Genomic DNA, 141989 nt, shown 5'->3' on the forward strand with positions numbered 1-141989 from the left:
GGAGGAGCTCCACTTGTTTTCTATGGCTTGTTGGGTAGTTTGGAATGGAAGATATGAGTTGTTGTTCTGAAAATAACAAGGTCCTTTTCATTGTGGAAAACCTCTCTCACGTATTGAAGGGTTTGGAAATTGTACATTAATGTGTGTGGTCATGGTTGTTTGCAAAGAAATACTATCTTTTATGCTCACACACACACACACCAAAAAAATTATACATAGATGCATACCTTTGGTTGCTCCTATATATATATATATGATATGTGCAGACCTGCTATTGTAAGTTAAAAAAAAATGGATAACGGCTTCCTCCTTGTCCTCTTATTCTCTTTCATTATATCTACACCATACATTCATGCAAGCAACCAAACTGAATGCACCTGTCTCATGGCCTTCGCCCGCACTCTATCTTCTCCTCCCATAAATTGGAGTGGTTCTGTTGATTGTTGTCGTTGGAATGGCATCACTTGTAATCAAGAGGGTTGGGTCACCCATTTGATCTTACCCTCCAAAGGGCTCAAAGGAGGTATGTTTGTCTCATCACTTGGAAATCTCACACATCTCACCCACTTGAATCTTTCCCAAAATTCACTTTATGGCACCCTTGAAACTAAATTCTTCTCGTCTTTGAATCACCTTGAAATCCTTGATTTGAGCTATAACCTTCTTTCTGGTGAGCTACCGTTTTCTTTACCACCAAAAAATATCCAGACAATAGATTTGTCAAGCAATCACTTCCATGGTGCAATTCCATCTTCTTTCTTCCAACAAGCTTGGAACTTGACTAGTTTCAATGTCAGCAACAACACCTTCTCTGGATATATCCCTTCATTTATTTGTCTCCGATCATCTCCTTCCATAAGAGTATTGGATTTTTCCTCCAATGAATTTAGTGGCAACATTTCTCAAGGGCTTGGGGGGTGTTCCGAACTGCAAATTCTTCGTGCCGGTGATAATAATTTGTCAGGATCACTTCCAGAAGATATCTATAACGCTACCAAACTTGTGGAACTTGCATTACCTCTCAATTCACTAAATGAAGCCATTAGTGAAAGAATTGCCAACCTTGCCAACCTCACAATCCTTGACTTCTACTTTAATAATTTGAGTGGTGTGCTCCCTGTCAATTTTGGAAAACTCTCCAAGTTGAAATTCATGAATTTTGATTTCAACAACTTAGAGGGTAATTTGCCTCCATCTTTAATGAACTGCACAAACCTCCTATAAATACATTTGGGATTCAACTACTTGGAAGGAGACCTCACCACGCCTAATTTCTCCAAACTCAGCCACCTTAGTAAACTTGACCTAGTTGGGAATAATTTTACCGGTATCTTGCCAATAAGCCTTTACTCATGCAGGTCCCTAAAAGCAATTCGGTTGAGTGAAAATCCTTATCTAGAAGGACAAATACAACCTGAGATTCTTTCATTGAAATCCTTGTCCTTCCTCTCGCTTGCTGATTTACGGTTGACCAATGCCACAGGGGCAATGAAGATATTAATGCGTTGCAAAAGTCTTCGGTCACTCTTTCTTGGCGGTTCGTTTGGTCGTGAGGCACTGTTAGCTGATGATGACATGGTTGATTTTCATGGATTCCAAAATCTTCGAGTGTTGAGTTTGCAAAGGTGTGGGCTCACTGGTCAGATACCTGGTTGGTTCTCAAACCTAAAGAATCTAGGGGTGTTGGATCTGAGTGGTAATCAAATCACAGGGTCAATTCCAAGTTGGTTGGGGACTCTTCCAAAACTCTTTTATTTGGAAATGCCATACAACCAAATTTCAGGTGAATTTCCAAAACAACTTTGTAGATTACCAATGTTGATGGTGAATGCATCTCCAATAGACAATTATGAATTTGAACTTCCCACCTTCAGCCGCGGCATAGAAAATCCAAAATTTTTGCCGCATAAATTGTCTTACATTCCAGGAGCAATAGTCCTATCAGCCAATAACATTAGTGGTAGTATACCTACTGAGATCGAGCAATTGCAACTTATTCGTGAGTTGTATCTTGACGACAACAACTTCTCTGGCGACATTCCAAACCAAATATCTAACCTAGGCTATTTAGAGTATTTGAATCTCTCCACGAATCATTTGTCCGGGAAAATTCCCTCGTCAATGACAAGCCTTAATTTTTTGAAAGAATTAGATGTCTCATACAATAATCTCGAGGGAAAAATACCAACGGGCACGCAGCTTCAGAGCTTCGACGCTTCTGCATTTGAAGGGAACCTTCAACTTTGTGGCGCACCACTTCCAAATGAGTGCAGAGACATTGATGCGGATAATAAGAATAGCATCGACAAAGATATAGACAATGAACGTGATGAGCTTCTTTGGTTTTACATTTTTGCAGCCCTAGGTTTCATTGTTGGATTTTGGGGAGTTTGTAGTTCTTTAGTTCTTAACAAGACATGGAGGTATGCGTATTTTCGGTTTTGGGATAATGTACAAGATTCACTCTATGTGAAGATGGTAGTGTGCATGGCCATGATGAAAAGAAGGATTAAGGAATAGATTGTACATTTCATTATGTATTTTCAGATTAAATAGAACAATTTGGGTCCTATCATTGTATGTGGAATGCACCTATATTAGAGAATTTTAATTTTGTATATTTAAATAGTATGACATTTTCTGTTTGTGGTTGTTTATTTTATCATGATGTAAGGTTTGATTTTTAATATATATGATAGTACAATAAAACTATTCGGACACACAATATTAACATTCTTGTTGACACAATATATACTTCTAGTACATGTGAGTTCTACCATTGTATATAGGTTTCTCTTATATTAAAGTGTGCATCAACATAAGTGTCAATTTGTGTGTCTAAGTAGCCGGAGTAAGATTCTTTTCCCTTCTAATCTCCCTTCCTTTCCCTCCCCTCCATATAATGACGACAATTAACATTGTGAAGCAGTGTTTATATGAACTTTGGAAATATACAAAATTTTAGTTTTGAAATTTTTAGTAATTCTTCATTTTGAAACCAACAACTGAAACATACTGTTAAAATTTTATTGAAATTCATTCAAATATTCTAAAATCATTAAGACAATTATTGCTTAACATATCTACTAATATTTTTTTCAGTGTTGATAGACTCACCCTATTGTCCTATTTCTCCACCCACATTATAATTTCACCCATCTTAAAAAGTTAAAAAATTAAAATGCTATTCCCCAATCCCCTATTATTCCTAAAATGACCTTTAATATATATTCAAATTTTTATACATTTTTTACTTATCTCATCCTTAATCGCAACACCACATTCACGACGACAGTCGAAGCCCCAGCCCGACCGTCCACTCACCACCAGCTCGCAACCCATTCACCACCACCTCTCAATACTCAATACCTTTCTCCCCTGCCCACCAGCACACTCCTGACCTCTGCCTCTCTACCACCCAAACCACTAACGCACCCACACCTATCCCCCTTTTCACTCCATAGCCAAATCCTTCTCCAATTACACAGACAACCCATAATCCTCACCTGGATTTCAATGAATCTCATCCAACCTAGACCCTAGAAACCAACAATTTTTTGGGTGCAAATCTGTGATTGTCCAGAAGCTTCTCCATTGAAGTGGTTATGGTAGTTGATGTGCTGCGGCATTTACATGTCAGCTGCCCATTTATAAACAATGGTCAAAAAAGAGATATATGTGTCAATAACATTTTGATTAAAAGGTGGGTGAGAAAATAAGATAATAAGGTAAGTTTAATAGTATTTTATTTTTTTCAGCTTAATAGTATTTTATTTTTTTCTTTAAAGAAATTATATATTATTTCTATACTAAAACTCAAACCAACGTGCACTGTTTATGGACAGTGTGCGGACAAAAATGCCCTCCAAATATTTGTCTCAGAATGGCTTCTATCGGCTTTTGTACAGTGAAAGGGTGGTTTTGCCCTTTCGATTCCACGCGTCCCGTCATCGCTCCATCTTCTGTTCGATATTTTTCCTCCTCTTCTTCACTCTTCTACTACATTCCGCTTTCTGTGATTCAAAAAATCAGATCGCTCTAAAGCTCTGCTTCCATGACAATTTCTACAGTTTTCCTTTCGTTTTCACTCTCTCTCAAATCTCTGCTTCCGTCGCTCTCGAACGCCTTCTGGCTATCACAATTGCTTCACCAGATCCTCTCAGCGTAAAATAAGTTTTCATTATTGTCCTTGAACCCTAATCTCTCTCCTCTGTCTCTAAAATCCATTTGAAAAAGGTATAATGGGTATTGTTTCTGTCTGCAGGTTGTACTCGGAGAAATCTATGAAGGGCCAATAAGAAAAGGTGGATTGCGTTTCAAAGTGCCAAAAAATACAGGGCCTGCCTCTTTGGACGTTTCCAATCTTCCAAAAATCGTGTTCATGGAGGTGATCTGACACCGATTTCTCTGCAACAAAATCCTCATTTGAATTTTCCTTATCATAATTATTTATGATCTCATTTTTTGTTTCTTTTTCATGCAATTATCATCATTTGGTCACAGCTGCTCGAGTTTGGTTTGTGTCCAACTTTCCGATTGTATTTTCTGTCGACAATGATCTCATTGTTTCTAATGTGGGACAAGGTTTGAAGTTCAAGAGGCCAAGAACTGGGCACCCTCTACAGGCTGCAGTACTACTACTCTTGCTGAGGTCTATTTCAGTTCCTCTCTACTCTCTCAATCTTCATAACATGCTTTTATCTATCTATCTATCTTTCTTCACATTTATATATTTACTAATTGGTTATAGGGCTATTTCCTTTAGCATTTATTTGTGGGAATGATTCATGTGCTTTCACCAATGAACTTGCATCCTCGGATGACAAGAGGACTCAATGGAGAGCAGTATACAACTCAAAATCCAGTAAGCTCTTGGATGTATTCTACTTGAAATCAGTTAAAATTTTAGGATTAAAACACTGATGGAATTACCGTCTATGATATCATAGTATTGAAATCTAGCGAAGATTGTTGATGCTCATTGCTCCTCTCCGCCGTATACACGCTCCTCTTTCATTATTCTTAGCATTTTTTTCTCTTTAATTTGTAATATTTTTTATTTGTCTTTTATAAATGCTTTCAACTTGGAATTTTGATTTGTGTGATTGAATAACAAGGAGAATGTGACCCGAATTGGCTCCAATCCACTCTTCCAAGTGACAAGAAGAATTTGATTATTGGGATTTCTTAGCAGGTAATAATGTTTCAATCTTAATTTATGATTGCGTTGAAGTAAAAGATTGGATTTTATTAATGGGTTTTGGATTTTGATTTTGATCCAATTTACTTATTGATTCGTAAAATGGAGCTGGATGAGGTTATATGCTTTGATTGCACTTTTTGATGGATATAGTTGTTTTGGTTTTACAATTGCACCTTTATGTTTGTAGATCACAATTGTTTTCGTTTTATAGTAGTCCTATATCTTCAAAACTCTTGAGCAAGGATATCAGATTCTATATATATGTATATCTATCCAATTATTCAGATTTAGATTTTAATTTCACATTTATTGGTTTTATTTCAGTAGTTCTACAGGTGATACGATTACAGAGGTACTATAGGAAGTTACAAGATTTCATGCAAACGATTAAGGTTGGACTCTTTCTCTCTCTCTCTCTCTCTCACGCTTTTTTCTTAAATGTTGATTGGGTTTTATGTATTGTTACATAATTATTTTATTTTAGTCTTTTTCTCAATCAAACATTTTCATTGAAAATTCAGTTTATATTCATCAATAAACAAAAATAAGTTAATGCTAGTGAGGTGTCTTTCTGTCTGCACGTTATCTTATCTCACTTCGTATGGTCTTAACAAATAATTAAGACTCATAAGAAATTTACCCTTTTAGCCTTGCCTTTAAATGATACAGACCATCTGTTTTCCTTGCTTCAGTATGACTATAGAAATTGTTTGGCAGGTTAGGAATATGTACCCCTTTCCTTGGGGTTTTCAGTGATGTGTTTTTAATAGAATTACATATTTGAGTAATGAGTTTTTTTAATGGTGTTAAATTTTTTAACAATTTATGATGCTATTTGTAAAATTTAGTCAAAATTTTTTTAACAATTATTATATCGTTTGATTCCAATTCGTAATTACTTCTTTTGTTAAATTTAAGCTTGATTATTTTAGTAAATCTTTATGCCTTATGTCTAAACACATATACAATACTGTATACATGTAGTTTTTATAATGTTGCTAAGCATTTTGAGTGTGCATTTTGTTTATAGAGTGTGACAAAGGCAAAACAGGAAACAACTACTACATATAGAAAGAAGAGGAGTTTAATTGTTTTTTGTTTTTTTTTTTTTTTTTTTAATTTGGTTAAATTCAAAGTTGGTTGGCTTGTGTCTAATTCGATCATTTGCTTGCACAGGTTGAAGTCCCTGGTTTTATTGATGCTGGTGTCTGAAATCAACCCAAGTTAATGTTAAAACGTTATCTACCTTTTCGTTATGATGAGAATTGAGAACTTAGAACCCTTTTTTTATATGGTTCCCATTTTTGAAATACGAAATTGAATTACTTTTCTATACCATTTTGGTTAATCATTCATTGAGAATTTGTTAATTGTTTTAATATATATGAGGTAGGATTTTTACTTTCTACATTTATTTCTCATCTTTAAAGATTGAAGGATTTCATATTGTCGAGTAGTTTATGAATTTTCATATTAATTCCGTCAATATGTTGTTGCAATAATTCAATTAGATATGATGTAAGTTGATGTGTTTATACTTTTGAAACATAATTTTTCACACAATTTTTACTCTCGTAACAACGCGCAGGCATAACTTTCTATACTAAAACTTCTACTTTCAAGTTAATTCTTTTTGTGTCCTAGCAGACTCAGAACACTGTTATTTCTACAACGTTCTTCCGTTTTTGCCCTCTTTTATTTTCTGTTAATTCATGTATGCCCCTGTTGTCCACGTGTTGATTGTGGATGTCTCTCGAAATCTCTCGCAGCTCCTCTGTTTTTCTCTGTTCAATTTTCAGACGATTCTAGTAAACTAAAACTGCCGCCGCTCTCGAGTTCGTTCTCTCGGAGCTAAAGCACCGCTGGCACTCTTGCTCAAAAACAACGGACCATAATTCCATAATCCTTTCCGCCAACATTCGAGCTTTGCATGCACGAATCAGTTTCGGATTGGAAGAAAATTTAAACCCAGAAAAAGTTGGGTTTCCTGATGATTCGACACAGGGCCGGCCCAAGCCCAGGTCCGGGGCCCAAAATTTCAAGGGGCACCAAAATAATTTACTTTTTACATATATATATATATATTATTTTAAAAAAATTAAAAAAAAAAAATGGTACAGCGAATCGTGCGCTAAACTCGGTTCTTCAATGACGCTTCGAAAACTCTCCGGTCTTTACAAATTTCAAGTTCCAATCCTGAAGTTTTTTATTTATCAAGGAATCTTAACTCAGAGTCACTGAACACAGAACTTGGATAATTGGATTGAATCGTTGAAGCAATTTTTTAATTACGACTCATCTTCAGGCCTTCAACTTCCACTCTAGTTACACAATTTTGAAGCAATTTCCTTGCTTCTGTGTGCCTCCGAGTCTGAGTCTCCCAAGTTCCCTGCTGTTCCCGTCGTTCCCTCCTGTCACCACGCCAGGCGCGGCACGGCCACACCCACAGACTGACGGCCCAAAACGGCAAAACCATTTCAGAATTTCAGGAGGTGCCGAGGTGGACTCAGGATTGGTGACCGTGAGCACTGAGCCCAAAGGACAGAGGCCAGAGTCAGACGCGGCCCATAGGGCAGAGGGCCTGACCCATTTTTCTGATTTCATTGTCGTTAATCTTTGAATGCCTCATCGGATGTGTTGTCATTTGTTGTCATTTGGCATTCATTTTTGTGTATATAGAGTCACAATGCACTTTTAATATTGACTGAGTGATGAATTCGTTTTGCAGTTTCATATGATTTAGTGTTTTGCGAAGTCTAAAGGCCATGTTGTTATTCAGAGCATCAATTTAAAAGCATAAGCGAATTAAAATTCAACTGAATGGACAAAACTAAGACATTGATTAACCAAACAATTGAGTCACACGACAATTCGACGATACAATTGCGACTGTTGTATCCTAAAGGAAACAAGTGGAGTGATCTACTCCTACACAGGTTTGAGGATTTCCCCAAATGCAGTGTACAGGCCTGTAATTTTCTTTTCTTTTTTTTTTTTTTTTTATGATTTTTAATATTTATTTCTTACCTAATTAATTTGAACATTGGATTATATTTTTTCGTAATCCAACAGCCCCTGTTTTGGATTACATTTCTTATACGTGGACCCAAAAAGGTAATAAGTGATTTTTTTTTTTCAGATTTTTCCTTTATTTTTTTTATTTTGTTTGTTTAAAAAATATGGACCGTAGGATAGAAAACCCATTCAAATCGCACGGTTGACGGGGTGAGTGTGCCTGCAGTGCGGGCCCAGAGATGCAGATTTGGTCGGTTGACTCCGTCTCACACGCGCTTGAAGCATAATTGAGAGTTTTAACAAAACACTTCCGATACTGTTCATTTTTAACGAAAAACCATATTTATACATTTTCCTGGTACTATTCACTATACCTTTAAAAATGGCTTTTCATTAAAAGAAAAGTTTTTTGGATTTTTCGTTAATTTTCCTTAAAATCATAACATGGGTGATGTCATCTAACGTCACCTTGACGTCACACGACTCAAAAGTTGGGTTGGGGGATTGTGGCACGATTGAGCAACCCTGCCTCTTTTCACTGTAGCCCGATTGAGTGGGGCTTGGGTCGAAAGGATTGTGTGGGTTTTGGGGGATTCAATCACCCAATTACCCAATTGAAAGGGGTTTGGATCCCACTTGAGGGAGTGGGTTGGGCAAACCCCCTTCTACTTGGAAAGCAAGTTATAGGCCAACATGTTTTAAGCTCAAATTTGACTTTTAGGCCACTAAGGATTGGTTTGCTTATATTGAGGCTTGGTTTGGTACTGAGGTAATTTTGAAAAAAGCTGGTATCAAAATAAGCTGGGAGCTGTTTTTGTGTTTGGTAAACATTCAGCTTCAGCTTTTTTTCACAGTTTTGGGTGAAAAAAGCCAAAAACAAGAAGCTGCAAAACCTAACTTTGAAAAACTGGCTTTTTTTCACATCTGTTTTACATAAAAGTTTACCAAACACTATAATACTGTTTTTTTTTTTTTCAAAAGCACTTTTACAAAAAAGTTTACCAAACACTTTGTTGCTTTATTTCACAGCTGCTTATTCTCACAGCACAGCAGAAGCAGCTTTTTTTTAAAGCACAGCAATACCAAACCAGCCCTGAGTCAGAGGCCTAACTGTAAGAGGTAAGATAAGGGGGTTCATTAGCTGCCCTTAGATCAACCTCAACTGCCTAATTGAACGGTTCTTAAAAGCCTCGATATTAGTAGTGTAATCATTCATTTATAAGTATAATATATCTTGTCAAGTTTTTGATATGAAATTGTCTTCTTCAACACTTCAACTTATGTGGCCGGACCACGTTCTTAGTAGGTCACACGTAGTGGGTCACACATGAAATCAATTCCACATCATTAACGTTTATCTTCTTTTCTTTTCTTTTTTTATTTTTTATTTTTTATCAAGCAGTTGAAAATTCAAAATTTGTCCTTAGGCCAAGTCAGTCAAAATCTTGTTCACAATTAGAGCGGTCAGATTGAAGTCTTGTTCACAATTAGAACCATCACGCTTGGTCGAGGAACAACTTATGTTAATGTATTAGCAATATCTACCAAATATTAAAGACATATCAACAATATTTATTTTTGCCGACGCTGACGGCGATGAACAAGTAGAAGATGGAAGAGCAGACAAATCGCAGCGGCATCCATCGTCGCGGTGGTGGGTTTTATTGTGGAAAGCAAGCTCATATTGCTGTTTAATTCTCTCACCATCTCTCCACCATCTTCGATGCCACCACCATCGAAACACATCACAACTACCATTGAAAAGTCCAAAGTTCTATATTACTTGGCTCAAGCCGTTTGTTTTCCATAAAGTTATTAGCTGTATGTTTATTATTAACATGATTTTGATATTTCAGAGAATTTTTATTATTTTCTGTCGTATGGGGAGAATTTTATCAGTTTCATCAAATAAATATGAGGTTTCCTCGTGTTAATGCTCTAGGGTTTATTATTATTATTTTTTTTTTTTGTCAAACGATATATTTTGTTAGATTAGTTACCGACGGAATTTAAACCTACCCCTTCATACAATGGCTCAACACTTTTCCACCACTGTGGTACAAAATCACTTGCCTCTAGGGTTTATTGTTGAATAACCTCTATCATTTGGTTGTTTTTGTCGCAATAATCGTGCAAGATAGTTGCAGAAGGTAAGTAGTCAATGAATGCACAATGCAATCGGTGGACCGGCTACCTACATCTCGCAACTATTCTGTGAGCTTTTATCCGCGGTTGGAAATTATCTGTTCAAACACACTCCTAATCCTACACACCATTTGTTGTTTTTTCTTTGAACACCATTATCACGGTGCATGATTATGATATCAGAATTTTTATGTGACATACAATTTTGTGGGATGAGCTGAAAAGCGATCGGAATAAAATCAGTCTTTATTTTTTTTTTTCAAAGTCTGTCATGATACTTTACGATTGTTGGGGCGCATGCAGAATCATTTTCTTCTCCCCCAATGATTCAGAGATTGTTATATGATGGTTTCTGAATTTCTTGTGTTTCTCTACTTCTAATATAAATAAATAAAAATTAATTATTAATAATAATTATCCAATTTGACCCTTAAGACAACACGCAAAAAAGTAAAATTGATGGGTAGACAGTTATATATAATATCTGCCCTGAAAAATTCAATGGAACTATTCATGTATCTGTGACACAGGAGAGGAATTCAGGATATCAAATGTGAGTGTGGAGTATGGTCCCTAATCTCAGGGGCCTGATCCGACAAGATAAAATTACAGTAAGTTTACGGTTTAAGATTCTCTTCCTATTAAATTTTTATTTTTCATGTCCCCTCTTATTTGAATGTTTACGATTAAATCATATTAATATATTGTATTAACTTCTTTACAGAGAAATAAAATAAAATAAAAAAGTGAGAGAGAAAATGACCGAAGAAAAGAGAATTTGAAGGGAAAATAATCATACTCCAAGTTTTACCATAACAACCTTTCTTCCTGGTTGGAATGACTGCTTACCATCCCTATACAACTTTATTTGCTCAACATCTCCACATTATTGAGCAAAAAATTCATCCCACAAATACCATTTTATGCAATGTTTAATCGAATGGTTGAAATGAATGAAGGTACTTATTATGCCTTTCCCTTGAGAAAGTCTCAATTTTTACTAATTAAGTTATGAGTCTCACTTAAAGGAGAGAGGAGAGGGGAGAAAATTCTTTCAAAGGACAATCATATCTTTTCAGATAGTCTGACATGTTATGTTATCAGATTGTCTATATATTTTTTCAAAATTGTATATATAAACGTTCTTTTATTAACTCAACAATTTTGATTGACAGTACCTAATTAACAACATAATATGGTGTATGTGTGACAAGAAATTTGTATGCTCATACTAATTTTATATAGCAAAGAAATACATCTTAAGGTTTTTTATTAGGTAAAAACTTCTGTTGCCAAAAAGAAATGCTTAGTGGAAGGCATACAAGACAAATACAACTTGGTGTGGTCAGCAAAATACAATTTGAGAAAAGGACTGTATTTATCACACTAAACTTTTATATGATCCATGGTGTTTATACCTTTCATTGGACAAAGTGGCTTATTGCATTTGAGTCTTAGTAAAAGGATAGACAGGAGAGAAAATCTTCCATAGACGAATATTCATACCTTCTCAGAAGTGTGGATCATTATTATCACTAGCTCTTGTAGTCATTACATTTCGAAAATTTATAAGGATTTTTAATAAAAGTAATAATTTAGAAAATGAGTCAATTTACTTTAGTGAGATTCAATACGTGAACAAAATATGACATGTTCTCAAATATTATCACTTAATATCGCACATACATTCATGATATTATTTACTTAACAAATATAATTGACAATGTAACAGCATGATATGTTGGACTGTGTAATAAGAAATTAAGTTACAAATATTCTTATTTAGGTATAACAAAGGGATAAATCATAAGGTTTGATCATTAGGTGAAATCAAACTTTTGTTTGCCAGAATAAATTCTTAATAGTAGGCGCATATACGAGACAAGTACAACGTGCTATGGTCAGCAAAATACAATTTGTGAAAAGCACTGCATTTTTATCTCAAAAGATTTTGGTCACAAATTTGACTTGGTTCATATGAGAGTGACTTTTGTTTCATCAGCATAAAGAACTAAGAGGATCTATTAAGTTCCAAGTTGGACCGATAATTTCTTACCAAACAGTAGGTTGGTCAAATTACTAGCATGGTGTTTAAGGACTCTTCCATCACCATTGTGGAGCTAAAAATAATCAAGAAAAATATGGAGGCAACACGTGAATTCCAGGGTGAAAATGACAAAATTACTCCCAAGTAATACCGGAACTCCTACGCGCGAGCAGTGGACAATTATGTTAACTATTTATTTATAACCTATTTCATCCATACTCATCATATCTTCTCTACAAGGTAACCCCCAAAACATTCCTTTTAAATTATGTTAATTAGCTAATTAATAGATTTATTACCAATTAATCTATTAAATGACTAATTAAACTACCAATTACACCCAAAAAATACACAAATGGCCGGTCACCTTCTCTCCCAAGGGGGCCGACCATGCCCTATATATACTACCCCATTTTCTCTAAAAACCTAAGTCTTGACTCTTGCTAAACTATCTAAATTCTCCAAACATTTTTCCTTCAAAATTCTAACTTTGACATTGGAGGTTCTTCGGCCAAAGTCTTCATCGTGGGCGCATAAGGCTCTTGGCCTTGACCTAAGGTGTTATTTGTTTTGTAGGTGCTATTTTGTACAAGAATAAGGAGAGAGAAATTTGCATTCACAATCATGAACCACCATTAACAAATATTTTGAATTGCAATTGATATCTTCAATGTTTTAGGCTAGCACTAATGGACCGGAAAATTTGGAGTTAAAGAATTATATTTGACTTTAAAAATGATTTAATTCCTCTGCATCGGATAAGTTGAGGTCATATATATATGACTATGGAGTTATATGTGAAGTTATATTTAACTTTTAGAGATAAAAAAGTTATATCTAACTCTAAATTTTGACTCAGTATTTCTGTAATGTACAAAAGTTAAACTTGGCTTTGCATGCATTAGACATAATATAACTTGCACCACCACATTTTAGAGCCAAGTATAATTTCACAACTTTTAATTTTTAATTTTAAAATTGCAGATAACTTCTTTTCAAATTAGAGATAAACATCCTGGAAACTCATGTGTGTCATTGAAGGTGTCTTAGAACTTGAAGAAGAGAGATATAATTATAATAGGAAAACATTGAATATTACAAAAGAATTTGAAATTGGAATTTCCACTATATTGATAAATTTATTCACTCTGTGTCTGGAACTAAAATGAGAAGGAATTCAATTCTCATTATTCTATTTACTAAATTCTTTAGTATAAACTACAGGGGTCTTTTGATATGGGTCTAATTTTATAAGCTTGTTCTGATATGTGTCCAATGTATTACACAGTCATAGGTGAGGTCTAATAAGTAGAGCAATCATCCACATCGGCAATTAAAGTGGTCACACTTTGAAATCAAATTACATCAATTGCCATTGAATGTTTTATTAGGACTCTTCCAGAAATTAACTTGAACTTTAAATTACAAATCATAATTTCAACAACCCTAACCCACTCCTGTTTTGAATATTCCTTGCAATTCCTGCGGATTAGCATCCAAATTTGAATTTCGAATTCGTATGAAGCTATTAGAACTATAAGGAACATCTCTGCAGATGATGAAGGCAAACATGACAAATATCTAGTTTGGGTTTTTCTAGTATTTGCTACCTGGATAACAGGTATGGCACATCCCCAAGAGATTCGCGAGCTTTATATGTGATTGCGTTATATATAAGTATTGCTCCACTGGCTTTTGACATTGTTTGTGTGTTCAAGAGCTTTTGACATTACCAAGATGGAGGAATACTTATATTGTTGGAAACGAGAATCATGTAAAATTATATGTTTCTGATCAAAAAAATAAAAAATGTAAAATTACATGTTCCACCAGGATAGGTAGTTACAATACGATAGGTAGTTTAGCTTGTACAAGTACTTATATGATAGGTAGTTTAGATTGTAAAACACTTCTATGAGAGGTAGCTTAGATTGTAAAAAATTAACAAAAATTTGGGTAATGTCAATAAATAAGGAACCAGACATAAGTAATTAAAAACCTCCTTAAAATGGATTGATAAGTATTTCAAATTCAAAAAAATATTATCAAGAAATCGGAAAGTAGAAGATGAAAGAAACTGAAGAACTACTCTTTTTTATGATGGATAACTAATGATGATACAAATCTAAAACGTGGGAAATCTATGGACAACGTTTAAAAGCTATAAAAGGGTAAAATAGTGATCACAATGTAAAAAAGTCAACTAATAACAAAAAGTGCTGACAGGGTATTCTAGTCATCGGACCTAAATAAAATAAAAAAACTAAAAATTGGACTAATCCTAATGTTGGCCATAAAATTGAACCTATTTCAAGTTACCCCTAAAATATATTTGTTTACCAACTTATACAATCATATTGAGAATGGTTCCTCTATGCGAAAATACCTTTCTCCACAAAAAATAAAATAAAAAAATCATTTCATTTTAATATTATTATAAATATAGAGACTCGTGATCGTTTTGTATTAAGCTACAATAAGGGCCAAAACATTTTGAGTTGAAGAAAAATACATTTTTTATTAGAGCAATCCATTGCTTCAAATTTTACAATAAAATTAAAAAAATTGATACATGTTACTATCGGCATTTAAAAAAAAATCACTGTACACTCTAAATTTCTATACCTAAAAGAAAAAATACTTATGCATAAGGGCTGGGATGAGCTATTATATTTTTAGGGGTATGCTATCGACACATCATTTTTTACTTCTAACACATTCTTTATTAATTTCTGTCATTTGATCTTCTTCAATTCATCCGAACAGACGGCCAAAAATTAAAAAAATAAATGAGAAGTAAAAATGAGTATGTAGATATCACAACCCTATTTTTATCGTTGCAATCCCTACGTGAGGTTGCAGAGATGTAGGACATCTGCAATTTTGACTCAGAAAACAAAGGCTTGCATTACGGAGATATATCTCTCCCTATAAATATAAAAATTAAAGAACAAAAGATTCCAGGTTAAGGTCCTCCTCACTTAATTAAACAATCAAAATGTTCAAGTGCTACCAAAACACTCAACCACCTGGATACTTTCTGCGTGCTTTCTTCATCGTTTCTATCCCCTCCATATTCTCCCTCTACATTGATGCATGCATGCCTTGTTTGTATCCATCTCCTATGAAATCAAATTGATTATGATATGGATTTCTCTTACATGCACACATCACATATACATTGTTTAATACAATGGAAGATAATCGTACAGTTGACTTAATCTAATTGTAGCTCATTTCGTCATCTGCATTCGCATTTCTTTGGCGACCAAAGAAAAAAGATTAGCAAGTTGTATGTCGTGTTATGCTATACCGAATTACATGATGAAAGTCGAGGTTCCATCATAAAACTAATTGGTAATAAGGAGAGTAGCTCAACTTTTTATAAGTCCTTCCATGATTTGGTCCATTATCGATATGAGATTTTGTCCTCACATTTTCACATTGCAATCCTTGATTACTTTCTTTTTATTAACATGGAAGAAACGATCCGGACTAAGGATTTCTTCTAATATGAAAAAGAAAAATAATAATAAACTAAGAGCTAGTTAATTATCGTGAAACCATTGATCAGACTACATAATAGTGTACCAAATACCTTTTTGAAGAGCAATAATACTTTCTCTTAATTGTAATAATATTACTCATCCAATTAGCATCCAAAGGACGTACACTTCATGTAGCTGTATGAATAAAAGTTTACTTTTTCCCAGGTCATGTGGGTAATTACCTCGAATCAGTAGACAACCAGCCCAAAAGAGGTCAGTTTGGGTCTTGCGTACTTTGGACAATGTGCTCTATTGTATTCGTCATGTTGACTTGTCTCACCCTATCTATGCGACATATCAAATTAAGAAACTTTTGCCCTTGATTCTAAGAAAAAGGAACGATATATATCCATACAAACTCATATTATTAGTTGATAAAAAATAATTAACATGAAATAGAAATTCATTTTACATCTTTTTTATTTTTTATACTTTTTATCAAAACACATATTTGAGCGTAACAGGAGGTGGCCTTGCCTTCTCGCAAAACCCTTTTGGCCAATCCAAAGTTAAATCCTTTGATAAATTGATACCTATTATTAGGGAACAAATATGTAACAACACCACTTGGTTGTAAGTTTGCGACTTGCAATTACTAATATATTGCGAGTTAAAATATTAAAAAGATGTTTGTAACAAGAAATCATGATTCTTTGGTTCCTTCATACCAACTCCAATGATGGGCTAAAAGCCAAATAACTTTCCAAAATTTCCTCTCAAACCCACTCCAACCCAAGGGGAAAATTTGGGCTAAATGCTAAATGCTAAATGCTAAACCAAGGCCAAATTCCCCCCAAAATTCAGCCCAGAAATCGGAGTGGACTTCACCCAATATTTATCGGAATTTAAAATTTTTTAGATTAAAATGTTAATAAAATTAATTTACGATAGTCTACATATTTATTTTTTAAAAAAAAAATTAATTTAACAAAAAAAATAGCCTAAGTTCATTCTTTAATAATCCCGGGCTAAAATTTTAAACTAGAACGGTTGGAGCAGAAAAGTTGTTTCTTGGCTAAAAACTAAATTTTCCGGGCTAAAATATTTGGCTTTTGGCCCAACCATTGGAGATGGTCTCATAAATAAAGTGAGATATATGGATTAGTTATTTTGTTTTTATTTTTTCTGAAAAAAAAAATGAAGGTTTAAAACTGAAACCTTCTCACTGTTGCCAGAAATGAATTTTTATTTAATTGTACCAGAAATAATTGTATTCCAAGATTCTCTAGTTAGTGCAAGAAATATTTTGGAGGAAGACAACCTAGATAATGTTAGGAGAAACTTCGTTTAAATTGCACCGAAGTTTTGAGTTAATGTAAACATTTTGACTCGTCTAAAGATAATCAAGTTGAAAACAATATCGACGTAAATGAGATTCATCCAACCAGATATGTGTAATGAATCAATGAGAATAAGAGACTCAAACAAATGATTTCATTTGAGATGAAATACATATAGGGGCATTCTGATATAGACCCCTCATTTTTAGGCTTCTTAGATTAAACATCTGTTCATTTTAACAATTTGACTAAACATTCTCCTACAATTTTAGTGTCATGTATCTTTTAGGGTTAATTACAAAAAACTACCTCAAGTATGGGTCAAATGACACTTTCATACCTCATCTTTTAAAATTGACAATGTCATACCTCATCTTACGAATTTGTGTCAATGTTATACCTTCCGTTAGTTTGGCCGTTTATTCTCAGTTAAATGCTGACGTGGCTTGATCTGGGACCCATTTTTATTAAAAAATTAATAAAAAAAATCATTTAATATTATTTAAATATTAAAATAATAAAAAAAAATTATTTAAAAAAAAAAAAAAAAAAAAAAACCAACGTCAGTTCTCCCTTCCCCCCTCTCTCCCTTCTCCCCATCTTCATCTTCTTCCCCTTTCTGCAACTACAACCCAGAAAAACAGAAGAGAAAAAAAAAAAAAAAAAAAAACTAATTTGTTTTCCTTGCTCCTCACCCCTCTTCTCCCCACATCCACGCACCCAACCTCCCCACCTTCGCACCCCAACCTCGCACCCACCATCTACAACCCCTAAAAAAAAAAAAAAAAAAAAAAAAAACCCAGAAAAAAAAAACCCATTCTCCTGGGCGAGGAGAAAATGGGCAACGGGGGTCCGCGCGGGGGGGGGGGGAGGGGGGGAGAGTGGGGGTGGGGAATGGGTGTGGAGAGGAGAGGGTGGGTGTGAGGGGGGTGAACTGGGTTGCTGCTGTTTGTTTTTTTTTTTTTTTTTTTTTTTTTTTCTTCTTCTTCTTCCCCTTCTGCAGAGGACGAACTGGGGTTTTTTTTTTTTTTTTTTTTTTTTTTTTTTCTCTTCTTCTTCTTCTTTCTCCTTCTTCTTTTCTGGGTTGCTGGGTTGCAGGAAGATGATGGGAAAGAGAGAGGGGAAGATGCACGAAATAACCATGGACCTAGAGAAAAAAACCCAGAAAAAAAAAAAAAAAAAAAAAAGCCCAGTTCGGCCCCCTGCAGAAGAAGAAGAAGAAGAAGAAGAAGAAGAAGAGGGAAGAAGAGGGAAGAAGAACAAGAGAGAAGAACAAAAAAAAAAAAAAAAAAAAAAAAGAAGCCCAGTTCGGCCCCCAGAAGAAGAAGAAGAAGAAGAAGAAGAAGAAGAGGGAAGAAGAGGGAAGAAGAAGAAGAGAGAAGAAAACAAAAAAAAAAAAAAAAAAAAAAAAAAAAAAAGAAGCCCAGTTCGGCCCCCTGCAGAAGAAGAAGAAGAAGAAGGAAGAAGAAGAAGAAAGAAGAAAAAAAAGAGGGTATTTATTATTTTAATATTTAAATAATATTAAATGATTTTTTTGTTTTTAATAATTTTTTTATTAATTTTTAATAAAAATGGGTCCCGCATCAAGCCACGTCAGCATTTAACTGAGAAATAAACGGCCAAGCTAACGGAAGGTATAACATTGACACAAATTCGTAAGATGAGGTATGACATTGTCAATTTTAAAAGATGAGGTATGAAAGTGTCATTTGACCCAAACTTGAGGTAGTTTTTTGTAATTAACCCTATCTTTTAATTAACCCATTGTAATGTACCTAAATTACATATTTTGTCAAGGCCTTTAACATATATGTATCTAGTTTCTTAACACCAAAATGCACGCAAGGTTCCTAGATTCTTGCTAACTAATGTCTCAGAGTTTTAATCCGAAAAGAATACTGATTATTGAATATCAGAAGGATTTGAATTTAAGGATATTAGTAATGTTATTTTTCTATTGAATTTTATTTTTCTAGTGAGTTTTAATCCGAGAAGAATACTGATTGTTGAATATAAGAAGGATTTGAATTTAAGGATACTAATAATTTTATTTTCCCACACCAAAATGCAATTTTGGCTCTCTGTTTAGAATATAAGTTGACTTTGTGCTATATGATTTATGTTTGTGCATTGGCCCAAATGTACCAGTTAACATTTTTAGTTTGGTACATTATTGGATTGCAACTTTGTAATGTACCAAGAGTTTGGTATGTCATTTAATGTTATGCTGACATATATTGATCGTTTGGTACGTAAAATTTTTATTTTTGAAACGTATCTATTTGGAAAAACGTTATACAATGTGTCTTTGTGATGTACCAGGAGTTTGGTACATTAGTTAATGTTACACTGACTCATATTGATTGTTTGATTCATGAATTAATATTAGATTAGATCATTCCAAGCGTTTGGAACGTAAAGTTTTTTATTTTTGAAACGTATATGTCTGGAAAAACATTATACAATGTGTGTTTGTAATGTACCAGGAGTTTAGTGCGTTACTTAATGTTACACTGACTCATATTGATTGTTTGGTTCATGAAATAATATTAAATTAGATCATTCCAGGCGTTTGATACATAAAGTTTTTTATTTTTGAAACGTATCTGTCTAGAAAAATGTTATGCATTGTGTGTTTGTAATGTACCAGGAGTTTGGTACGTTACTTAATGTTACATAGACTCATATTGATCGTTTGGATCATGATATAATATTAAATTAGATCATTCCAGGCGTTTGGTACATAAAGTTTTTTATTTTTGAAACATAAGGGTGCTAAGCAAATAAAAAAAATGAAAGATATGATTGATAATCAAAAGCGTGCTGAGCAAGTGTTCGTATTGTGGTGTCCAAGCTTCTTGCACCTCCCACACTTCATTGGTCTTGATTCTTCCCCATTAGACTTAATCCTCTTAACCCTTGGTCTGCCGGGTTGTTTCTTGTCACTGGAGGCTTGATGACCAAATCCTTCACAATATTAAGTGGGGGTTGATGGATGTTAGGAATCAACATCCTACAAAAAAGGCCACATACAGAAATATATCAGCCTAAAAGGATATATGTGGAATTTAATAATTAACATTTTAAATTAAAAAACACAATAATGACAGGTTATCTAAATAAATATAAAAATGCTAACATGCTATCGTTTAGGCGTCCTAATCAAATTTCAAAATAGAACCAATGTTTAATCTAAAGAGTATTAGAAAAGTGCAAGGAATTCTAATTTTCCCATACATATATGTACAAGAGACCTTTAAGACCATCTCCAACATTTGGGTTAAAACCTAAAACTTTTAACCCAAAAATCCTTTTTCTCTTCCAACCCTTCTGGGTTAAATTTTTAGCACGAGATTATTAAAGAATGAATTTAGGATAATTTTTTGCTTAAAGTAATTTTTTTTTTTAAATGTAGACTATCATAATTTAATTTTACGAACATTTTAACCAAAAAATATTTAGATTCCAATAAATATTGAAAAATCACTAAACCAATACCATGAAGCTCATGGAACACTATGAAAGAATATGAAACACATAAAATAATTTTTTTTAAGGAAAAATTAGTATCCAGTCCCTAGTTACTAATGTTCATTGACTGAAACCTTATTAGTTTTCAGATTTTGATCCAAGTCCCTAGCATTAATGTAATAATAATGAATTCACATGTCAGTTACTTAATTTTTTAAAATAAAAAATAATAACTGATTTAGAATTTTAATACTCACACCTTTATTAAACTCCTAGCTAACTAATTTTCAATTCAAAACATTTCCAAAATAAATGTAACATCCCACATCGACCAACGGAGAGGGGGTGATGTGCTTTATATGTACATGCCCACCTCCTATAGAACGAGGTCTTTTGGGAACTCACTGGCTTCGGGTTCCATCAGAACTCCAAAGTTAAGCGAGATCGGGTGAGAGCAATCCCATGATGGGTGACCCACTGGGAAGTTCTCGCGTGAGTTCCCAGAAACAAAAATCATGAGGGCGTGGTCGGGGCCCAAAGCGGACAATATCGTGCTATGGTAGAATCGGGACTAGGATGTGACAGAATGGTATTAGAGCCACTCTGACATGTGGTGCGAATGTGCCGACGAGGACGTCGGGGCCCTAAGGGGGGTGGATTATAACATCCCACATTAACCAATGGAGAAAGGGTGATGTGCCTTATATATACATGCCCACCTTCATATGACACGATGCCTTTTGGGAACTCACTAGGTTCGAATTCCATCGGAACTCTGAAGTTAAGCGAGTTCAGGCGAGAGCAATCCTAGGATGAGTGACCCACTAGAAAGTTCTCGCGTGAGTTCTCAAAAACAAAAACCATGAGGGCGTGGTCGGGGCCCAAATCGGACAATATCGTGCTACGGCAAAGCTGGGCCTGGGATGTGTCAGAATCCCAGAAACAAAACCGTGAAGGCGTGGTCGTGGCCCAAAGTAGACAATATCGTGATACAGCGGAGTCGAGACTGGGATGTGACAGAATGGTATTAGAGCCACTCTGTCGTTCGGTACGGATGTGTCGGAAAGGACGCCGGGTTCCCCTTAAGTGGGGTGGATTGTGAGATCCCACATCGACCAACAAAAAGGGGGTAATGTGCCTTATATGTGCATACTCCCCTCCCTATAGCACAAGGCCTTTTGGGAACTCACTAGCTTCGGATTCCATTGGAACTCTGAAGTTAAGCAAGTTTGGGCAAGAGCAATCCCAAGATGGGTAACCCACTGGGAAGTTGCTCGTGAGTTCCCAGAAACAAAACCGTGAAGGCGTGGCCCAAAGCAGACAATATCGTGCTATGGCAGAGCCGGTCTGAGATGTGACAATAAATTAAAAAATTAGAATAAGTTTGTACCCATTAGCTTTTTTTAAAATGTTTTCAATTTTTTAATCTTATATGTACCCATTCATGTAATTTTTTTCAAAATTTTAATCTTAAATGTACTCATTCTTAAATATACCAATTTGTTATATGTAAAATGTACCAATTTTTTTTTATATAAAATCTATTCTTTTTTTTTTTCTAATCCATTTTTAAACTTATATGGGTACATTCTTTTTTCTTTGATTTGAGAATGCATCCATATCAAGTTTAATCGAAGAAATTCACTAATGCTATTAAGCCTAATATCTTTTTCTTTTCTTTTTTCTGATTTTGAAGATTGTACCCATGTTTTGGCACAATAATTTTTTGGTTAATTTTGATGAATGTACTCAGGTTTATATATATACACACACAATAGTATATTTATATTTTAATATTTTTAATCCCACAAATTATGATTTTTTTTTATTTAAAATCTCATTAATATAAACAACTATAAATTTCAAATTTTAATTTAAAAAATATAGTAACATACATAGAAACAAATTATCACATTAATTTCAGGAACTTCGATCAAAATTTGAAAAACAACAAGTTTCAGTCAAAGAATATTCATAGCTAATGACCGCATCCAAAGTCTCCCTTTTTTTTAATTACTTTAGCCGTTGATTTAAATTTAGACCGTTAGATCTTTTTTTTTACCGTTGGATTTGATCATATTAGATCTTAGCTGTTGGATTCAATGAATTTATAAATATAAAAAACTAAAAAAAAAAATACACATATATGGTGGGCAGCCTCTAACCCGGGAGGAATCTTGGGCAAAATTTACCCCAGAAATAAGTTTTGGATTAAAACTCATATTTGCCCCAAGATTTGGAGCAAGTTGGGGTAAGTTTATAACATAAAATTTGAGTTTTACTCCAAGAGTCTAAGGGAAGGGATCCCTATTTTATTCAAAAAATGGGGATTAGTTGTGGAGCGCACACCATATCGAACTTTAACAATCTGAACCGTCTATTTTTCAAGTTGCACTTTATATATCATCCATTATTAGCCAAATGAGAAATATTTGAGGGATCTAATTGAGTTCAAAAAATTGACGAACACTTTGTTCTAAGAAAAACATTGAAATTTTATTGTGATAATTAAATAAGCAAATAGTTTCGGATTGAATTGAATTTTTACAGAGATGATCTATGAATTGAGACTTTCAAAATAAACGGTTCGGATCATTAAAACTTAATGCAGAGTGAGTTCCACAACTGATTCCCATGTTTTAATAAAATGGGAATCCCTTTTCTTAAAGGGCTTATATATACACACACACGCTTTTAAGACTAGATATTTTTATTAAGGTCTTCCACAATTATTAAAGTGAGTTCATATATGTATGAAAATCAGGTATCTTGAGTATTAATCACTACAATTGGTGTGATTCGGTAGAGGTGCAATCTACATATATATTACTTGTGAAACCCATCTTCTTCTTTTTCAAAAAGTAATTTTCAGCGAAACACAAAGTTAAGGCCAAAATCTGGCAAGCATGCGACAATTCAAACAAGAACAGGCTAATATTATATTCCCCTTGATTGTCTCCAACTTGAACCAATTCAACGTGGACAAATTCTTAGTCCAACTCAATCTCATAAGACTCATCTCAGATCATACCCACAGCCTCATGCAAATTCTTTTATTTTTGTTTTCATTTTTATTTTATTCGAGTGTATAAAAATTGTGTTTAGGATAATTAAAAATAAAAATAATGGCCGGTTCGTATTAAGAAAATTAAAAACAAAAACATGTGCCTAACATTAAGATGCACCGGCTTCGACGGTGAGGTAACAAGAAGATTACCAAAATCGTCGGACCTTACAAAGTCAGCAATGTCAAGCTATATGATTCTTCAACAAAATTGTCACCTTTCGAAGCATAAGAAATACCAAAAAATGCCACCTAATATTCACATTGTTTATGCACTTTGGTCAAGCCGGCCGACCTAATTAAGCATATTATCAATATTGTATAACAAGTTTTGAACCTAGCCATGTACTTTGCAGTTTCGATTAGTGATCTTAATTAGGGTTTCCACCAGTGAAAGTTAATCACACACTAATACTACCACATCATGGAAAAAATCATGTTGTAAAAATGTGGGAGGACCACAAGAAAAAACCAACTACTTTTCTGGGTTTTTTTAATCAGCACTCGCAAAGTGTAAGATAAGTTATATATATTGAAACGATTACACACTTTAATCTTTATAGATCTACATTTTGAACTTTTATAGTGAATTTGAATAAGTAGGTATGGTCAAAATAATTAAGCAAAGTTTAGTGTTAGTTACAGACCTAAGCAGTCACATTAGCTAAAGCATATGTGCATCTCCATGCACTCAAAGTTCAGATAATTTTTAGATTAGATTAAAGCACAATATCATCATTTCAAAAGAAAAAAAAAAATTTGTTAGCATCAGTCCTACTAAAATGTGTTATCAGTTCTTTAATCTAGTGGGTTTTATATATAGTAGACTTACCACACATTATTCAAAAGTTAAGAATTGCATACGCACGCAAGAATTGATTGATAACTAATTAAACTTTAGATATGAAATGATTTTTAAACACCTTAGTTTATCTATGTTTATTGGTCATCCTTGATTTCTTAAAATACGAAAACGGGAAATAAACTAGGATTATAATATGAAAAAATAGTGTAGTAAAACTCCTTGAAGTAAAAATTGGTCTGTAATATTTTATTTTTCTTTAAAATATTTTAAAGAAAAAGTTTCAATAATATTCTCATAATCTCTCTCTTGATTTAGGATAAACCCTTTCCTCGTCTCAATGAACAAGATTCATGTCCTACCATCCATAATGAAGAGATTTTTCAATGTGTTTGAAACACAGATACATACGCTATATATGTTATTATATAAGTGACAAAATAATTAACAAAGATTATTTTCACATGTATAATAACATATAACATACCATTAACTCCATGTTCTTGGCACGTTAAGAAATCTCTCCCCATAATATGAGGGGTCCATATCTCCTTTCCATTTACCATGAGCTTCTTTATCTTGTCTTTGCTCCTCAGATTCCTTTTTGTATTTGATGAACCTGTTGACATATGGATATATAAAAGGAGCATGATTATCTTCTCTCTTTTTTTTCCCTCCCTTTCCTTTCCTTTTTATTTAAATGGTCACGATTAAATCACATTAATATCTTATATTAATTTTTTATAACAAAAGAAAGACAAAATAAGAGAATGTGAGAGGATGAGATGAAATGAGATGAAAAGATGATGGGAGAGAATACTAGTCCTATATAAAAAGTCTCTTTGGATCCAGAAAATATAAAGAAAAATGGAAAACACGGTAATACAATAATAACATTGGTACAGTGAAAGATAACTACTTATTCCACACTGCTGGTATTCGCTTATTGGTAACCGTCCCTTCGTGACCTACTTGATAATTAACTCGATCGATATGCCACTAGCTAACGCTTTTCCTTTCTTTATCAAAGAAAAAGAAATAAATTTGTGACCAAAATTTTAATCTGGGTCGAGTTTATTTTTTTCATGCAAGCGATAGAGGGAGGAAAACTTGAAGGTAGAATTATATGTTCTTAACTACAAGAGAGTTGTAAAATTCTTGCGACTTGATCGAGTTAAAATGAATAAAAATGTTGATGGCCTTTTCCACAAAACTCTATAATTCTAAAATAAAATTGACACTTAATTAGAATTCGATCTAGTGGTATTTCTCTTCAATCGTAATTGAGAGGTTTTAGGTTTGAATCTCATGAATGGTAAGTTTCATACCAATTTATTCGCACCCCATAATGTAAATATATCATTGTATAAAAAACTCTAAAACAAAGTTAAATAACTTGATCTAATTATAGCAGTTAAAAATCAGAGTATACACGCAAAAACATTACAAAATTGTCAAATGACTACATAACTCGAAGAGACTATATTTTAAAAGAATTACATTAACTGAATATAAAACATCATATTTGTGGAGAACCAACCATAATCTTAATAGTCAAGAAATCCAAATTCTTAACATACAAGAAAATCCTCGACACAAAATATTTGAAATACCCTTAGCTAATAATAAACCAAAAAACTAACAAATTAACTTTTCCAACAAGTTTGAACCTATTCATCCTTCAACCTTTCTCATATCCTTCTCTAACATCGCAATGGGATATTTATGTACCTTATGTTAGCGTCTTATTTATATACTAAACAAATCGTACAAGTTAATTAAGCTTAGAGTTTCAATGTTTACAAGATTAATTAATGGAGATAAGTAAAGACTAATCCACATTACATTTTCTTAGTTGTAGTTGTGTATAATGGACTTTTGGTCCCTCCCTCCACTTTTCTTGCTCTCTCCCCACCCCAACTCCGTTAAGTAAAGCTTGATTCTTTTTCTTTTTAGTACTTTGCAATATTTTAAAGTGCAAACAAAATAAGAACCACAAGCTAATGTGGGCAGTGAACAGCACACTAAGAATTGGATTGGGGAAAATGAAAGTTAGAATCTAACCATTACTCTCATTGTGGAACCCGAACTGATTCATGTTCCAAGATTTACATAAAATACTAATAATCTTTGGGTTAATGGAAATAATACCATTAATTAAACATGATATAATATGGAGATTTTTTATACGTTGAAATGAGTTCAACCCAAAATTTTATGTGGCCTCTTTGTGTCCTATCTCATTTGTTGACACGCAGTCATTCATTTAAACTCCACTTAACAATATTACTCTTCGACTTATCTCTTCAATAAAAAAAATAAAAAACTAAAGATAAATTAAGTCAAAAGAACATGTGTCACTCAAATGAAATAAATCACAGAAGCCATAGAGAGTTTTAATTGCAAAAGATTTGAACTCCGTTGGAATTTTACTTTTGACATCACAAATGAGATGATGAGGTAACTAATTAAATAACTTTCGTGCATGCTGATGTAGCCTAAAAGTTGGCCATTACATCAAACTTAAAACCCAAGTTTTGTTTGTGACAAAAATAATCATAGAAAAGAACGTTTGATTGTAGTTTACAAAATTTCAATTCTCACTCCCTTCCCTCAATTTTATTCCATCTAAATGGCTCTACATTTAAGATTCACTGTGCATTGGTGGAGTTATGTGTGAATTAGTGTCAAACACATTGTGCTAGTCTCGCACAAATACAAATCCAATTTATAGTGGGGAAATCTTATAAGTTTTATGAACAAATTTTTGAATGATGGCAAAGAGTACATAAATAATTTACTATTTCTTAAGAGATTTATGAGTTTGCAATTCAAGATTTAAGGTTTTTATTTTGGATATATTGGTACAATTTCGGCGTAATAGTATATCTTTTTTAATATTAGAGATGCTAGATATAAACTTGAGACATTTTTTAATATTAGAAAGAGGAGTGACGCTAAAAGCTAATTGGCTTAGGGTAATTGTACATTACGAGTATGCTGTTGTGGTACATCTTTTAGTTATTATACTGATATCTTATTTGGATCGAGCCTATTTAGATTTATGTATTTTAATAGTGAAATCGGCTCATTTGGATCCGTTTGATACGGGCCGGTTGTTACAGATCAAACAAATCTATTTTCAATTATATGTCGTATAACAATATAAAATAATCTCTATGTGTTTTCGTTTAGTTTACTATGGGAAGGAAATGAAGGGACTCTCATGAATATTTGTTTGAATAAGTTTGATCATTGTTTTACTTCTTAGGGTTAGATAAATATGAGATTATGGATCATGGCTTCATTGTAGACCAATAATAAAATGACAAATGCTAAGACAATCCTTAAACTGTGGTAGAGCATTTTTGCTCACCACGCTAAACCTTGGTGTATGTACACCGTACATCTAATCATTTGCAATGTGTTATTTTACTTAACTTTGGTTAATTTTTTTCAAAATTGAAAAAGTAATATTTAATGTGAAAGTTAACTAGAGTTAGTTGAAATGGCACAACAAATAATTAGGTGTAATGTAAGTATACATCATAATTATGTTGGTGAGCAAAAATGCTCTCTTAAACGGTGTGGGCCGGGTTACCCTCACATGAGAAATATAAACTCAATTTTCAACTCGATTTTACACAAATCGGATCTAACACGGACCGTTTTAAAAAATTAAAAAATAAAACCGGCGGTTCGAATCCATCGATCCAAATACCCGTATACCCACTCTTGTAAAATACTATTTGATAATAGGAGCGGAGGAGTGTGGCAAACAAACTCCCCATGGACGCGTGACGAGTACTGAATGTATGGGATTGGTGTATGCGATCTGATCAAGTGTTTCGATCATCTTCTCCAATCCCATCACATTGAGCAAAAGCACAGAACACAAAATGACACAACGCCAAGAGTCTCTCTGCAGTCTGCAGTCAGGGCTCTGAAGTCAATGCCCTCTCTCTCACTCTCTATCTCTCTCTAAGATCATCACCCATTAATATTGACACACTTACTCCTGCACATGTCTTTGACATGATGATAAGTTTCCCATTGGTGGCATACACATGCTCGTGCCCCTCAAATTCCCAATCCAACCAATCACCTCCCACCATTTTCAAAACATCCCTAAATGTTGTTTGAATGCATTTTCTCACTAGCCATTCACCTCCCTCCTCCATCCCAACCCCACTCCAAACGCCAAAAAAGAAAAATCAACAAGCTAGAGAAGAAAAAACAAGGACATCTTTAGTTCAACTACTAAGAAAAAGAAAGAGTAGACCTAAGTTAAGTTAATCAACGAAGTTGCGTATCTAGTTTCTGTATCAAAGTTTAAATTTATTATTTACTTTAATAAGTTCAAGTTTATGTGCTAAAAATATGAGTAATTAGATCAAAAGCTTCAAATAAATTAACGATCATACTTAACATAAATATTATATATATGTAGCAATTAACTCGTTTAAACTTGAAAACTTCGCATTTATAAATAAAAAAGAATGCTGGTGCTACATACTATATACTATAAAAGAAGAAAGGGAAAGGAAAAGAGAGAGATTAAGGCACAACACAACCATAAGCAAACAAAACACAGCAAATAAGCAGCAACCATTTTTTTTTTTCTCCTTTTTCTCTCTTTTCCCATTTCAAAGGGCCAAAACCAAAAATCAAAAGCCTTGTTTTTCACTCTTCCAGTTCCAAATCCCAAGTCTTCTTCCAAGTTGCTACCCAAACCCCATCTTAAAGCAAGCTCTCTCTGTTTTTCTTGAGACGCAGAACGGTTTTTGGTGGCTGTGGCGGTGACAGAACACCCACCAAATCCAAATGGAATACACCACAAGCTCAAGGCCTCAAGAATTCAGAGAGAAGCCCTATTCGTATTCCCCCATAAACTCGCCGAGAACCAACAACAATGGCACGGCCACCAACGCCAGCGTCTGCAGCAGCAGCAGCAGCTCGGCGGTGGCGGCTCAAATCCCGACAACTCTGAAAGTCTCAACTCCCAGATCTGACTCCAATCCCTACCCGACAACCTTCGTCCAAGCTGATTCCTCGAACTTCAAACATGTTGTCCAAATGCTCACCGGCTCCTCGGAAACCGTCACTCACCAGTCCTCCCCTAAACCCACCACCGCCACCCACCACCACCATCATCAAGATCCAACAATTTTGCCACCTTCCAACAAAAACTTCAACATCCCACCAATCAAAACCGCCCCACCAAAAAAGCAGGGCTTCAAGCTCTACGAGCGGAGGAGCACCAATCTCAAAAACACCCTCATGATCAACACCCTCATCCCCAACTTCCAATCGGCTTCTGGGTATTCGCCACGCCACCAGGAGATCCTGTCCCCGAGCTTGCTTGACTTTCCGTCCCTCACCCTCAGCCCAGTGACGCCGTTGAACGACGACCCCTTCGACAAGTCGGCGGCGTCGCCGTCACTGGGGAACTCTTCGTCGGAGGAGGACAGGGCGATTGCGGAGAAAGGGTTTTACTTGCACCCGTCGCCGAGAGCTACGACGACACCGAGAGACCAAGAGCCGCGGCTTCTGCCTCTGTTTCCGGTCACTTCACCGAGAGTTTCTGGGTCTTCTTCTTGATCAAATGACGAGGAGAGAAAAAGAGAAGAGAGAGAGGCATGTGTAGTAAGTATTATTTACTGTGGGTAGGTTTTGATTAAAATGATCATCAGGAGAAGTGAAGATTAATGGGTTTTGGATGAGTTTCAATGACAGGTATAGATCTTTGTTTTAATTGTACAATTTTCATATCTCTTCCATAAAAATGCTAAAAAACTTAGCTTTGTTCTTCAACTTCCTCCTCTACTTCTTTTCTTCTTCTTTATTTTGCAATTTTGCAATTTTTATTGCAGTTTTTTTATAATTTCTACCGTAACCAAATTAAGGAAGATTGAAGGTAAGTTTTATGTTGGAATCTGGGTGAGCATATATGAACGGGATAATGATTTTTAATTTTACCAACTTGCATTAGTTTAGCATTTCATTCAATTGCAGAAATGATTTTTCTTTCCTTGTGTGTGTGGGGTGGGAGAGGACTTTTAAGAAGATGAGGGTGTGGGCTTGCTGGAATGGACAATTAGGAATGAGATTAAGAAGTTTTAGGGTTAAGTTTTGCTGGTTTTCTTTTTTTTTTTTTTTAACTTCTGGGTCGGCAGGTTAATTAAGTTTTACTGACAAGTTAACTAAATTTTAATTAAGGATATATAGTTTGGAACTTGTAATTGAGTACATTTGAGAGAGGGATTGAACTTGTTGAAGGGTTGTTCTTCTTCTAGGGTCCCCCCAATTGAGGAGTGAGGAGGACCACATTTCCCATTCACTCAAAGGCCATCCATCCATGCATGAACTTCCACCTAATCATGTGGACTTGTGACTCTGAGCTGTTGAAATTGTTCAGCTAATGCGTTAGAAGCAGGTCTTCTCATTCTGTACTTCTCTTTATTTCTCCTTTGATTTATTTATTTAGAATTTGGGAAAAAATGAGGAAAGAATGCACGAGATGGAAATGGGAGTACGGAAATCATTATTTTACAAGGAGGCAGATTGTCTGCCCTCCTTTTACCATGTCCTTCTCATCCCCTCCTAATTGTGTCAGGTGCGTGGATTGAGCGCATACGAGTCCTTTTTTATTTAATGCATGCTCAATAGTTAGTACGCTTCGTGAATTACTGCACTAATCCTCGAATTACATGATTTTAATTATTTGTTTTGCCTTGAATACTCATACAAAATTACAAATAACTCGAAAAAAAATGCTAAGGAGACTCTCTCAAAAGTGAGACTCTATATGGAAGGTTCCAACATTATAAAACATTGTGCTAAAAACATGAGGCCGCTTATAGTCTATGAAGATTCCCACTTTAGAGAGTCTGCTTAGCATTTCTCTAACGCGAAACATGGCAACACCATTTATCAAATACTGTAATTCAAGGATTATTGCTCGAATCCACAGTTCATCTTATTAAGACCTTATATGAAATAGCCGATGGAGGGGTTTCTTTGTGGGAGTACTCACAAATGAAGAAGAATGTAGCTTTCATTATCGAAAACTTACATGCAACAAGGATATATTGGTCTCTCACTCCCACTCAATCTCATCATGTAATCCACGCCAAGAATGAGAGTGAGACTAAAGGGCTACATGAGCATATATCTCGTTAGAGGGCTGATTTTAACACCATATTTAGATTTCCGCACTCTTCTTTATTTGTGTCCATTAGATTGAATAAATCAAACCTAAATAACAAATATGATCAAATATAAATGTGTAGGGGAAGAAAAGGGACGTGTGTTTGTCATTTTAGGTCCCGATAACCTCGTTATAGGGAAGTTTCCCTCCAACTTTAATTTCAGTTTTACGTGAAAGGAAAAGCATTTGGATTTTTATCGTTGGAGGCGTTTCCATTTGTGTACAACTTTACCATATGCCGAGATAAAAGACAACGAATAATACATATATATATATATATGCAGTGCATATACAAGGAAAGAAGTTGCGGGTTGAACATTTCAGACATTCTTCCTATGTATTTTTATTTTTCCATGAATATAAATATAAAGAATTGTTATTGGCACTTCAAAAATCTTATTTTACAATCCAAATTTTTTATAATTAGAAAGAAAAATGTACTTGTGAGAAGTGTAGAATGAGATTTTTGAAGTACTAGTAATAATTATATATATATATATAGGTTGTATTGTTTTGTTTGTGATGTGGACTCATTTGACTTGGAACACAACTTTCTCAATGTGTGGACGCAAGAAAGAAAAACAAGAAACCAAAAAGTGGGGCTTTCTTTCTGTTACCCCTTATCACACTCGAGGACGAAAGGAGAAAGAAAAAATACCAAGTACAATTTGAATTTGCAAATTAAAGCTGCAGATAAAATGTCAAGACTTGTTCATTTTTTTCCTTTTTCGACACTCAATTTCTGTCATTGTGTTGTTTGCGCGTGTGTGCCCAACAAGTTGGTGCGTTGAACTGAAAGACCGCCAAAGTTGTTTCTTATTTATTTATTTATTTGTTTTTGCAATTTGATGATGGATGAAGAAATATATTTTGTCTACTTGTTTTAGATTGACAAAGTATTCTTGCTTTTTTGGATTGTTGAACAAGTTTTGGATTTTAATGGAAATTGGATATTATTGAAAGATATTTATCAAAGAAAAACTTGTGTGGCGGGTAGAAATTTGGAAACATGACAGCCTAAAGAAAAATGAAATGAACAAAACAATCCTTAAGTTACATACTGATATATCATTGACCCCTTCGACCGCTGACTATCAAGTTAAGCAATACTTTTTGGGGTGAATTTTTTTTAGAGGCTTTTGGCTTGTGATGCAGCACATGAATGAAGGGGTTTATGATCATTTTGATGATAAAATGTCATTCATGCATCTCATTAATCATCCCTATTGTAACCGCTAGTGCATTTATCTTAGGTTCATGCATTACAATTGTGTAGTCTTTATTTTGCATTTATGCAGCCCCTAGCCATATAAGGGAGGCTTGTTCCCTTAACTTTTCAATATTCCAATAATCAGTTTACAGACTATCTTAAGTCTCTCATTGAAGAGTGCTAATTTCCTTGTGGATTCAAGGCTTCCTAGTAGAATACGAAGATATTCTTCTAGTTTCCGCTTCCGTTCTACATTAGTTGGTATCAGAGCCAAGTTTTTCCTTGGGTTGATGGCCAATTCCCCTAATGGCAATGAACGTCGAGAAGAGGCTCTTACAAGAGCCGAATTTATGGCGCACCAGAATCAAACCCAGCAAACATTGCGTGAAATCCAGACAACTCTTACCAGGTTGGTGGTGCAACCAGATGTTAACAATCAGGGTCCAAGACGAGAACATGCTCCAACGTACCAAGATCGACGTTAGGTAGCCAATGAAGATTCTAGCGATGATGAAGAATATGTTGATGAGATATTCAGAGGGCTAAAAGGAGATAATGGTCCTCCAAGACAACATGATCATGGTGTAAACAGAGATTATCGTATGAAGATTGATTTACCAAGCTTCAATGGTCACCTTCATATCGAGGATTTCTTAGACTAGCTGAATGAAGTAGAAAGGTTCTTTGAATACATGGAGATTCCTGAAGAAGAAAAAAAAAAGTCCTACTTATTGCCTATAAGCTGAAAGGTGAAGCTTCTGCTTGGTGGGAGCAACTTCAGATATCACGAACTCGTCAAAGAAATACCTATGTGCGTTCATGGATGAAAATGAAGCAGTTACTGAAGGCAAGGTTTTTACCTCCTAATTATGAACAAGTTCTTTTCCGACAATACCAAAAGTGCAATCAGGGGAGTAAAACTGTCCAAGCCTATATAGAGGAGTTTTACATATTAGCTTCACGCAATGATCTCATGGAAACTGAAGTGCAACAAACAGCCAGTTACATTGGTGGATTGCGACTAGGCATTCAAGATAGGGTTTGTATGCAATTAGTATTCACCGTGGTAGAAGCTGTTAATTTAGCTACAAAGGTGGAAGCTCAAATGGACAGGTCGAAGAATCAAGCAAATCAAAGTTTTACTTTTGATTCATCACGATCTTTAGCAAGCAAAGGGAAACAAACTTTCTCATCATAGCCAACAACTGGAAATATTAGTAATGAAATTCGTGGCAACAGTAATTCTTCACAGAAACCATAAACAACCAGAGGCCGTAAAGATGTTCCCCAAGACCCCTATGCAAAGTCTAAGGAAGATAAGTGCTACAGGTCTGGGCAACATAGGCACTTGTCCAACAATTGTCCTAAAAGGAGAACGGTGAATTTGTTAGGAATAAAATAGACAAGTGAAGAGCAACCAATAGAAGATTTGGAAGGTGTTGCACTGACTTATGAAGAAGATGAAATTATTGGAGAAGATGATGGAGAATTACTTGAGAGGTCTTTGGTTATCCAACGACTGTTATTAGCACTAAAACGTGAAGAACCTCCTCAACTCATAACATTTTCAAAACTCGATGCACAGTAAATCAGAGGGTTTTGCGATTTGATCATTGATCATGGCAGTAGTGAGAACGTTGTTTCCAAGAAAATGGTAGAAAAGCTGGGATTGAAGACAGAAAAGCATCATGCACCCTACAAACTTGGGTGGATTAGGAAAGGTGTGGAATCAAAGGTGACTAAAACTTGCCCCATTACTTTTTCAATTGGAAAAAAGTATGTTGATAAAGTAATATGTGATGTAGTTGACATGGATGCATGCCACATGTTCTTGGGGATGCCATGGCAACGAAAGAAACCGAGAAATCAAATCCATCTAGAAAGATAGTATTTCTGGTGGACAATAATGAGGAATTTTGGCATGCTGAAATGCAAATAGGTCGACAAGTTTATGCGATTGTGGTACAGGAGAACAAATCTCACACTCCACTTATTCCAAAAAACAATTCAACCTTTGCTTGTGGAGTTTGATGACATAATCCCCGACAAGCTACCTTCAAATCTACCTCCTATGTGGGATGTCCAGCATGAAATAGACTTTATTCTTAGAACTAGTCTTCCTAACCTTCCTCATTACAGGATGAGTCCTAAAGAGAGCAAAATCCTACAAGACAAGGTCGAGGACTTGATGCAAAAAGGGTTCATAAGGGAAAGCATGAGCCCTTATGCTGTTCCTTTACTTTTGGCACCTAAAGGTGAAGGAGATTGGCGCATGTGCACTGATAGTTGAGCCATTAACAAAATCACAGTCAAGTATCGCTTCCCAATTCCAAGGTTAGACGATATACTTGACAACTTGGCTGGATCAAAGGTCTTTTCTAAAATGTGTTTGCATAGTGGATACCACCAAATCCTCATTCGACCTGGTGATGAGTGAAAGACGGCTTTTAAGATGAAAGAAAGGCTATATGAATGGCTAGTAATGCCGTTTGGGCTTTCAAATGCGCCAAGCACTTTTATGCAGCTAATGAATCAGGTATTCAAACCTTTTACTGGAAAGTTTGTTGTTATATATTTTGATGATATCCTAATATATAGCCGAGATAAAGATAAACACCTAGCACACTTAAAAATGGTGCTAACTGTTTTGCAAAAGAATAAATTGTATATCAACTTGAAAAAGTGCAGTTTTATGACCACTCAACTAGTGTTTTTGGGATTTGTTATTAATGGAGATGGAATACATGTTGATGAAGAAAAGGTTAGAGTAATTCATGAGTGGCCAACTACTAAAACTGTGCATGAAGTTCGAAGCTTTCATGGTTTGGCTACCTTCTGTCGGCGATTTATCAGAAACTTTAGTAGCATCATGGCTCTAATAACTGAATGTTTAAAGGAAGGAAAGTCCCATTGGGGTGAATAAGCTGATCAAAGCTTTGCCTTAATAAAAGAAAAACTTTCAACAGCTCCAGTTTTGGCTTTACAGATTTTGACAAGTTGTTTGAAGTGGAATGTGATGCTTCATTTGTCGGGATAGGAGCTATTATATCACAAGAGGGAAGACCAGTTGCATTTTTTAGTGAAAAGCTTAGTGAAGCACGCAAGAAATGGTCTACTTATGAGCTAGAATTTTATGTTGTTGTTCGAGCTCTTAAAGTTTGGGAACATTACCTAATTCAGAAGGAATCCATTCTATATATTGATAACCAGGCCTTGAAGTTTATAAATAGGCAGAGTAAAATAAATTGCATGCATGGTAGCTAGATCACCTATATACAACGATTCACCTTTTCTTTAAAGCACAAGGCAAGAACACAGAACCGTGTTGCTGATGCTTTGAGTAGGAGATCATCACTACTTGTGACCATGCGAGCCGAGGTGATCAGATTTGAATACCTCAAGGAATTATACCCTGAAGATGAAGACTTTTCTATTGTTCGGGACAAGCTATGAATGAGAAAAATTGTGGATAATATGCATATCCAAGATGGTTATTTGTTTCGAGGGAGTCAGTTGTGCATTCCTAAAGGGTCGCTAAGAAAGCATTTAATTCAAGAGCTTCATGGTGGTGGGCTTGGTGGACATTTGGAAAGATACAAGACAGTGGCAATTGTAGAAGAAAGATACTATTGGCCACAGTTAAAGCGAGATGTTGGAAATTTTGTGGAAAGATGTCAAGTAGCAAATGGGCAATCTCAAAATACAGGTCTCTATATTCCATTGCCCATTCCAGAGGCTCCATGAGAAGATTTGTCTATGGATTTCATTTTAGGATTACCTAGAACTCAAAGAGGTGCAGACTCGGTGTTTGTTGTAGTTGATCGATATTCAAAGATGGCTCATTTTGTTGCTTGTAAGAAAAATGCTGATGCTACCAATGTTGCCAATCTTTTCTTCAAGCAGATTGTTCGTCTGCATGGTGTTCCTAAATCCATCACTTCTGATCGGGACACTAATTTTTTGTCCCATTTTTGGAGGACTTTATGGCGATAGTTTGATACTTTTCTCAATTTCAGCAGCACCAGTCATCCACAATCTAATGGACAAACAGAAGTTGTCAACCGAACTCTGGGAAATCTCATTTGTTGTACCTCTAGAGATAAGCCAAAACAATGGGACGTGGCATTAGCACAAGCTGAGTTTGCATATAATAGCAAGGTTAATCGTTCCACCGGAAGGTCTCCATTTGCTATTGTCTATTGTCACCCACCAAAACATACCTTGGATTTGGTTCCTTTGCCAAAGCTACCAAGAAAAAGCATAGATGCTGAGAATCTGGCAAAAAGAATTTCCACCATTCAAAGGGAGGTCCGTCAGAATCTTGAGGAAGCAACTCTTAAGTACAAAGAAGCTGCTGATAAGAAAAGACGTCATAAGGTGTTCGAGGAAGGGGACCTAGTCATGGTTTATTTACGGAAGGGACGGTTTCCTATGAGAACCTATAACAAATTGAAGGACAAGAAGTATGGCCCTTACCAAATAAATCAGAAAATCAATAATAATGCTGACGTTATTGATCTTCCTGCTGACATGAACATGTCTCCTACGTTCAATGTGGCTAATTTGTTTGAGTATCATCCTTCTGTTGATGTGGTTTGCTATGAAGACAACTTAGGGACGAGTTTGTCTGAAGGAGGGGAGAATGATGTAGCACATTAATGAAAAGGTTTATGATCATTTTGATGATTAAATGTCATTCATGCATCTCATTAATCATCCCTATTTTAACCGCTAGTGCATTTATCTTAGGTTCTTGCATTACAATTATGTAGTCTTTATTTTGCATTTATGCAGCCCCTAGCCATATAAGGGAGGCTTGTTCCCTTAACTTTTCAATATTCCAATAATCAATTTACAGACTATCTTAAGTCTCTCATTGAAGAGTGCTAATTTCCTTGTGGATTCAAGGCTTCCTAGTAGAATACGAAGATATTCTTCTAGTTTCCGCTTCCATTCTACATCAGCTTGACACTTGGTTGTGTCATGATTTTTCAACCTCGCGTTTGTGTCATGAGAAAAATTGGTCCAAAAACGACATATGGACTCGAGACTTGAGACTTGAGAGTCAGATTAATAGAGAGACGACAATGTAAAAATCCGTAACTTTAGGGTTGTTTTCATCTATTTTGAAAAAAATAGGGACTCAACCATCACATACTCACACTACACGAGTACAAAATGTAATTGGCTCAAAGAGAAAAGAAAAAAGTATCGTAATGCCAGCTCACTTATCTAATTTTACACTCACTTTATGACTAAAATATAGATGACAAATCAATATACAGTGAGGTGAAAAAATTATAAGACAAATCGCACTTAGAATTAAAAAAGAAGGTAGAAACCCATATTATTATCCCAAGCGTGACTGAAAGTGAGAATCTAACCTGGATAGTTGGGCCAGTGTGATTGGTACCTTGACTGAAATTTCTTCACTTGTATGCCTAATTCTTATCTGCAATTTTTGCCTGCCATAGTACCAACCTACTTCTCATTTAGTAGGAAGGAAGGATTCATGTACACAAAGTAATCTGGTCAACCAAGCTAGGTACAAAAGTAAACTCTGGTACCAATTAAAACAACTAAGACAGCTATAAACCGCACCATGATAAAAAAAAATAAAGTTACCTTTTTATACAAGCAATAGTTGGAAATGGAGAAATTGAACTTGGTATCTCGAGCGTGAAGATAAATATTTTTAACTAATTGAGCTACAAATCTTTTGCAATGACACTATAATTATGTTTACAGGACTTAACAAGCAATGATATACAACAACTGAATGAAAAAGATGAAATCCAAGAACCAGATTGAATCATTGATGCATCTGCATATTGAGAGAGGGGGACAATGATCCAACAAGACTTTTTTGTTTTGAAAATCTGGAAAACGCTGCTTATTTTATTCATGTATTTATTCATATGGTTTATATATTCCATGTTACATGTTTACAGAGAAGAACACATATTCAGACTTCCAAGAAAGAAGTGATAGTCTTGAAACCATGATTCTCTGGAAGAGCTCCATTCCCTGGTCGGATCGATACAATAACTTCCAATCCTGGAACATAAACAAAAATAAAAATGTATCTTAAACATCAACGCCGGAAAAAAAAAATCTGAATATTAGGTGACCGTATTCATTCATCTTTTCTTTATTTCGTTCTTTACTTTTTACTTTTGTTATGTTGGAGCAACAGTGAACTAGAACGGGTAGAAAAGTGTGTAGCGACATGTAACCGGGTGTATACACCATCCTCTCAATAAGTGGTCACGTGCTAGTCAAGTGACCGGATTGTCGTGAGAAGAGGGTGTATGAACCTGGTTACATTTAACATTTCTCCAGAGGGGTGGGGGTAAATCATGGGCAACCCGTTACCTGCTGCCTTTGCAGCTGCAGCTTCTTGAAAGACATCTGTCACAAATAAAACCTCTGATGGTTTATCAACTCCAACTGATTGTACAATTTCAGCATAACTGCTACTTTCTCTTTTGTTTCTGCGAGAGAGCAAGAGGGAGCGAGATTTAGCTAGCTTGAAGTGAATCGGGAAAGCTGGAAGCAGATCACGTTAATGTTAAGTGGAAGCGTTTTTAAAAAGTAGAAAAGGATTCTGAGTTAATTTACCCCACTGTGGTGTCAAAAAATCCAGACAAATATTCTCTTAGGTCCCCATAATTTGAGTTACCAAATATAAGTCTCTGTGCCAACCTGCTACCACTAGAGTATATGTAGACCTGCCATACAAAATGTCAACAATGAAGGTATGACATCGAGGAATCAACATCAACTTCACCAATGAATTAAATCCAATTTGTCTGGTTGGCATATGAGTCAAAAACATCGGAAACATTAACGCTCGATAAGCTATATCTTGACCATGCACGCACCTTTATGCCTGAATCATGCCATTTCTTAAGAGCTTCTGGTACATCATCGAAAACTACTCCTGTCAATTCATTCTTTTCAAATCCAGTTCTCCAGATATGACCCTGCATAGCTAGAACTCAGCTATATCCCAAAACATACGCAAACATAGCAAGCAAATTCCTTCTAAAAATCCAAATTTGCTTACTTGCAACTGTTTCAAGGCAGTGATCTTCCGATCAGCTTTTATCATCAAGTCAACATTAGTAACCAAGGCTTGAACAACCTCCTCTTTCCCTGCATCATCAGAGGGGATGGGAACAGCACCAGCAACACCTTTTTCCAGGTCTTCTTGAACCTACAGTAAGAATGTAGAACTTTAAGTATCAATTCAAAGCGTCCAGCTTACTTCTATGATCTTCCAGTTACCTTCTAAATTTAACTCTTTAAATAAAATGTAATTAAACTGCTAGCCTGAGCCCACATTTATCCAAGTCAGCTCTATACAATTTCCAGTTTTATTTATAACAGGGATTAAAAGATTAAACTGTGGTTTGCTCACTTCAAACTAATAATATTCACATTCGTATCAAAAAGATTAATTACTTAAAAAAACCATTTTTTTCATAGCACACTGAAAAGTAAGGGGACTACTATAATTCTAAAGCAATACTATTAGCATGAAATTTTAATAAGTGGCATGGCAAAGCATCATGGTGCATTCACACATCATGTGGTGCACTACTGATCCATGATTAACAGCTGCATACTAATGTGGTTATACAGGTGTAAGGTCAACGAAACAGTACTCTTGAACAAAAAACTTGCCTGGAAGCGCAACAACTTTACGTCATCTTGAGTTTCTTCAGTGTCATATGTTGCAGACAAGTGCCTTCCAACATTATCGCGGGCATATGGAAAGAGAACATCAGTCACAAACGATATGGGAGTAGTAGTCCCCTCAATGTCAAGAACAATGCAACGCTACAAAAAAAAAAAAAAAAAATAAAGGAAAATCCATAAAGAATAGGAGGAAGAATACAGTTTATACAAGAAACCGGAAAATGCTAATTATCAAATTTCTCAACCAGAAGGCAATTTTTGCACTAAACCAAAACATATGTATAAAGAAACACAAAACTAAGGCTGAGTTCAAGGCCCAAGGTTTCCAAGTAAACTAAAGGACAAAGGAATTAGACAAGAGTCTAGAACCCTGAGAAATACACTTTAAACTTACTCGTGATGGCTCAGATTTATTATCTGAAGCTGCATTCCCAGCGTTCACAGATACGTTTCTGCAAATACCACTTCCTGAAACTCCTTTGACATTTTGTTTTATAGGACCATGGTTTGGTGTAGTTGGGTCCAAACCCAACTGATGAAGTTTGATAGCAGCTTCAAAGAGATAGTGATAACATTCAGCCTGAAAAAGAAAAAGTAAAAAATCTGAATTTGTAGAAAGCATGTAAAATGAACTTTTAGACCACTAAGAAGATAAAAGGCTCCATGCTTCAAGATCCATACATTAAACATCAATATATATTTCGCTAGAAAGTTCAGCACTCTAAACGATTTCAAGTCTTCCTCTTCTACATTCCTATTTCCCCTTTTTGTTTCTTTTGGCAAAATCTATCCATGCTTGAAGGGGACATTGGTATATCAACAGTAACATAAGCTTTGCCTCTTTCAGCAACCGGCATGAATAATCAAGTATGATACGGCACAAAAAAGGTCCAATCCCTAATGCGAGAAAGATGTAAGTGATTTACTATCTTTGACAATAACATTGAATGCATAACCATCAGGATCGTAAGCATCACATACTGCAAAATCAACAATTATCCCTAAGATACACACCTGAGTCTTAGCATTGATCCACGAGTCTCCCCATATATAGATCCCATGGTTACGAACAAGAACAGCTGTTGTTTTTGGGTAGGCTTCAATCTGTTGAACATGAAGGCAAGCAAAATACTCATCCACATAGAAATTCAAAGTTCAATTATTGATTTTTTTCAATAACAATCAAGCAATTACTTGGGAAACAAAAAACCTTATCCATCAGCAAAGCTAACAAAATGAAATGACAAAGGATTAAGTACATATTTGTGTCAGCATGAACTGAACAACAATATGTTACTGGGATGAAGTCCATCAGAATATTAGCTTTATGTCATCAAAAGTGGATAGAATTGTCAAACCAAAACCAAATTAAGTTTAAAACATGAACGTACAGCTTTGGCAAGAGACTCTGTGAGCTCATATTCATAGGCAGTGTTCTCTATTATAGGGACCACAAGCTCATCATAATAACCATGCCCTTTGATTCCTTTGATCATCTCCATATGGGTGATCTGCATATTTGTTTACAGAAACAGGAAAACCAACTATTAAAGGAGACAACCAGTTAGAGTAGGCAGGAATAATCACATAGATAAAAAGCAACACCCACCAGGGCTCCCCAAAGTTTGAAGCTACATATATCTATTAGAAGCTACAAGGTTCATTAATTTCCAAAAGATCTTCAAATAGTGAGTCAATATAATGAAGAAATATCCAACTTTTCAAGCAGGGGGAGGCAAACATTAAAAATGGGAAAAAAAATAAAGGATATTACAGCAATGAATAAAAACAAAAGGTCCCTGTGTTTATATTAATTAGCACTTGGTATATTCCTCGCTAATGGGTGCCAGGAGTAAAAACTTACTCGAAATTCTTTTGCATTAGGATTGATCATTGTTACAAGACAAGATTCCATCCCATGACTATGAATAACAGCTCCAGCATTACGCATCTCATATGCCTGGAAAACAAGGGAAATAAATATCAACTATTACTTTTCATAAGAGAGGCCTTGGTTTTTCCAAAAATTAAGCAAATGGTGAGTATTCATGAACCCCCAACATCCACATTTTGGACTCGTCATCAAATGGAATGAGTAAACACAGAGATACAGGACAACGGATCGTATTACAAGGTTAAAACAAATGTTTTAGTCAAATTTGCACGTGCACAGCTGCTGAAGTGCCTTCAAGAAGCAAACCGACCTTAAAAATATAGTAAATAGTACTTACTCAATATTAGTTAGAACATGTATCCCGAACTAACAAACAAAAAAGAAAACTAATTAAAGAAGGAGCACTAGCATCAAATATGGAACACAGAAACCACAACAATGCATTGACCACATTTTTAGTTAATGATAGAAGAATAAATAGTGTGAACAAAGAGAAACAGCTTATCAGATGGTAGCTCACATGTCCGCTACAGAATCTCAACAAAATACAACTTCTCTTCCCTTTTAGATATGAAGATTTCAAATTTGGCCAATAACTAAATTCCAGACTTCTATCCCAATTGACACAAATGCAGATGAGTCTTTGTGACCGTTTACATCCAAAATCATGTAAGGTTCAAATCGATCTGCATTGTACCTTGTAACTGAGATTCCTTGACATTTCTCTTCGCAAAATCAATCGCCTCTTGGCTACATTCTGATAGGGATCCAATAGCCATAAGCAATCAAAGTCTTCAAAAGTGATTATTTTGATTGCTAATGAAATGTAGGAAAAGATAATTGATCAAATTTCTTTTACCATCTTCAATATTTGGAGGAGTTAGGAACTACAGTCTCCACCTGGTTTAGCAGCTTTAGCATGCCAAAACCAATAGCTCCGGAAAAGGTACTTTGGTTGTAAAACTAAGATTTCATATTGTATTCTGTGAGTTAAAACTTAGAAATACCACCCCGTTGAGCCAACAAAGTTATTGCCCAGCTTACATAGCGTATAATATCAAAAGAACCTCAAAAGTGTTCATTAATGTCATCATCACATATTCAGACATCAACAGTAATTGTACAAAACTGGATCCGAGTCATTTCAAAGTTTTAAATGTTCAGACTGACTTATCCAAATCAAACATTAGTCGGAACTACTTTATACTATCTTTCGAACAAGAACTTTATGGTATTTATAAAAAGCACAAGAATTGATACCTTCATAAAAAGTGGACCACAATCAGAACACTTGGGAGGCTTATGTGGGTAGGGTTTAGGAGATGGAGTACACAAGACAGACCCATTCGGAGATAACACATACATGTCCTCTGGTACCATTCTCTCCTTCTGAACGCCTACACATTGAAAACACATGAAGACGTGAGCCAGAAACAACATAGAAGAACACGTATTGAAAATGAACCTAAAGTTACAATGAATAAACTATCCTGTTTAGCATTTTAAAAAAAAAACCTACATAGCAAACATATTTTGCCTTTAAGCTTGAAAGATGCATATCTACAAACAACCAAATATTAACAAGCACAAAACGAACCATGATAAATATGAAAAGAAATTGGATGAAATGGTGAATTTACTAATCCCAATTGCTGAAATGATCACTTTCAGTAAATGATTGATACGTCATTAATGTTTGATATGTCATTATTTCCGCCAATTTCCCAAAATGAAATCTCACTAATCAAACAGCCAACCTGTCGAGCTCATACTAGAAAAACACAGTAAGTAACTAATCAACACAAAACAAACCCCACAATTAATTTATATACCAAGCAACACAGAAGAGCCAAAAGATTCAACATTTAGCAGAAATTACATTAACCCAGAAAGCAAACAACCAAAAGAACAACACAAAACACAAACTTTAGGAAAATGAGCAAAATCCATGAATACCCAAAAACCCCAAAAACTCAAAAATGAAACTAAACGATTACAGAGAGAGGAAAGAGAGAGAAAGAGAGAGAGATACCAGATGGAGACATGACTACGAGCTGCTCGGGCTTAGGAATAGAGTCGTCGTGCACTTTGATTGTGATGCTGCCGCCGGTCCCTGAGACCCATCCGAGATTGTAGAACTGGCGGCAGAGGTCGGATATCAGAACCTTGGTGTCGCTCACTGCTTTGCCTTCCAAGTAGGCCTGCGACGTCGTACCGAGTTTCAGTCCGTTCACTCCCACTGCTGCCATTGCTGGTCCAGAGAAAGAAACTGTGAACCTGTGATTGGTGTGCTTCAATACTAGGCTAAAATAAACTGTGAACCTCTTCTTTTGTATCCGTGTGAACGTATAACTCATCGAAGGTGAAACCTTTGCTTTCGTTTTAGTAGGAGTAAAACAAAGACAATTTCTTTTCGAAAGAATGTTTTTTTTGTTACGTATTACTATTTTATGAAAGAGAAATACTAAAGGGATTTTCTCAAACGTGAGATTTTTTGTGTATTTTTATACATTTAATTTTAATTTCTTAATTTTTGTGTTAACATTATAAAATAATGTGTCAAAAAGATGAGGTGATGAAGAGTTCATAAAGAGTCCTGTTTTGAGATAATCTCCTTAGTATGTAGTTAAAAATGAGCACAGATGGCAAATTGTAACATTGTTTGAAGTTTTTGAATAAACGATAGTATCTATACTAAAGAAATAGGGAACATTGTAAGTTTGAATTGTAAATTATTAAAAAAAAAACTAATGAAAATAGCTTGAAAACTTTGAATTTTAATAATAAAGACAAAATAAAGAGTAAACTGAATAGTACCAGTATTGACTTTTTAGTGTAAAAATGTGGTTTTTCGTTTAAGTGAACAGTACCAGGAGCTTTTCGTTAAAATTCTCATTATTAAATGGTGCACAAAACTAGAAAAATTGAAGTGCCATTTGTGCAAATTTTTCTTCCTTTTTGTATAAAATTACTTTATTATACCTTATTAGAAATAGTGAACTGTTAATTTAATCCCTGAATTATTACCTAAGTAAAAATTAGGTCCTTAAACTATTTTTCAGAAAAAAGTAGTCATTGAATTATAAAAATTTGCCAAATACATGCTTAATATTATATTCGAATATACTATATTCAATTTTCCGTTGATTTAAGTCACGTTACTTCCATGTAATACACATTGGAGAGTAGTTGGTAATTTTTCATAAAGACATAGTGCATGAAGTTAACTTTGGACAGTAAATTAAACATTAGATTCAAAACATATATGAAATGTTAAGGGCTTATAGAAGAGAAAATGATGATATTACACTTTAAAGTGTGTTAATTGACTTAAGTTGATAAAAAAATTGACTTAAGTTGACAAAATATTGAATAAAATAGCTTTGAATAAAATAGTACGGATGAAATTAGCAATTTTTAATGAATTTAGGGACTTATTTTATCGAAAAAATAATTTAAAGACTTAATTTTCATTGAGGTAATAATCTAATGACGAAATCGGGACTTTGCCTTGTTAAAAATTCTACTTCAATTTATAAAGGAGAATTAAAATAGGCATGACTCATGCCATCTTTCCACATCACCACATATGTACAGTGGCTGCTATGACTTACAAGATAACTCAAGATGAGTTCAATACTAAATTATTATCACAAGTTCATTATGTGATTTAGTTCAATTTCACTTGGAAGTAAGAGGTCTTAGGTTCGATTCTCGCAAAATGCGAGTTTAAACTACATTATTGTTAACCCATTATGAGACTGAGCACCCACCCTCCTCCTTAGTGTAGATAATATCGTTTGTTAAAAAAAAAAGTTCAATTTCACATCCCTTTAACGTAATAATTACAAATCAAAAGAGATATCACTAGATTGTCATACTAAGGCCATCTCCAACCGAAGGGTCCAGAGGGCCAGAGGGCCGAAAATAACCCGAAAATTGTCTCCAACCGAGGGCTAGGCCAAAGGGCTCGTGGAATTTGAGAGGGCCCCACGAAATCTGAAAGGGTTGGAGGGCTGGAGAGCTGGCTACATGTAGCCAGCCAGCCAGCCTGGGGCTGGCCAAAAAAATAATTATTCCTGTCGGTTATAACCGACAGGAATCCGTAAGCTAAAATTCAAATGCAACGGCTTGCTGACGTCAGCTAGCCGTTGCATTTGATTTTTTTTTTTTTAACAGTTTTATTATTATTATTTATTTACAAATTTTTTCCTATAACTTCTATTTCACAAAATTTGTTTCATTTTATTTTAAATTCTATTTTTTTTCCTATAATTTCTATTTCACAAAATTTGTTTCATATATTTTTTTAAATTATATTTATTTCCTGTAAATTCCTAAGCCATTATACCACATTAAATTAAATTAAGTAACATGAAATAACATTAAACAATATGAAACGACATTAAATAACGAGCCCTATGGCTCTCGGTTAGAGACTGTTTTTTGTGACAGGGCTAAAACAAGCCCTATGGCCCTTTGGCCCTCGATTGGAGACAAAGGCAAATATGATCATGTACTGTTTATTAAAATATTAATTTCTTGGAGAGCCAAAGGTCTAAAATGAGCCATCTGGCCAGCTCTCGGTTGGAGATGGCCTAAGTGGATTGTATAGTCATATTATTAGGAGCCAATCAATTTATAATTGTAAGGAGGTTATTACTTAATAAAGGCGTCACTATGAAACTTATTTTTTGACTCAGTAGTGAAGTTTGTCAATTTTCAAGATGTACACATTGGCAAAAGAGAGAACCTAGTCTCTAAAGTAGCTAAATACATGTATGCAGTGTTCTCTTTAATGCGTCAAGTTTCATGCCAATAAACTATAGACATGCTTACTGGTAAAAAAAAAAAAAAAGCCCCCTAGAGATGCTTGAAAAAATTTGGCATTTAAGAACAAGATCTTCATTTTGACGAGTTGTTACCTACTTACAAGCTCAAGGAAGTAGTATCAACTCCAAGGAATAAACCGTTGTCTCATACCACTTTAGATAAATATTTCACTTCATCTCAAATTTTAGGGTGTGATATCCACACGCCGTTACTACTTCTCACACATCATTTTAATTTTCGGCCATCGTAACGGATAAATTAGAGAATATCAAATGACAAAAATTAACAAAGAGTGTATGAAGAGTAAAAAGGGATGTGTGGACACACCCCTAAATTTTAATTTGTGACAACATATTTTTGGACTTGTTGACAATTATTACTATGTGAATGAAGTTTCTTAAGACGAGACCTAAAAAAATTATAAATAACCAGTCAAAGTTGGGTCCAAAACTTATTATGACTAGATGAAGGTTATTCCTATATAGGGTATCATTTTTATATAATATTTACAATATTATTGTATTCAAAATTAAGAGATCTTCAATGATATTCTTGTAAATGACTAATTTAAAATCAATTACTATGGTTAACACATTATTCGACTTAACCTAATTTCATACTTCCTCAGTGTAAATAATATGTCTTTGGTTCAACCTTTATGCATTAACAAGTTTAAAACTAAATTATTATTCCCTAATTGTGTGACTTAACCCCCCCTTTTTTTTTATTTATTATTATTATCAAAAAGTAATGGTGGGGCGTTTGGCTGTGGACATTGGCTGCAGTGCTTACTCCTATCCCGGATAACATCCCATTCTGTGTTTCTAGTATACAGTACATTATCCAATTCCAACCCAAAAATCACCTCTCCAAATTACAAAGCCAAAAGTCCCTCCGTCCCTCCGTCCCTCCGTCCCTCCCCTCATCCAACCATGTCAGGCAAAGACCGTATGCTGAAGAGCCTCAAGAAGTTCGCTGACTTTCATTACAAAATCTTCACGGATAAATATGGCCAGCAGCTCACTGACATTTTCGAGTTCCCTATCAAGCTTGTCCTTTCTCCTTTCACTCTTGCTTTCGACATTGCCGGCTCTGCTCAACGTGGGTTTGGCGTTCCTGAGTTGGTGTCCAAGCTATCTTACATGTCAATCTTTGTGAGTTCTTGCAATTCACGAAATTTTATCACTTGGGAATTTTTCTGTCTCTGCAGAGTTTGAGAATTTAGCTGCTTTTTTTTACTTTTCAGTGGGAGTTTTCGCTGTTATTAGGTATCTGCAAATGGGTCAATGGTGTTTTCTGAGTTTAGGGGATATAAAGACTGGATTTTGGTAGAAATTAACAGTTGTTTTGGGAGGTTTGTGTCATTTGGGAAATTGGGTCGATGGGTTTTTGTTCAATTGTTATTGGGGTTTGTGTGGATTTTTTTGGCGATGAATGTAGAATCAATTGGTGAATGTATAATTTGATGGAAAAGTTGAATTACATTTGTAGTTTAGTCAAATAGGTTGTGAGGTGGTGCTGCTACTCTTGGGAACTTGCATAATACTGAATGGTTTTGTTCTGTTTTGGTTTCCTTTACGTTTCAGGCAGTTGCTACTTTAGGAACTTATGACATAGCATTAGAGATGGGAAAGAAGGTGATATGTCAAAGGTAATTTTCATTATCTGTTCACTTTTCCTGGCAGTCCTTATCGTTACTTGTCTTTATTTTCTATGCTTGATATTGTAGTGCCTAGCACCTTTATAGTTTATAGTTTCACTATATATATACATGTACATATGCATATATATGCGTGTGTGTGTCTGTGTTTGTAGATTGATCATCTGACAAAAAACGTGCTAAACTATAAAGAAAATGAAAATTATTATGCATTGATGTACAAAGGTGCTTCCTTTCTATCATTTTATAGTGTACTACTGTTATTGTACTAGTCACCATTCTCTATCATTGAGAAGCAATTCGCACACAACAATTTAGAACATTTTATGGGAAAATTTCAAAACCATGGTAGTATTCATGGTTGCTCTCTAAGCTGCCATATTTGGTGTAAAAGGATCTGGCTGTGAATCTCCTTGGTGAACTTGATGATGTTACTACATTCATAGTTTATTGAACTTGGATGATTTCTTAACTGCTGTCTTGAAGTGCAGGAACTGTGGAACCTGCAATGGTTGGCAGGCATTGCGGTGTACCATGTGCAGAGGATCAGGGAGGGTGCAATACCAAGTGAAGAATTACACCTTGAGAAGGTAGACTTCCATCCATTTAGATTTTGGTCCCTATGTCTGGAAAACATGGTAACTCTATGAGTTATAATGTGCTCTCATTTGCCACAAAGTGGAAAGACTTTTAGCAAAAATGGAGGGAGATTTATCAAATACGTAGGATACATGATTCGACAACCATTTTCTTGAAGTTTTAACTAGCCAAATATGATGGAAAAAATTCTAAGTTGTGCTATAATGTTTGAATAGCATATGCCTAGTGAGTCCAACAAATGGGCTAGAAAATCTCCAGTCTTGCCAAAATCTGTACTGGGAATATGAACTTGATTAGAAAATTTGACTCTGTTAAGAGCTTCTTATGGGTCTCCTGGTGTAGTCCTTCAAAACCAAACTATGGCTATCATTCTAAAAAATGGGAGTCCATTGGATTGCTGGAATTTATTATATTTCTAGTCAAATATTTGAGATGTTACTAGCATGTCAGAAACAAACGTCTTGCAATGTGATTTCTGAAACTAAATATAGCTCTGCTGTACTGTTTCTCCTTGTTACTGTAGTTTCAACTTTCAGACAATCAAGATTGGTAGTTAATGCTGGATTAGTTGGAAATATTCTTTTTATCTTTGGTTTGCAGTATGTTTCGTCTACTTTATGGTTATTGTTTATAAATATTATCGTGCAGTGAGTTCTTTATCCAACCATACCAATATGATATTATCTTCGTGAATTTTATTTCTCATATGAATCTTTATGCAGTGGAGAGAAGGCAACAGCTCAATGTGTTGCAGATGCCATTGCTGATAATCGGGCTGAGTTGGTTCATCTTCCATCCGCCATAAATCTTGATGCACCATTGCCATCTAAAGAGTGCCCAACCTGTGATGGCACGGTAAACCTTTTGGTCCCACGTAATTTGACTTAGTTACATATATTTCCCACTGTATCAAACTCATAATCAGTATTTATATCCAAAGCATGCGGGTTACCTTCTCACAAAACTGAAGATCCGAAGTCATAAACTTGACACGAAATATTTACTTTATTTCAGGGTGTGATGGGCTGTCCTGAGTGCAAGGACAAATTACAAGTCAGAATCTCTGCAGATGATGTAAGCTATTTTTTCTTACATTGATCTGAGACTCATAATGTTCCAACTTGATCTTCACTTTGTGCGATGCATAATTCAACACTAATTTGTGAACTTGCCTCTTGTTTCCTAAGACTAGAACTTAGCAATTGATAGTTCCAATTACTTGTAGAGTTCTCAGTACATTAGTTGATTTACTGTTAGAATATTTGGAATTGGTTTAATATGTTTCAGAAGGGCAGTGTGTTATTTCAAGCAAACTGTGTCAATCATTCAAAAGGAATTGTTTGACTACAATGATACAAATCATACAGTCCATACCCATTCAACTGGTTAAGAATAAAAAAGCTCTAGTCAATAGTCATGTTACTTTTATTTTGTTTTATCTTCTCAAAGTTGAGTTTAAAGAAATTGTGGTATTATTTAATCACGCTCTCGTATCTCATTGATTCATTCTTAATGATGCTTCCATCCTCATAGGTTCATGTTTTTTTTTTTCCTCACAGATCATGGAGCCTCCATGGAAGGCCTACAATGTTCTGAGGAAGATGGACTACCCCTATGAGGCTAGTATCAATTTTTGTCCTATGCGACATGCTTTTACTTTTAGTGGGTTTTATTTTGACAAGTATAATTACTTAGCAAGAGTAATTTATAACAAGCTCCCATCTAAGTTTATGACACCATGAAGCAATTTTTCTCCCACCACTCCTTAACTCTCTCTGAAATACCGACATTTAGACCACGTGCAACATGAGGGGGCCTTTCCCTTCTGCAGTCCTCCCTAATTCAACAGAAGAGGCCCCTGATGAACACAGAATGAACTTATTTATTTTCAACATTGAAGACAAAGTTTGATTATTAAAGTACAGCATCTCTGAATTCGTTTTGGTTGCCAAACGATTTTAGGAATATCTTCTTGAATCTGAATACAGTAAATATAGTAAACTTATTTCAAGTACAGGCTCTCTGGCTGCAGCGATAAAAGTTTCGCTTATAGTTTATTCTGCGAAAGAGTCAAATTTGGTGACTGTTGTGGGCTTAGCCTTGCTAGAGAAGATACTTTGTGTCTGAAGATAGTCAATCTCGTATTGGATCTTTTAACTTTTGAATATAATGATTTCATTGTCAAGTAACTATCAAGGAATTAGAGCTCCATATTATCAAGCATGTTTAGTCTTCAGATATGGTATTCATTTTTGTTGTTAGGTCAGCTGCTAGAGGCTTCGTTCTGCTCATTGTATAAACATAGATCCACAAACTAAGGAAAGTTTAGATACTAGTTTTTATCTAATTTTTTATTAACGATTTTGTTAATTGTTTCAGCATATAGTTCACAGCATGAAAGATCCCAGCATCGCTGCATTTTGGCTGTTTACCTTGCCTCAGGTTGTGGGGGGTTTCGACTTCGATGATGATATCAAGAAAAAAATTTGGTGGCAATACAAGGTTTACAATTTATAAATACTGTATCAAAAGTTATACACATCCTTACTTTTATGTTGTTTCTTATCATATTGTGATGGCAACATTCCCATGTATTGTACTTTAAAGATATTAGACCAGTACAAGAAAAATGTGAGCTTTACCTTTGTTTTTGTGAAAGATGCGACTTTTTTCTTAAAAAAAAATTCCTACACATCCTTGTTACCTTATTGCTCAATATCCCACTTTACATTAACATTTATTATTTACAATACTTTATTAAGCAAGACTGCAGCAGTACCTTACTATAATTATCTATTCATCTATTTCCTTGTTTCCTGGTTCTTTTTGGTTTAGGAATCTATGCGGTATGATCAACTTCGTGATGTGGTGGCCAAGCGAAAACCTGGCTGGGAGCAGTTGCAGGAAGTAAGAAAATTTGTGCATATAACCAGTTCAGTTAACGGGCTTGGTTTTTTTGTATTTATATTGTTTGTTGACAAAACATCTCTTGAAAAGTTTATAGGAAACAAGTTTAGGATTCTTCTATTGGCCTTTTGGTCTCCCTTTAACAACTCTTCTTTTCTTATTTTTAGAAGAAAAAAAAAATCGTAATGAAGCTTCAGCTCTTAATGTCGTATAACAGTGATTAGTCTATTGTAAATTTTGTTCTTACTGAGGGAACATCTTAGTTCCATCTGCTTCATACTATTTCCATTTGTTCAAAGATGGATTCATATGTTGATAATTGAACTCTCGTACATTTTAAGAGTGCATTGTTTCTGCAATTTTCTGTAATTTGTTTCTTGAGAAAGATATTTGATATGAATTTGCTCATCATTGATAGGCCTTGATCTCCATAGATCCTGCTCGAGCCAAGGAAGATCCTGTTATTGTGAAAAATATCCCTTACTATAAAGCAAAAAAGGCCCTTGAAACAGAAGTCATGAAACTTGATCCTCCACCAAGGCCGCAAAATTGGGGTGTAAGCAATCTATCTCAATCAATATAGTAGTTTAAGTATTGAATGGTACCAGGCAGAAAAAGGAAGATGCTCATCATACTTCGGATAATTATGATCTAACAGTGGAGCATTGGCAGGAACTGGACCTTCCACTGAATGCATCTTCTTGGAGCAAGGAGGACCTCAAAAATCCTGAAAAGTTCTATGAAATGACTGTTCTTCTAAATGCTCAAAGAGAATTGGCTGACAAAATTTTGGATGCGCAGTGGGAGACTAGATGGCGACAAGAAAGGGTTAGTAACTTATAATGTTATGTAGCTAAAAATGAAGTCTGCTTTGCCCTTTCTATTTCTTAATGAGTTTAGTAAATCTATAGGAAATGAAGCACATAGAATATATCAATATAACGATCTCATAGACTAAAATTTTATACGAGGCACACAACTATGGAGGCCATCTTTTCCTGCGATCGCTTTTAGTTTTTGCCACGAACCATTGTTTTCAGTGCAATGACGTAATATATCCATTTTGATGGTCAGTTGAACGAGATGTTGGAGGAGAAGGTACGGCCGTACATGCAGAGTATTGACAGTGGGACCCTCTCCCAGCCTATTATATTACAATTACAAGATCAGAATCAGAAGGTTTTACTACTCTTCCCTTTTCACTCTTTTATTAGCTCTTGGCGAGCATTGAATCTGAGTGTAAATTACAGAAGTGCTTATTTGATGAATCCTAGTATCCTATTACCCAATCAAGAAAGGACACGCCTTATATTTCCCTTTCCATTCCACTTAAGCTACAATCCGACTCTCAAATTAACATCAAATTAGACTAGATTGTAATAGAAGTGTTGAAATTGACTGTGACATGTAGTACTGGAATTGCATACTAAGCTTAACGGTCTTGCGTGTCCAAATTTTGTGTTATTTGGATGATCTCCATTATTGAACGTCCATTAGGCTTCTTTTCATTATTGAACGTCCATTAGAGAGCTCCATTTAGTACTTTATGGTTCGGCTGTTTAAATACGGGTGAAAAGCTATTTTGCCTCAACTAATCACTGTACCGGTACCCCATACTATCAAGTCCGTTGGTATCCCAACTGTGAAATGAAAGTTCTAAGATTTTTTTTTGAGTCCTACTTGGGTTTCCATACAAATTCAAGAAAGTGCCTTCTAGCTTTTGTCAATCTTAGTTCACGGGTGGTGAACCTTAGGACCACATGTTTCACTTTCAACACATTGTTTTCATGCTGCATTGGTTCTGATCTATGAAAATCCTGCTTTATTAGTTTTGAAAATTGAGGTTTCACCTTGTGCTGATGTGTACATTTATGTAATCCAACAATGCTATAACTCTGTCTCATGCCTTGCAGAGGACCCGACAACGGAGATGGTGGTTCTTTTGACGATACTTTCAGCCATTTTTGTACCCAGAAAGCACCACAGATCACGGCTTGTTCTTTTCGTTATGTATGATTTTGTGGCTACACTGCTTTCTTCTATATTAGTTTACTTCCCCTTATAACTCAGCTGCTTAATCTCATGTATTTTTGAGCCTATTGGGACATCACTTGATGTAAATGAGGAGAAAATGGCTATCTACGAGGAGCAAAAGTTCAGTTTTTTTTTTTCTTTTCCTATTGTCCATGAGATTGAACTCGAGACCTCCTCGGAGATTGAGTGTCACTTGGGCCAAAAGGTGATTGACAATGTTTAATTCTTAATCTTCCATCATATTGTGAATAAACCGAAACAACGGACCAATTATGAGAGTGAGCTTGTTGTAGCGGACGTCTCTCAAACAAAAAGTGAGCCTTCTGCATGAACGTCCCACCATGCAAGCCCACATTTTGTTTGAGAGCTATTGCATATGGTTTTCCGTACTCTGTATGCAAGAATTATCTCGTTCTTGTTGGAAATCAACTTTCATATACGAGTATACTGTGACGTTTCGTCTCAATAAGACAATACTCTTAAGTCTTCAGGCACATAATTTTTGTGTCATCGATACGAAATTGCAGTGGCGGTCTATTATGCAAGACTGGACGGACAGGACACGCACGATTCAGCGGTTTCTCGTTTTTTGTCGGTCTTCCCCCCTCCCGTAATTGTCAAGAGCAGGACAAGTCACCGTGTTGACGTGTTGTGTGCGTTAGACGTCGACTTGTATTGCTTAAGATATAAGCAACTGAAACACATCAAGTTCTGTCCTAACATTTTGTCAAGGCGTTCAGAAAGAATATGTCGACGGACTCACTCAAAACCAAATTTGATTTGACAATGCTATTTGCTACCATGCAGCTAACAAATGAAAAAAATAATTAAAAAATTGACCATTTTTACATTGTTATTGAGAAGATTTATCCCAGAAATTTAAGTTGTTAGGGAATTGACCAATAATGTATATCAAGCTTACGTCCTTGATGCTCATTTTCTGATCCACTTTGCATTGAAAAGGCACACCGACGAGTGAGAGTTAAACATATATAAAGAAATGAGAGATGAAGATCAAACTCAGGATATCACGTAAAAAATGTCATGATACTATATTAGACAACTGCTCGGATCAAAAGCTCAAACGTCAGGAAAGGGTTGCTACATCAAGGGTCTGATCAAAACTATATTGGTCATACATCGTATGTAGTGAAAGAAATTATCTGAATCAAGGTTTCCAAAGCTCAAACGTCAGGAAAGGGTTGCTATATCAAGGGTCTGGTCAAACTATATTGGTCATACATCGTATGTAGTGAAAGAAATTATCAAAATCAAGGTTTCCCCTTCATTTGTATGGGCTATGTTAACACGGAGGATAAATTTTCTTGCTAGTTTAGTCAGAAACCTAACTCGGAAAGGTAAAGTAATGGACATGACTGTCCAATCAGTTTCATCTCTTAATGACAAGAAATTTCCACACAGATTGGCTAGGAATTGGATCCTCTTCTCAGCACAAGTTCAGGATCCTTCTGATCAACCCACGTGAGATGTTAAATTTTGATCCAACGATTACAATTATTATAATTTTTAAAAGAATCTTCTGTTTATAACTGTTAAATCAAAATCAAACGAATTACGTGGATTGATCAAAAAGATCCTGAGCACAAGCTCAGAAGAGGATCCAATTCCGATTGACTACTAATATGTGGGTTTGAATAGAAATTTAAGGAGTCAGTCAACTCTTGATTAGTCCAAGTCTCTTGTAACATCCTCTCTTCCGGCAAAAGTTCACATTAACATTAAGCTCCTAATACTAATCTAATTTCAACAAAAGGACAACTAAACTCTCTTCTTCCATAATGAATTATTACGCCCGAAATAGACCACTCCACTAATCTCATCCACGTGAAATTTCGTGTGCGGTTTCTTTCATACTTTAACATACTTTAAATCTGTGCTCTACCTTCAGTTTGAACAAAGTGCAAAAAGTCGACATATATTTCTTTTTTCAATATACATTAACCTAGTGAAATATTCAATTTAATTCAATACTAAGCATCAAACAAGACCTAATAAGGTCTTTTACCAGAATCCGGTTCCTCTTTGGATCCTGTTTGTATGGACTCTGAGGATCCATCAATCATGTCCGTTTATCGGTATATCATGCGGTTATAAATTATTTTAAATAAAAAATTAAACACAAAGAGTACTTGATAAAAATTGATAGCACGATGTATGATAAACAGACACAATTTACGAATCTCTAGAATCCTCACCAAAAGGATTTGGAGAGGATCCGGATTCCTTTTACTAATCTAATTTCACGAAAGGACAAATGGATTCTCTCAAAGGATTTGGATCCTCTCCGAGGCAATTGATTGGGATTCTCTTGATCAATGTTAGCAACGGTTACAAATAGGAAACCTTCTAAAAATTATAATAATTATAATTGTTGGATAAAAATCTAACAATCTACGAACACTGATCAGGAGTATCCGACCAGTTGCCTCTCGGAGATGATTCAAATCCTCTCTCAAATACACAATTTTGAAGCTTTATCAATATTGGTTGGAAGAAACATTTAACATCACTTAATTGATAAAGTTAGTCCCATCGTCCCAGGTGTCATATGCATTGAGGAACATGTCATCGGTTGTCATCTCTACAGATGGACTAGTCTGTGGACATATGTAGAGCTCGACTCCCCGTCACATCTTTCTTGTATTTTTCTTGCCGACAAAAGCAAATCGATCGCACTTGTCCGCAGATTCATCACCTATCTATTCCATGAAAATGAAGGCCTAAGTTAGGATAATCTATGTTTTAAGGCCTCAAGCAGAAGGATAATCTAGAAGGCTTATTTTTCTAAATTATTGATTTAAATTACATAATAAATAAGATTTTTTTTTTCTTTCTGTTTAGCGATTTAGTTTAAAAGTAATGCTACACTTTTGTAATTTTTTATATTATATTTGTATAATCATCCTAATGGAAGCAGGACTCATTGACACATGGATTACATTTCTTCTAGAAAGAGTAATTCAAATATAGTATGAAAAATATAGATATACTAGCTTTTTTATTAGCTTAATGAGTACGTGTATATAACATGATAAAGTATTTATCGAAAAATATTGCAAACGACAGATATGACTGGTCATGTAATGAATATAAATCACACAAGCTACAAGTTTCTTACAATAGCATCATGTTTTATATAAAAGTGTATTCAATCGGATTGTAAAGAATTTTTATGGAGTTATAAATTCATATAGACTTTGAGTTGTATATCCCATGAAATCAAATTGCGACCACATATTCCTAAACTTTTAAAGAAAACTAATGAAAAAAATTTGAAATTTTTGAGTTTTAATAATAAAGATAAAATAAATGGTAGAGTGAATAGAACCAGGATTGACTTTTTAATGTAAAAATATGATTTTTCATTAAAATAAATAGTACCGTAAACTTTCCGTTAGAACTCTCAAATTTTTATAGACTCATTTGAATTCATGATTAAATATATCCGAGTTTTTGGTGGACTTTTATTAACTCCTTCGGATTGAATTCACTATCATCTTGTCAGACTTCAGTTATATCGAAGAAAGAAGGCGTCAAACTTCAATCCATTTGTGCGGTTCCATTTATTGATTTTCCACGAACGAAGGGACGGTCGCTCACTGCTTTAAATCAATTTATAATATAATACTCGACCATTTTTAGTTTTTAAAAATTAAAATTTAAAATCTTGTTTGGTAAATAATTTTTATTTTTATTTTTTTTCAAATTAAAAATTAAAAAAGTGAAAACTCTCAATTCAAATTGTTATTATTCGACAAAATTTCAATTTTTAATTTTTATAGATAGAAAAATAAAACTTAAAAACAAAATAATTATCGAATTGCGACTTAATAACAAATTAGCTTCCAGTCAATGGTGAGGTTCGGTAGTCCCAACATCCAGAGCCACACATACAAATTTGAATGCCCTCACAAACACGGAGGCAGATTGTTTGCCCTCTTGTTTGGGTACCCTTTCTATCTCTTCCTATTTGTGCAGTCACGGTTAAACAACGTCAACATTTTATATTTCTATTGTTTTTTGTTTTATTATCTCAATAAAAAAATCAATATAAAATATTAACGTGGCTTAACGTAATCGCATAAAATAGAAAGGGATGGAAATGACTTCCAAACAGGAGGGCAGACAATCTCCCTCCCACAAACAATTGTAGGGACGAAAATCAAATATGAAATGAGTAGTGCTCATTATATTTGATAGGTCCCCCTCCCTCCCCTTCCCTGAGGCTATTCGTCTGAGGTTTAATTAATTGCAGATAGACACATAACAAAGATTTTATTCTGTTTCAGTATAGAAATTCTGAATTTTTTTAACTGTTAAATATTTGATTTTTTATTATGATTTTAATAAAAAATTTCACGGTTAAAAAGTTTAAGTTCAAAGTATCAAATACTCCGAAGCATTATAAGAAATTAAACATAATACCCAGCAAAAAGAAGCGAAGAGAAAACTAAGAGATATAAACCCTAAACCCTAGTTCAAGCAATTGTGACTCTTAAATATTTAGAAAACTAGTATATAATTAAGAAACAAAGTTGAAAAATCAACCAAACCAACTTTTGATTTTTGTTTTTGGTCAATTCTTGACCGACTCATGCATTCTTGTGAAGATTAGTATCTCAAGTGCTGTACACGTGTACTTGGTCAATGTGTATGGTCAAAATTGCGATCCATTTTTTGTTCAAAATAAAAAAATAAAAAAATAAAAAAAGAAAAATTTCGTGATCCATTTTATTTATATTCTTCAATTAGCACTACTATTTATGCATGTGGCGCGGAGGGTTGAATAACTTTAGTAGATAATTACAAATTTACCACTTAAAATGCATGTAGCGAGTATTCATGCAGCTCTACCCACCGACTTAAATCTAATAGAAAACCAAAATTACAACGTGATTGGCTAGCATTAGTATGTATTTAGCAAATCATCGTGTGCTTGTGGTTACAAAGTAAGGTAAAATTCTTCATAGTTTTTCCAAATTCAGAAAGGATGGATAACCATGTCGGTTGTTCCTTTTTTTTTGAACTTAAATTTTTTTTTTTTTTAAAAAACACAAATCATCATCTAACAGTGGAGATGATCATAATTATATTGAATAAAATAATATAAGTATAGTAGCCAAATTTCAGTTACAGCAGCACTACGAATAAAATAAAGAATAATACTTGCATTCTTTTGGAGAAATGAACTTGTTTCTCTATTCACAAACAACGAATCTTCACCGGATAATTTCATAATCGGAACTCTTCAATTTTATAATCTTCATTTGAAGATTATCCTTATAAAAATTATTCACATCAGAGATGATAATTATCTAAATGTATCAAATAAATTTATAATGTAAATACCAAATAACATATTTATGACGGTTAATCTATTTGATAGATATGAATAATTAAATGATATATAACTCAAATAATTTTTGTAAAGATGATTCTCAAATAAAGATTAAAAAATTAAATGGTTCTTATAATGAAATTTTTATCGTGAAGATACGTAAATTGCAATTAAACGATTCTAATAATGAAATTTTTACCACGAAGATACGTAGATGGTCCTTTTCAAAGTTAAATCACGAAGTCATTGCATCACAGGAGTCGAAGAAAATATTGAATATGGAAAACAACAAAAGGGTTATGCGGAAAATGAATTGATCAAGTTTTACTTTGAAGGGTTAAAAAAAAAAAAAAACCAAAATCATATCGATAATTCTATAATAAATCATATTATTAAACTAGGATAAACAAATACGAATTAACCCGACCGAAACAAATTCTCTGTTGAGTTCTAAGGTATAAAATGAAAAATGATAGAAAATTAACTAATTAACAAAACATCCCCCAATAAATCATCAAATTAAATAAACCCCTCACACTATCTTTATTTATTTATTCCCCCGTAATTTCAACCCTGCACAAATCCATTTCATGAGAGCGCCACACTGACCAGAACAACAGCCAAAGACACCAACACAATCGAAGGATCCGCTACTCCACGTAACGCTCCATTATTTGACGGGGGAGTCGCTTCCTGGGACCCTGGTGGCGGAGAAGTAACACTTCCCGGCGGGCCCGCAGGCTGGCCGGATGGAGTAGGTGTAGCCCCCCCAGGCACGCCAGATGGGGTAGGTGCGGCCCCCTCCGGAGGCGGTGCGGGTGGAGAAGTAACACTTCCCTGAGGTGTGGGCCCCCCAGGCACGCCAGATGGAGTAGGTGCGGGCCCCTCCGTAGGCGGTGCGGGTGGAGAAGTAGTTGGAGTATAGCCTGACGCCGGAGCTGGCACCGGAGATGATGTTGGAGTGTTGGTTGACGGAGCTGGAACCGGAGAGGTTGACGGCGACGGCGACGGTTGTGATGACCCTGGCCCTGGTGAAGCAGATGGAGGAGTTGTAATCACTGGTGATGGAGATAGAGAGACCGGGCCTCCAGCAGCTGGGGGTAGCCCGGGCCCTTGTGGTGGGGACGCAGCAGGAGGGTGGTAGGGCTGCGGAGGAGCGGTAGGGCTAGTAGGAGTGGTAGGGCCAGGGCCAGGAGCGGTAGGGCTAGTAGTAGGAGGAGGGAGGACTGGTGGCTTGGGGTGCCTCGGGGCCAAGACAATAACAAGAAGCTTCTGACCCTTTTGACAATTACCATTTTGGCCACTGATAAAGTAGAAAGGTCCAGACCTATCGAGGGTGAAGTCTGAGTCGCCACCGTCGAGTTTCTGAATAGGGTTTTGGGTGTTGCAGCTGAAGTAGTCGTCTTTGTTCACGACGAGCACCGAGTCTGACCCCTTCTTGTACTTGAAATCTGTATGTGTACACGTGGCATGAGGAAACAAAACTTAGCAACAATACCGACCTGAAATATAGCTAGGTGGATCTCTTGGATAATATATTTTTCTCTTTTATTTAAATCTTTTTGTTTGTTTGTGAATAATCCATTTATTTAATTTAATCAGCTAACTAGAAAAAATTGATGTATGACCCAAGATTTTTCATGTATTATGTGTTGATGTTGTGAAACCAAAGTAATTAGATTTTTCATGTTTAATGTGTTCCTATTACGATGTTCTTTAAGGTTAGAGGATTAGAAACGCGATATAACTTTTGTACAATTCTATTCCGTTTTTGAATTCTCAATCTGGATGACGAAAATAAACAGCGTTATGTATAAGAAAAATACGTGCGGAAATTATTTTTCTTACGACAAGAAGTAATGTTATTCATATCATATTTTTATATCTCTTTGTATGGTATCTGACTTGAACAGTTCAGATCAAATGTCATCTAAGATGGTATGAAAATGTGGTATAAAAACATGATATGAATACCATTACTCAAAACAAAAACATCAGCAATGATCCAAACTAAAAGATACACAAATCATAAGTGAAAATATTTATAGAGAGAGAGAGAGAGAGAGAGAGAGAGATCTTACGTAGTGTGTCATTGATGTTGAACCTGTTTCTCTCAGCCCAGAGGCTGTAGCTCTGAGAAGGGTTCACAACCCACCCATCTTTCCCACCAACATAGAATTTGTATCCTTCTATGGATGACAAACACAAGCAAAAGAACACCAACAAGATTTGAAGCCAAACAAATCTCCCAAACTCCATGAGAGAAATTAAGAATTGATCAACAAGATCAAAACAAAACAAAACACACAGGTCAAACAGTAACAATATAAACTGTGACCCAATATATGTATTTTGTTTCCAAATATATAGGGACCGAAGGCGATGGAAATCGAGAAGCACAAACAGCAAAGATGATCTGCAATTTAGGAAGAAAAAGGCAGAGACGTTCTAGAGAGAGAGAGAGAGAGAGAAGCTGGGAATGGGATGAGTTAGAGAAAGAGTGGCATGCTTATAAGGGCAAATGAGGGATTATATTACCGTTGCAGGAGCAAGGCTCTTTATGCGTGGCAATATGATACGGCTACGTACGTTTAACGTGTTGGCTGCCGTTGATTTTTCTCCCTTAATTGGTTTACGCGTGGCATAATCCTACCGACTTAACGGTTTTATTCGGGGGAATTTAATGTAATGGGTTGCCAAGGCCCAAGGTGATGACTGATGAGGATTACTGTAATTTGATTTGTAATTTGCTACGCAACTTTCCTTTAAAAACCCTAAAAATACAAAAGGTTCCAATGTCAAATTGGCAATCTAATTAAGTATATTCTTAATTGCGAATTGACAATCTAACAATGTAACATGACAGACTGTCGACAACAAAAAAATTATTGCTCAGTTTTTTTTTATTTTTTTTATGAACCATTTTACCCGTTTTATATAAGTGTCGATGTATACAAAATTCGAATATAGACATAAATAAATATATTTTGACAACCATATGTTTCCTTAAATTGTATCCCGGAGGTTGAAACTTTCCCTAATTTCCTCCAATTTTTCAATTTGGAATCTATCAAATATAAAAAGCTACAAGTGTCAAGGGTGAGGTGGTAGTTCAATATTTGTGTATAAATAGAAATAAAGATAAATGTGTTGTGTGTTTAACATTTTTGTTTAAATTAGCATCCCTAACCTCCAGACGGTGCACACACACAAAGCAAATGACAAAGAAAAAGATAATTAGTGTAGGGTTGGATGTGAGTTAGATGCAATTTTGTTAATTACCTAAATTACCTCAAAGAGTATGATTTATGAGGGCTCGTTTGGAAAGTGATTCTAAGACAGTCAGAATCACTTTTGGGATGAGGTGCTTCTCCATAAAATCACATAAATCACTTCGATTTTATCTATATGGGAGGTGCTTCCCCTCAAAAGTGATTCTAGCCCTTCCAATATCACTCCCAAACGAGCCCTGAGTACCTTCGGAGCTCAGGTAGCAAAGAACCAATGTTTCCCTCAGCTCCATCCAATAAAATAAAATCATACAAAGTGATTCATCCTTCTTCCTCCACTGCTCAAATGCAAAATCTACAGACACCTGATACATAATACGAGCAACGGTCGACACCATAGGAGAAAACAATTGTAGAAACCCACATTAAGAACAAAGAAACGGAAAACTACGATAAAAGAAAATTCCAGAGTCGTCGATAGATGGTGGAATATTACATTTGTGTTTAGCTGGCCAAATGTCTGGGAGAGCTTTTGAACATACTGTGCCACATGAAAGCTCTTGACAGCACCATCTCGAGCTCTTGGTGAGTCCAGTTATGCGTCGGAAGGTGTTGAAGAAACATTACCAACTCTTGGAAATCAAGCTTCTGAAGCTCTTCTGACCACTGTATATCAGATCATAGAGGATTTCAGTTACTGACTTCAACTCCGTTACAGAAGAACAATTTAAGCTGAAAATATAACCAACGAACACAGAAAATAGTCTTTCTGATTATCTGCTGTCAAATTTACTCAAGCACAAGAACATAGTAAACAGTGTAACACATAGCGCATTTAATTTGAATCCCAATTTATTAAGGTTTTTAATGAAATGGCATTTTTATCGCCAATCAAATCTTTTTACCTTTTTCAAACTCCAAAAAACAATTTAAAAAGTTAAAAAGAAGAACCACCACGGCCAGTTGGCGATGACACTAAAAAAAACACAATGGAAGGCAGTTTCCATGCAAAGTAATCGACATTTAAACTTAAACGGCAAGCAAGGCTGAAAGAATGCATTTATGTTTATTATATGTGTTAAATGAAGAGCAATCGACAGTCTATTTCTTCAGTGTTGAACATGCTGCATGAAAAAGATCTTTACCCTTATATAAAGAGTCAAGGTTATCACAAACGGTGATTTGTTTCCATAAGTAGAGCTATCAAACATGGTAGCCTTCCGACCCCCCAACATTTACCAAACGGACAGAGATAAAGACAAATAAATCAACACCAACATTTCCTCATCACAGGCTCACAGCTACTACATCCAAACACGTAACCAAGGAAATAGATTCTATCTTACCGTTAGAAGAAAACTGGCAAATATATACACAAGGAAATCTGGCAATGCATCTCCTTCGGCTAGGTATGTATCCCACAGACGTGAAATAAGATTGAAAGGAATCTAAAAGGAGAAAGGAAAAAAAATTCCATTAGCCATGCAATAAATTACAGTAGGTTCGCATTGTCCCGTGCACAAAAACAGAGGAAACACACATCAAGTACATAGAAGAGATCTGTAGAAGCAAACCTCGCGTATTAGAAGACAGTTGAACCACCGAAAAGCAAATTGAAGAAATTCGAGCCCTTGCTCCTCCACATGTCTAGATACAGGTTCTAATGCAGAAAAAAAAAAGAAAACTAATGAATATACACATGAAGTTTGAAAAAAATAAACAAAAAGAATATACACATGAAGGATAGCAGAATTTTGACATGTTTCTTGCATCCCAGAGCATAGGCATATGCCATCTTCTGAAGATATTACATGAAAGTTTGTAAAGTATACAAGCAAAAAGTATGCAAGCAAAAGTTGGTCTTTCCTTCAACAATACCAACCACATAAAATATATTCTTTCAATGACTCACATTTAACAACCTTTCGCTACAATATGATGTGCAAATGTGCAACACCATTTTATTGCATCAGATGGGGATTTAAAAGAACTGAAATGCAATACACACCACTTCTTCATGGAATTATAATATATAGGAAGTCCAAATATACATAAAGACTCCATATGTCAGCCAGCAAGCATCTCTAGGTTGCTATATGCAAGTCCAAATATGCATAAAGAAAAGCAAAGAGAATTCCATATTGAAAATTATGCCAGAGAAGAATTTATTAAAATGGGTCTAGCAAAATTAAAATCAGTTTAAGCACACTGCACATATTTGTAAGAATCAGAAAACAGAAGCAAAAAAGTGGGGGTTACCATCAATCCGCCTGACCACTTCCTTTAGTTTAAACACAAGCCTCTGAATTCCCGGCTGAGCAAAAGTGTAATGATCTTGCATACCTTCAAGTAAATTTGATAGGCACCAATAGCAGTCAGCCTCTATATTAGATATTTTATCAGGAGACAGATCAGAGATCGACCAATTATCCACACTCCCCTCCAAGTATTCTGACAAGAAAACAACTAGAAAAGGAGTAACAAGATCATTTATTCCCTGAACATATCCACTTGCAGGATGTCGAATGGCCCTGAAAGACACAAGGAGAAGTACCTTAAGAAGATATAACTAATAACCATACGAATTACATAATTAAAAATTAAAATAAAATGATGGCATCTTGATATCATACTCCATATCTACATGATTTGTCCCTATTTTTAAATCTAAACTGTTGGAATCCAACAACAGCTAAGAAAATTAAATAGAAACAATTCTCTCAGTTGGAGGAAACAACAGGAAACATGTTTCACATAAATGAGGCCTAATCTCAGTAGGGACTTACCATGGAGGACACAAGTTTCACATAGTCTAAACTTCTCAGTTAGAGGAAACAACTGGAAAACAAGTTTCACATAAACAACGGTATAGAAGAGCTTTATCACTATTCTCTATTTCTCCCTGCATGGTCCAAATCTCAGTAGAGACCTACCATCAAAATACCATGAAATGAACGTGGACACTTGAATCATTCTGATCAACATTACTAAATAACAGTGAAGGTGTAGCTATGTATGTATAGCTAAGTGACAATAACAATTTGAGATTCATGCCCATGCCAGCCCTCTTAATGCACAAATGTTAAGAACACCAAACCTACCAGGTTATTGCAGAGAACATGTACATATGAACTTAAACAAGTCGCTATCAACTTGACACCACTATCCCAAACAGTTTAGAGCTATAACTACTTTGGTAAAACCAATAGAGCAATTACAAATGTTTTCAAGTCTGACTGGTACTAAAAGCCTCTAAACTTAGAGCTGTTAAAGCATTATTGGTATGGACATGGGCTGGTTTTTGAGACTGATGCACGGCACTAAACAGCACGATAATTTAGAGACATATCATATCTCACTGTTCCATATTGTGAGCTACTACATAATCAGCGAGGGTCTAATGAGCCAAAGCCTTTTTTATGAACCCTACAACTAAGACAATTGCTCTGGAATTCCTAGATCAATAAACCTATTAAATTTTACACTTTTGTTTTTAGGAACCAGCAGGTCCAGTAGATGCAACTTAGAACAGCCAGTAAGAGTTTGCATGAGAGCATTTGATGTAAAAAACAAGCCAACAATGACTAGTAATTTAAGATATAGTATTTAACCAGGTATAAAGGATGCGCTCCAAGGATTTCTGGACTTGCTCCTGCTGAAAAAAAGATACATCTGGCACAGTTCTTGGGCAATCAACAGCAATCTAATATGGTCAAAAAAGATAATAGTCAAATCCAAGAACAAGGTATTAGCACTAAGTTGGCAATTGTTTAACATATAAAACACCTGACGAAGCATGTTTATCTCATCATCTGAACGCTCAGTATCCGGAATATCATAGTACTGAGAAACACAGTCAAGATACTCAAGGCGCTTCCTTCTTAGAACTCCCTCCCTTCTATCTGAATTAGATGGTGCATATCCCTGTTGTCAGTTCATATTTTAATTTCAAACAAGCCACAACATTTACAAGATAAATGCAATCCAGTTTATCAAAATAGCAAATAAAACAAGACCTTTTTCTAAGGTGATGGTATCTTCAAATGCATGCTTTAGGACTTCCACTCCAATTACAGAAAACAAACACCATAACTCACAAGGAAAAAAGTGGATTGATAAGCTTAATGACACAGTAACACAAGCATAAGACCTTAGGTACCAAGCCTGGGATGCACATTGGACACCATGGACACCACTGAAAGAACTAGGCACCCTTGACCAGCTAAAGGCAGCAATGGTTTTTAACTTGCGGTGAACAAAACGTGTAGAATACAAAAAGAAAAGACAGTAAATAATCTACAGGGACATATGGAGAGAACCTAGCTGCTTCCCTCTCACAAGGTGAGCACAAAACCAATGGCTTCTGTCTGATTCCACTTTAGGCAGCTTTGGAAGCAATTTCAATCAGGCCTTTTACAAGCCTATTATATAAAATTGAAGCCAAAGTACTGTACATAGTAATGAACTAACCCCACCCAAAACTTCTCCTTCCTCTAATAGGCAAACAGGCAATAATTCTATATTTGCAGCAACTACCATAGTTAAATATCTTATTCTAAAGAAAAAAAAACATGGTTAAATATCTGTGGTTGATTATTAGTGCATTGGATAACAAATCCAAAAAATGTCATAGTGCTTTTAGAAGAAGAATCGAAACATAGAGCTTACCAAAAGAAGCCTCCATATGTCGGGCCGCATATATGGCGGTATGCCACTCCAAGCCAACTCACGCAACTTCTCTACATAACAATTCAAGATTCAATTTGAAAGGAAATGAAAAGAAAGGAAAGATCCAAAATTCAATTAGTGCAAAAGAGAAACTTGGGGTGGTAACAGATTTATCAGAGTGACCTAGGCTACAAGAATGAAATGCCTGATCATAGCAGTAACAATAACACGTGTGAAAGTTTAGATTTCAAATCACTGAGGATGCCCACTAAATGATGAAAGGACTACACAAAATTTTGGCGTGAAAAGCAACAAACAATACCCCAGGGTAATGTTTATTTCTCTCCTTATGATAGTTGTGAAGAACAGGGATCAGATTAGGTTTTCGGAGCACTGGTCGATAGAGGGGAATCTCCTTTGTGTGCACATTTTCCACATCTGTATGGACTGCCCAACTCTCATAGTACCAATTGCCAATAAGTCTTATATCTCCCTTCCGGACTCTCTTTGGCATGCAGCTGTTTCTTAAGTCTCTGCTTCATTTAAATGTTTTGCAATATCAATTTGAGATGCTATATGACGTTGCATGAGTTCCTAGGAGCTATAGTTTAGAGTCTGTATAGATCACTTCAATTTTCAGGTTGATAGCTTGTCACTACGTTTCTTTCTGTGCTTAAATCGTATCAGAAAACACTTTTGTTTTTCATAATAAAAAGATTAAATTTAATTAGAATAACAGATTCTAACTAGTAATCTGAGCACCACCCAGAACATACTCAGAAAAGAAACATTTTAGCTTTACATAATCAGACTTTGATGAATATAGTGGAAGGGGAGAAGAAAAGCAGGGGAGGGGAATTTAAAGAGAAACAAAGTCCTTAAGTACCTAATATCACTGTTGTCCCTGAAAGAACCTTTGTGAACTTCATAACTCTTGCAGAATCAGTAGCTCTAGCTCCCATGGTGGATTTCTGAGCTCCTTTGGAAATATTCTCAACGTTTGAGGTTGATGATGTTAACTTATTTGAATTTGCATTATTGCTGGGCTTGCCTAGACCCTCACCGTCTTCCTATTGTAGAAGTAAAAGTACTAGTTACATTTCAGTTAACCAATTATTGCAAATGGATTTATATGTTTACTTTTCAAGCTCATTAGACTAAAGGGAGATAAAAAGAAACCTCCAAGGCTCTGCGATCACTTGTTTCAGCATCATTGAATGATAAGCTCCTTTCGTAATTTGGTAAGGGCACTTGTAATTTTGAAGGATCCAGCAGGTTTGACCTCCTAGTCAGTAAGACTTTACCGGGAATACTACGACCTTTGAGCAACCTAGATATCAGGACAATATGATCAAAGCAAAAAATAATCAGATGTTGAACTTATATTATAAACAACAGATCTTATTTAGATCAACATTTAGTAACTGAAGTACACAACAGAATCTAAAGAATTGTGGACAAGCTACCAGAAGAGACATAGGTTACTTCAGTTTGTGACCTTAAACTACACATAACCCAGTATTTATCATAACTGTTGACACGAACATTGAACTGAAAGGAGTCGTTTTGTCATAACTGTTGACACGGACATTGAACTCCAAACAATGGAGATATCTGATAGAACATTATATAATGCAACGACGGAAAGGAGTCATTTTGTCAGATAGCTCGGACAATCTAACGCAAAGTGGATCTTATCAAGATTGGGACAGTGCCAGACTGGGACAGGGTTAATGAATAATACGCAAGAACTTTCATCACACTTACCGTTATAAGTTTATTGACATATAACGAATCAGACTATCTTCCACACTGAACGATGGCAGTATTGGTTCAATCTAAGTAGCCTAGAGAACATGCTTGCTAGTCTTTCGAAAACATCCAGTAAAAACCAAATCTAGCGTCACCAATTTTCAGCTAAATGACATTAACTTGAGGTTAACACATAACAAAATCGACAGCCAAATGAACTAAAAAGAAAGGTAAGAAACAGATATAAAATGTGAATCACATATTCCCTCAAAATTCAACAAGTCACTTCTGTTTTCCTACATTTTCCAATCTAAGCACAGAGATCTCCAAATCACACTAATTTTCTCACTGATTTCGCATCGAACACATCGAAATGAACAAAACCCACATTGATTTTTTCAACCAACTCTCAGAATTTGAGAAATCAAAATTCAAAAGCTATGCTTTTTACATGTTGGGACCAATTCCAATCCCCAATGCAATGCATCAGAGTCATTAACGAGTGAAAAATTGCCTCCTAATTATTACAATTCAATATTTAATATTCAAAGACGATGCTTTCTGCAAATGGGTATTCAAATCTGAGGAAAATCACAACCAAAAATCATCAAGAAGTTAATAAAAATACGAAAAAAAAATTACCCTTGAACATTTCTGAGGGTTTGGTTGAATCTGGAATCTGGGGTTGAGATGGCGCTTTCTTTCCTGGAGTGGTTTTCTTCTCTGTCGGAGCTCTGATTGCTCTTCTTGTTCATGGCTGTTGCTCTACAACGACCATGCTGTTTTCTTCCTCTTGTTTTTTTCGGTGCTTGTTTTTGTTGCTTCTCTGTCTCTCTCTAAAGAAGAACAGGTGGGAAAACAACAAAAAAATTGCAAAAATACAAGAAATAGAAGTCTCTAACCTTTTTTTTCCCTTTATTTTTCTGTGTGCTGTGCTATAATAATGGTTTTAAGATTATTATAACACCTTACTTGAATTTCTGATAATTGTTCTCCGAGTTTGTCTATTGTAAATAACATTTAGTTCTTCGTGAAAAATGTGACATCCCACATCGCTCAGGGGAGTGATTCTTATATGTATATTTTCATCCCTACCTAGCACGAGGCTTTTTGGGAGCTCACTGGCTTCGGATTCCATGGGAACTCCGAAGTTAAGCGAGTAGCGCGCGAGAGCACTTCCAGAATGGGTGACCCATCAGGAAGTTCTCGTGTGAGTTCCCAGAAACAAAACCGTGACGGTGTGCTGGGGGCACAAAACGGACAATATTGTGCTACAGTAGAGTCGGGCCAGGAAAGTGGTCCCGCCTGGGGCGGGATGTGACAATTTGGTATCAGAGCCTAACCTTGGTTGTGGTGTGCCGACGAGGAAGTCGGGCCCCTAAGGGGGGTGGATTGTGACACCCTACATTGCCCAGGGGAGTGATCCTTATATGTATATTCTCATCCCTACCTAGCACGAGGCATTTTGGGAGAGCACTGGCTTTGGGTTCTATGGGAACTCCGAAGTTAAGCGATGGGTGACCCATCGAGAAATTCTCGTGTGAGTGCTACAGTATCTGTCATATCCTCGTTAAATTTCATATGAACGACCACGTAACTATCTAAGGAATCACTTATATCAATATTCATTGTCAGAAACCAATGTGAAAAGTTATACTAATCTCAAAAAACATTTTAGGTAAAAAGACTATTTTTTGGAATCAAACATTTTATCTTTCAAAATATTATGCATATTCAACGGCTTTGGGTTACAATAAAATTTTACAGAAATGATCTTCAAGTGATAATTTAATAAATTATTAGTTAAATTATTAAAGAATATTGTGAAGTGACCTAGGCAAGTGAAGTGATAATTTAATAACCTATATAATTTCCTTAAGATAATATAACAAATGACTTTTCTACTTTCGAAAATAAAAAATAATATTAAATCAAAGGTTTAGTTGATTTTTAACAGACGAAACTCGTACCATCTAATTTAATTTCTTTCAGAATTAAAGGTGTTCTCATGGGGTTGGATCTGTTTTTCTATTAAAGCCTCATTTTGGTGTTTAATATCAATTCGAAATAACTCTCTAGATTTAATCTGTTTAGAGAAGAACTGAACATCAATTTCCAAATATCGTCAAAGTTTAATGCAAAAGATAATTCATTATGAAAGAAATTTATCCCTCACACTCATACTATTTTTTCGGAGATTAATGAGAGAATTTTCCAATACGGCCAATCTACCACCTTCAACTAAATAATATTTGCAATTTGTTATTTATTTCTTTTCTCCGACACAATTTGAATCCAGTCTTCAACACCAAACGAGACCTCATTTTCTCGTATCGTTTTCTCATCCACGTACGCAATAATGGATCAATGACTGAATTTATTAGGGTTGTATTCATAAACTTGCAAAATTGACCAAAGAGGGTTGGTGAAGATACAAATGCTAAGCAAAATGATACAAATGCTAAGCAAAATGATACAAATGCTAAGCAAAATGATACAAATGTCAAACGTCTGACAGAAAAGGTATTGATTGGTTAACAATGGTGGAAAAACAAGATGCCATTATTATCAATTTATCACCACCAAAGCAGAGACCCACACAAAATTTTCACCAACTACAAAATATACTTGAAAACAACACCTGACTCAATAACAAAAGACCTTCATAGACCTTCATCATCACGGAAGGATCTTGCGCCGGCGGCAGGGTGTTTCTCGCTTCACGTACATTTTCTCCGTTTCATTCAGTGGTCGGCTTGAACCATCTGCCTGGCTGACAAACTTCCAGCCGCCGCCACCTCCACGCTTTCCTCTTGGTCCTAGTTTTTCCACGGTGAAGTTCCACCCATTTGAAGTCCGGCGACGACTATGCTTGTGGCAGAAAACCTCTCCTTTTATCTGCACACAAATGAAACCATCACTTAAAGGGATAACAAAAGCATTGACAGATGATACAAATGGTATTATCAAAATACTGAATAGTCAAATCTATAGTGAAATAGTGCCTTGAATCACCCTATACATAGTCGTCATCGTCATTCTCTAATAACAAAGAAACCGTCTTTTACTTTTCAATGAAAGTATTTCCCTCTCTATATCATTGGAGCATGGAAGACAAACCTCTTTTACCCGACAAGTCAATACAATTCGAGTGCCCGAAAATTCCCATCTTATTGCCCTACCAATCCCCCCATGCTGACTTGATAATGGATATCCCACAAAATTTCAACTGCTAAGCTTTAAGAACCAGAAATTGGAACCATAAACAAATTCATGGTGAAAACAATCAAAACCTACATACACCACAATTGGATATGGCACTTAATTTCAGTCACCAAATTTATCAGCCCACATTTACTTATTAAGACTCGCCTAATCTGTCACCATGTCTTATAGAAACGCACTTAAGACTCGCCTAATAATAATGAGCAGATGTAACAGCAACACCAACTATAGCACTAATACTTTGTAGTACAGATGTATGCTTTTTTCCTTGATATTATAAATGTTTAGATTCCTTTCTTTTCTCATGGCAAAGTCAGGATTATGGAACTTACCTTCATTTTGTTGAAGTTCATTCTCTGGACAAACTCTTGATAGAGCATTTCATCTTCTTTCTTTGAGATTTCATAATGAACTTCATCCAAATCTCTGGTGGTCCCATCCCAACCCTCTGGCATAACCTTGAAATCAGGTTTGTAGGGAAGGGATGCCACATGGAATTCGCGGTCATGAGAATTAAAAAATCTGAAAAGAGGAAAGGAGTTATGCACTATGGGAAATACAATCTGGCTATTACATCAGCTAAGCACCACTGCACCTATAATTTTGCGATTAAAATTAACGCAGCAGGAAACCTATACCATCCGTATGAGGTATGCACGGAATGATTGATATCATTACAAATTATTGGAACTACAGAACCCTTTGTATATATTTGAAGTAATGCTCGTGAATTGGTGTCTTACTCTGGGCAGGTGTCAAGAAGAAGCTCAACAGAATCATCTAAAGGACGACCAAGTTTTTTCTCCTCTTCCTCCTCAAGCTCTTTGAGCCAAAGAATTGCATGCACTCTCTGCCTCATAATCCTATAATCCTTAGCCAGCCGCTCAACAGTATAAACCTCAGGGTTTTCCTTGTGCTTCTTATACATCTCAGCCTTCTCCGAGTCCTTGAGATAAGATCCTCTCGCACCTGGCTCACGCACTTGCTTCAGAAGCACACTTATCTCCCGCAATCTCTCTCCCCACCCATCCACAAACGTTTTACTTTTCTTGTTCTCTTCTTCCAGTTCCCTTATTCTATCCTCAATTTCTTGCAAACCAGATACCACTGAAGATTGAGATGGGTTGAGCCCACTTGTACGTCGGCCTACCACCTCCCCATCAAAATGCTCCCTGGTCAGTCCAGTCGACCATGCTGATGCAGTATCCCACCCCAAATTATCTGATGCATTATTGGTAAATGTTCCAGATGAAGGTTTATCCCACCCCAAATCATCTGATGCATTATTGCTAAATGTCCCAGACGGGGGTTTATCCCACTCATCTTTACCATCATTTTCACCGTCACCTCCAGAGCTGAAAGAAAAGAATCGGGAAGTGATAAACTGACAAGATACGATATCATTCTTCAATGGAAGCACACCATTGCTTCCCAAAGTCGGTTTGCTTTTCTCTCTCAGAAACTTTGTTGTGCTTGTGCTAATTGAAGTTGAGGAAAGACGGGATATAACGCGGTGCAGATTCTGCATTGCTGCAGTATTTTGCCCAGGAAGCAATCTACCAAGTCACACCACAGGTACTGAATATCCTAAACTCACCAAAAAGAGAAAAGAAATTTCTTAAGCATCCACATGTCACCTGAAGTAACCCCATAAATTAATACAGCTCAGTGCATAACAGCATATGCTGTAACACTACACAGTAACACAAACACAGAGATCAAATATGGACACTTTACGAATCCATAACCCAAAGTACTGATCTTATGGCAGAAAAAGAATTCCAGAAAGAAAGAGCAACCGAAATGTTGTCTTAAAAGTTTCTACTGTAAGTTAAAAGAAAGTTCCCATCTTTGCTTAAAGAAAATTGAAATACATTTATCCGAAGGACATTCGCTGTTCGGTTTACAACCAATGAATCCAAATTCCCAGAGATCAAACAAAGCATTATAACCTAGCACTGAAAAGACAAGGTACATTCATATACAAGAACAAATTGGGAACTTTACTATCTTAAAGTTCATAACTCCTAAACCAAAACAGCAACCAAATTAGTTGATGCAGATTGGGAAAAAAAAAAAAAAAACACCAAATCCCCAACTTTAATTTAAAATTTTATATCCATAATTTCTGTTTATATGAGCCACAGCCAATAATTCCATTTCGAATTCCAACCAACAGCAGAAACACACAAACATATAAATTAAATTGCAGTTCGTGTGAAATGAGAAATTCGATAAATTCAAAAGATTTATATGTATTAACACTTTCTCAGCAGCCAAACAGAAGAAATCGAAATACAAAATACAAAATACAAAATACAAAATATGTACGCGCGCGTGTTCAAAAATGTCAGAAGAGCGAAAGGAAATACCTTGAAGTTGCAGGATTCAATTCATTGGCAAAACCCTAAATCTAAACCAAATCATTTCGTGGTTCACTGCATTGATCGGAAGCGAGACGCACAGTGTTGAAGATGCTCTGGAAATATGTAAACCCCAAAACCCTCGGATGCTATGTGCTCACAAAATCCAGCTTTTTCATTGTCCTGGGCCTTGAACAGTATAGCTTGATGGGCCCAGCCCATATCTAACTTAGGGATGAAGTTGCAACTTTCAATGTGCCCGTAAGCATAGAGTCATTTCATATTCTCGTTCTCTATCTGTTAAGGAAGGAATCACAGAATTGATTAAGTAAATATTGTAAATTGTTAATTAGTTATTTACTTACTTGTTTTGTATTTTGACTGCCTTGTTTATAGGCTTTAGTATAGGATCCAAATTAGTGTGCGACTCTATATAATGTTGTAACCCTAGTTCTTTCAATAACAAGAAGAAATTCAATTATCATATTTCTTTAGATGGTACCAGAGAGTTGATCTAGGAAACACAGCAAAACACAAAAAGCCACCCAAGCCGACGTAGCCATGGGTGACAAACCAGAAACACAAATAACTTCTTCAGGCATAGCCTCACATCTAAGGTGGGAAAACCCAAACCACCCACTCTATCTCCACCATTCGGACCAGCCTGGTGCAGTCCTCGTACCGCAGCCATTGGTGGAAGATAATTATGGTACATGGGTTCAATCCATGACAATGGCCTTAACGGTCAAGAACAAACTTGGACTTGTTGATGGCACAATCAAGAAACCAAGTGAGGACAAACACGAAGAGTTGCAACAATGGAATCGATGCAACAATTTAGTCAAGACATGGTTATTGGGATCGATGTCAAAGGAAATTTCAGGAAGTGTTATCCATTGTAAGGATGCTCGTCAAATGTGGCTTGACTTGCAAGAAAGATTTTCTCATGTGAATATCGTGCAACTTTTCCATTTAGAGAATGAAATCCACGATTGTGTGCAAGGAACCATGACCGTGAGTTCTTATTTCACCAAACTGAAAAGTCTTTGGGATGAACGGGATGTCCTATGCTCAATCCCAGCTTGTAGTTGTGAAACAAAGAAGGAGATTGCTTGTTACGTGGAGACTCAGAAAACCATGAAATTCCTTATGGGTTTGAATGACTCATATGCCACTGTTCGCAGCAATACCCTTCTACTCGAGCCACTGCCCACAGTGAACAAAGCTTATTCCTTGGTTCTTCGTCATGAACGTCAACTAGAAGTCTCTAATGGGAAAGGCACTGCCCAACCAGAGGCAGCAGTGTTTGCCGTGAAGACTACAAATCGGGAAGCCGAGTCTGAGGATCATGGGACTCGATGCGGGAAGTGCAACAAAACAAACCACACCACCAAAAATTGTCGGGCGCATCTCAAGTGCACATTTTGTGGATGGAAGGGTCACACCTTTGATTTTTGTCGTAAACGAAAGGCGGCTGCTGAGGTTGAACAAGGTCGTCCTTCCAAAGGCAACCAAGTCATGACAAATGACAAAAGAGACGTGATGCCAAACTTTCCTTTTTCCCAAGAGGATTGTAAGCAGATTCTACAATTGTTAAACAAGAGCAAATCCTCCTCATTCGTCAACCAAGTGGGTAATTCTTCAAACTCTGAAGAACTTTCAGGTAAAGCCTTCTCCTTTGTACGTAATGGACAAAGAACCGTTTGGATTTTGGATAGTGGAGCCACAGACCACATAGTATGTAGCCCTACCTTCTTTACATCCTTGAAACCTGTTGAAAACCGTACTGTTGAGTTACCCAACGGATCCCTTGCTACGGTCACCCATGTCGGACGAGTTGTTTTCTCTCCCCATCTTGTTCTTGATAATGTTTTATGTGTACCATTCTTTAAGCTAAATTTGATATCCATTAGCAAATTAGCCTATGATTCCCTGTACATTACCATTTTTCTAAAACAATTTTGTGTCATACAAGACCTACGCTCGGGGAAGATGACTGGGATGGGATTTGAACGGGAGGGACTCTATTATCTCGACCCACCAAAGAAAGGAACATGCAACACCGTTACCACCCTACCATCCACATTTTGGCACCAACGTCTTGGGCATCCATCGCACAAAGTATCCATGTTATTTCCCTTTTTGCACAATCAAACTTGTGATTCAAATAAATGTTTTATTTGCCCATTGGCCAAACAAACAAGATCATCTTTTTCATTAAGTTCTATCTCTACTCAGTCATGTTTTGAATTAATTCATGTTGATATTTGGGGTGGTTATCAAGTTGCGTCTATTTCCGGTGCCAAATACTTTCTCACCATTGTAGACGATTATACTCGGTGCACATGGGTTTATTTGATGAAACACAAGTCTGACACCCAAAATCTCCTTGTTCAGTTCATTCACATGGTAGAAAATCAATTCAACACTAAGGTCAAAATGGTTCGAAGTGACAATGGTCCTGAGTTCAAACTAAACACATTTTACACTCTCAAAGGCATCATTCACCAAACTAGTTGCGTCAACACACCACAACAAAATGGTGTCGTTGAACGCAAGCATCGCCACTTGCTCAATGTTGCTCGATCCCTTCTATTTCAAGCCAACCTTCCTAAACGTTTTTGGGGTGATGCCATCCTTACTTTGGCCTACCTCATCAATCGCACTCCTACTCCTCTCCTTCAAGGGCAAACACCATATCAAAAATTGTTTCACAAAGAACCAACTTACACACACCTACATGTTTTTGGCTGTTTGTGTTTTGCGTCCACCCATGCACAAAAACCTTCAAAATTTGACCCTCGTGCACGTCGTTGTATTTTTCTTGGTTATCCTTATGTGCAAAAGGGTTATAAGTTGTTTGATCTCACACTTCAAAAGGTTTTTGTGTCACGGGATGTCACATTCTTTGAGGACCATTTTCCCTACCACACCTCCAATATTTCCGCTGTACCTAGTTCCTTGCCCAACCTCCCTTTTCCACCGTCACCGTGTGATATGGATGTTCCACCTCCATCTTTGTCTTATGACACGTCTCCTACCCTACCCCATTCACTTGATATGATCACTGCACCGCCCACCGACCTTGCTCCCATGCATCATCATAATTCCAACCTTGCTCCCATGCATTCTCCTACTTCCACCGATACCCCACTTTCCACCGACTCACCCTCCACTACACCGACACCGTCTTCTCACCCTCTGGACAACAACCCCACGTCCCCAATACCACCTCTTAACCCCAACCCCATTTGCCCCGTGGCTGCTATCCCACCTGCACCACGACGCGGCACACGCCCTACCAAAACCTCCATATTTTTGCAGGACTTTCACGTCGAGACATCTCTTCCGTCCAAGACCTGCTCCTTCATCTTCCACGAATGTGGTCACGTCAACAGGTACCTCTCACCCTCTCTCTCACTTCTTATCTTACCACCGTCTCTCTTCACCCCACAGAACTTTTGTTGCTAACATCACAGCCATCCAAGAACCTACCACATTTTTGCAGGCTGTCCAAAATCCCAATTGGCGTGCTGCCATGAAGCACGAAATTGAGGCTCTTCAGGCCAACAACACTTGGTCTCTCGTCCCTCTACCCCAACACAAACGCCCCATCGGTTGCAAATGGGTCTATAAGGTGAAACTGAAACCTGATGGGACTATCGAGCGTTATAAAGCACGCTTGGTTGCGAAAGGTTACAGTCAGATCGAAGGTGTGGATTACAGAGAAACCTTTGCTCCTGTTGCCAAATTGACCACTGTTCGTGTCCTACTTAGTGTGGCTGCTGTTCGTGGATGGCACTTACATCAACTCGACGTTAATAACGCCTTTTTACATGGTGACCTCGACGAAGAAGTTTACATGTGCTTACCTCCTGGTTTCGGCCGAAAGGGGGAGACTCGAGTATGCAAGTTAAATAAATCCTTATATGGCCTAAAACAAGCCTCGAGGCAATGGTTCCTTAAACTTTCCATTGCTCTCAAGGCTGCTGGTTTTCACCAGTCATGGTCTGACTATTCACTATTCGTCCGAAATCGTCAAGGTAACTTCATTGCTTTGCTAGTTTATGTTGATGATGTAATACTGGCCGGAAATAATTTGCAAGAAATTGAGGATACAAAACAGTTTCTCTCGCAACAATTTAAATTGAAAGACTTGGGCAAACTCAAATATTTCTTGGGGATAGAGGTTGCGCGGTCCAAGCATGGCATAACCTTGTGCCAAAGAAAATATGCATTGGATATATTAGATGATGCGGGATTCTTAGGTGCCAAACCTTCAAGATTTCCTGTAGAGCAAAACATTTCTCTCACACATACAGAAGGAAAGCTATTAGTTGATGCATCACCATACAGAAGGCTTGTAGGAAGATTAATCTACTTGACTATAACAAGGCCGGACCTAGCATATGCTGTCCACATGCTAAGTCAATTCATGGAAAAGCCTAGACAACCACACCTTGAAGCAGCACACAAAGTTCTCAAGTACATCAAAAATGCACCTGGACAAGGTATTTTTCTACCCTCTACAGGATCATTGCAATTAAGGGCATTTTGTGATGCTGACTGGGCTAGATGCAAGGATACGAGGAGATCAATAACGGGTTATTGCATTCAGCTTGGTCAAGCACCGATTTCTTGGAAAACAAAGAAACAAACTACTGTATCTCGCTCCAGTGCAGAGGCAGAATACCGTTCCATGGCCACTACATGCTGTGAGATTACATGGTTGAAAAACATTTTAAAAGATTTGAAGGTGAATCATCCACAACCAGTCACTTTATTTTGTGACAATCAAGCAGCCATGTACATTGCTTCGAATCTGGTATTTCATGAACGGACGAAACACATAGAAATTGATTGTCATTTGGTAAGAGAGAAGATTCAAGGAGGAATGGTTCGTACAGTCTACATACGGACATCTGATCAACCAGCTGACATTTTTACCAAGCCATTGAGTTCAACACAATTTGAAACACTACTCAGCAAGTTGGGTGTCATTAACATACACTCCAACTTGAGGGGGAGTGTTAAGGAAGGAATCACAGAATTGATTAAGTAAATATTGTAAATTGTTAATTAGTTATTTACTTACTTGTTTTGTATTTTGACTGCCTTGTTTATAGGCTTTAGTATAGGATCCAAATTAGTGTGCGACTCTATATAATGTTGTAACCCTAGTTCTTTCAATAACAAGAAGAAATTCAGTTATCATATTTCTTTAGACTATCTGCACTCTTTGATTCATTCTAAAAAGAGAGTATGGCAATCACTTTCAGTAACTTAAAGAAAGTGGTTTTATATGAATTACATCGTAATCAATTGTAATTTCTTATCAAGTAAATTGTTATGTGTCTTGTGCACAACTCGATAATCTGACTCGAAACCGACGCATACAAAAAAATAGTTGGAATTGTCCATAATCAAGTTCATGTCATGTAAGAGAGGGTTGAAGATTACTTGTGGATAATAGTAATCAATGTCCAAAACTAAAACAAAGCTTTGTACATGTTCACTTCTTTCACGAGAGAGGATAACTTGTGGTTCATAACAATCAACAACCAAAATCAAAACAAAATTATGACTCGTAAAAAAATTAACGTAAATTTTTACTTTACTATCTTGAAGTATCTTAGTTTTCAAACTTTCATACATCAAGTTTTTTTCATCCTAATCTCACACATAAGGTAAGAATTATTGGGCGCTTTCATACTTCTATTAGGTGGGTGTCATGTATCATTGTGGATCACGTATCTGTAGATAGTAAAGTTTTAAAAACCGGAACTACTCCACTTTTTCTAGGAAAATTTGCCCTTGTCTTTCCTATTTGATATTTGTTCAATTTCTTATGAATCATTGGCACGTAGCGTGACTCTCGTAATCGGAAAACTAACGAAACAATAGACATAAAATATGCAGAATCGACGAGACTAGAAAACATCTCTCTAGATCTAGATTCAAGAGTTAGGTAGACTTCACTATAAATCAACCAAATCTAATCCCAAAAACCCATAATTTTCCTTGGTGTAAAAGATGCTATTGTTATTTAATAATTAATTAAATTAAATGAAAATTTCTGTATTATTCAGGTGGGATGGTAATTGGACTGTGAAAAACCGTAGAAGTCAAATAAAGGGGCAAAAGGGTAGACCCCTGTCGTCCACTATATCCACCACCCCAAAAGCACAAAAGTACTTTTACTAAACACACACACATCCCCCAACTGACCGCTCCACCACCATTTCAGCTCACCTCAGCTCAGGTTCCGGGTATCCAAATCGACCCGTTTTCCAACCCCATCGACCGGCAAGCCATGCCCGCTTGCTAAGCCTCACGATCCCGAACCCGGAAGGCCTTTCAATTTCTCACCAAAACTATGTTCAATGGCTTCAATGTCTTCAGGTACTTTTCTGTTTCTTTTTTGCTGGAATATCTGTAATTATCTGCTGTTTGATGGCCGAGAAAGTCTGGGAAATACTGGGAAAACGATGCAACTTTATTGATGTTAGTTAAAGTTTTTAGTTTATTTTTGGATTAAAAAGTGGGGAATTTTAAGATTTGCTACATTCTGTCAGTGGTATCTCCAGATTTATCAATTTATGAGTTATTTCAATCTTCAGCTGTTCGTGGATTTTCAGTTTTCTAGCTTCATAAATTTCCGTTTGATTATTTCTCATCGGGTTCTTTTTTGCAAAGAAAGAAAATTTAGGTAAATTGTTTGTGTGCTTTGATTTCTGAAGAGTGAAAGAATTCACCTTGAATGCTCACAGTAGATACACCGATATTCGGCCTAGTTGCGAGTGCAAGCTTGCATCTATTTAGGGTTGTGATTGTGTGTTATATATCAGGTGGATTATGTGCTATACTTGTGTATATTGTAAGCATATTATTTATCTAAAAGAGCGTATATTTGGAGCACATTTATGTCCTTTTATCTGCACTCGAGAGGAGTTAATGAGTTTCCCTTCCGGGTTTTTGTTGGTGCTTGAAGGTGGCATAGGTATTGCTGCATGGATGTGAGCTATTTTTGGGCCTGTCACAAACTAAAGTACCACTTACTAACGTAAATCTCAATGGTACCCGAGGGCTTTGGGAGATATGGGTTGTTCAAAGGCTGTTATTCATCATAAAGGTAAGTTTGTATTTATTCTAAATAGCTTGTTTTGGGATTCTTTGGTAGGAGCAAGACAGATATAAAGATGGTTACGATATTGCTTAATATGCGGTGAAATATTAAGGTCTCGTCCCTTAGTGTAGGGTTTGTATGACCACAAGATAGGTATCTGTAAGCTATCGATGAAATTGATTATGTTGGTAGCCTTATTTTTATTGGAAGTAAATATAAACTTGAAATATATACTTTGTATAGTTAATTTTTGGTCAAGCAATGTCATTGCTACTTATTCTGAAGACAGGCTTATATATCACTGCAGGTTCTTTGTGCTGCCAGTTATTATTATTCTTTATCTGGTTATCCAGTTTCCAAGATGTCATGGCAGTGCAGACAGTATTTGACCGAAGTCATGCTTCTTCCGTGGCAGAGCTAGGCCTAGCTAATCCACCTACTACTGAGTTCTTTGATCCCATTGAAATATCACCGGCTGTTATTCCTAATTACCCAAATCCTGCGGATGAACCTTCGCAACCATTGTACCCGAATTTTCCGACAAGATATGAGCCTGTTTTAACTGGGAAGTGTCCTGTGAATTTTTCTACTATATCAAGTTTAATGGATAAGACGGCTACTGATTGCTTTCAACCTTTGGCGGCAATAGTAGGAAATGTAATATGTTGCCCGCAGTTTAGTAGTTTGATCCGCATCTTCCAGGGTCTCTATAGCTTCAACTCTGATAAGTTGGTTTTGCAAAATTCAGTTGCGAATGATTGTTTTAAGGATATCATTAGTATCTTAGCCAGTAGAGGTGCAAACAGTTCAATACCTACACTTTGCTCCATAAATTCATTGAATCTTACGGGTGGGTCCTGTCCAGTGAAGGACATTAATACCTTTGAGAAAACAGTAAATACAAGTACATTACTGGAGGCCTGCACAACTGTTGACCCTCTCAAAGAGTGCTGCAGACCAATTTGCCAGCATGCAATCATGGATGCTGCACTGAGGATCTCAGGAAAACAATTGATGATGAATGAGAACAAAAATTTAGCGGGTGGGCTTAATTATACTGATACTCTAAGTGATTGTAAAGATGTGGTTTTTTCATATCTTTCAAGGAAACTCTCGTTAGATGCTGCCAATACTGCATTTCGGATATTATCTGCCTGCAAAGTTAACAAAGGTATCTGCCTACAAAGTTTTAAAGTATGCATATGACTAATTTATTTAGACTTTAGAAACTGTGGTTTGAGCATCTAATCTATTGTTAAGTTATTTGTCTTGCCTGAAGAACAAAAAAAAAAGCAATGAATGCAGTAAGAAGGTTCCTCCATTTATGAAATATGAAAAACAATTTGTTTTCGATAAGAAAAAGTAAACTTGAAAGATCAGTATTTTTTTACTTTCATTTCATTTCGTGAATCATACTGTTCATCTCATGTGTAACCTTTCCTGGCCCATGAAGGATTCGCATCTCTAGTATTACCATTTTTATTTGGTTCTTTATAGGAGGAAGTGTTTAAGTTAATTTTATTTTCACTATCTTTTAGGGTAACTTAATCATTGGTTCTTCTTCACTAATAGTTATTTATCCTATTTAATTAATATGTATATCTGCAGTAATTAGTATTCACTCATGAAATTCTAGAAGTTGGTTGTCTTTAATAATCAACAGTGCAAAACAGTTTCAGAACCTTGTGTTGGGTAACATAAGGACAAGTGAAGCTGAATTAGGAGGCATATTGATTCACTAATTACCAAATTCAGTCATGAAATGAGTGAAGCATCCAAATTATGTTTGCCCACTTTTGCGCTGGCTTTGTGAACGGGAAAATGATAAACCTTTTCATTTGTTTACCCACATTTGCTCTGTAGATTTTAAGTTTTAGATTTTGCTTGCTTAACTTTTTAGTGAACGATATGCTTTTTACTTTGGTTTTAGTTGCTTGATGGTTACATCTTTATGTGCTGTGTATGTTTGGACTTGTTATGTACCATACCATCTTTTCTCATGAATATGATTTTCACTTGTGCAGTCTGCCCTCTGGAATTTAAGCAGCCTTCAGAAGTACTCAAAGCATGTCGCAATGTTGCTGCCCCGAGTCCTTCCTGCTGTAGCTCATTAAACACTTACATGTTGGGAATACAAAAGCAAATGTTAATTACAAATAGACAAGCCATAATCTGTGCTTCAGTGTTTGGGTCCATGTTGAGAAAAGGCGGGGTGTTGGAAAATGTTTATGAGCTTTGTGATATTGACTTGAAAGACTTTAGTGTTCAAGGTGCTTGTCCTGCCACACCATTCGTTTAATTTTCTTCCTCTTTTCTTTCATTATATCTGATATTTTACCTTTTTATCCCTGGATCCCTGTGGGCACTGCAGCTGAATACATGCAACAAGGTATGACATTTTCAATCGTTGTCCTGTTTCTTTATTGATTGATTATTTTCATTCTGAAAGTTCGATATCCAATTTTATGCTTTAGCAGTGGGAATATTCTTTGTACAGTGTTGTGGGTGCTTTATAAGAATGTTAGTTGCAATGCTAATAGTGTAACTGAAGTTGATGTCAAATTAGAGCAGATGCAGGGTTTTTTTTTTTCCTTGGAAACTAAATGGAGGGCTTTTTAGTCATGGTATCCAAAATGTACATTTCCTAGGTGTTGTAGAGTGTGATGTCGAATTCATGTTCCCTCGTATGTACTTGGTGGAGATCAAGTAATTCCCTAAGCATTATTCTCGTAAGATTGATAATTTTCATTTTTGCTCAAATGCAGGGTGTTTACTTCGAAACTTGCCTGCAGATGGGATATTTGACAATTCAACAGGTTTCAGCTTTACATGTGATTTGAGTGACAACATTGCAGCACCATGGCCTTCATCTTCCTCAGTTTCTTCGCTGACCTTTTGTGCACCTGGTAACTGATCGATCAAAGAATAACTTTTGTTGTCCTTTTCCCTCATAATATCTACTACTTTGTTTTGCATGTTTTCCTTTTTTATTGAAGTCCATGATCTCATGGATACTACTTTGTTTGCAGAGATGTCATTGCCTGCACTACCAACATCGGAGACTTTTAAAAATCCTGGTATGTATCTCTGCATTATCCAATTTCTGTGCATATGTGAAGTTGCTTCGTTTCTTTTGTTTTAATGTGCTAAACAAAGTCATAAAGCGAAATGGACAAACATAATGACATTGGGAGATAAAATAAAAAATTGGAAACTGCCGTGTTTAGTGAAGTTGGTACAATGAGCTAATCATTAAATCAGGGTGTTATTCCATTGAAAAAAATGTTAGCCAAACCACGGAAAATCGATTCAATTTTCGTAAGAAACCATTTGTGCTGTGAAAAATGTATTCAGCGGTAGGTGTTTAACATACTAGCATTCAAATTTCACACGAGAGCTTAACGTCTACCAGTTGGCAATTCTGGAATTTGCATTTCTTCTTTGCCCTTTCTTTAGTAGTGTCTTCTGACGCAGGGGAAATGTCTAACACCGTAAAACAATGTGTTGGTGATGCAGGCAGTCGTGGTGGTGAGCTGGAATTTATGGTACCCGTTTTTTCATTTTTGGTTTTGGGTACTCTGTTGTACTGAGGAGATGGCTGAGGGTTGGGGTGGTTTGAATTTAGGGACATTTGGAGATTTTATGTGTGGATTTTGCTGTATATTTGAGTAGTAGTTTCCATGTATAGCAGTTTTTTCTCTGTTCCTGGCAATTATGATACACTGATCCGATTGGGTTCGAAAACAGCCGATTTTTAGTGCTTTCGGGCTCTGACTCCGGCCATCATCCCTCACTGCTTGTTGGGCATTTACAGTTGTAAATTGTTTGGAAAAGGGTTAATTTCACTGCTTGTTGGGCATTTACAGTTGTAAATTGTTTGCAAAAGGGAAAATTAACCGTCGTATCCTTATAGACCGGTGCCATTTATCAGGCAGCCGTCGCCTCAACCTGCTCTGCCGGGGTTAGAAAAAAAATGGCCGGCGAGTTCAGGGACCTTTTTGTTTGCACAATTAAACATAAATCAACAAACACGAGAGGAGAATGGATGTGACACGATTCTACGTCAGATGCTAATCGAGAGGTTGTTTGGGTCAACAAGTTTACCGAATTTGGAGTTGTTCTTACACTGAGTCACCAATTACCGTTTGGTACGTGGACGGGACGGAACAGAGTGGGACAAGGCGTTCCGTCCCACGTTTGGTGCGCCTAAAACCGGTGGAACGAGCTGTTCCACGGGACGAGTTTTGGGTGAATTTTCGTTCCACCTCACCCCCTGGAACGACTCGTTCCACATCTGTGGAACACAAAATTATAACCTCTCCGTCTCCTTCTTCTTCCTCCTTGTTTCCATCCGAGGGCATCTTTGCTCCCGTTCCGTTCCGTTCCGTCCTGTCCCGTTCCGTTCCGTCCTGTCCCGTCCCGTCCCGTCCCGTCTGCATACCAAACGATACCTTATAGTGCAACCACAGTGTGGCGATACCTAAAAGCTTAGGAACCGAGGTTTCGTTGAGTCATCCAAGCACATCGAAAAACATTCTATTATTTTAGTGATAGGGTGTTGGGTTTCTACCCTTGGGTCTAGGGGTCGAAACTACTCCCCCCCCCCCACCCTCCCCCTTTCCCAATTATTGTGATAGTTTCGAATTCTCCTCTTCCTCTTAGTAATAATAATAAGATTAAATTATTTTTTTTCAAAAAAAAAAAGAAAGAAAAGAAAAGAGTTAAGCACTGCAAAAAAACGTAGTGTCATTTAAGTGGTTCACCCCTTAAATATGAGCCATGTCCACTGTAGTGGTCTCATATATATATATATATATATATATATTTCATGTGGATTACAATAGCTCTCTAAACAAGATAGTGTAATTTTACTCTTAAAATTTTGATTGCTTATAAAAGGTACTCGGCACCTTTTATAGGCCTTCAATGAGCTTTTAAAAGTCTTGGGCTCTTAATTCTATCACCACCCCACCATTAAATTGGCCAAACATGTAGCCACGACCTATAAGCTACTTCTCCCACTGCCCATTCAACACGTGGCATATGAGTGACATTTACACAAGCCTATTTACATGGTTTCCTAGATTGACACCATCGAGCACAACACTCGTCCAAGAGTGGTTGAAAGTGGAGCACTATGCCTGACAACGTTTACATCCCTTCAAAGACTTTTGTTCTTGTCAATCGCCAACGCGTGGCCCAAAGTTGACGTCTGGGTAGTCCTCTCCTTAGAGCCTGTGCCAAAAAGTTGTCAGGCTTACCGACTGTCTTGAGTGGTCAAAAAGTACTATAACTTATGCATCCGTTTTTTCTTGTCCGTAGACTATCTAGTACTATGAGAGATCGTCTTTTTCATTCTTATAATTCTCTGTCATTTGAATTCCCTGGGCTGGCTTGCAGGCATAATGTCTTGATTTTCTCATCCTTTAGTAGGCTCTCTATTCAAGCCCATATACTAGGCCCAAAGACAACTATATATTATTTTAATGGGTCTAAAAGGACCCCATGTTAACAAAAGTAGAATCCCAATACTATTTGGAGATCAAATACTTATGGAGGAGAATTCTTTATCCTCCTATTCTCATCCCCTTCTATTTCCTCTTCACACACATTGCTTTTTGTCTTATTGTCTCTATAAAAAAATCAATATAAGATGTTGACGTGGATTAACCGTGACCGTTCAAATAGGAGGGCATGGAAGGGTAAAGAGATTAGGAGGATAGAGAATCCTCCTCCAATACTTATAGGCTTTATGTTACTTGTAAGACAAGAAAGTCAGCATGATTAGTATACATAAAAGCACGAGATCAGGAGAGAAAGACAAGCGAATATACCTTAGCTTCTCTCATCTTTGTATCCCTCATATTTTGCCCAATCTTGTTTGGATTTCTTTGGTTTCAAAAACACAAAATTTTGTTTCGGATTATTAATATACAAACATGTGATCCTTTGTTCTTCGAACTTGTTAGGAAACATCTTAATACCAACAGCAATTCCCAGCATCTGAAATTTTGAGTGGAAACAACCGACTAATAGCCCATTTGGTAAGTGGTTTTAGACGATTGAAAGCGCTTTTACATAAAATGTTTTTGGAATCAAAGTCTTAGTAAAAATGCAAGTTAATTATAGAAAAGCACTTGAAGTGGCTCCAGCGAGAAGCACATAACAAGTACTTTTGGAACCCAAAAATATTTTTTCTAAAAACACTTTCCATCACATCCTAGCCCGAGATGTGGTGGGGGCCCGGGCCTAGTTATTCGCATTTTCATATCATTACCACTTCCGCATAGCGCACATGGTTACGTCACCCTCACGTGACGACCAGCATGCCTCGATTGAGGTCGGGGTGTGTCATTTTCAGTCATTTAAAAGCACATGCCAAACGAGCCATAAGCTCGCATTGTGGATGTGTTATGTGTTGTAAAAATATCTTTAAAACTGTCAATGTTTTGTAATGAGTTTGTGGAGATTTTGCCTTTCACATACAGACGTTCACGAGTGGCCTTGTCAAGCTGCAGAGGGGTGCCAATGCCACGAGCAATTTCCATTAAATGACGTGGGTGCCAGTACTCTTGGCTTCAGGCATATATTTTAACCCAAACCTGGGCATGCGATTGTGGGAGCACATTACTAGGTTTAAAATCTGGTTGCCATTGAGATTAGACGAAAAATTCCTTGTGCTAACGTACAAGTGCCTCCACCCCAAACGCGTCTCATGTCGTCTTCAGTAGAAAAATGAATGTACCATTCAAAAATATATTATATCATTTTTTTCCAATTTTCTAAATTTAATTTAATATATATATACACATACACACATAATTGTTATAGTATATAATATTATATATAAAATATAATTGTGTGTGTGTATATATAAAAATATATATATATATATATATAATTATAGTATTTTTAGGGTATAAAATTATTAAATTAATATTTTACTTATCATGTATCGGGTTACCCATGTGTATACCCGGACCAACCCATTAATTTAATAGGTGCTTATCGGGTTACCCGATAACTTGTTAATTTTATGTCATGTCGTGTCAAGTTAACGAGTTGTGTCAGAAATTACCAGATCTACTCACAATGACAGCCATATAATGTGGTTCAAATTCGTTTTTGGCGAGAATCAAACCTAAGACCTCTCACTTACAAGTGGAAAGGAATACTATTAGACCATAGTACTAAGTGAGGCCCCTTAAATTTTATTTTATTTTGTCACTCAGCTATTTTTGTCAAAAGAGAAATATCATAAATTTGAATAGATACGTTTACATCATAATCCAAAGTATTAAACAACACTAACTCAAAACAATCCCATGTATATAAACCACCCAATCGTGAGACAAAAGAAGCCACCATATGCGCTGCCTTGTTACATACATAGGGAGAAAAAAATAAACTTTACTGACCTCAATTGCTCTTGCACACACTGAATATCAAAGAGAAAGCTTTCAATAACAACGTTAGGTTAAGTAATCTCATTGATCATATCCACTAAACATTTATAATCCATTTCCACCTGAACCACATCAAAACCTCTCCACACAAGCTAACAAAGCCGCCCGTACCACTACCGCCTCCGCCATTAGACTAGACTCGCAAGAGAAATTCCCCAGGCCACCTGCCCCCTTGAAAATACCTGCAAAGTCCCGTGCCACCCATCCATACCAGCTATTAGTTCAAGAAAAATAAAAACCATCCATTTGTTTTCTTCCTTTTTTTTTTTTTTTTTTTCCCTTTGTAATCTATTTTTTTTATCCAATGATATATTTATAGTAAAGTGTGGAAAATAAATTGGTTACAAACTTGTCATTCTTGAGATTTGAATTTAAGATTTGTTATTTACAAGAAAAAAAGAATATCACTAGACTACAGTATTAAGTCGCTACTTAAATCTAATTTCTTAACTTAATGATTTAGCTCTAAGTTAATTGGTTTTGACAAAATATATGGGTTTTTATTAATTTTTTGGGGCACATAGTGTCCGTGTGGCGACAGTTAAGCAAAAGTCGGTCCACTTGTGCCACATTTGTAGTTTAACAGATTTGTTAACAGACTTAGACGGTGAGGGGCAAAGTGGAACACAAACAAGTTTTAAGGGGTTAGTCCTTCCACAGTGGTTTAAAATGAGTTCGATGTCATACGACGTTGGTGTAAGTTTGATAAGGGTGAGTGTTATACAGTAAAACCTATGAGCTCAATGTTACTAATTAATTTGAGAAATGATATTATGGAAGGAACTTATTTTATGTCCTTATAAAGAAATTCTTAATAATATGAATTACTTAGCCCGTCATAGTCCCTAAACTAATACCTAAGTATACTATAGCCTTTCATCTTAGATATTAAATTCTAGGGGAGGGGATGCTATTGACCTTCTCCTTATACTTTTTCAACTCTTCATCTCATCTTGCAATGTTTTACGAAGACTGAAATTGTCTACTTTTTTATTTTTCTATTATCTGTATCATGCCTCGGTATTTATTCTAGTCCCTCACTTTTCAACGAATGGATGTATGGATTTAAGAACAGCCTTACCTTCAACGGAAACATTAACAAGTTACAGGCCAAAGTTCATTGTCTATAACTCATTTATCTCGTTTCGATTTCGTACGAGAGAACGCGGAGCGCTATCCCGGCCGCCGATACAGTTGCAAACAACCAGTTCTTACCATTACTAGATATACATGGGAGCAGTGGCGAAACCACGTGAAGGCGAGGAGTGGCGGCCGCCACTCCCCTCGCCGGAAATGAAGCCCAGGAGCGAGTACCCGCCCCTCCTCTTGCCGGAAATGAAGCCCTGTTTTTTGCTGCAGCTGCACAAACGCTGCGCACGCAGTGGCAAGCCACAGAGACGCAAGTAGGTGTGGTCCCACCTCTGGTCATCGGAACTCTACTCTAAGAGTGATAAGCCACCCCTCAGGACTGGACGTCATTCCTCTGAACCTGCACTAAAACAGTGAAATTTTCACACGTCTCTCGCGAGGAAGAAGAACTGTAGCATATTTCAGTTTATTGGCTTTGAGAGGAACGGTGCCGTTACGTGTATTGGCATTAAGAGAAGCTGTGCCGTTATGTTTATTGGCTTTAATGGAACGGTGCCGTTACGGGTATAGGCTTTTGACTTAGTTATATCTACAACCCGCATGAAACTGGTTCGGCCCAAGTTTTGGGCTCTTTTTCTTTTTTCTTTTTATTTCATTTAATATTTTATTTATAATGAAGGCATTTTGGTACTGTGATTATCCCTTGATTTCATTTTTTTAGTTGTTTTAATTTTGTCAAGTTGCTACTTAGTACTACGGTCTAATAGTATTTCTCTTCACTTATAAATGATAGGTCTTAGGTTCAATTCACGCCAAAGGAGAATTTGAATCATACTATTGCTAACTCATTGTAAGACTTATCTCACTCCTCCACCCCTTAATGATAATATCGTTTGTTCAAAAAAAAAAAAAAATTTCAAGTTGGTTATTTTGTCTTTTGTTAGACATCTCTAATCTACTCTATGAATTTAATGATAGTATATAGTTCAGTTAAGAACCATAATTTTGAGAATGTTAATCAAATGAATATATTAATTAGTACTCACATCGTCGATATACATGCCACTAAAAAGTATACATGTTAACTTTTTATCAGAATACCACACTTAACAAAAATGATATTCTTTTCATCTATTTGTATTATCTCTTTAATAGAGATGAAACTCATATGTATTGGCGGACTCTACCTCTATTAAAGAGTTTTCGTTAAACACCAACACACTACCCCCATCAACTTGCATGACCAACACCACACCACAAGTAACACGACCACCATCACTCATAAACGGATCACCTGCTAGGACACATCGAAAATTGGCTAATTGCATTCATATTCATATTTGGATGAGGATTTTCTAAGTTTCAAAGGAATGATGCCAAATTATTAGGGAAAGTACCACAAAATATGAACGACATTGTAACTTGTTTATATTGACAAATTATGAACAACATTAATATTATTTACTATCTAAAATGATGTGGGTGTCAATATTTTTTTGGACCTTTTACGCTTTGAAATTTCGCCCCTCCCCCCGAAAATTCATGGCTTCGCCACTGCATGGGAGGTAGGCGAAGCTAGCTTGCTTCTCTTCTCCTTTTATGTGCAAAAAGACTTCAATGTCATGAAATTATCACTAACGATGGAACCGTGATTAGTATTATCTTGCGCATTTAAAACATGTAATGAAAATTTGGGGACCTTTTCAAATCGGAAGCCCTGTGCGGTGACACCTTTTATAAACCATTAAGGTTGGCTATGAACGTAGGCTAAGTAATTTTTAGGGCCAACAGGTTGACAACAGTTGGTCTTGTATGTGAATCTGACCTCATATTTGAATGGGATGATTATTTCAGGCCTTCTTGGTTTTAGGGGTTGTGGATAGGATTATTTGTGGCAGCATACTTTTGCTAACTATATTATGCAAGAATTGGACCCATCGATCGAAAGATTCATCATCAGCTGCAGTTTGAAGTATGACAGCCGAATGGTGAAGTTCTTGTATATAGAAGCTGGCAACTAGTTGAACAACAGCTCAGTTTGTATTCTTTCTACTTTTGACAGTCCTTTTTTTGGAGTAACTAGTTAATTAATCATGTATAATTTGAAAGCAAATTTGGAACACTTGAGATTTATTTGAGAAATATGGTTTCTTGTTTCTGCAAATCCATGTATTATTACGATATTAATTGGACATAAGCATCAACTAGATTTTCCCAAGTGGTCTATGTTTGTATTTCTTTCGGTAACATCAATTGAGACCAAAACTGGTGCTTCCTGCTCTGGATTTTTAAGTAAATCTGATTGAGTCCATTTCTTGAGCACTGTAATCATCAAAAGCGTGCTTGCTTGGCAGGAGAGACCACAGATTATACCAATCCACAAGCCCTGTACCAAAATAAAAACACGAAAACCGAATTAATTGAACTATTTAACAAAATAAGTCAAGTTAAATTCTGCTTGCTGATAGATAAATCAAGAACTACAATGTTGTCTCACCTTGGCATAAAGTTTGAACTTAAATCCAAGTAGACCAGCAATTGTCATACCAACGAAATAAAACGTTGCCAAGTTTACATACACAACTAAGTGTTGCCACCCACATCCTCTAGCCACACCTGAAAACCAGATAACCAAATTAACGGACTCCAAGAAAAAACGCAGGAAAAATGTGAAGATTCAAATCAAATAGAACTATCCCTACTAAAAAAAGTGGGGAATTTCAACCTGAAAAGACACCTTGAACAGAATCAACTATTATTGAAATTGCAAGCAATGGCGTCATTGATGCAAAGTCCTCTTTCAGTACTGCGTAATTCGCGTTGCTGTCAATGAAGAAGCCAGCCCAAATGTTGTGACCACACACAAGAGCCAGAATAATTGCAAAAGAAAGAAGCACAGAGAGCTTAAGATTGACAACCATTGCATTCTTAGCTCTGTCCGGATTGCCTGCTCCTAATTCATTTGAAACTCTTGTGCTGCCACAATGTGGACGCTTTGTTTCAATCCATGCAATAGAAAGAGGATATCGAAAAATTTATAATAAAGGAATAGAAGAAAGTACTAACCTGGCAGCGGCACTGAGGCCATATGTAACCATGTAACCAATTTCTTGCGTATTCACACTGAATTATATTGAACGAAGGCATGCAGCTTGAGTAAGCCAGAAATAACCGGTACATTTGAGGAGAGAAATCTAAGAAGAAATATATGAAGCTTACCACATTGCAAGCAGTGAAGTGTTTTTTGCTGGGTTTGGCATCAATCCTCCCATGAACACCAGAATCTCAAAAGCCCATTCCTCCAAACTAGAAACGATGAAAGAAGCAAATACAAATTTGGGCTTTAAACTTTAAACATAAAAGATAAACTTTTGCGTGTCATTGGCTTTCATGTTGTTAGGCTATGAATCTGATACAATGTTAATCATATAGGATTTTCTCTAAATGCGTGTCTCAGTATATTGGCATGAGAAAATTACTTGACATAACAGTAGTGAAAATTTCCAGAGGATTGTACACTTACCATTCCATTGTTGCTGAGGGAAGGGCCAGTTTCAAGCCTGTGAGGACATAATCGAAAGATTCGAATGAAAATCCTTCCCATGTGCTCTCAAAGCTCTTTGTACAAGTAACAGTGAAAGCCAGCATGAGAACAGATATCCATAGAGAAACTGAAGCTGCTAGTGGAGCTCCCTTAAAACCAAGAGTTGTCCAATGCACAAAACCATATGTGATGCCAATATGAATAACAATGACAATCACTGAGAAGACCATTGGCATTACATATATAGATTGTGTCTGAAGAAATCTCAACATGTTTTGCAGGAAAGCATAAGCGAATAATCCGGGGATCAAAAATTTCAAAAAAAGTGCAGCAGATTTTGAAATTTGAGGATCTTGGTGAAGTAAAATTAGTATAGGCTCTGTATAGAGCCAGATTATAGATATCAAGAAACAGAAGAGGGTTGATATGATGCAAGAAGCTTGTAGATAAATTCCCAACATTCTATACAATTTTGCACCAAAGCCTTGCCCGCAAAGTGTTTCAAGAGCTCCACTCAGCCCAACCTAAGATAAAAAATGAAAAAGAAGAAGACGAGAATCTTATTAGATTAATGTCATGAAATTATCTTGTCACAACAGTGTGACAATAGAACGTTTTATGTTCGTTACTAAACCACATGATGATATATACTGTTTGATTGTCTGACTGTCTGACAATAGAACATTTTATATCCATTTTAAAAGCACACGTTATATATACACTATCCGTTATTAAATCACAACATGTTACATACTCTCCATAATAGAACAGCTTAATGACCGAGAAATTACCACGAACGCAAAACCAGTAACATTGGCCCATGAATTGGCTAGGGTTGCGCCGGCTAACTGAAGCTCACCAAGGTGGCCAGCAAACATGACCGAGACCAATGGGATCAAGGAAAAGAACACATTGGTGAGGATTGTTGGCAATGAAAAGAAAATCTGTTTTTTAGCCTCCTCAACGTCTACCAGTTTGTTCCACCACCTTCCCTTTGATCCTTCTTCTCCATTCCCACCTGCCTAGCTATAATACGGGCGCATTAGTAATATCTTCAAGTTGAAGATCTTACACAAGTTTTGATCTTTTAATTTCCAGAATAATAATTGCACTCTGAAGTTACACTCAAGGACATAACCAGAATTTCTGAAGAGAGTGTAATGTACTTTATTTATTTTTCTATAAACTATTATTAATTTTTGGGAGTCAATTTTTTACAAACAAATACATAAATAAATAACAATACGGCAACGCAATAACAAATAAATTGATATATTTGCACTTGAAAGTTGAAACATGTAACTAATAGGATTGGAACTAGTAAAGTATGGTTTTTGAGTAAAGAGGTTGAAATTGTGATATTATAAATAGTTTTGCAATTGAGTTATTGTTGTAAATTGTTAAATAGAGCTAAGTTTATATGCTGTAAAATTTTGTTTTGTAGTTAAGTTAGGCTGGCTATAGTCTAGGGGAGTTGGACCTCCACTTTTGGTTACACTTAGTTGACAATAATGTTATTTACATGCACATAAACTAATACATTCTAATAAACATACGTAAAATCAAATTGTTGTAGAAAATGTGTATGCAAATACGTCAATTTTTGAGTCTACATTACTCTCTCGTAGTTTGCACTACAATGAATTCTCGAGAAACGAAGTAATAAGAAAGAAAGGTTGAATGTCTCACCTTCAGCAATCATCTTTTCCGCAACCTAGAAGATCAATGATAGATATCTACTATAAAGTTAAAACTAGTAAATTAAACGGCTGAGTTGTGAGGAGGAGGAGGTCAATGACACAACGACAAAGTCTGAGAAATTTATATGGCAAATGAGGCATATATATAGTCTGAATATTGTCGTAGAAATTAAGTAGACTAACGATAGACTTCTGTTTTCTTTTCTGATCTGTTGAATGCAATCATAATCCTTGATTTTAAGAACTTCAATTATAGACTTTTTTCCTGGTATATTTTCTTTTTTCGGTCCAACCTTTTTGGTATATTCTTCAGTCGTAGACTTTTGGATCCCTCTCTTTACATATGAAATTGGTACAGTACTTATCCTTAATGTTTGGCAAAATTCCTAACTCAAAAAGTCGATGGGGCTGGGGAACAGATTCGAACCTAACCCTAATGTAAACATCCCCATCCCTTTACATACAACTAAAATCTAAAGACTGTAATTGGCAGAAAAAAAAAAAACAAAATCATACGTATGAAGATCTTTGTAAGGGTCGCTCTACATTGTATTTTAACAGTCAAACTGTTTATTTTTTAGATATTTTTTTTAAAGATCATTTCTACAAAACATCTCTCAAATCCAACTACTTGACCATTAGATTATAGGGAGTTTTTAAGAAAAATGGCTCATATGTGCATAATTTTTCTTAAACAAAAGCATCTTAATAACTTTATTTAATAAATAGGATAAAAAATAATACACGCCAACTCAGATTTGTTTTAAAGGTTGTTTAAAGTGTGGCCGTAGGATGGAGGTGGCAAAAGCTCGTCTTGTATGTGAATCTAGCCACATGTATGAATGAGGTGATTATTTCAGGCATTCTTGGTTTCAAGACCAAGCTTCATGCCAAAGGGAGACTGAGGCATTTGTAGATAAGTTGATTTGATTCGTTGTACTGAGTTACCCAATCGATCTAATATGGTTTTAGGGCCCGTGGATTGTATTAATCTGTGGAATCTCCTGCCAAATGCGCATACTTTTGCTAATTGTACCATGCAAGAATTGGACTCCTCGATCAGATATTACGTGATAGAAAATTCATGAGGGCTCCTATGCAATGTGAAATTCATGACCTGCAGTTTCAAGTACAACTACTGCATGGTGAATTTCTTGTATTCTTTCTACTTTTTACAATCTTTTGTTTGGAGTAACTAGTTAATTAATCATTTCCAAATGGAACACATGCCTTATGATACGTAAGTTTATTATTATGAATTTACAATAATGACGATTATGGAAAATCCTGATTAAAAAGTCTCTTTTTATTTTTTCTTTCCTTACCTGCTATACATTTGACAATAAAGCTGTCAAACGGGCCGGCTCATGCCACTTATAAAAGGAATTGTGATTGGGCCGACCCACTTAATAAAACATTAAACCATGTGGAGTGGTGTTACAGTTCAATTAGAATAATATATAATGAGTGCTGATCAACTCACTCCACTGTCTTATTTTTTTCACCCATATTTATAATAAATTTTAATGTCAATTTTACACTCTTTGTAAAATGACATGTAAGGACCAATTATAACTCTATTAATACTTCAAATTAATTGACTTTTTCAGTCATGTTAATACTAAATCTGCTAAATTTATGTTTTTTAAGAGAAAACAAGAAAATTTCAGTAGTCATCAAACTTAATGCCAATACTCTATTTGTCCTGAAAGTCTGTCCTCTTACTTACTGCATTATGTTAACATTGACTTCATGGTATATTATTGTGGCAGCACGTGAGTTTCAAATGAACTTGGAGCAGGCAATCCGGAGATATACAGCTAAAAGTGCCATGGTTGTGGCTCTTAAGCTCTCTCGTTTCGTTGCTTTCGTTCTTGGTCTGGCTCTTATACTTGGCCAACGAAGAAATTCTAAAAAAATTGCATCTATGACACCTCTAGTTGTGTTTTCAGTGATCTTTGAGTGGAGGGGTTGTTTTAGGTAAAAAAAAGTCGACATTTTCCACTAAACTTTGTTCCCCATTTTCCTTTTTTTTTTTTTTTTTGAACATTTTTATTTGCATACATGATAATAATTTAGGGTTCATTCAGGCGTGGCCTTCTTGGCCTGAAGACAAGCTACATGCCAAGGTGAGATTGAGACATTTATAATTAAGATTCTAATTTTTTTTTCTTTGATTTCGTTACTCAATGTATTTTGGTTTTAGGGGTTGTGGATTTGATTATTTGTGGCATCTCTCGACGAACGTGCATACTTTTGCTAACTGTACCATGCAAGAATTAGACTCATCGAGCGCCTATCACCTGATAGAAAATTCAAGAGGAGGGCTCCTGTGCAATGTGAAATTCATCTGCAGTTTCAAACACAACTGCCGAATAGTCTTTTGTTTGGAGTGACTAGTTAATTAATCAGGTACAAGTAGACAGAAAATTTGGACCATTTGAGATTTTTTTGAGAAGTATGGTTTCTTATTTCTGGAAATTCATTTGTTAATACGATATTAATTGGATATAAGCATCAACTAGGTTTTCCCAAGTGGTCTATGTTGCTAAATTTTTAATATTACTTTCTCTAACATCAATTTAGACCAAAACTGGTGTTTCCTGCTCTGGTTTTTTACTTAAATCTGATTGACTCCATTTCTTCAGCACTGTAATCAACAAAAGTGTGCTTGCTTGGCAGGAGAGACCACAGATTATACCAATCCACAATCCCTGCACCAAAATAAAAACACCAAAAACCGAATTAATTCAACTATTTAACAAAATAATCAACATAAGTTCTGCTTCAATCAAGAACTACAAGATTCTCACCTTGGCATAAAGTTTGAACTTAAATCCAAGAAGACCAGCAATTGTCATACCAACGAAATAAAACGTTGCCAAATTTACATACACAGCTAAGTGTTGCCACCCACATCCTCTAACCACACCTGAAAACCGGGATAATCAAAATAATGGACACCAAGAAAGGATGCAGGAAAAAAAAAAAAATGAAAATTCGAATCAAATAGAACTATTCCTACTAGAAACAGTGGGGAATTTCAACCTGAAAAGACACCCTGAACAGAATCAACTATTATTGAAATTGCAAGCAATGGTTCCATTGAAGCAAATTCCTCTTTCAGTACTGCGTAATTCGCATTGCTGTCAATAAAGAAACCAGCCCAAATGTTGTGGCCGTACACAAGAGCCAGAATAACCACGAAAGAAAGAAGCACAGAGAGCTTGAGATTGGCAACCATTGCATTCTTTGCTCTGTCCGGATTGCCTGCTCCTAATTCATTTGAGACTCTTGTGCTGCCACGATGTGTACGGTTTGTTTCAATCCATGAAATAAAAAGAGGATATTGAAAAACTTATTATAAAGGAATAGAAGTGGAAGAACGTCCTAACCTGGCAGCGGCACTGAGGCCATATGTAACCATGTAACCAACTTCTTGCGTATTCACACTGAGGTATATTAAACAAAGGCATGCAGCTTGATTAAGCCAGAAATAATAGACACATTAGAGGACATAGATCTAAGTAGAAATATATAAAGCTTACCACATTGCAAGCAGTGAAGTGTTTTTTGCTGAGTTTGGCATCAGTCCTCCCATGATCACCAGAATCTCAAAAGGCAATTCCTCCAAACTAGAAATGATGAAACGAGTAAATTAAAATGTGGCCTTTAAACTTTAAACATAAACAGAAAAGAGAAAATTTTGGCGTGTCACCCAGTTTGGGTGTTGTGTTGTTAGGCTATGAATCTGATACATTAATCATATAGGATTTTTTTCTAAATGCATGTCTCAATATATCGGAATGAGAACATTACTTGACATACACAGTAACGAAATTTTTAAGAGGATTGTACACTTACCATTCCATTGTTGCTGAGGGAAGGGCCAGTTTCAAGCCGGTGAGGACATAATCAAAAGATTCGAATGAAAATCCTTCCCATGTGTTCTCAATGCTCTTTGTGCACTTAACAGTGAAAGCCAGCATGAGAACAGATATCCATAGAGAAACTGAAGCTGCTAGTGGAGCTCCCTTAAAACCAAGAGTTGTCCAATGCACCAAACCATAGGCGATGCCAATATGAATAACAATGGCAATCACTGAGAAGACCATTGGCATTACATATATAGATTGTGTCTGAAGAAATCTCAACATGTTTTGCAGGAAAGCATAAGCGAATAATCTGGGGATCAAAAATTTCAAAAAAAGTGCTGCAGAGTTTGAAATTTGAGGATCTTGGTGAAGTAAAATTAGTATAGGCTCTGTATAGAGCCAGACTATAGATATCAAGAAACAGAATAGGATCGATATGATGCAAGAAGCTTGTAGATAAATTCCCAACATTCTATACAATTTTGCACCAAAGCCTTGCCCGCAAAGTGTTTCCAGAGCTCCACTCAGCCCAACCTAAAATAAGAAATTAAGTTTCCATAAAAAAATAAAAAAAAATAATAAGTGATTTAAATTAAAAACAAATAAAAATGCTAAACCGGGAAAGCTTGATTTTATTTGATTTTTATTAGATTTGAATCAACTCCACAATCAAGGTCATACCAATCTGCAAGCAAGACTTTGAGAACATATAAAGACAGGGCTCCAAGACAAAGAAAGGAATAAAAGAATTCATCCAAACACCAAGACCTTCAAATTTCCAAACTCTCAAATTTTCAGACGCTTAGAAAATTCAGAAAGCTCTCTCTGCATTCTTCTCCACACTTGTGAAGAAACACCAAACAACCCAACACTTGCCAGTTCCTGCATGGCCACAGACCAAAACCTAAGGCGTTCGTTCATTTGAGATCAAGCCATTGTGACCCTCAGATCAACAACACACACCTTTTTCATCCGAAGATCAAATCATATGATTCAAAGTTGTAAAGCGATTCTAATCCTAAATTCATTTATAAAAATTTAATATTACTTTGTACGCGTGTTCTTGTTTTATTAGTTGCAGGAAAATTCGTACTTACAATCTTATTAGATTTAATATTATGAAATTATCTTGTCACAACAGTGTGACAATAGAATATTTTAAGTCCGTTACTAAAAACACATGATGTCATATACTTTTTGATTGTCTGACAGTAAAAAAATATAACATTTTATATCCATTTTTACAACACATCATGTTATATACTATCTGAGAAAATAGAACATGTTGTATGGTTGTATCCCTTATTAAACTACAACATGTTATTATATACTCTCCAACAATAGAACAGTTTAATGATTGAGAAATTATCACGACCGCAAAACCAGTAACTTTGGCCCATGAATTGGCTAGGTTTGCGCCTGCTAACTGAAGCTCACCAAGGTGGCCAGCAAACATGACCGAGACCAATGGGATCAAGGAAAAGAACACATTGGTGAGAATCGTTGGAAATGAAAAAAGAACCTGTTTTTTGACCTCCTCAGCGTCTACCAGTTTGTTCCACCACCTTCCTTTTGATCCTTCTTCTCCATGCCCACCTGCATAGCTCTAATATGGATGCATTAGTAATGTCTTAAAGTTGGAGATCTTATACAAGTTTTGGTCTTTTGATTTCCAGTATAATAATTGCACTCTAAAGTTAACACTCAAGGGCAGAGCAAGGATGTCTGAAGAGTTTATTGTAATTTACTTATTTTTCTATAAACTATTATTCAATTCTGCGAGCCAAATTTTTTTATAAAAAAAAGGATAATATTCTGTTATAACTTATAAGTAAGTAAAAATAGGGCAACCCAATAACAAATAAATTGATATTTATTGCACTTGAAAGTTGAAACATGTACGTAACTAATGGGGATTGGGACTAGTAAAGTATGGTTTTTGCGAAAGGATGTTGAAATGGTGATATTATAAAGGGGTTTTTGAACTTTAATCTTTTAAGAAGATTCAAATTTAATAAAAACTTGGTGTTAGATTGGATATTGATTTTAGTCTGTTAATGTGCACTTAATTCAAATTTATATTATATTTTTGTTTTAATATTTAATAGATATCTTATTTAATGTTATTACATTAAATTTTAAATTTATTATTATACACATTTTAATTCATTAATTTTATTTAACTTCCTTTAATTAGTGTACCTAAACGTCTATATCATAATATATTTTACTAATTTAGTGTACCGAAATGTTCGTACCTAAATATATTGTAGTAAATTAGTAGCACATAAGAAAATATGCAAAAATACAAGTGTACCAAAAATTCCGTACCTAACTATATGATACTAAACTAGTATACTGAAATGTCGATACCTAAATATATTATACTAAACTAGTGTACCTAAACTAGTGTACCTAAATGTTTGTACCTAAACATATTATACTAACCCGGTGTACTGAAATGTTCGTACCTAAATATATTGTAATGAATTAGTGGCACATAAGAAAATATGCAAAAACATAAGTGTACCAAAAAATCTCCACGAAAATATTTTCTTATATAAGATACTCACCATAATGAAAATTAAAATTTATAATATTTTCATAAAATTTAATTTATGAACGCCATAAAATTATAAATAAAAAAGAGAGACATTGAATATATATGCTAGCATTTAATAGAGTTTAGGGACTAAAATCAATTTTTAATCTTGTATTAGACGTTTTTCTAAATTTCATCTTATTTAGGGATTAAAATCTAGTTTTCTATAGTATAAATAGTTTTGCAATTAAGTTATATGGTGTAAAGTGTTAAATATAGCTAATTTTATATGCTGTAAAATATTGTTTTGTAATTAAGTTAGTCTGGTTATAGTCGAGGGGAGTTGTACCTTTATCTTTGGTTACACTTGATTAACAATATTTATTTATACATGCATGTCCAATACACTCTCTAATAACATACGTAGGATCAAACTATAGTGTATACAAACGTCAATTTTGTAAGTCTAAGTTATTCTCTAGTAGTGCTCAATAAAATAAATTTTTGAGAAATGAAGTGGTTAGAAAGATGTGTTGAATTTCTCACACCTTCTGCAATCATTTCTTCCGCAACCTGGAAGATCAATAATAGAGATATATTATAAAAATTAAAAATAATAAATTAAACTGCTAAGTTGAGAGGAAAAATCAACAATAATAACATAGAAAAAGACTCACAAATTAAATAGCCAACTGAGCTGAGCTGGAGACTGGGAAGGAGGAGGAGGAGGGTGTCAATGATCGCAGAAATTAAGTAGTCTAACGATAGACTTTTGTTTTCTATTGTGATCAGGACTTCAACCATAAATCCTTGATTTAGTTTTTAAGAACTTCAATCACAGACATTTTTTCTGGTATATTTTATATTTTCGGTCCAACCTTTCTGGTATATGCTTCGATCGTAATCCCTTTTTACATATGAATTCGGTAGGGTACTTGTGCTTAATGTTTGGCAAAGTTCCTAACTCAAATAGTCCATGGGGCTAGGGAACGGATTCGATCCTAACCCTAATGTAAACACCCCTATCCCTTAACGTACAACTAAAATCCAAACATTATATTTGGCAAAAAAACAAAATCATACATATGAGGGATCCTTTGTAGGAGCCCCACCCATCCTTCTCTCTCACATCCTCCCTCAACCGTCCCCATGAAGGCCTCTTTCTCTCTCCATTCATCATCATCATCATCATCATCATCCTCACTCCTATCTCACCCATCACCATCATTTCTCTCTCTTCTCTCTATTTGTACTTTTTTTTTTCTCTCCCTCTCTTTGACGTCACTCATTCCTTCTCTCCCTTTTCTTTGTTTATTTTTTTGTTTGATATAAAATTTAAATAGAAATTTTATTTGAACTTATATAACCTTTTTCTACATTAAAATTTTAAACTTTAAATGTGAATGTCAATTTTATTTTATTGCATAATTAACATGAAGTATAAGATGAAATTTATAATAAAATTAAAATTTGTAAATAAACTCACACTCAATAATCAAACTCTACCATCACGCAATGTTTATCCTACGTTTATCTGACTAAACCCCTAAGAGCTATCATAGAGAAAAACAACCTCGTTTTTACCGATGGGTGCTGATTTTGAAGGGTTGAACCATCCAACTAAAGTATGAATCGATTAATGCAAGTTTTTTTTTTTGTTTGATTTTAGTTTTTTTAGAGTTTAGACATAAGAATTCGATGATTGTGGAGTTTCCTATATATTTTTTTTGCCATCTTCATATCTTCCTTTGGATTGCTTTTTTTACTTCTAAACCAAATTCGTTTTAAAGAGTGTAGCCACTAATGATATTGTGGTTGTTGAAGATGATTAAAAATGCTTTGATATATACGTTAAGATTTCCTTTTCTTTGAAAATATTTGTCAATTTTTTTTTTGTCTATTTACATTTGCAAAAATGTCTCCAACTGTATCTTGCTTTGAACACTAACATTAGGAAGAAATGCATGCATATGAGTAACTAATGTTAAATGAATATGACATAATGGATAAGAAAAACCTAGAAATACAGTCGAGGCAATAAACACTTTGTCCTTAAGACAAGTTTATGCTTCACTACAGTGCTAATGATTGATCGGCACTTGTCTCCCATAATACAAGGACCACGTCCTTGTAATAGTAGCACTACAAATCACAAGACTCCAATGAACCACGATTGTGTTGAATATTCTCTCATATGGACTCGTGAGACACTACAAAACTTTCTAACAATAGTACAATATGTGTATGAATATGTGAATGTAGAAGTCATCCAATGATTATAGGGGGCATCCCTATTTATAGAATTTGATATATCTCTGTGGAAAGCATGTGACTATATATTCTTGAAGAGTCAAAAGTTGAAACTCTTCATTTGAATAGACACATCTTTCTACCAAAAGGCACCACTTCTAATTTGCTGAAGTGAACACAACTGATCAACCACGGGGTGTCTGGGAAGGTATTGTGTGATTATTAGAGTCTTGGTTTACACAAACGGATGAGCAGTTGAAGACATCGTGTTCATTGATTATCCAAGTAAATCCGATAATAATTCACTACGGAAGGTTCAAAACCAAAAGCTACCTATCCCGATACCGTACTTTTCCTATTGAATTCTCTCTCTAATGTCTACATTGTCAATTATGTAGTGTTGAGTCAATTGCCATTCATGCAGGGGAATGTTGGAAAAGTTAATATTATTACTATATAAGAGTTGCAACTTTTAACTCTTCATGAATAGTCACATATTTTAAAAAGAGGTATTCCAAATTCTATAAATAGGAAGCCCCCTATAATCATTGAATACCTTCTACATTCACATATCCATACACGTAGAGTACTATTTTTAGAGAGTTTTGTACTATCCCACTGAGTCTATATGAGAGAGTATTCAATACAATCATGATTCATTGGAGCCTTGTGATTGAGAGTGCTACTATTATAAGGATGTGGCCATTGTATCTTGGGAGACAAACGCTGATCAACCATGAGCATCGTAATGCGGCGTAAACTTGTCTTAAGGACAGAGTGTCTAACATTTGCTTCAATCGTATTTCCAGGGTTTTCTAATTCATTATGTTGTGTTCATTTAACATTGGTTATTCATGTGCATGCATTATTTGATATATAATTGCATGAATTATTTCTTGATTTTCTATTTAAAGGATAAACAGTAATGTGAAATTGCTGGGCTAGTTTGCTAGTCTTCTTCAACTCTTCTTCTCTTTTGATCGAGTCCTTTGCTGCTTCTGAACAACTCAATTTTCTCACTCTTTCTCATTCTCATGATATAATACATAGAACTAATTGGATTATTAGTTCCTATGAGAATAAGGTAGTTAGAAGATAGTTTATGTGGTAAAAAAAATTAAAATTTAAGCTCATGTGGTAAAGTCTTTTAGGATGCATTGCCTTTACTACACTTGCAAAAGTCTCAAGTTTGTTATCAGAGTTCACCCCACATATTTGTTAAGACCACGTCAGACTTTTAGTTCAAATAAAAGCTCTCAAGTTTTTTACAACAAAACAAAGTTGAGTCTGAACCATCATGGGATTGTTATTCAGCATGTGTAAAAGAAGCGAACTTTGAAGCCGGTTTTTCTGTGATGAGACGTGGCATATAATATAATCAACAAAATATAATGGCATTTGAATTTAGTCCCAGCGTTGGATGAATGGCTAAAATTTACACGTGCACAAACTCTACTCAATCATCTCTCTCAGTTCAAGTTCTGCCTCATAGAAACAGAAAGTTACCACAAAACTCCCAGAAAAAGAAGACTGGCTGCCGGAGGCTGGGGAACAAAATACAAGAAGATCGCCGTTTGCGCAGAATGCAAAAGTGAATATTGCAGTCAAGATATTTTTAACTGGCTTTCGTTTTTCACATTGGGGGCACCTAGTACCACAGCACATCTCTTGCCTCTCACTGCTCTGAAAACATGAATCTGAATTACGGTTTGCTTGACAAACTCAAAATTTACAGTGTCCCCATCTGAAATCTGGTTCGTGTTACTAAATTCTGCCCAACCTGTTGTCAATTCCATGCGGTGGAAAGATGACTTGGGACGGAGTATAACTTTAGCACAGCATGATCTTCCGGATTCATTTCGAAGCATTACAGTGCCTGTGCTCATTCAGACATGGCTAGTTTCTTCGGAATTATCTGCAATTTCAAACATGATTGATATCGAAGGAGAGTCCATTTGTCCTGATCATGACAGGTGCTGAACGATATAAATTGCTTGGAAACTAATCCAAATTAAGTTAAACATAGAAACAGATTCACTAACCTCATACCGAAGTCTAATACTCAACTTAGTGCACTCCCCTAACAAGTGGTGGAACTTTCAAAGAAATTTTCTTGAAAATGTTTCCCGAAAAATTATATCTATTACTCTTTTCCAAAACAACAAGAAAAGGTTTTCACAAAACAAAAAATGGCTTAAGAATCAGCGACAGAGTACTCACCACACAGTATTCTTGATACTTCTTCAGAGTTTCCATAAAACATGGATTCTCCAATTTGAATGTGAATGTGAAGCATCTGGTTGATGTTTCTTTTACATAACCAGTTGAAGGTCTCTTTCCAGGCATGGCATTCTCTATACAGCACCAAATTGAACCAGGATTACGAAAAAGGGCGAGGAAAGCCATTATAGAAAATTTACATACAAATCTACAACTTACCACTTCTGCTAGCAATGGTCCCTTTATTTTCGCAGTCTGCATCGTAGTTTTCAGTTTCGGATTCGACAATTTCCTCTTTTACTCTGGCTTGATTTCCTTTATTTTCCTAGGTAACTGGACTGCTACTCCTCCCCTCGGCTTCCTCTACATCCTTCTCACAGGCACTTTTATCATATAAATTTTGATTCACCATGGTAATGGAACACCAGAAATTCCCCAACTTGCAGAAGATGATCCTTCACAAAATCCTGCCAACCCGCCGCATAGAAGAACAAGCCGTTCTCTCGCTCTTCCAGTCCCACAATCCACCTTTTTCCACCAGGGCCTTTAAGAGCGCATTTGCCAAGTGATTGTCCACTTAAGTTTTTGAGAAACGCATGCGGTATATGCTGAAAAATTCGACGGCTTCTTAAAAGACCATACTATATATGCATAAAACTAAGCAAGCTTAGCATCAGTAATAAACAAAATTCAAACTGGATAACATCATACTATTTGACACTAATACAAAGAACATAATTAAATACATGGAAACCATTCATTGTAAACCTTCCAAGTAATTCTATCATTGTGTATTGACTAATCCTGAGCAGAGAGGGTGACATAATGTGGCAAAATTTTCTTGTTCTGACTTCCCGTGATTTCTTCACCCATAATTTGGCATTGGCACACAATCCTGTGCAGTACCAAACACAGCATTGGATTAATGTTATCATCTCTAATACAACTCAGTCCAATCCAATGCAGTCTAATCCTAATCCGATCTAGTCGCAATCACAAATCATGTCCTTAGAGAAAGAAGTCCACACAGATCCCAGATATAATGGATATGCACGTGTTAATTTCTCCATTATTGATCGACACAATCACTAAAATATAAACAGAAGTAGATCCAAACAAGAAACCATGAAAAGGGTATTTTAATATTAACTCAAATTCCTGATTAACCTTGAAAACGCACTTAAAAAAAAAAAAAAAAATGAAAACTTGCAAGCGCGACTATAAAAATTTGATCTTGAAAAGTTCAAAAAGAAAAAGAAGGCAAGATTTTACCAGATGCTTAGGGAAGTCACCAAGTAGGACCTTGAAAAACGATTGTTCCTTTCGTGAACCCTTCCTTGCCACACACAAAACTTTCATAGCTGTGAGAAAGTAAATCAAGAGTTCAACTTACAACTTCTTTTGTCCGCAATGTTAGTTTTGTTTTCTGTATCTTCGTTGTAGATTTTAGTTTGATCAAGGTCAAGAATTTCATCTTTCACTCTGGCACGACTTCCTTTGTTCATTGAGGAAACAGAATTGCCACTTCTCCTCCTGGCTAGTTCTACATCTTTCTCGCTTGCGCTTCTATCATAGATTGTGACTTCAAACTTTGAGTCACCATCATAATCGAAAACCAAAAAATTTCCGATTTCTAAAGAATGATCCTTCACAAAACCTTGCCAACCGCCATGGAAGAATAGACCATTCTCTCTCTCTTCCGGTTTCATAGCCCACCATTGTCCACTAGAGCCTCTAAGAGCACATTTGTGAAGTGATTGTCCACTGAAGTTCTCGATAAATGCATGTGGTATACGCTACAAAAATATATAGCTCTTAGAAAACCATGTATATGAAAAATATATATTGCTTCTTAGAATTTTATTATTATTAAGGGAAGGGGACTGGTTCAAAATTATTACAATAATTAAGGGGATGATAGACTTTTAAACTCGGGATGCATGAGTAGAAAATCAACGCCTTATCTACTAAGATATTGAGTTACATGCAAAGCAAGAAAATCGAGAAAATCTCACATCATATCCTATGGGACCAACAGAAGAGCGTAGCCAAAAATATTTCACACATCATTAACCTATGGAAAATAATAATTAAGCTTGGAACAAATTCAACTGTTCCAATCAAATAGCAGCCATATTAAGTAATTGCACCGGGCATTGGCAGCTGATTGAGCAAGGGGAAATTGTCATGTTAAAACGCCTCTTTGTTCTACGATTCCTCAGTCATAGTTAAGGCCTGGTTTGGTACTGAGGTGATTCTGAAAAAAGTTGGTATCAAAAAAAGCTGGGAGCTATTTTTGTGTTTGGTAAACATTTAGTTTCAGCTTTTTTTTCACAATTTTGGGTGAAAAAAAGCCAAAAACAAGAAGATGCAAAATCCAGTTTTGAAAAACCGGTTTTTTTTTCACATCTGTTTTACATAAAAGTTTACCAAACACTATAATACTGTTTTTTTTTTTTTCAAAAGCACTTTTACAAAAAAGTTTACCAAGCACTCTGCTGCTTTATTTCACAGTTGCTTATTCTTACAGCACAGCAGAAGTAGTTTTTTTTTCAAAGCACAGTAATACCAAACCAGCCCTTAGTCAGACCGTCTATCCCAAACTCCAATTGGCAATGCTAAAGCAAAACATAGGAACAACACAACTACGCGTCTAGCGCATGTGCCCAATGTTGAGCTACATATGTTTTGATGTCACGAAGAAAGTTGAGATTTTAACTTTAAAGCCGTTGCCAATGGCGGAATAACTTTAACTCCTTGTGAGCCTATGCAAGTTTTCTCAAATTTCTAACCTGGGACACTTTTCAACATCCTCACACTAAAAAGAAATGGGCTCAAACATGTACATGCCCAACTGCAATCTTTCGGGCATCACTCAGATTCTAATGTACTAATCAAACTTAAAACCAAACAGAAAGATCTTATCCAAGTAAATCCTCCACATAATTTTATTTTCTTTAAAGAGGCAATCATGGATTCAATTATGAATTAATTAATGTAGGAATTGATTTAGAAAAGTGAAAATAAAAGGATAAGACGCATGCATGTTTTACCAGATGCTGAGAGAAGTCATCAAGTAGGACCTTGAAAAATGATGGTTTCTTTGGCGAAGATTTTCCCGCCATTTGAACCTTCTTCTCTCCTATCTGTGGCAATGAGATTACTGAAACAATTTTTCTGGTACTTAATTTCCAGGCAGGAGAAATTGGAGAAATGATGCTTCACCTTTTCTTACTCTTCTGCTGCCATGTGTATAACATGCACTTAAAAACTAGGATTAATCTTAATTTACTATTTGAAGTCAACATTTGATACATCATTTTTTTACATCCCATAATGATACCGAAGATCATAATTTTGACATAGTGCTTATATAGACAGTCATCAGACGCTCCGTGTCAATATAGGAAGCACATGAATTTTTATTAAGATTCCCCGAAAAAAAAAAAAAATACCCAAAAAATTTTACACCTCCATCCGAGACTGTCTTCTTCATCGGCCATACATACCCACACTCATCCTCACTCTTCCTCTCAGATCATCCCTATTTCGATTCCTAAACCACAAAACTCGGCGTTTTGATTCTTCAGGGATCGAGGAGGCCGACCTGCTCGGCTCACTTTCCGCCACAGTCCCATTCTGGCTGCCCCAATTACCCAACACCTCATCGGGATCGAAATCCCCGACCTCAAACTCGTCACACATGCTGTCGTTCTCGTCTACAATGCAGAACCTCTGGACCACATCAGGCGGCGGCAAAGAAGGAGGAGGCGGAAGCAGTAGAGGTGGAGCTAGGGTTTCGTTTATGAGGGCGGAGAGGTTGAAAGGCTTGTCGAGATTGGACGAGGCGGAGACGGCGGAGCATGCTTGACGCGTGGTGGTGGTGAAGAAGAGGAGCTACTGTGACCCATCGGACCAGTGCTTCCAAGGTAGAAGAAGGTGACTGCTATCATCACAGATCCCCAAATTTTTAGGTGATTAATTTAATTGAATTTAATTGGGTCGAATTGGAAACGAAGAACACATCGAAAAGAAACGCTGCGTTTTGGTGGGTTGAGGAATCGGAATTGGGATGGTCTGAGAGGGGTGAGTATCTGAAGGTTGAGTGTGGGTGTGTGTGGCCGAGGAAGAAGAAGTCGGTAAGGTTTGGGGTTTTTTTTTTTTTTTTCCTTAAAAGAAAAAATCTAAATTTTTAAATTTTTAAATTTTGAATTTTTGAATTTTTTTAATATTCACGTAAACCCATATTGACATGTGACGTTTAGTCAGTGTTCACGTGAGCTTTATATCATCAGTTAACACAAGTTTGGATGGAAAACTTAACAACCAAATTTGGATGAAAAAAAAATTTGATGTATCAAATATTGAAAATCAAAAAAGTTTAAAGCCGTAAACTGAGATTAATTCTAAAAATTATTATTGTATGTTGTTATGTTAGTTTGAAAAAGGGTAATGCTTGCGAGATCAAATTTTTAAATCAAATCAACAAAATGATATAGTTGTTGATAATTGAATTATTAACTTGCTTATTTCTTATTGGTGACATATCATTTGATTTAAAATTTTGGTTTGAAAATTTGATCTTTTTAACATTATTCTTATTTAAGTGTTAAATAATATATTTATTTCTTGATGACATATTATTTAGTTTACAAATTTAATTTAAAATTTTCATCTACTGCTATTCTCTTTTGACAAAGGAGGAGTGGCTTCCATGATTTGTTTTTCTTCCATCCTTTATTGTTTTTATGTTTTGCTTCTTCTGCCATGTGTAAAACCGAGTTGGGAAACATGAATTATTTTGAGTAGCTTAGAAAACATAAATTATCGTGTTCCGTTGCTATGATAACTCTCACTCCCTCTTCTTTCCATGTCCTTTCATCTTCTCCTTTCACATTGTCTTATTTTACATTTTTTTATTATAAAAAATTAATATAAGATATTAATATGATTTAACTATGACCGTTCAAATAGAAAGAGAGAATGGGAGAACAAAAAAAGAAGAGAGAATCCTACTCCAACGTTTCATACAAATTTACACAATATTTAATTATTGCTAAAATTCATTATATCCCTACGCTAAGACTTAATTGTTCATTTTCGAACTCCTTACTAGCATGTTCCCAAAGGTTGTTGTCGATTCTTGGTCGATGCCTTGACACTCTTTTACCAATGGGGGACTTACTTGCTGACACATGTAATTTTTAGCTTAGATTTAAGTTGCAGTTTGAACCTACTTTTGCTAGAGTTTGAGTAACTCTTAGAAGTTTCAAGCGGATCATTGTGAAAGATGACTCTAAATTAGTCAGGGAAAATTTGAAATAGGTCCAATTTTATAAACTACCTTTTGAAATAGGTCCAATTTTTAGTGACTTTTGACTTTTGAGATAGGTCCAATTTTTAATTACTTTGAACCTATTTCAAAAAATCCCAATTAGTTATTGAGTCTATCCGCGAGGTCTTTAATGCTTCCTGGAGACTGAGGATGATTCTTAATGATATTCGTCGATTGGCGGGTTTCTTCGAGGACATTAGCTAGAAGCATGTTTTTAGAAAGACTAGATTTTTTACTGATGATATCACAAGTGTTGATCTCTCAGTTAATGATTTTCATGTTTGGGATAGAACCATTCCAACGACTGCTCGTCCAACCTTTCTATTTAATTGTGTTCAAACAGGCTGCCGTGGAGGTTTTTCCCTTTACTATAGTTTTTCCTTTTCTACCAAACAAAAAAAGCCTCAAATTTTACTTCTAATATTTACTACGTAGGTCTACAACATGATTGGTCACATCTTCTCATTAAAAATTATACGTATGATTATCCTCGTTGTCCGTGTAATCTTTTCAAACAAGTAGAAACAAAGAGAAACATTAAAGAAATTCACAAAATAAAACTTCCCATGAACTCTATATTATTTCATGTTTTTTACATGATATATTATAATATTAGTACAAAAATTGTATTAAGAAAATAAGGTGATGGAGAGTCTTTTAGCATTTCTCAAAAACTGATACCACTATTAACTAACAAATTTTACGTGCATGTGTTAAGGGAGGTAAAAATAGGATAAGCCTATAGTGGCGCTGGAGGGCTAATTTAATGAATGTTTTTGAAACCGTGCATCTTAGGCCATCTCCAACCGAGTCCTTTAGTCCTCCAAGATATTAATATTTTAATAAACAGTACATGATCATATTTACCTCTGTCTTCAACCGAGAGCCATAAGGCTCGTTTTAGCCCTGTCATGAAAAATCGTCTCCAACTGAGAACCAAAGGGTCATAGGGTCAAACATAATTTATTATTTAAATTTAAAAACTACAACGATAATTGGTCCAAAAAACCAAAAAAAATTAGAACTTGAATTTAATGAAATTAGAATTTTTAAGAATTTAAAAAAAATTGGTCCAAAAAAAAAAAATTGAATACAACGGCTAGCTGACTAGCCATTGTATTCAAATTTTTTTTTTTAAAGCAATCCCGTTGATTATAACTGACATGAATACATTTAATTTTTAATATAAATATATTCCTGTCGGTTATAACCGACAGGAATACTCTATTTTCTGGCCAGCCCTCTAGCCCTCTCCAATTCCGTGGGACCCTCTCAGATTCCACAGCCCTCTGACCTAACCCTCGATTGGAGACGGTTTTCGGGCTATTTTCGACCCTCTGGCCCTTTGGACCCTTTGGTTGGAGATGGTCTTACCGGACCAAAATATTTCACAGGCAATGAACAGAATAGAAGGCAATGAAGAGACACAGAAGTGTAACTGGGGAACTAATTTAAGCAACAGCATCCATTTAACCAAAAATGGTGCAAAATACCTAAGCTTACATTGCAGTCACGACATTTCTTCTAAAAAAAAAAACCATGGTAATTTCTGAAGTTGAATTTTGGGTCAATTATCTTTTCTTTTTACCATAAGGGGCAACAAGTACCAGACGACACACATTACCTCTCACTTCCCCTTTTCTGAAAATATGAACTTGGATCACACTTTGCTTCACAAACTCAAAAACTATGGTGTCCCCAAGTGAAATTTGGTTCGCTTTACCGCATTCTCTCCAACCTGTTGACAGATTCAAATAATCGGAACGACCAGCGTAAAGGGTTCTGAGTCGAACAAACCATGATCTTCCATCTGGATCTTGAAGTGTTACGGAATCCTTGTCCATAAGGCCTTCATCGAAGGCTAGTTGCTTTGGAATCCTCTGCAATTTGGAACATCTATGGATTAATTTGTTTGAAACTTGACCACGAAACTAAAAACTAAAAACATATTCGTGCTAGAGGATTTTTCATGTAAACGATTCACAATCCTAGTGCTCACGCCTCAAACTAATAATACAGTGCACCCCTGAGAAGTTGAATTTTGAGGAAATATTTTTGAATATGATTTTCCAATAAACTTCCACAATGCAGCTTAACTACTATATTTCATCTTCATGGATAATATTTAAGGCAAATGCTTACTCAAGAGTGCATAAATTTGAGTCACTGAAAGGTATTCCAAGGATCTCTATCACTGTTTTCCAATCACAATCGTGGAAAATTTTCAGAAACATAAATTGACTTCGGAAATAGGTGTCGAGGTACTCACCACATTATATAGACGATTCCGATGGTTTAAGAAGTGCAGAAAACATGGATTCTCTGTTTCCAACAGGATGGATGCTGTTGATGTATCTTCAACATAATTACTTACTGGTCTCTTTCGAGATTTGAGATGATCGCCTATACAATCCAAATTTGAGACACAATTTAGGACGAAAGGAGTGACAAAAAATAATGTTAGAGATCACTAATACAAATCTTTCCTAGATGCAGAGAAGTAAAATAGAGTAAAACTTACAACTCCGGCTAGAAAATATCATTTGCTTTTCACGATCTTGGTTGCAGTTTACAGTGTCAATGTCAACAACTTCAGCTTTTACGTTTTCAGTGTCAATGTCGACAACTTCAACTTTTCTTCTAGCTTGATTTCCTTCATTCATCTTGGCTAATTCGACATCTTTCTCGCATGCACTTCTATCATAGATTTTGACATTAAACTTCGATACGCCGTCATAACTAAAAACCAAAAAATCCCCAGCTTTTAAAAGATGGTCCTTCACAAAACCCTGCCAACCATCATGAAAGAACAAGCCATTCTCCCTCTCTTCCAATTCCACAGTCCTTCGAATTCCAGTCGGGCCTTTAAGATCACATTTGCAAAGTGATCGTCCATTGAAGTTCTTCGTAATAAACGCAGGCGGTACACGCTACAAAATTTTAGTAATTTCTTTAAAATCCAAAAGACCATGTCATATAGATTCTAAAAGCCATAAAACCAAGCAAGAAATGTCAATGGCTAGTTAGACTATGCGAGATCAAGCAAGAAAAAATTCGCAGTAACCAGAATTTAAATTGTATAAAATGGTGATTAACACTAATACAAAAGGAATAGTGCTCCGGTGTTGGAAACAACAACAAATTCTTACCTCACTAAGTAGGATAGGCAAACAACAAAAAAAACTTTATCCATTAAGTATAGTCGGCTACATGACTGTATTCGGTTTTGCAAACATTCAGAATAAATTGATCAAAGCAAATTTCAAAACTATAAAAAGAACATCAAAACCTAAGAATTCTGCTATAAAATAAGCGGACTCACACATGAACCATAATCCTGATGGAAAATATATCGATGAAACATGGTTTCTATGGCCTTCTAGCCATTTGAAGAGTATAAAGGAAGTTAAGGAAGAGGAGGATGTGGATGTTACCAGACTCTGAGAGGTGTCACCGGCGAGGATCTTGATAAAAGATGGTTTCTTTGGCTTTCTAGCCATTTCAACCAACTGGTCGTCAAAGATTCAAGAGTGTACCTGCTCTAGCTGCTGCGCCCGGTTCTTAGAAAGAGTTCACAAGAACTTCGGTAATAAAAAATAAAAGAACAAAACAAAAGAAGAGTTCACCAAATAACTTTTTCTGGTTCGCTATGGTATAGGTCATGTCATGAGGAGACGAGACCCTGGAGCAATTTATTGCTTTTTGTACTTCTCGTCAGCTCATTTTGCATTGCTGCTCTTCTGTCTTAAACTCTTTTCACATGTGACACGCATAACTTTTTCTTTTTTTAGTCAAACTAGAAATTTTCATTAAATATAAAAACTAAGGTAAAGTACAAAAATTATCTTAATTATTGGAATCACGATAGTTTCATACATCATCTTTTAAAATTGATAATATCATAACGCATCTTACGAATTTGTGACAATGTCATATCTCCGTCAATTTTTCTGTTAGTTTTTCTGTTAAGTGTTGACGTGGCAAGAAACGGAACCCCTCACTAATTCAGTTGGATTAAAAAATAATTAAATATATTTTTAATAATTAAATATTAAAAAATTAAGAATAAAAAACAAAAAAAAATTCCAAGGGGTGCGGCATCCCTTTTCCTTCACCCGCAGCAATTTCAATTTTTTTGTTTTTCTCTCTCCTCCTTCTTCTTCATCTTCTTCTTCTTCTCCTGCACCGAAACTGGATTTGTCACTTTTTTTTTTTTCGTTCTTCTTCTCTCTCCTTCTTCTTCTTCGTCTTCTTCTTCTTGGGCCGAAACTGGGTATGAATTTTTTTGTTCATTTTGTTTTTTGTTTTTTTATTTTTGTTTCTGGGTTGCAGGTAAAGGGAAAAGGGGACGAAAATGATGACAGGGTCTGGTTCCTCCACCACCCTTTCTCTCCCATCTCCCTCGCCTCTCCATCACAGTCTCCTTCCTCCCCACTTCTCTCTTTCACCGTGCCCAGAACCGCCCAAACCCACCTGAGTTTTTTCATCCGCCAAACTCTTGCCCATTGACCTGTCCCCCCAAACTCTTGCCCAGTGACCTGTGTCCCCCCTCCCCGAACTACCCCACAAACTCGGACTTCGTCGCAAATTAGACCAGTTCCTAGTCCAAGTTCAGGTCGACGTCGTCGTTTTGGGCGTCCAGGTGCTGATCGAGGGTGGCAGAGTGAGGGAGGCGGAGTAGTCGAGGAAGATGATGTCGTGGAACAGCGTCGTTGCAATCTCTAGATCGAGGGTGGTGGAGTGAGGGAGGCAAAGTAGTCGAGCAATATTGGGTTCTTCGTTTTGGGGCTTTCGAATTGCGGCAACAATTGCTGAAATGGGAAGGTGGGTTTTGTTCCTCCGGGGTCTGGGTCTTCTAGGATGCAAAGAGAGAGAGGAGAGAAAGGGGGGAAAGAGAGAGAGAGGAGAGAGAGGGTGGTGGAGGACGAGTGGGAAAGGGTTTTGGGTTGCAGAGGAGAAAGAGGCAAGAAAAGGGGGAGAGAGGAGAGAGAGATTTAATATATATATATATGTATATAATTTTTTTTTTTTAATTTTTGAATATTTAATTATTAAAAATATATTTTATTATTTTTTAATCCAATTGGATTAGTGAGTGAGACACGTGTTGGGCCACGTTAGCATTTAATAGAGAAATTTACAGAAAAACTGACGAAAGTCTGACATTGGCACAAATTCGTAAGATGAGGTATGACATTGTCAATTTTAAAAGATGAGATATGAAAGTGTCGTGGCACCAATAGTTGAAGTAGTTTTTTGTACTTTACCCTAAACACTATTACATGATCTAGAAAATTTAAAGGCAGTCCCAATCCAAGCATAGTCGAAACGGAAATACAATATAAAAATCCAAAAAGAGCAAGCTCATAATAACAAAAACTTTAGATCTGGAAAACAGCTGACTGCACCACAGCAGCAGAGCCGCCATCGTCGATCCACCACCACTGCCAAGAGGAAGAACTCACGAACAAGCTGGATGAACAGAAAATGGGGATGAGCAAGTCACCCGCGCAAAATCGTTCCCATAATCCTACTAAATAGTGCTAAAAGCAATATTTTAACGACCACCTAACACTAAAGTGTGCGCCCGATGGGAGACGCAATAGATCGAGTCGTGAAGGTTGGTGATGAACAATTGACAAAGAGAAGCAACGAAGGAAGAAAAGAGCATAAAAGCCCAGATCTGAGACAAACTCAGGAAGATTGAGGCAAGCTTATAAATTAAGGAGGAAAGCCGAAAACAAGTAAGAGAAAAGGAAGAAAAACAGGAAAGATTGAAGAAGGGAAGTCATAGAGAAAATTCTAGAGATAGAAATTTTTTAGGCATGTTTTTGCATAACTACAATGTAGTCTAATAATATTGTTCATTAATATATATAAGCTTTTATGCTAATAAATGATACATTCGATATCAAATTATTATGATTGACATATTTATTTTTTTCCAAAACTTTCACTCTTATTTTTTCTTGAGCTAATGCTAGAGAGACTAAAATTTTAAATTAAACTTGCAAACTAAATAATATGTCACCAATAGGAAATAACCACATTAATTTATACTTAACAATCCAATCATCAACAACCATATCATTTAGTTTGTAAAATTTAGTTTTAAATTTTAATCTTCCTTGCATTATCCTCTTTCTTGTGTAATTTAGAACTTCATTTTAATCCCACTTTATCTTATGAAACTCCAATTGCAATATTTTACCTCATGAAACTCAATTTTTGTATGGCTTACTCACGTTCCGTCAATTCTGTTAAGAAGTTCATCGAATCGCTGATATGCATGGCTGAGGCCCACTTATTTCTGTTGCAGTTGCCATGTTGGCTTATTTGAAATCATAATAACCTATTTTTTTAATTCTCTATAAATTATTTTTGATATTTCTAAACTAGAAAAATGCATAAATTCCCAACTCTTCCTTCTTTCCCTATATCACCGCCGCACCTCTTACCCAAAGGTGCAATCACAATTAAAATAAGTGGGTCTTAACCCTTTCAACAAAAAATAAAAACCTATTTAACCGATTTTTTAACAAAATTAACAAAATGTGAGAAAATAATACCAAATAAAGCTTTGGAGGGCAAATTGGTGCAATTTGAGTTTCAAAGAAATAATCCACACTTGCGGGCTAAGATTATCGCTTTTATTCTAATTAAGATGCAAAGAAATAATCCACACTTGAAGGCTAAGATTATCGCTTTTATTCTAATTAAGATGCAATGTTGATTGAAGTAACTCAAAAATCATAGTCCCAGCATCAACTAAGCCGCCATGGCTTGCTTAGTTGACAAGACATTGATCAACTCTGCCCTGAAACAATACAAGAAGTCACATGGATTAATTAACTGTTAGTGACAAAATTATTATAACCTGATTCGAGCTTCAATTCTTGCCAACAAATGGCACTAATTCCTTCATGACTCCCTTTGACATTAAATATCTCAAAAAAACTGACGACATACTTGAAGAAGATTAATCACATATAGAGCAAGTTTTATTCCACCACAAGAATGTCAATACTTATCATTATGGAGCAATTACTTAAATTAGAAATACTTTATGTAATGTGAGAGAACAAGACATTCCTTTAATTTAAAAGCTAAATCGCTCAAATGTTTTCTTAAGTCAACTGAGTTCCTTTCCTTTTATATGTTTCTTTCCATAGTACAAGACTCCTAAAACATTAGCATAAAAAACGTGCATTAGCCTTGTAAATACCAAATTAATAAAGAACAACCAAAATTCTTTTCTTCCAAAAGAAACATCTCCAATACATGCCATACATTAGCCTTGAATAATTTCTTTTCTTCTCCCCTTATGGCATAAAACAATTGACTGATCAAAACATTGTTTAAATTCTTTAGGCATAAGAAAAACCATAAACAATAATACATGTTTGAAAATTCATGCTTATCAATTAAGTCACATGCTTTGAATGAAATACATACCTCATGCCTTCATATGTTCACCACTTCTTTGTAAACATATATATAATCACATGACCAACCAAAATTCCCATAGAAGAATAGATAAAAATACAAATGAGCATTGTCACATAATTACTACAAACCTCATTCATTTGTACAATGTCCTTGTTCTTGCCACTAAATGCTTTCTGTCATTCTCCGTCAATCCATAAATCATTCAACAATTTTCATAGTTAACTAGTCAGGTATAATTAAATGACTACCGAAAAGAAAGAGCAAACCTGTGGACAATACTAATTGATTAGTCATGCAAATTCCGTACGAGTTAATATCACCATGACCATAAGCAACACAACTGTAATATATGTTACCACAATCATATATATAGGCACAACTCGTATACCAATAATAGCGTTGAGACATCTAAAAGTGAACAATTCCGTCACCTACATTCCGAAAGATATCAAGCAATATTTGAACAGTTACGCCTCTTTCTTAATTCTAAGAATTAGGTTGCAGTCAAAATTGAGTTCTGAATAATCAGTTGGCTATGCTAGTACGAAAACTCTTCGATGCCACCAAAACAAGGAACTAAAAACATATTATTCCAAATAATAAGGAGATGTAACGGCATAGGTAAGTTATGCAGGAACCAAATAATCACCTTTTAAATCCACCACAAAATCTTGTCAGCAATTAACACCAAAGGAAAAGATTACACTAAAAACCCAAAATCCGAATTGAGTCGATGAAACACAATACTCTGCTTTGGCAGAGGTCGGCTTGCTAAATGGAGAGGCCGCATCACTTTTCTAGTGTAAATGTGTATTTACATATGCTTACAAAATTGACAAAGACATCCGTAGTACATGGTTAAACATTCCAACCAAAAACATCAGCTTTAAAATAGAAAATCTCAAATATGCCATGGTTTCTAGTCATAGTTAATACAATGAACTAACTAATCAGTTTTCTTTAACATCCCCTTATCAGAACTATTGGTGGTAATCAAATTTGACTAATCAAATTGGCTCAAAGTAAAAATTACATGTGCTTGCTTGATCAAAATACTAGCAAACCTCCAGACTTTAGTGGTTCGACCAAAACATATTTTATGCAATAAAGATGCCTGATCAAAAAGCTATCAACTAAACCATATTAGCTAAAATAAAATAGGTATAGTTTAAAAACTGTTGGGATTTGAAGCTTGTTCCATATTTGGATCATCACCATTATTTTAATTTTATACTTCAACACGATTTTTATATATATGCTTCTCCGCATGCGGCATGCCACTATTATAGGATTGATCCACGATTTGCTGCTATTCTTGATAAAGTTTCCCAGATTCATGCCATAAGATTATTAAAATTCTTGACTAAAACCGAATGGTTATATAACCTATTTACAATCATCAATTGTACCGATTGAAACAACATGGTGGTGTTGCCAAGTATATGCAATCATAACATGGATTAAAAACGCAGCTCATAAAAATATTATAAAGTCCAACCTAAACGCTAATAGGTTTTAATCATATAACCAATGGCTCTGATACCACATGTTAGCCTTAGAAGGTTATACAATTAAAACACAAACGAATGAGTGACAAACCTGATTCCAGTTGTAATCATGGTACTCGAGCAAGGAAGGAGAAAAGGGCACGGCAACACCAATGTCTTCTATAAACTCCTAGCCAAATACAACTACTCTGGGAAGTATTATGTTGTGTGTTCTAGGGCTTATAGGGACCGGTGTTTATATATATAGGCTAAAAGCTAGGATTTCCATCCATAAAGGAAACCTAAACTTACTTTCTTAGCCTCTAAGTTAAGTATCATAATTATAGCCAATTAAGGATTCCATCAATCGTATTTCCAATATAAGACGCATGATATAGGATTAATATCTTTAAGAGATCGAATCACAATTAACATTATTTCTCCAATATTACATGTAGTAGACCACTTAAAGGTTGATTTATATTGGATAAATCCAACAAAATCTACTGCACTGTGATGGTCACCCCATCCAAAATAGCCAAATTGATTTGCTATAAGTAAAATCAAATTGGGTAATTAAACAGAATGGTACGTAAAATAAATATTGAATAATTGAACCGTTAGAGAGATTCGTTAAAAAATTATACCTGATTGATTAAGTATTGCATCACATCTATGTAGGTGCTCACATCCCCGGAGGTGGCTAGATAGATATATGGAGCGTTAGTAAGCCTATACAGCTTTGTCTTTGTATTAGAGAGCACGAACCCATATGGGTTGGTTGTTCTCAAGTCGACCACCACGAAAATAAAATTTCTCTAGGAGTATGCAAAATTTAGAGTGTCGTGGGCACCCTTCGGATACCCAGAAATAATTCATATTGTCTACTTAAAGATTGGTTGGTTTTTATTATTGTTTCAGGGTATCTGAAGGGTGCCCACGGCACTCTAAATTTTGCATACTCTTGCAGAAATTTTATTTTTGTGGTGGTCAACTCGAGAACAACCAACCCATATGGGTTCGTGCTCTCTACTACGGAGACAAAGTTGTATAGGCTTACTAACGCTCCACATATATATCTAGCCACCTTCGGAGATTTGAGCACCCACATAAGATGTGATGCAATACACAATCGATGTATAATTTTTTAACGAATCTCTCTAATGGTTCAATTATTCAAATGAGGCCACATTGATGGGTGAATCCCACGTATGGCATGAAGTTGATTAATACGTTTTACTCTTTGCAACACTCTCTAAATGTATAAATATCATATTTACTATGGATTTTTGAACCGAGAATTCAAAAATTAAAGAGTCATAATATAGAAGGTAAGGGTGTATGGAGTGAATGGCTTCAACTAAGCTGTTAGCCGATACCTAGATAACTCAAATGAGTAATAAACAATAAACGCTATACATCTAACATTTACTATAAAAAACAACTATCTTTATAACCAACCACACCATGAATAGAGAGAAACGTATCAACTGTACAGTTTCTCTCACTAGAAATGGCCATAGCCCATCAAAATGGAAAATATTTGTATTACCTTACCTTGCAGCAGAAGCAAGCTTAAAGGCATAGTACTGCAACTGCATGCAACCTTCAGTCACCACGACTGCCCACACAGTGACTATGGTGAAAACGCCCAATACTGCAAATAAGTACGGCCCCGACTAACAGAACTTCCTGCAATATATAAAAAGCAGGAATCGGTAAACTTTCAAGCTGTTAAACCACTATTAGAATTTTGGCGCCCCAGTCAATTACAAATGCACAAGAAATTACTTTTTAAGAATAAAGCATAGATTAATGGTTGGTGTCTCAAATTTGAAGGCTACTAATATCAGTGGCATCCAACTAAAAAGACCAAAAATTGTTAGGAGTGCTATCTTTCTATCTATAGTCACCAATTGCAAATAGCGTGCAAACATGGGTGTCCTATAGCCATAATTCTATTATTCTAGTAGTGGACATCTGACAGAATGCTAATGATAAGATATACAAAGTTACAGAATAAAACTAACATAGATGGGATATTAATTGTGCCTTCACTACACCACATGCCTGAAAGCTGAAACAACACTTTGTACAACGTCTCTGTGTAGCCAGTCAATATTTGTACACAAATAATTAGAGATGAACCTTGACCTAGAATATGAATTACCCGTTAGAGAAGATAGAATAAGACCAAACAAATAATAAAATTAAAATAATAATAACAATAATCATCATCCAACGATTAGCCTTCTCATCACAGAGAGTAGTTGATTGGCTCTATTGCGAAACAACTTAATACTATCAAAATTAGGAATTTGCAAGGTGCCATAAGCAGCGCTCTGTTTTTGCAAGCATTCAGAATAAAATTGATCAAAACAAATTTCAAAACTATTACAAGAACATCAAACCCTAAGTATTCTGCTATAAAATAAGCGGACCCACACATGAACCATAATCTAATATATCGATTAAACTTGAAGAGATGCAGAAAGTTATCCAAATGAAACCCTAAAATAAAAAAAAATAAACAGAAAAAGTAAGATCTTGATAAGCATAAAAGAAGTTTAAGGAAGAGGTGGATGTGGATGTTACCAGACACTGAGAGAAGTCACCGGCGAGATTCTTGATAAAAGATGGTTTTCTTTGGCTTTCTAGCCATTTGAACCAACCGGTCCTCAAAGATTCAAGAGGGTACTCCTCCGCTAGCTGCTATACTATGCTTAGTATAGGTCATATCATGACTCATGAGGAGACAAGACCCTGCAGCAATTTTGTTATCAAAACGTGATGAGAATGAAGGAGAAAGAAGGAAGGAGAGAGAGGTTTGGTGTAGGAAGCAGGAACAATTTATCATCAAAACGTGATGAGAATCTAGGAGAAAGAAAGAGGGGGGAGGAGATGTTTGGTTCGGAGCTGGAGAGGAAGAAAAAAAGAAGAAGATAGAGACGCAGGGGAGGCGGGGACTTCGGACTTCCTACATATTTTTTGTTCAACAGCGTTGTGTTGACTTCGCTCTCTTTCTTCCTTGCTTAAACAATTCTTTTTCTTGCTGATCAATTTTCCACAAAATCCTTGAAGAAGATGTTGTAAGAACTTAACATTTATAAACTATGAAGAAGGATAGAGATTTTGATTTTAGTGTGTGATTTCTTAGGATAGATGGTGTGTTATATGGAGAAAAAAAAAAAGAAATGATTAGGTTGTAGATAATATCACGTGGCATGCGATTTGTTAAAAATCTTATCAAAATTTATCCTCAAAAATTCTAAACAGACAATGTCACATGGCGCAATATGATTGGTTAAAAATCATATCAGAAATCTATCATCAACAATTCTAAACAAGTAACTACACGTGGCGCAACAAAATTGGATAAAAATCTTATCGAAATTTATCACCAAATATTGTATTTTTGGATAATAATGTGATGTGACAAGATCAGTTAAAAATCCTCTCCAAAGTTACAAATAAAATTATTTTATAAAATATAAAAATATTAATATTTTAATACGAATTACCTTTATTACAGCTTAAGAATGAAGGTGAAATATGCAATTCCTATTCATTAAACACCTTCACACACTAAAATTGCACTAAAGCTCATGGACTCAACTCAGTATTCGACTCGATTTTGGGTTGTAATGACAGAAAATATCTCGACCACGATCAATTTAATGGGAAAGAAAATCAGCGTAACTCATAATATGTCACTTTGTCACACATAAGGGTGAAGTACCGATTTACTTTTTGAACTATTATTTCAATAAAAATTAGGTATTTAAATTATTTTTTCGTTAAATTAAGTTCCTAAATTTATTAAAAATTGTTAGTATTATCCTACTATTATATTCAAAGCTATTTTATCCAATTTTTCGTCAACTAAATTCACTTGACACACTTTAAAATATAATTCTATTCTTTTCTCGCCTATAAGCCCTTAGTATTTCATATAGGTTGTGAATCTAAGGTCTAATTTACCCTCTAAAGTTAACTTCATGCACTATTTCTTCACGTAAAATTATCAATCTACCATCTAACGTGTATCACATACAATACAAGTAACGTGATTTAAATATACGAAAAATTGAATAAGTAGCTTCAAAATTAGGGATGTAATTGGTAGATTATTATAATTCAATGGATGATTTTTCTGAAAAAAATATTTTAAGGACCTAATTTTCACTCAAATGATAATTCATGAACTAAATTGGCACAGCTAGCTAGTACAGTAACCATTAAAGTCGCTGAAGAAGGGTAGTTGGCTAGTTGCTTAACAATTAAAGTAACAAGTGCAGTTCGTCAGAAAAATTGCGGCTAGCTAGCACAGTAACTATTAAAGTAACTAGCAGCTTCAATCGGACTTCGATATCTTTTGGTGGGCTCTACGTCCCGTACGTCTTTTCTGCAGAAAGGTGAAAGGATAGGGAGTTAAGAAACCTGGCGAGCTAACAGGTTATTACTTTGGTTCTGGGCAAAATAATGGTACAGACGTCATCATCCTCCTTCTCCTATCTTGACGAGCAAGAGCGAGTTTCTTCCATGATTCCATCCCTTCCCCTAAACAAATTCTAATTTCAAAATTTACATTAACAGAAAAATATATTTTTTCTCGTGCAAACGATAAAGCGGTGAATCATCTCGCTATGAATGCGTTCTCTTGTTTCCTTGTTTTTACACTAAGGTAGAAAATGAACCATCTTGGTTATCTCATGTACTGTATATTAATGTGCCATCTACCAAAGTTATGACTCTCTTGTAAATAAACATGAAATTAGGTTGTGGCACGATTTGGCTCTTTTGTGAGTACAAGTCACGACGTTGTTTCTCTTTGTCAATTGACTGGTACCAGGTTATGACCTGAATGTAATCAAGTTGGTTGGCAGAGTTAAACTATTATGGTCACTTTGGCAAGACGTATATCCTTCAGCTTTTACAAAACATTACCCCTTCATACCACTACTGTCTCTATCAGTATATTTATTGTATTTCAGACTTTTCAGTCTTGTACATGGTTCAATAATTTTCCAAGTACAATTATTTTTGGGTTACGCTGAAATCAACAACTACTTTCAGGAAAAATAATGAAAATGATTTAAAAACTTTGAGTTTTAACGATAAAGACAAAATAAATGATAAAGTGAATAGTACAAGGATTGACTTTTTAGTGTAAAAATGTGATTTTTCATTAAAGTGAACAGTACCACGGACTTTTCGTTAAAATTCCTTAAATTTTTTAGCTCACTCATTCTTAAGTTAAATTTTAATGCGAGGAACTTGCAGTTTAGTTGGTCAAGAGCGATCATTCTTACACCTTAGGCTTCGACTCCAATTCCCACCTCCTGCATATATGCTTGAATAAACAACGAAAAAAAAAAATCAACCTCTATTTTGGGATTGACCAAGTATTCACGAATGCTCCTTTAATTAGGACGTAACTGTTGATACAAACTCAATTGTGACAAATTGGTAAAGAAAAGGTTCCACCACCAATTCACCTGGCATACACATTTCTAGCCCATCTTACCCTGAATAAAAAAGCTACCATAAAAAATTTAGTAAAATTTAATGGGCACTAAACATAAGTGCAAGAAACTTTTAGCTTATCTGGTTAAGAGTGTTTATTATTGCATTCAAGATCCTAAGATCGGTATCCCAATATTGCTTCTACAAAAAAAAAAAAGTTAAAAAAAAATTAAAAAAAAAATTATTGAAGATAGTGAAAAAAATATAATCAAAATGAGTTGATGTGGATAATCCAATGAACGGACTTTACAAAGAAAGTGGACTAAATCCAATAATGACTTACAAAACGAGACTTAAATAAAGTATACTTTTAAATTAAATAAGATCATCGTTTAACCAAAATAGATAAGCTAATTATACTGCAGTCACAACATTTTTACAGAAGGATGGTAAATTTGTGATGTGAAACTCTGGGATCAACTAGCTTTCGGCTTTAACATTAGGGCCAGCAAGCACCAGACGACACTTATCGCCTCTCACTGCTCCTTTTCTAAAAATATGAACCTTCATCAAACCTTGCTTCACAAACTCAAAAATCATGGTGTCTCCCGGCGAAATCCGGTTTGCTTTCACACAATGCACCCAACCTGTTGACATGTCCAACTGATGAGATGAAGTAACCCTTCTGATTCTGAGTTGAATAACCCATGATCTCCCAGCTGGATCTTGAAGCGTTACAGTATTCTTAGACATAAGGCCATGATCTACAGCTAGTTGCTTCGGAATCCTCTGCAATCCATCATGGGTAAATTTGCTTGAAAATTGACCACGAAATTACAAATTTAAAAAATTATTCGCGCTCGAAGAGTTTTCACGTAAACGATTCATAATCTTTCCTAAAACTTATAATATAGTGCACCCCTAAAATGAAGTGGAACGCTGAAGAAAGATTTCTTGGAAATTTTTCTCCAGTTAACTGACACTACAAGAAAATAACATCAGTAGTTTTTTATTGTATGTCATGATCGGTTTCAATGTTTTCCAATCGCAAATTTTTTTTTCAGAAACATGAACTGACTTAGGAAGTGGTTGAAAAAGTACTCACCACGCAACGTAGTAAATGTTTCTTGTTTGAAAACGCTAGAAAACATTGATTCTCTAATTTCAACAGGATGGATCCAGTTTCTGTATCTTCCAAATGATAATGCCTCTTCCTAGAAATGAAGTAATTGCCTACACAATCCAAAACACGATTGAAGGAGCGAAGAAAATGTTAGAGATCAGACACAAAAAATGTTAGAGATCATATACAAATCTTCGTTAGTTGCAGAGAACTAAAACAGATTTTAACTTACTTCTGCCAGTCGGTCTGATTTTGCGCTCTTCGTTATAGTTTTCAGTGTCAAGATCACCAATTTCATCTTTTACTCTAGCTTGATTTTGTGTATTCCTCACGGCTGCTCCGACATCTTTTTCACATGCACTTCTATCATAGATTTTGACATCAAACTTAGTTTCACCATCATAATCAAAAACCAAAACATCAGCAGCTTCTAAACGATGATCCTTCACAAAACCCTGCCAACCATTGCGGAAGAACAAGCCATTCTCCCTCTCTTCCAATTCCACAGTCCTCCGTATTCCACTAGGGCCTTTGAGATCACATTTGCAAAGTGATCGTCCATTGAAGTTCTTCCTAATAAACGCAGGTGGTATACGCTACAAAATTGAATAACTTCTTAAAAGACCTTATTAATGCTCTTTGTAATATGAGAGATCAAACAAGAAAATACCTTATTAATACTAATACAAAAATAATCCTGCACCTTTAACCAAATCTTTGTAAACCTCATATAAATTGGTTCTGTAAAGATGGACCTACTGTTATTGAATGATAACCATTGCTGCTAACATTCAGAGTAATAAGGATTAAAACAAAACTTAGGGATGAACAATATTTGATTAAAACAAATATGAAAAATATACAGACAACAGAAATCCTAAACCCACACATGAACCATGAACTGGGATATCAAATTTCAACAGAAATTTAATCAATACATTAAAAAATTAAAATGTTATCCAAATGAACCCCCAAAAGTGAGAAAAATACACACACAAAAATTCACATCTCGAAAAGTAAAAAGGGAGGATGGATCTTTTACCAGACCCTGAGAGAAGTCACCGGCGAGGATCTTGAAAAAAGATGGTTTCTTTGGCTTCCTTGCCATTTGAACCAACTGTGTCGACTCCGCAAGGATTCGAGAGAGTGCCACCTTGCCGCTTAATCGAGTAAGTGTTCCACAAACCAGAACTACTTCCTTCTGGTTCTTAATATAAGTGGCAGAGAATCAAAGTCCTACTTGAAGTCATGAGGAGACAAGACCTTCAGCTCCTCACTTTTTCCTACTTTTCGTCAATGCTTTTCATCTCGGGAGTCATGTCTCTCCTGTCTTTCACTCTCTTTTTTTTACCACTAAAAGTTATAAAGTCTGTATTTGACTCTAATTGTAGTGTTTCATGTAGTTACTGTTTAAGATGGATTGAGTAAAATTTAGGTCACTTTTTATCTTTAGAAGTAGGATCCCGCTTTTAACTTTTACAAATATGCGCATAAATCAATTTGTTAAAACTCACGTATGAGTTATGTTTTCTACTCCAACGCAAAAACATAAAATTTAAAATGAGTTTTAAGATTGAGAGCAATTTACATAGATAAGGTATACCGTCACGTAATGTTCAGATCCAATAATATATTAGTAGTGGATAAATTTTGAATTTGGCAATGAATTATTGAATAGAAAATATCAGATCACAATAAGTCTGTATCATGTAAATTATTCTTTGTATTGGAGAAGAAAATTAAAATATATATCCACCACCTTTTTGAGACCCAAATATGAGAATAGAGGTCTAAAATTTGAATATTTACATTCCATCAAGAAAACAAGATTTAAGTTTGTCTCTAACATCTCCAATACACTAACCAAATTGTCACACTCAAAATTTGAGATTTTGCGTCAGACTAGAAAACAGAAAAACTGAAAACTCACCAATTTTTTTCCTATTTGTCTTTAGTTTGAAACAAGCATCTCCAAAGGCATTTGTTGTGCCAATCAACAAGGTGAATTACACAAATGAGTATACAAAAATGTCTCGTGGGACAGTGAAAATAGATATGTGAATGTTGTAGTTAAAACATTTTCTCAAAGTATTAGTATTGACAAGGTCATCAAACTTGGAGTTAAGCTTCTTCGAGTAGCACAGATTTGCCTCCTAATGCTCCCACTCTGTGGATATGAATTTGCAAAAGACCTTGCTTGACAAACTCAAGAACGACTTCGTCCCCAGGTAATATCTGGTTGGCTTTACAACATTCTCCTAAACCTGTTGCCATATCCACACGGGGCTGAGATACCTTGCCGCGAACGTTAAGTTTAACGAGCCATGATCTCCCAGTTGGGTCATGAATCATTACACTCTTCTTATTTAAAAGATCTTCAGCTATGGCTAGTTTCTTCGAAATTGTCTACAATTTGGAACATCAACAACATCAATGGAGATAAAACTCCATATAGAGTGCAATGCTTGTGGTATTTGTTGAAATGTCCCACATCGACCGTATCAATAAGAAAATAAGAGTTTAAATATTCTAATCTCACTCCAACTAGTACCGACACCTTTTGTGATAACACCTCACACCTGACGAATTGTGCAAGTGGTAATTCCCAAGTTGGGGACAATATCGGTGTTGTTGGAAGTGAGCTGTATGGCCCGTCTCTCTGATAATTCTACATGGTATCAGAGCCAAGGAGCGAGCATGTACTATACTGCCACGTGATGGGTGGGTCCCTTCGGCCCCACGTGATGATGGTGGGTCCCTTGGCCCTGCATGTAGGGTGAGTCCCCTTGGCTCCACGTGGTTGTCGATGTGTGGATCTCCCATGTGTGACCCACTATTGGGTCCCACGTGAGGGGGCATGTTAAAATGTCCCACATCGATCGTATCAATAAGAAAATAAGAGTTTAAATATCCTAACCTTATTCCAACTAATACCGACGCCTAGGCCTCGTCTCTCTGGTAATTCTATATGGCATCAAAGCTAGGGAGCGGGCTCGTACTATACTGCCACATGATGGGTGGGTCTTCTTGGCCCCGCGCAATGATGGTGGATCCCTTGGCCCCACGTGTAGGGTAAGTCCCCTTGGCTCCACGTGGTTGTCGATGTGTGGATCTCCCACGTGTGACCCACTATTGGGTCCCACGTAAGGGAGCATGTTGAAATGTCTCACATTGATCCTATCAATGAGAAAATAAGAGTTTAAAGAGTTTAAATATCCTAACCTTATTCCAACTAATACTGACGCCTATGCCTCGTCTCTCTGATAATTCTATATGGCATCAGAGCTAGGGAGCGGACCCGTACTATACTACCACGTGATGGATGGGTCTTCTTGGCCTCGCGCAATGATGGTGGATCCCTTGGCCCCACGTGTAGGGTAAGTCCCTTTGGCTCCACGTGGTTGTCGATGTGTGGATCTCCCACGTGTGACCCACTATTGGGTCTCATGTAAGGGGGCATGTTGAAATGTCTCACATAGATCCTATCAATAAGAAAATAAGAGTTTAAATATCCTAACCTTACTCCAGTCCTCTTGGCCCCGCGCAATGATGGTGGATCCCTTGGCCCTACGTGTAGGGTAAGTCTCCTTGGCTCCACATGGTTGTCGATGTGTGGATCTCCCACGTGTGACCCACTATTGGGTCTCATGTAATAGGACATGTTGAAATGTCTCACATCGATCGTATCAATGAGAAAATAAGAGTTTAAATATCATAACCTTACTCCAACTAATACCGAGACCTAGTGGGTCGTATGGCTCGTCTCGCTGATAATTCTACAATATTCTAAAGATCTCTTTTACCATTTGCAATCATAAGAGGGGAAGTTTTCAAAAATATGTATAGTTGGCTTCAGAATTGGATGATAATTAACGTACTCACCGCGTGGTATTGCCTTGGATTTTTAAAGATTGCTTTAAAACACAAGTTCTTTGAATTGAATGATAAGCTTATATTTATATATATTTTATATCAAATTCACTTGTCTTTTCTTAGTTAGTTCCTTATATTTTTGAGTTATTTACTTTGTTTTTGTGTTTTGTAGGATTTGTCAAGTAAAGAAAAGAAAAATAACACAAGTGAAATTTTAAGTAATAAATTCGTCAAAACTGCCTGTGCAGGTCAGCTGACTTTGGAAGCAAGTTGAGGACAGCTCAGAATGAATTAGAGAATGAGCCTTATATGCTTGGAAAGCTACAGATGTCTATTTTTTGGAGCATTTTGCGGATTGTTAATATCATTTTTCTAGAAAAAGTTATGGCCGTTCTAACACTGAAAGGTTCCCAGGAGGCTAAGCAGTTTGTAACTGACAAGAAAGCATTGAAAGCAATAAATTCCATAAAACTAACAGCCAAAACTGATGCAATCAAGAACAAACCAGCTGACACCTATTCAAATATCAGAGGAAATGGAATTAAAGATGAGGATTAAGAGGGAGTAATTGGCATAAAGGCTACCCAAGGAGTTACAATTGTTTTACATTTCCTCTCACTTATTGTCATCACTAAATGGCTATTAGTGGGTGAGTTAAGGAGAAGAAAATGATGCAACAAGAATTGGTTTAAAAGTAGCATTGGGGAAGGAAGGAAAAAGGAGAGAGCCTTAGTCGATTTCTTTCGGTTCTATTTTCTCAAACTCATGTCTATCTTTTGTTTTAACTTAAGAATTGTGTAACTAAATTTTTAGTAGTTAGGGGCTGTTTGAAGCCCTGAATATGATTGCAAGTTTGTTATGACATTTCGTTTGAATTACTTTTATGATTGGATGAAAATTGGTTCACTACTTGTCTCATTGATGAATTCTTTATGCGTTTTCTACGGATGCATACTTAGTAAGCATATCTAGGATTCTAATGCTATGAATATGTGTGTGTCTGCCCTTGTTGAATGAGGACCTACATATGTTCTAGAATAGTACTTGTTAATTGCGATTAACATGTGAACCAATTTCTAGGATAAGTAAGACAACGCCAGTACTTACGATGTCTTGTGATGACTCAAACACTTTTCGTTCTTAATGATTTCTACTTGTTAAATCTATGAACACACCATTCTAGATTGCATGTTAGAGACTAAGTTAAGTTGAAAACGTCATTCTCTTAACATACTACATAAGAAAGAGTAATAGGTTGAGTTCTAACATTGAGCCAACTTGAGCATCTTCATCCGGAAATAGAAGGAATTTGAATGAAACATAACATGTTTGTATGATTATTTGGTGGTGGATAACAATTCCCCTAACTCGTTTTTCCTAATTTGTGAACTACTTAAAAATCTGTTTTTGTCCTGTTTTTGTTTGATTTAATTTAAATAGAAAATCAATTCCAAAAATCCCAAAAATTTGTGTGAGTGTAGCTCTGTGTGTCTAGTATCTGCATATAAAATTTCGTAGACTTTAGATAAGTGTAAGTTGGTCTAATAATTATTTTTCGGTGGCTGGTCAGTAGGGAAAGCAGCCCAGTTTTTGTGACATTTTAAGTAGTTAGATAAAACAATCTTCTGCGGGAAAGACCTTATTTTCATATGCTACAATTGACAAATATTATTGTTAATAAGGAAAATTAATAGGACATTTGTGTGTTACTTTGTGGCGTGCTTTTAATCCTATCATTGAACACGACGGATTCAGTTGATGTTGCTTCTCTGTCATCGTGTGCAGGTCTCTTCCCCGATATAACATGATTGCCTGCACATTACCAATTGATAAGCAGTTTAAGAAAAGAATAAACAAAGCTGCTAGAGAAAATATATAGCGAATAACTTACACTTCCTTCTTCCAGAATTGAACACTTTGTTTTCACAATTTTCGTTGTAGTTGTCAGTTTGAAGTTCATTAATTTCTTCTTTTACTCGAGCCTGTCCGATGTTAAACAAAGGAATAGAACTGCCAATTCTCCAGCTGTCAGCTATCTCTACATCCTTCTCACAAGCAGTTGTATCATAGATTGCAACTTTAAACTTTGATTTGCCATCATATTTGAAAACCAAAAAATCCCCTTTTTCTAAATGATGATCCTTCACAAAATATTGCCAACCATCATCGAAGAATAAGCCGTTCTTTCTCCCTTCCAATTCCACAGTCCTCCGTAATCCATTGGGGCCCCGAAGAACACATTTGCAAAGTGACCGTCCATTGAAGTTCTTGACGAACTTAGGTGGTATACGCTGCAAAATGTAATTGATTTTGTAAAACCAAAGAATATGTACTTCTCAAAACAGAACTATTAACATGGAAACTCCAATCTGACGACTACAAGTCTACGAATACATTACCTAATCTTAATGAAGATGCCATGCCAATTTCCAATATACCAATTAATTAATTTATATACAGGATAAAACCTACTATATATTAACATAAATGACATATGATGTGCCATTAAATATGCGGATCTAAAAAAAGGGTTTAACATGAAAGTAAGCGAACAATACAATCAGATAAGAAACACAGTGCTTGAGAAGCATATATCTATCGGTGGTATGACCCTCAGAAACCTCGCTTTTCCGGTAGACGTGCTATGGTGGCAAATTTGCCTCCTTAATGTGCACCCGCTAGTGAGAAGTGGTTTCAAACGCGAACCATGAACAGGTTATTATCAACCTTCAACTAGCTAGAATTCATGGGCATCTTTCAGAATCTAACATATTGATTAAACTTGAAGGGCGCCAAAGAATAGTCTTGGAAGAAAAAAAGAACCGAACAGACAGAAATCAAGAAAGCAGAAAGAAAAGAGAGATTCTTGATTCTTGATTTATGTATCTTTAAATTATAGGGAGAAAGAAGTCTGAGGATGTTACGTACCAGATGCCGGGAGAAGTCACCGAGTAGGATAGTGTAGAAAGATTGTTTCTTTTGTGAATGCTTCACTAGTTTCCTTGCCATTTCGACTTTTGGTATTCCTTTCGAACTAGATAGTTCGCTCGGGACTCTACAGAACAGATGATTGGCTTATTGAAACAAGAGCAGCTGACAATCCTTCTGGTCTTCAGTGAATCAGACGCTTCAAAGCTTTTTATGAGTTTACTGCTTGATATCTGCAGCTCGTTTTTGCTTGTCTTTAATCCTATCTGTTCTTATATATCGGTTTCTTGTGGCCCAATTGAAAGAGCTTTCCCTTTCGTTTTGGGGAGCTTTATGTTTCCTAGTTTTATTTTTTTCGATAATTTTGTCACCCCGTACAAAACCTCCACAAAGGGAGCTTTCTCTTCCAATTAAAAGAGCTTTCCCTTTCTTTCTTTTTGGGTAACTTAATGCGAATGGACCAAAGGATACCTAGCCCACGATAGCCATACAGGCAGCCCATAAGATTTTCAGTAGGCCCAAAAGTTTGGAGTCTAATCACATGTCCAATCTTGATGCACCGTGACAGCATGCCAAGAAGCTAGGTTTCTAATGTTTTAATTTGGGGATGTGCTAAGCACACACTTCATTTTATTTCTTACACACTCCTTGATAATTTGTATCCTTTGATTTTCTTTAATTCATCTGATCCGACAGCCAAAAATTAAAAAGATCTGTAAGAAGTAAAATGAAGTGTGTAGATATCACACCTCTTAATTTGTTTAGTTAAAATATGTGCTGGTCTGGTTTTTGCAAATGGATTACTGATGGCATGAAATGAAAGAATCACAAGTAGGTAAAGTTAAGTCGTTTTAGGCGATGCCGAAGTTAAGTAATTTCATGGATAGCTTCGTCTGAACGAAAGTTTTGAGACATTTTGCGATACTTTCACGAGATTTAAAATTATTAATATATATATATATATATATATATATTATAATATAATATGTAAAACAAATGCCCATTGTCATTTAAAAATGCACAAATCACAAAAAAAAATTAACTATCAAACATACTTGAAAAATAAGATAAAAAAATAATCATTCATCCAAATCTCTTCAATAAATTAAAGGTAATATCTTCTTCTTCTTCGTTGCTGAGTTTCCATTTCAAAAAAAAAAAAAAAAAAAAATTCATAGCCAAACGCAGCAATTCAGTCGTTTAGGCACACCTCGATCACGTCTAGGTAAGTTTAAGCTTACTCTGCTGGGCAGAGGTGTTTTCATCATTGCTCCACCTTCAAAGCCGCTTAGACCAATCTTAAGGTGCGTTTTCTATAACATTCGGAGAAAGTAATCGCCGGGATTTGCCTCCTAATGCTTCCACTCTGTAGATATGAATTTGCAAAAGACTTTGCTTGACAAACTCAAAAACGACTTCGTCCCCAGGTAAAACCTGGTTGGCTTTACAGCATTCTCCCAAACCAGCTGCCATATCCACACGACACTGGGAACCCTTGCCGCGAACGTCAAGTTTAACGAGCCATGATCTCCCAGTTGGATCCTGAATCATTATACTCTTCTTATTTAAAACATCTTCAGCTATGGCTAGTTTCTCTGGGATTGTCTGCAATTTAGAACATCAACGACGTCAATGGAGAAAAAATTCCATATATAGTGCAGTGCTTATGATATTCTAACGATCTCTTTTACCATTGGCTATCATAAGAGGGAAGCCTGGGAAGATTTTCAAATATATATATATAGTTAGCTTCAGAATTGGATGATAATTAACATACTCACCGTGCGATATCTCCTTGGATGATAATTAACATAATCACATGTCCAATCTTGATGCACCGTGACAGCCTGCCAAGAAGCTACTTTTCTAACGTTTTAATTTGTTTAGTTAAAATATGTGCTTGTCTGTTTTTTTCAAATGAATTACTGATGGCATGAAATGAAAGAATCACAAGTAGGTAAAGTTAAGTCGTTTTAAAAGTTGATGGCAAAGTTAAGTAATTTCATGGACAACTTCATTTGGACGAAAGTTTTAAGGCATTAGACGATATTTTTACAAGATTTAAAATTATTAATATATATATTATATATATATTATAATATGTAAAATAAAGGCCCATTGTCATTTAAAAATGCACGAATCACAAAAAAAAGTTAAACATACTAAAAAAAGATAAAAAAAAAGAATCACTCATCCAAATCTCTTCATCTAAATTGAAGGTAATATCTTCTTCTTCTTCTTCGTTGCCAAGTTTCCATTTCAAAAAAAAAAAAATTCATAGTCAAACGCAGCACTTCAGTCGTTTTGGGCGCACCTCGATCTGGTCTAGGTAAGTTTAAGCTCACTCTGCTGGGCAGAGGTGTTTTCATCATTGCTCCGCCTTCAAGGCCGCTTAGACCAATCTTAAGGCGCTTTTTCTATAACATTCGGAGAAAGTAATCGCAGTGATTTGCCTCCTAATGCTTCCACTCTGTAGATATGAATTTGCAAAAGACTTTGCTTGACAAACTCAAAAACGACTTCGTCACCAGGTAAAACCTGGTTGGCTTTACAGCATTCTCCCAAACCAGTTGCCATATCCACACGATACTGAGAACCCTTGCCGCGAACGTCAAGTTTAACGAGCCATGATCTCCCAGTTGAATCCTGAATCATTATACTCTTCTTCTTTAAAACTTCTTCAGCTACGGCTAGTTTCTTTGGGATTGTCTGCAATTTAGAACATCAACGACGTCAATGGATAAAAAATTCCATATATAGTGCAGTGCTTATGATATTATAACGATCTCTTTTACCATTTGCAATCATAAGAGGGAAAGTTTTCAAAATATATATATATATATATATATATATATAGTTAGCTTCAGAATTGGATGATAATTAACGTACTCACCGCGCGATATCGCCTTGGATTGTTAAAGATTGCTATAAAACACGAGTTCTTCGATTTGAACAAGATGGATTGAGTTGATGTTGCTTCTCTGTGATCGTGTGAAGGTATCTTCCCCGATATAAGATAATTGCCTGTACATTACCAACAGTTTAAGAAGAAAAGAACAAACAAAGCTGCTAGAGAAAATAAATAGCACATACAGATCTTTCCTAAATGTAGAAGCCAATAACTTACATTTCTTTCTTCCAGAAATGAACACTTTGTTTTCACAGTTTTCGTTGTAGTTTTCAGTTTCAAGTTCAACAATTTCTTCTTTTACTCGAGCATGTCCGTTGCTAAACAAAGGCACAGAACTGCGAATCCTCCAGCTGTCAGCTATCTCTACATCCTTCTCACAAGCAGTAGTATCATAGATTGCGACTTTGAACTTTGATTCGCCATCATATTTGAAAACCAAAAGATCCCCGTTTTCTAAATAATGATCCTTCACAAAATATTGCCAACCACCATTGAAGAATAAGCCATTCTTTCTCTCTTCCAATTCCACAGTCCTTCGTAATCCACTGGGGCCTCGAAGAACACATTTGCAAGGTGACCATCCATTGAAGTTCTTGACGAATTTAGGTGGTATACGCTACAAAATTTAATTGCTTTTTTAAAACCAATATATATGTGCTTCTCAATACTAAACTATGAACATGGAAACTCATCTGATCTGATGACTATATAACAAGTTAGTGTTAACAAAAACAACATAACACTGATTGTCAAATTTGAGCTACTACAAGTCTACAAACTCCTTGAGCAAGTCCCAGTTCCAGTTGACATTCAGTTTATCAATGTAATACGGCAATGCAAACATGGTACACACAAGGATACTGCCCAACAACAACCCCCGCCCCCCCCCCCCCCCCCCCCGGGGGGGCTTTGACCCTCAGAAACCTCGCTTTTCCGCTAGTGAAAAGAAATAGTTTCAAATATGACCACGAACAGGGTATCATCAACCTTCAACTAGCTGAATTCATGGGCATCTTTCCGAATCTAACATATTGTTTAAACTTGAAGGCATGCCGAACATTAAGCTTAAAAAAAACAAGACGGCAGAAAGAAAGAGGCAATCTTGTTTATTGATTCTTGAAATTATAGTGAGAAAAAAGTCTGAGGATGTTACATACCAGATGCCGCGCGTAATCACCGAGTAGGATGGTGTAGAAAGATTGTTTCTTTTGTGATTGCTTCACTAGTTTCCTTGCCATTCCAACTTTTGGTATTCCTTTCGGACCAGATAGGTCAAGTATTTAGAGAGCCTAGCCAACAACAGTACGAACTATAAACACAAGTTCCTAGCCCACTATAGCACAGTAAATGTAATGTGGGGATGAAAACAGAGAGATGATTATTGAAATCTCAAGCACAACTAGACCCATAGAACATATAGAGAACTAATCTCTGTTTATATAAAATAATTCAACACAATTAAACACTAGCACAACTTCCTAGTCCACTGCAACATAAGAAATAATAATCACCAAGTTCCAACCCAACCACATAACTAAAAAACACAATATTCTAAATACTTGATTACTAGGGATATAACTAGATTTGAAAACTTAAAGGACCATCCAGAATATCAAGATCCCTACTTAATACACTGCATCAAAATGACTATTACTAAATGACAACACAATTCCTAATTAAAACACCACTTAAGAGAAATCAAGTTACTAGGAATATTAAATCGAATTTGAAGTGGCCACCAAACCACAATTAATGGCACTGCATCTAAAGCTTTTTATGAGTTTATTGCTTGATATATGCAGCTTGTTTTTGCTTTTCTCTAGTCCTATTTGTTCTTCTTATATATCGGTTTCTTGCGGCTTAATTAGAAGATCTTTTTCCTTTCTTGTTGGGTAACTTTACTTTTAAGTATGTTTCCTAGTAATGTTAGGGAGACTAAGTTTATAGATAAAATTTACAAACTAAATAATACGTTACCAGTAAGAATGAACATGTTTATTAACGCTTAAGTAATAAACCAATCATCAACTTTCATGTTCTTTAGTTTTTTTAAATTTTGTCTACAAATTTAGTCTCCCTAGCATTATCCTTTATTTTTTTGATAAAAATGAGTTTTCCCTTTCAATTAAAAAATCTTTCTTTTTCGCTACTTAGTACTACGGTCTAGTGGTATTCCTCTTCACTTGTAAGTGAGAGGTTTTAGGTTAGATTCTCGTTAAAATGAATTTGAACAATATTATTGTTAGCATATTGTGAGGCTAAACCCACCCCCTCCCTTTAGTGTAGATAATATCGTTTGTTGTAAATAAAATAAAATAAAATAAAATAAAATAAAAGAGATTTCCCTTTCTCTTTGGGTAACTTTACCTTGTTAGGTTAAATTCAACGGTCTCAAAAAAAAGTTTGGATCCCTTATAAAGGGTAATGTTAGAGATGCCAAATTTTGCAAACCAGATTATATGAATGTTGATTATTGAATTACTACTTAAGTTTTGATCAGTTTGTAAATTTGTTAAAAATTTTGATCTCAACATTATTCTAGTACAAAACCTCCACAAAAGGCCACTCATTGTAGCCTATAACTACATCTTGCTACACGCGTCTCTAAATGACCAAATGAAAATGGACCTAAGGAATACCCAGCCCACAATACCATAACTAACAGCCCATAAGAGTTTCAGTAGGCTCATCTTCTTCATTGCCAAGTCTCTATTAAAAAAAATAAGGTCCAGTCGAATGCCTCAGGCGCACGTCTAAGCGAGTTTAAGTGTACTCTCACTTAGTAGGGGCGTTTTCATCATCACCCTGCCCCAAAGCCGTCTAGGCGCATTTTTGAAACATTGGGAGAAAGTAACTGCAGTTAGTATTTCTCCAAAGAACCGCACAATGAAGGATCAAACCCTACTTGTCTATTTAGAAGCTGTTAACAAAATACATGTTTTAGGCTTAGTTTAAGCACAACAGACGGATTCCATTGTCAGTCAGTCTAACGTCCTTCCTTCTATTAAGCAATGCATGCATCTAACAATGCATAAACTTCTCACAGTTATATGATCTTATCGCGTCTTAATTTCTGACAATTTGTTCACACCAAAACTGCTTTTTCATTCTCTTCAACATCTGATAAATCCGGTAAATCCAACACGTTCCATTTCGTGCGCAGTGTTATGAACAAAAGCGTGCCGGCTTGACAGGAGAGGCCACAGATCAAACCAATCCACAAACCCTGCAACGAAAAATGAAGCACCAAAATGTGATTTGAAAAAATAAAATAAAACCAAAACAAATCAACTTATTAATGTATTATCTTACCTTGGCATGTAATTTGAACTTAAATCCAAGAAGACTGGAGATTGTCATACCAATCGAATAGAATGTTGCTAAGTTTACATACACAGTCAAGTGTTGCCACCCACATCCTCTGGCCACACCTGAAATACCAAAAATCCGCTAAGTTACTGGAAAAAGAGCAATGTAGAACTAACCCTACAAAAAAGTGGTTGATCTTAACCTGATAAGACACCTTGAACGGAATCTACGACTATGGAAATTGTAAGCAATGGTACCATGGACGCAAATTGATCTGCTATTATATGGCTGTCGCTGAAGAAGTGAGTCCAGGTATTGTGACCAAGTGCTAGAGCCAAAACAATAGCAAAAGAAAGAAGCAGAGAGAGCTTAAAAGTCACAGCCACTGCATTCTTCGCTTTGTTGGGATTTCCTGCGCCTAATTCATTTGACACCCTTGTGCTACGCCACAATAAGTAAACCTTGTTTCAATGAACGAAACATGATGTAGTAATCGAACAAATTAAAAGGAAAACACAACACAAGAATTGTTAGTCAACCAACCTGGCAGCAGCACTTAGGCCATACATAATCATGTATGCAATTGCTTCTGTATTCACACTGAAGAGATGATTATAAAAAGGTTACTTGAGGTAGGAAGCAAGAATAGGTTTAAGATGACAAAAAGGTACATTGAAGCTTACCACATTGCAATTAGTGAAGTGGTTTCTTTCGAATTCGGCATTAATCCTCCCATCAACACCAGAATTTCAAAAGCCCATTCCTCCAAACTGGATATATTTTGCACTAGTTTTAAGTTAAATAATGCAATTAAGTTCTGAATCCTATTGACAATAATTCTGATAAATTATAGTTGTTGTGCAGCATCTGAATCTGATGTCTATGCTTTAAAGTATAAACCCTTCATTTGGATTATAATTCGGTTTCGATATTCTTTCAGTATTAGTTCTATCTTCTATGTTACGGTTCTATGTCTGATGCAGAAAAGGTTTCCAAAAAGCTTAATGCAGCATTGTTAACTTTTAACACTAAAAGTAATGAAAAATGTGATACTTACCATACCATTAGTGCT

At 35.8% G+C, this 141989-nt stretch overlaps 14 protein-coding genes and 2 long non-coding RNA genes across 24 annotated transcripts in view; 5 read left to right on the forward strand and 11 right to left on the reverse strand.

The window, feature by feature from the left end:
- Positions 1-217: 217 nt before the first annotated feature.
- Positions 218-2645, forward strand: LOC125478519 (receptor-like protein 2). Its single transcript, XM_048586720.1, has 2 exons — positions 218-523; positions 1484-2645. The coding sequence occupies exons 1-2, from the start codon at positions 292-294 to the stop codon at positions 2518-2520; spliced, it is 1269 nt and encodes a 422-aa protein (XP_048442677.1). The 5' UTR covers positions 218-291; the 3' UTR covers positions 2521-2645.
- Positions 2646-3948: 1303 nt separating this feature from the next.
- LOC103932996 lies at positions 3949-6573 on the forward strand. Of its 4 annotated transcripts, XR_007259349.1 has the most exons (7): positions 3959-4164; positions 4265-4387; positions 4504-4651; positions 4751-4864; positions 5118-5194; positions 5528-5595; positions 6380-6573. It is a non-coding gene; the product is annotated as an uncharacterized LOC103932996 (long non-coding RNA). The 4 variants fall into 4 exon arrangements; XR_007259350.1 differs by having other exon boundaries at positions 3949-4387; positions 4766-4864; XR_665072.3 differs by having other exon boundaries at positions 3951-4387; positions 5531-5595.
- Positions 6574-29091: 22518 nt separating this feature from the next.
- On the forward strand, positions 29092-31250 carry LOC103932980 (VQ motif-containing protein 4-like). The gene is made up of 2 exons (XM_009342641.3): positions 29092-30311; positions 30872-31250. Exon 1 carries the CDS (start codon positions 29400-29402, stop codon positions 30174-30176), a length of 777 nt encoding a protein of 258 aa, XP_009340916.1. The 5' UTR covers positions 29092-29399; the 3' UTR covers positions 30177-30311; positions 30872-31250.
- Positions 31251-38675: 7425 nt separating this feature from the next.
- Positions 38676-44860, reverse strand: LOC103932969 (probable bifunctional methylthioribulose-1-phosphate dehydratase/enolase-phosphatase E1 1). 2 transcript variants are annotated; one of them, XM_048586954.1, is made up of 13 exons: positions 44626-44860; positions 43854-43990; positions 43291-43350; positions 42564-42659; positions 42091-42210; positions 41714-41803; positions 41094-41279; positions 40685-40840; positions 40065-40214; positions 39880-39981; positions 39617-39726; positions 39371-39489; positions 38676-39052 (listed from the first exon to the last, which is right to left on the reverse strand). In XM_048586954.1, the coding sequence occupies exons 1-13, from the start codon at positions 44840-44842 to the stop codon at positions 38961-38963; spliced, it is 1635 nt and encodes a 544-aa protein (XP_048442911.1). In that variant the 5' UTR covers positions 44843-44860; the 3' UTR covers positions 38676-38960. The 2 variants fall into 2 exon arrangements, with proteins under 2 accessions (XP_048442911.1, XP_048442912.1); XM_048586955.1 differs by lacking the exon at positions 43291-43350 and having other exon boundaries at positions 44626-44859.
- Positions 44861-48278: 3418 nt separating this feature from the next.
- On the forward strand, positions 48279-54757 carry LOC103932959. Its single transcript, XM_009342614.3, has 12 exons — positions 48279-48580; positions 49013-49077; positions 49578-49676; positions 50409-50541; positions 50701-50760; positions 51246-51305; positions 52066-52188; positions 52522-52593; positions 53012-53149; positions 53266-53421; positions 53668-53772; positions 54507-54757. Exons 1-12 carry the CDS (start codon positions 48359-48361, stop codon positions 54537-54539), a joined length of 1266 nt encoding a protein of 421 aa, XP_009340889.1. The 5' UTR covers positions 48279-48358; the 3' UTR covers positions 54540-54757.
- A 5598-nt stretch (positions 54758-60355) lies between these two features.
- On the reverse strand, positions 60356-62327 carry LOC103932943 (early nodulin-like protein 2). The gene is made up of 2 exons (XM_009342597.3): positions 62068-62327; positions 60356-61437 (listed from the first exon to the last, which is right to left on the reverse strand). Exons 1-2 carry the CDS (start codon positions 62243-62245, stop codon positions 60575-60577), a joined length of 1041 nt encoding a protein of 346 aa, XP_009340872.1. The 5' UTR covers positions 62246-62327; the 3' UTR covers positions 60356-60574.
- Positions 62328-63477: 1150 nt separating this feature from the next.
- LOC103932915 (GTPase-activating protein GYP1-like) lies at positions 63478-70520 on the reverse strand. 3 transcript variants are annotated; one of them, XM_048586727.1, is made up of 11 exons: positions 70279-70517; positions 69064-69214; positions 68771-68954; positions 67885-67955; positions 67003-67140; positions 66828-66919; positions 65476-65747; positions 64791-64876; positions 64563-64664; positions 63713-63882; positions 63478-63581 (listed from the first exon to the last, which is right to left on the reverse strand). In XM_048586727.1, exons 1-10 carry the CDS (start codon positions 70389-70391, stop codon positions 63721-63723), a joined length of 1371 nt encoding a protein of 456 aa, XP_048442684.1. In that variant the 5' UTR covers positions 70392-70517; the 3' UTR covers positions 63478-63581; positions 63713-63720. The 3 variants fall into 3 exon arrangements, with proteins under 3 accessions (XP_048442684.1, XP_009340845.1, XP_048442685.1); XM_009342570.3 differs by having other exon boundaries at positions 63478-63882; XM_048586728.1 differs by lacking the exon at positions 63478-63581 and having other exon boundaries at positions 63822-63948; positions 70279-70520.
- A 1542-nt stretch (positions 70521-72062) lies between these two features.
- Positions 72063-75387, reverse strand: LOC103932926 (protein GAMETE CELL DEFECTIVE 1, mitochondrial). The gene is made up of 4 exons (XM_048587007.1): positions 75234-75387; positions 73605-74448; positions 73194-73383; positions 72063-72534 (listed from the first exon to the last, which is right to left on the reverse strand). Exons 2-4 carry the CDS (start codon positions 74387-74389, stop codon positions 72316-72318), a joined length of 1194 nt encoding a protein of 397 aa, XP_048442964.1. The 5' UTR covers positions 74390-74448; positions 75234-75387; the 3' UTR covers positions 72063-72315.
- A 6082-nt stretch (positions 75388-81469) lies between these two features.
- On the forward strand, positions 81470-86209 carry LOC103932905 (uncharacterized GPI-anchored protein At1g61900-like). Its single transcript, XM_048586956.1, has 8 exons — positions 81470-81626; positions 82216-82356; positions 82658-83521; positions 84375-84620; positions 84722-84739; positions 85116-85256; positions 85380-85427; positions 85867-86209. The coding sequence occupies exons 2-8, from the start codon at positions 82323-82325 to the stop codon at positions 85938-85940; spliced, it is 1425 nt and encodes a 474-aa protein (XP_048442913.1). The 5' UTR covers positions 81470-81626; positions 82216-82322; the 3' UTR covers positions 85941-86209.
- A 6815-nt stretch (positions 86210-93024) lies between these two features.
- On the reverse strand, positions 93025-96322 carry LOC103933455 (protein DETOXIFICATION 19). The gene is made up of 8 exons (XM_048587055.1): positions 96139-96322; positions 95241-95471; positions 94429-94973; positions 94125-94211; positions 93972-94028; positions 93631-93881; positions 93403-93521; positions 93025-93291 (listed from the first exon to the last, which is right to left on the reverse strand). The coding sequence occupies exons 2-8, from the start codon at positions 95325-95327 to the stop codon at positions 93106-93108; spliced, it is 1332 nt and encodes a 443-aa protein (XP_048443012.1). The 5' UTR covers positions 95328-95471; positions 96139-96322; the 3' UTR covers positions 93025-93105.
- Positions 96323-98604: 2282 nt separating this feature from the next.
- On the reverse strand, positions 98605-103387 carry LOC103933444 (protein DETOXIFICATION 19-like). The gene is made up of 8 exons (XM_048587029.1): positions 103244-103387; positions 101397-101620; positions 100014-100558; positions 99698-99784; positions 99545-99601; positions 99198-99448; positions 98963-99081; positions 98605-98863 (listed from the first exon to the last, which is right to left on the reverse strand). Exons 1-8 carry the CDS (start codon positions 103368-103370, stop codon positions 98732-98734), a joined length of 1542 nt encoding a protein of 513 aa, XP_048442986.1. The 5' UTR covers positions 103371-103387; the 3' UTR covers positions 98605-98731.
- A 2778-nt stretch (positions 103388-106165) lies between these two features.
- Positions 106166-108286, reverse strand: LOC125478646. Its single transcript, XR_007259434.1, has 4 exons — positions 107805-108286; positions 107256-107644; positions 107037-107170; positions 106166-106731 (listed from the first exon to the last, which is right to left on the reverse strand). It is a non-coding gene; the product is annotated as an uncharacterized LOC125478646 (long non-coding RNA).
- A 126-nt stretch (positions 108287-108412) lies between these two features.
- On the reverse strand, positions 108413-110741 carry LOC125478474 (putative B3 domain-containing protein Os03g0621600). Its single transcript, XM_048586652.1, has 3 exons — positions 110562-110741; positions 110090-110182; positions 108413-108832 (listed from the first exon to the last, which is right to left on the reverse strand). Exons 1-3 carry the CDS (start codon positions 110739-110741, stop codon positions 108413-108415), a joined length of 693 nt encoding a protein of 230 aa, XP_048442609.1.
- A 3057-nt stretch (positions 110742-113798) lies between these two features.
- On the reverse strand, positions 113799-124434 carry LOC103932896 (putative B3 domain-containing protein Os03g0621600). 3 transcript variants are annotated; one of them, XM_048586973.1, is made up of 5 exons: positions 123903-124434; positions 122860-122999; positions 114893-115301; positions 114641-114774; positions 113799-114251 (listed from the first exon to the last, which is right to left on the reverse strand). In XM_048586973.1, the coding sequence occupies exons 2-5, from the start codon at positions 122890-122892 to the stop codon at positions 113943-113945; spliced, it is 885 nt and encodes a 294-aa protein (XP_048442930.1). In that variant the 5' UTR covers positions 122893-122999; positions 123903-124434; the 3' UTR covers positions 113799-113942. The 3 variants fall into 3 exon arrangements, with proteins under 3 accessions (XP_048442930.1, XP_018499506.2, XP_048442929.1); XM_018643990.2 differs by lacking the exons at positions 122860-122999; positions 123903-124434 and adding an exon at positions 115806-117350; XM_048586972.1 differs by lacking the exons at positions 122860-122999; positions 123903-124434 and adding an exon at positions 115694-115816.
- A 2602-nt stretch (positions 124435-127036) lies between these two features.
- Positions 127037-129219, reverse strand: LOC103932887 (B3 domain-containing protein REM10). The gene is made up of 4 exons (XM_009342539.3): positions 128939-129219; positions 128129-128492; positions 127879-128006; positions 127037-127562 (listed from the first exon to the last, which is right to left on the reverse strand). The coding sequence occupies exons 1-4, from the start codon at positions 129002-129004 to the stop codon at positions 127254-127256; spliced, it is 867 nt and encodes a 288-aa protein (XP_009340814.1). The 5' UTR covers positions 129005-129219; the 3' UTR covers positions 127037-127253.
- An 11083-nt stretch (positions 129220-140302) lies between these two features.
- Positions 140303-141989, reverse strand: part of LOC103932879 (protein DETOXIFICATION 18-like) — a 2874-nt gene continuing 1187 nt past the window's right edge. Inside the window, exons 2-7 of the mRNA XM_009342528.3 lie at positions 141975-141989; positions 141601-141687; positions 141461-141517; positions 141120-141358; positions 140921-141039; positions 140303-140834 (exon numbers count right to left, since the gene is read on the reverse strand). The exon at positions 141975-141989 is cut by the window's right edge and continues 527 nt beyond it. Of these exons, the coding sequence (XP_009340803.2) occupies positions 140694-140834; positions 140921-141039; positions 141120-141358; positions 141461-141517; positions 141601-141687; positions 141975-141989 (658 nt within the window). The 3' untranslated portion in view covers positions 140303-140693. The remainder of the gene's footprint in view (positions 140835-140920; positions 141040-141119; positions 141359-141460; positions 141518-141600; positions 141688-141974) is intronic.

Source organism: the organism of the source record quoted next, unplaced genomic scaffold (assembly GCF_019419815.1).
Source record: "Pyrus x bretschneideri cultivar Hongxiangsu unplaced genomic scaffold, Pyrus_bretschneideri_v1 Contig25, whole genome shotgun sequence".
NCBI classification, from domain to species: domain Eukaryota; kingdom Viridiplantae; phylum Streptophyta; class Magnoliopsida; order Rosales; family Rosaceae; genus Pyrus; species Pyrus x bretschneideri.

Excerpts from the sequence above, each read along its gene's own strand:
- LOC125478519 (XM_048586720.1), top strand. The coding sequence starts at position 292 with ATGGATAACGGCTTCCTCCTTGTCCTCTTATTCTCTTTCATTATATCT. Across the intron at positions 524-1,483 it reads CTCCAAAGGGCTCAAAGGAG|GGGCAATGAAGATATTAATG; the intron begins GTATGTTTGTCT and ends CCAATGCCACAG.
- LOC103932980 (XM_009342641.3), top strand. The coding sequence starts at position 29,400 with ATGGAATACACCACAAGCTCAAGGCCTCAAGAATTCAGAGAGAAGCCC.
- LOC103932969 (XM_048586954.1), bottom strand. The coding sequence starts at position 44,842 with ATGGCAGCAGTGGGAGTGAACGGACTGAAACTCGGTACGACGTCGCAG. Across the intron at positions 43,351-43,853 it reads GTGGTCCACTTTTTATGAAG|AATGTAGCCAAGAGGCGATT; the intron begins GTATCAATTCTT and ends GATCCCTATCAG. Across the intron at positions 39,053-39,370 it reads TGCAGCTGCAAAGGCAGCAG|GATTGGAAGTTATTGTATCG; the intron begins GTAACGGGTTGC and ends TTTATGTTCCAG.
- LOC103932959 (XM_009342614.3), top strand. The coding sequence starts at position 48,359 with ATGTCAGGCAAAGACCGTATGCTGAAGAGCCTCAAGAAGTTCGCTGAC. Across the intron at positions 51,306-52,065 it reads AGATGGACTACCCCTATGAG|CATATAGTTCACAGCATGAA; the intron begins GCTAGTATCAAT and ends TAATTGTTTCAG. Across the intron at positions 53,150-53,265 it reads CAAGGCCGCAAAATTGGGGT|GAACTGGACCTTCCACTGAA; the intron begins GTAAGCAATCTA and ends GAGCATTGGCAG.
- LOC103932943 (XM_009342597.3), bottom strand. The coding sequence starts at position 62,245 with ATGGAGTTTGGGAGATTTGTTTGGCTTCAAATCTTGTTGGTGTTCTTT. Across the intron at positions 61,438-62,067 it reads CAACATCAATGACACACTAC|ATTTCAAGTACAAGAAGGGG; the intron begins GTAAGATCTCTC and ends GTACACATACAG.
- LOC103932915 (XM_048586727.1), bottom strand. The coding sequence starts at position 70,391 with ATGAACAAGAAGAGCAATCAGAGCTCCGACAGAGAAGAAAACCACTCC. Across the intron at positions 68,955-69,063 it reads GTGATCGCAGAGCCTTGGAG|GAAGACGGTGAGGGTCTAGG; the intron begins GTTTCTTTTTAT and ends CTTCTACAATAG. Across the intron at positions 64,877-65,475 it reads AGTGGTCAGGCGGATTGATG|AACCTGTATCTAGACATGTG; the intron begins GTAACCCCCACT and ends TTTCTGCATTAG.
- LOC103932926 (XM_048587007.1), bottom strand. The coding sequence starts at position 74,389 with ATGCAGAATCTGCACCGCGTTATATCCCGTCTTTCCTCAACTTCAATT. Across the intron at positions 73,384-73,604 it reads CTTCTTGACACCTGCCCAGA|ATTTTTTAATTCTCATGACC; the intron begins GTAAGACACCAA and ends TCCTCTTTTCAG. Across the intron at positions 72,535-73,193 it reads TGAACTTCAACAAAATGAAG|ATAAAAGGAGAGGTTTTCTG; the intron begins GTAAGTTCCATA and ends ATTTGTGTGCAG.
- LOC103932905 (XM_048586956.1), top strand. The coding sequence starts at position 82,323 with ATGGGTTGTTCAAAGGCTGTTATTCATCATAAAG. Across the intron at positions 82,357-82,657 it reads GGCTGTTATTCATCATAAAG|GTTCTTTGTGCTGCCAGTTA; the intron begins GTAAGTTTGTAT and ends ATATCACTGCAG. Across the intron at positions 85,428-85,866 it reads GGAGACTTTTAAAAATCCTG|GCAGTCGTGGTGGTGAGCTG; the intron begins GTATGTATCTCT and ends TTGGTGATGCAG.
- LOC103933455 (XM_048587055.1), bottom strand. The coding sequence starts at position 95,327 with ATGTTTGCTGGCCACCTTGGTGAGCTTCAGTTAGCCGGCGCAACCCTA. Across the intron at positions 94,029-94,124 it reads ACTTCACTGCTTGCAATGTG|TGTGAATACGCAAGAAATTG; the intron begins GTAAGCTTCATA and ends AATATAATTCAG. Across the intron at positions 93,882-93,971 it reads GGCCTCAGTGCCGCTGCCAG|CACAAGAGTTTCAAATGAAT; the intron begins GTTAGTACTTTC and ends ACATTGTGGCAG.
- LOC103933444 (XM_048587029.1), bottom strand. The coding sequence starts at position 103,370 with ATGGTTGAAGTCCTGATCACAATAGAAAACAAAAGTCTATCGTTAGAC. Across the intron at positions 99,785-100,013 it reads CCCTCAGCAACAATGGAATG|TTTGGAGGAATTGCCTTTTG; the intron begins GTAAGTGTACAA and ends CATCATTTCTAG. Across the intron at positions 98,864-98,962 it reads AGTTCAAACTTTATGCCAAG|GGATTGTGGATTGGTATAAT; the intron begins GTGAGAATCTTG and ends ATTTTGGTGCAG.
- LOC125478474 (XM_048586652.1), bottom strand. The coding sequence starts at position 110,741 with ATGTGTGACGAGTTTGAGGTCGGGGATTTCGATCCCGATGAGGTGTTG. Across the intron at positions 110,183-110,561 it reads GGGATGATCTGAGAGGAAGA|ATAGGAGAGAAGAAGGTTCA; the intron begins GTGAGGATGAGT and ends TCATTGCCACAG. Across the intron at positions 108,833-110,089 it reads ATGACTTCTCTCAGCATCTG|CGTATACCACATGCATTTAT; the intron begins GTAAAACATGCA and ends ATATTTTTGTAG.
- LOC103932896 (XM_018643990.2), bottom strand. The coding sequence starts at position 115,871 with ATGGCTAGAAAGCCAAAGAAACCATCTTTTATCAAGATCCTCGCCGGT. Across the intron at positions 115,302-115,805 it reads GTGACACCTCTCAGAGTCTG|CGTGTACCGCCTGCGTTTAT; the intron begins GTAACATCCACA and ends AAAATTTTGTAG. Across the intron at positions 114,775-114,892 it reads GATATTTTCTAGCCGGAGTT|GCGATCATCTCAAATCTCGA; the intron begins GTAAGTTTTACT and ends TGGATTGTATAG.
- LOC103932887 (XM_009342539.3), bottom strand. The coding sequence starts at position 129,004 with ATGGCAAGGAAGCCAAAGAAACCATCTTTTTTCAAGATCCTCGCCGGT. Across the intron at positions 128,007-128,128 it reads AATCAGACCGACTGGCAGAA|GCAATTACTTCATTTCTAGG; the intron begins GTAAGTTAAAAT and ends TGGATTGTGTAG. Across the intron at positions 127,563-127,878 it reads AACATTTACTACGTTGCGTG|AGGATTCCGAAGCAACTAGC; the intron begins GTGAGTACTTTT and ends GATGGATTGCAG.